The 144,179-nt window shown below is 38.7% G+C and overlaps 3 protein-coding genes and 1 long non-coding RNA gene across 7 annotated transcripts in view; 2 read left to right on the forward strand and 2 right to left on the reverse strand.

The window, feature by feature from the left end:
* The window catches only part of LOC121958075 (voltage-dependent calcium channel gamma-6 subunit-like), a 16,270-nt gene extending 12,565 nt beyond the window's left edge, over window positions 1–3,705 (forward strand). For both annotated transcript variants that reach the window (XM_042506935.2, XM_088090508.1), the window contains exons 6-7: window positions 364–501; window positions 725–3,705. In XM_042506935.2, the coding sequence (XP_042362869.2) occupies window positions 364–501; window positions 725–945 (359 nt within the window). In that variant the 3' untranslated portion in view covers window positions 946–3,705. The remainder of the gene's footprint in view (window positions 1–363; window positions 502–724) is intronic.
* A 10,322-nt stretch (window positions 3,706–14,027) lies between these two features.
* On the reverse strand, window positions 14,028–39,853 carry cacng8a (calcium channel, voltage-dependent, gamma subunit 8a). Of its 3 annotated transcripts, none has more exons than XM_088090496.1 (6): window positions 39,729–39,853; window positions 32,440–32,741; window positions 27,852–28,103; window positions 25,200–25,283; window positions 21,101–21,241; window positions 14,028–19,796 (listed from the first exon to the last, which is right to left on the reverse strand). In XM_088090496.1, the coding sequence occupies exons 2-6, from the start codon at window positions 32,468–32,470 to the stop codon at window positions 18,937–18,939; spliced, it is 1,368 nt and encodes a 455-aa protein (XP_087946622.1). In that variant the 5' UTR covers window positions 32,471–32,741; window positions 39,729–39,853; the 3' UTR covers window positions 14,028–18,936. The 3 variants fall into 3 exon arrangements, with proteins under 3 accessions (XP_087946622.1, XP_087946623.1, XP_042362555.2); XM_088090497.1 differs by lacking the exon at window positions 39,729–39,853 and adding an exon at window positions 39,491–39,621; XM_042506621.2 differs by lacking the exon at window positions 39,729–39,853 and having other exon boundaries at window positions 32,440–33,083.
* Window positions 39,854–46,257: 6,404 nt separating this feature from the next.
* cacng7a (calcium voltage-gated channel auxiliary subunit gamma 7a) lies at window positions 46,258–88,880 on the reverse strand. Its single transcript, XM_042506884.2, has 6 exons — window positions 88,598–88,880; window positions 69,272–69,467; window positions 67,597–67,683; window positions 63,508–63,648; window positions 54,563–54,708; window positions 46,258–50,766 (listed from the first exon to the last, which is right to left on the reverse strand). Exons 2-6 carry the CDS (start codon window positions 69,465–69,467, stop codon window positions 50,245–50,247), a joined length of 1,092 nt encoding a protein of 363 aa, XP_042362818.1. The 5' UTR covers window positions 88,598–88,880; the 3' UTR covers window positions 46,258–50,244.
* A 6,276-nt stretch (window positions 88,881–95,156) lies between these two features.
* Window positions 95,157–144,179, forward strand: part of LOC148186715 (uncharacterized) — a 77,378-nt gene continuing 28,355 nt past the window's right edge. Inside the window, exons 1-2 of the long non-coding RNA XR_015779450.1 lie at window positions 95,157–95,398; window positions 116,152–116,278. This is a non-coding gene — a long non-coding RNA (uncharacterized LOC148186715). The remainder of the gene's footprint in view (window positions 95,399–116,151; window positions 116,279–144,179) is intronic.

The raw sequence follows: 144,179 nt of genomic DNA on the forward strand, positions 1-144,179 counted from the left end.
ATTTAGTATATTATTATGTCTAGAACTTCGGGAAAATGCCTAGGGGGAAAAAGAAAAAAGAATCTAGGAAAAAAACTGTATTTATAATTATCACAATTACATATTTAAAATTTTCTTACAGTACTATTCTACAATTTTAGCCACTTTTTCCAAGTCTTGTTTGGTTGTTTCTCTACATAATTGTTTTCTGTAACACCTATGAAATGATGATCTGTCCCTTATAAACATGAAAACATATCATGCACAAAGTACTTAAAAGCCTGAGTTACCACACCGGTCAAGTTCTAGAAACCACAGGAGTTTCATTTTCTAGATTCCTTTAGTGTTTATGATATGACAGCACTTTCCTCCTTCTTGGTGCAGATCTGAATATAGCGGCAGCCATGTTGGCTCTGTTCAGCTTGTTCCTGATGGTGATGGGGGCCATATGCATCACCATGTCTCTCAGTAAAGAGATCCTGTTCTTCCTCAAGCCAGCGTCCGTCTGCTTTATTCTGTCAGGTCAGTAGAAGCAATGACACGGTGGGCAAACTTTGTGATTTTAATGCGTGAGATATTTCCTGATTAAAGTAGAGTAGAGGTTTCCAGAGACGGATCATTGTGGTCTCATTTGACATAAAATGATTAGGACACTCCCAAGTGAGGGAAGTGAGCCAAGTAAGCATCATGAAAAGTACTCCCTGTTTCAAAACGGATGTGGGAATGCCCACTGTCTTCCCCACAGGTGTCCTGGTGCTTCTCTCTCTGCTGGTTTTCCACCAGTCCGTGCTGGCCTTCCTGGCCAGCGACCACACGGTTCCCCTCCACCACGAGCTGTCCTGGTCGGTGTCGTGCATCGGCTGTGCAGGGGCCGTCCTTATCATTGGTGGTGTCCTCTTCCTGCTGCTGGCGCTCCCCTACAGCCCCTGGCAGAGGTGTCTCCCTCAAAAGGACAGCAGCAGCTAGTGGCCTGGAGGTGTTGTTGCACTTTATCTGCCCTTTCTGTTTGGGAGGCGGAGGGAAGGTGCAGAGCAGCACGGCTGTTTCCCGACAATGTCTTAGCAAAGAGAGAGTGTTTTCAGCAAACTTAAAGGAATCACAAGTGTGTTTATGGGAGAGTGATGGGAAATTCACTGGCATGCACAGATTACTAACCTTTCTGTGATGCAATATCATAATATTGTTGTCTAATATGAAATTTCTTAATCCTTTTGTAATCATTACTTCCCAGTGAGACATTCTGGATCCCTGTGCCCACTGATATGCAACCCTATTGCCAGAATAGATTTTGACATTTACATTTCTGCAAACCACAGATAGGGCCTATGTTACACGTGCATTATTTTGTTGCAGATATGCAAAACTTTGTGTTATACCAACACTGTGGATAACTTATAGTTAGGTCTTGGCACAAAAAGCATTTGGTTATGGTTTGAAAAAGATCATGATTTGGTAAAATCTTTTTGTTATGAGCGTTATTCCCAGTTGAAACATAGTGAACGGTCATTAAAAAAACAGTCATGGCTTAAATGCCGCTGGAGGATGTGCATGACTTGCCAAAAAACAGATGATTTGTGGTTTGTTGGTCTCAAACAAAGGTCTGGTAGGCATCTTGTCCTAGTGTTACACAAATGTAAAGGATCCGTAGTTTGTTGAAATGTACTGTGGCACCACTCTCTTCCAACAACTGGGTTGTGATTTGACATAATATTGAGTTTATCTTGTTTAACAAGGAGACATCTTAGTGCAAAATATCCCTTTTTTATCCCTTTATTAAATATAGCTCTCTTAATGCTCAGATGAGGTTGGGAAACAGCCCTGTATTGTCTTACTAATCATCCTGCAGGGTTTGGAGCCAATTTAGTGTTCATTCAATAAATTAGTAAGTCCTTTGCATAATGCAATATTTTTTAACTACTACCTGTAGGTTTTTCACTCCTTTGATATGTTTTTGTTTAACAAAAATGAACAAAATACTGTTTTAAATTGTGTAGCAGAGAGAGAGAACTAGTTGAAATAAACAGTTTGAATGATGCTCATTTGCCTGAATAGTACCATGAAGCAAAATGCCGAATATTAAAATGCCGGCTACTTGATTTATCCCGCCATATTTATAGGTTTCTATGCAAAATTCAGAGCTCATGAGTTTTAATCATGGAGGTGGCTGACCCGGTGGTTAGCAGCTAACAGTGCTAACACCATAAACATAAACAACTGCAATATTGCTGACAGAGCTAACAGTGTTAATCAGGGGTACCAGAGGGTAGACTACTCCTCTCAACAACCCCAACCCAATATCTGCAGTAACCGCCATATATAACACATTATCATCCCATGTTGTCACATGTTGTAGCTTTGCAGTGGACTTCTACATATTATGCTTTGGGCATCCTTCTGCGTCTGTGTGTGGGAAAAAAAAATCACATTCAGACAGGAAACGAACACCAGGCTCCTGCATAAGTCTGGGGTTTGTTGGACCCATCCAGTGCCACACCTGCCCACCCTACAGGCACCCTTATGTTTCTTATATTACATGGTTACTGGCAACGTCTCAACCTGACACCATCCTGCTGTGTATCATGCACACGTGGCAGGTGCTGTCCGAGTTTATGACACCATCTATCCTCGTATTATACTGATGCAGCAGGTGCCTTCTCGCTGTCAGCCTACATATAATAATACTATGACCAGCTCTGTCTGGCCATGTTCTCACCTTACGCCATCCAGGCGCGTGTCACATGGACATGAAAGGTGGCTTTGGGTGTTGGAATCTTATGCCAAAAGCACTGTCAAAGCGGCTGTATTTGACAACTTCAGAATTAGAGCAGGCTGCAATATGAGCACAACACAAAGTAAGGGCAATGCACAAACATGTACATGCAACAAACCACAGAGAAGCTCAGATCACGTTATTATTAACACGACTTCATTCTCTGCTCAGGACAGCATTATTCCACTATATCCTTAAATAGCAAATTGTGGTTTGCTGCTCAACTAATGATTTGAAAAATGCATTGAGAACCACAACTAATTAACCTTAAACCTTAATTAAAACTACATTGAATGAACAGAACAGCTTACTGAACTCCAGTCTGAGAACCTCTTTAAAGAAACTTTTTTTTCTCAGTTATTTGTGAAACATGTTTGTCTCGTCTGTGGAGCTGCTTTATCACTGTCTTTGTTGGCTGTTGTTTTGTTGTTGTTGTTACTTGTTTACTGCTGAGAGACAATAATTAGAAAAAGATTACCTGCATAGTCATGTGACAGGGCTCTAATTTTGTATTGGCACACTTCATGCATTGCTTTCATCTATTTTGTGCTTTATATGTATTATCTTTGTGTGGTCACTGTGATGAACACAACTTGTCTTTTTATCATTGTCAGATTTCTCATGTATAGTTGGCACAACATAAACTTAGGAGGAATACATATGTAATATTTTATTTAGGTGCTACACTCAAAATTGTTTGGCAAGCAGAGACAATGAGACAACATTGTAGAGATTTATGTTGTAGCGGAAGGTACATAGTGCTAAATCAGCTAAAAGTGTGAGACGCTGCCATGTTTTTACCTCCAGTGTTTTTCTTGGATGACTGATGTCAGAACAAAGTGCTTCTCTGTGCCTGAATGGAAGGTGAACCATCGCTGCAACCTTTTCTGATCTGGATCGATTGAGTATGAATGACTTCATTTTATTATTAAACATGACATGAATATTTAATGTTATCTGCTCTCAGGTTTCATTTCTCTTATTCTGCACTCTAGACACGTTCTCAGCTTACTGTCGCTACCTCCTCGATTGCTGTTTTTATGAACCCAACTTTACACCTTGTGATAATATGACTGTGCTAACTAGCTACATACTTGATATTTCCTTGTTGGGCTTCTGCTTGAATGTCAATACTTTAAATGTAAAACAAACTTTTACTTATGATTAAGTTAGAATAATAAAATACATATGCTCTCAATAATTAGTTATGATTTCTAATAGTTTTCATACTTTGTATTCCTGAAATGTCCACAAATCTCTTCAAGTGTGTCTTTTAAAAGGTCCAATGGCAGTTTTGACAAATGCTCCTATTTAAACTCATGAAGTCTTTGGTGCACAGATCACTAAAGCCTTTAAACACATGACTGAGTCCTCTTTCAGCCCACGTAACAGAATGGCTGTTGTGCAGCTTTTTATAGCAGCAAAAGGCAGGAGGCTCAATTAAATAGAGTGCAGGTGAGTGCATATGAGGTGGCAGGTGTGACATTGGGTCTTTATCAGCTAATAAGAGAGTGGAGACACTGTGGTAAACATTTTATTATTTTACAACATGTACATTTTGGCAAAGACAGTACAGTGAATTTCCATTTAGATGGAGCCACAACAAGCCATGTAAACATCCCAGTTGCCAGAAGAATCGGCACTGCACGTTTCTGCAAACCACCGATACCTTACATTTGCGCCCAGTGCAACTTGGATTCAGGATCACTTGTTTCACGTTGTTTCTGGTGAAGATTGTGACACAAAAAGCAGTTGTTTATGTAGAGTCATTGCTGTGTTTCTAGCCAGAATAGAGCTATGACAATTTGTTTATTTTGACCAAGAGTAAAAGCTACATTTTTAGTAGCAACTGCGCCAACAAACATGCCGAAAACATGAACTTTTCTGAACTATAACCCAGTGGTTCTTGTGCTTAAATCTAACCCCATATTAACCACAGCATTGTTGAAACAAAGAAACAAAGGCCCATCTAATACATAAAAACATGCAAATTTAACATATCTGTGGTTTGCAGAAACGGCAATTGACTTGATTTAAAATATCTGTGTAAAGTAACTGAGTGGAAATGACAGTCAACTGGCTCAAACTGGCACTGTGCTGGTGGGGTTTTGGCAAGCACCAGTTTATTTGTTCTGTTTCTGTTCTGTTTTCTTTGTAAGAAATCCTCACAGGCAAAATAAAACAAGTAAACAAAACCAATTTGAACACACACTCCTCTGGTACCAGGCCTGTGCCACTCTGGGATTTAAAACAAAACTAAATATAAAGCTCAACTCACACACTACACTCACTGTTTGGGGAGACACAGGTGAAAACAGTTGTTTCTTGCACAGGTCAATTTTGAGATTTTGGGCCATATTTTGCTTACATAACACATCTTATTTAGGACAAGTGAAAACGAAACATCCAAAATACTCATCTATGTGGTTATTTCAATTTAGATCTATTTTTTGCAAATGTGTGCAAACAAGCTAATATTTATTTACACAATGCTTCATTTGCTAAAACAAAATAAATAGATAAATAAATAGATAACTGTCTTATATAAGTAACCATCAAGGAAAGTTTCATGCTGATATCAATTAGTTATTTTTTTATTACCCTATTAACCTGTAGTTGTAACGGGGTGTGGTAGGACCCAATTGCAGCACAACAGAGCAGGTGAGTAGTTGGTAATGACCTTTATTTAATCTTTCGGGAGGTTGAATGGAGCAAAGGTGAGTATAATCAGGTTGCAGGTAAGCAGGGACAGTTTTCAGTTCTGGGGTGGAGCAGAGTTCATCAAGAGACTGGTGAGCTTACGTTCACAGGTGATAGTTCAGAGTTTGAGTGGGGAAATTGTGAACGTGGAGCGGACTGGGAGGTGAATTTATCAGGTAAGCCGCAGAAACTCTTACAGCAGGGAGCCTGTAGGAAAAGCGGGGACTCCAGAGAGGGGCAAGCAGGGCTCGTGGTCAAGGGGGAAGCAGAGTTGGCATCTGGCAGTCAGGAAGCGGAGCAGACGAATCCAGAAGGAGCAGGCAGTGGAATCAACGAGGACAGGTGGAGAGTTGATGTACCATCACAACAATAAACACCAGCAGCACTCACACGGAGGAGATGGTTTCGCTTGGCCGGAGGCTCTGAAGACGGCCGGAAGAATGGCGATCTCTCTCAACGGCGCTGAAGCAGTAGAACACCGCACAGCCACAGGCAGATGAGAACCAGGAAGGGCAAAACTCATGGTCGGAGACAGAAAGCTGTTAGGTTTACCAGGGCAGAAACGAGGAGAGGCGGTCAGAGGCCAGTCGAGTCGAAAACAGGAAAACAGTGAGTGGAGTGAGGCTGTGTCCCCTTAATATATATCAATGGATAATGTTTTTAATTTAACATACACTTTTTAAATGAAGTTGTTATTATCTATTTGAATTCAAATGATGATGAAAATAAAATAAAGTAAAAATAAACGATTTTCATTGGTCAGTTTGTTCATATTCTCTCCCCATAAAAGACCATGATCATTCATAATAATCATATGACATTCCAACTTTCCTCATATTAATCTTCTTTTAGATATTATTTCTATTATAAGATTTGTATCATTTTAACCTTTTCTAAAAGAGTGAACTGTGGAGAGCAGTAGGAAATAAGAGGAGGGAAAGAGGCCTATGTCTTACAACAAAGGTCCCTGCTAAATTTGAACTCAGGATGTTGCAGTTGCATGTTACATGCTGTTATACGATACAGTGCAAACTTCAACGGCTGGACCACCAGCATGGCCCTTTTACCTTCTTCTATATAAAACTCATGAACGCTCAAGATTTATCAAATTTCATTATTATCTTTAAATCAATCGAGAATTTCATGGATTTTTAATCAACTTTTGCAGTATCTGCATGTTGTTAAAGATTACTGTGGTGGATATGTGCGCATTATAATCAGTAGTAAAAACGCAAAGTGTCTGGATTGTTCTCCCTTGTGGTTTCTGCCTGTCTTCAACTTCTTCTCCCTCAGCTAACATAACTACTGGTTTTGGTTCTTGTTATCCTGCTTGCAGCACATCTCAGTCACCACTGACCTCCTTCCAGGCTCACGTCTCTCTGAAGCGTCTCCCATGCTGTTTGGCTGCGACCTCCTAGCTAAATATAGACCGTGGCCAATAGGACTGACGTGGCAGGAGAAACACAAACCTGGAGACAAGCTGCGCACACAAACACGCTCTCAATTACACGTGTGTCCACTTATACGCACAAGATCTCTTCCTCGTGTGTGCAAAAATACGATGATATACGTTTTAAAATGTTCACAGTGTGAGCACAGTCTGAGCCCCCCGACGTCATACATTCCCAACGTCATCCAATCCACTTCACTGCACCGCAGAGAATCAAATTATCCCCCTGAAATTAATATGAGAAGTCGTGAAGTGAAGTGAGCGCAGATTGTAAGCTGTTAAAGCTACAAGTTTTCTGTTTGAGTCAGCAAAGTGTGCTACAGACCTCGTCTCCTTCTCCCCAAGTTAGGTAGGTTTTACTCACAGCACCTGTCACTCATGCTGAAGTGCTGTATGAGGAACTCAAGACACCACAAGTATGCTAAGTGGAAAGTCTTTAAAAAAGTGGCTAATATCCAAATAATCCATCCCCGCCAGCCATTCGATATCAACCATTATGTTGACTGTCTATGTTTTAATTAATGTCAGTTTGACCTCCTAATACTGGCCAAACACGCATGAACTGATGACGTGGATCGATCAGCACTCCTTCAGAGTCAACATGATAACTCTGAGCATTCCAGTTATTTTAACCGTCTCTCTTGCATGACATATGCTTTATTAAAAAATGGATCTTTAAGTGTTTTTAAAAAAACATATTGCTTCATGAACTGAAAACATTTTAGTTCCTAACATGGAGAAAAAAGTGGCAGTGCGTTGCTCTGGTGTACACCAGCAACACTACACCCCTGACACCACAGCTGCCATTGAAAATAAAGGTGAACATCAATAAGTGCTGTTAAGCATAGCTAAAGGAAAACAGTAAAATAAAATGAGCACATACACATATGCAAACATGAACACAAATAGAGATTTTTACACATCACACACCATCTAGGGCTTATCCAATTGTAACTGGCTACAAAATGATGCAAGAAGGCAGATAATGGGACTTGGGTCATTTGGAGTTATATTCACTAGGGTGAAAGGTTAAAGTTTTGCTAAATGATTTCCATGAAAGGATTCCAGATTCTCACAAATTTATCAGAAGAGCCACTTAATGTAAATCTCAGTTGCTTAAGTATGAGATGCTTTTAGCATTTATTATGATTTAAGCATTTAGCTGCTGAGTCCAGCCCAGGGGGTTCTTCCAGGGGAAAAGGATAAATTTTTGTGCTAAAAAGCAACAAATTTGGTCATTTTGAGTTTAGTTCATGGCAGTTCCTAGCCTATATCAGTATTGTTTTTTGGCAATAAGACTGAAATACATGAGATGGAAGAACAGTTCAAAGAAATATTCTGAGATGTGCTGAGCCTGTCACAGAGCTCCACATGACACGAGTGTGCATGACATGTGAAATCTGCTGGACTGATGCAGCTGCAGTTTGAGCACAGATGTTTTGCATGATTAAGGATGTAATATCTCTGTCATCAGAGCTCTGCAACCTGTCTCATGTTGCTCACTTATGAAGGTGCTGAGTGTCAGACCTTTGCTTTAGCTGCTAACTGACACTCAGCCACACCTGACTGCTGCACAGTAACACTGTTTATTATGGTGATTTAGTAACATTTACTTTTGGTTTTTTTTAAAGTGTTAAACATCAGTTTGCTCAACATATTTTGATGGTTTAATACTCGACAGCTCTACGGAGCATGCACAGTGTGACCTGAATTTGAGCCGCACCCCCAGAAGTCATTTACTCCTAACACCGCCCAATCCACCGGAAAGAAAATACACTCCTCCAATAAACATGAGAACTCGACAAGCAAAGAGTGCACTCGACGAAAACTGATCGCAAGCTCTTAAATATTTGCAGCTTTATTGGCTTAAACCCAGAACAGAAATGTGTGGGAGAAGTTAGTTGGGCATTCTTAGCTAGTCTCAGGCGGATATTTAAACTGTCCAACTCAAACAGAGCAGCGTCCAGCTCTAACACACTGCAGATGTCTGCAGGATCACCAGACACACACATTAAATTAAGATCTCCAGAATGTCACACACGTCTAGACGGGCACAGTTAGTTTAAAGCGAAATGAGTAATGAGCTAAAAAAAGACTTAATTGCACCGTTTAAAGCTCCTCTACAAATACAGCTTCATGTGTGAATGAATATCAGATGTCTTTGTATAAATAAACTCACATTAGTCAGGGCTCCAAACACAGATGCACAGTAGAGAACAAAAGTCATACAGCACACTAATGCAGATCGGGATATTTTTGGTCTTTGGTTTGGAGATCTACAATATAAATTATTATTCATAATTTCAGATTATACTACATGATTCACTTAATGTTTGCTAATCTTAAAGGGGTAGTTTGGGATTTTTGAAGTGGAACTGTATTTGATACTTATCTGAATTAATGTCTTACATACAGTTGCTGGCGGTTGGTGTGCTCCCAGTTTGTAGACACAGGGGTTGATATCAAACAGGTTTTTCAGCCACTTAAAAAAATGCCTACTTAAAAGCATGGGGGAGAAGGCAATATGCAATTTATCAACACATGGTCCCAAAATAGAAAGAAATTGGTAAAGTATTGCAAGAAAATTAGCTGAAAATAAGCAAACAAACAAAACCCCCCCAAAACAAATCCAAAAAAAGAAAAAACAGACAAACAAACAATAAGATGACCTAAAAAAAAGTGAAGAAAATTTAAAAAGAATTCAAGTACTCCCCCGTAACATAAATGTAAATACAAAATTATTATAGTTACAAATAGAATTTGTCTCTTTTTTTAGTTTTGTTGATAATTCTCATATAACTCCCTTTTGTAAAACAAATTTCAGGCCATTTTCTCCAGTTTCAAAGGGTTATAGAGCTCGTGAAAGGCATTTGGACGCAGCATGAAGAGAAATAGAGAGAAATTAAGAAATTGATTGTACAGAGACTCACACATAATGGCAAAGCTTGTATTTACCACTTATTAAAGATCTGAAATCCACAGGTGACTGTTTGACTTTTAAACGTTAATATATGCAATATTGAATGACACCTTTGTCAAGAAGCCAATCATTATTACAATGAAAGCCTGCAGGATGCCTTTTAGTTCAGTTTATTATGGCCTGACATTTTGATCAGATTGCGTACATTATGAACATATCTTATAATATAATATTTGAAACTGCAATAAAGTATAACCCCTGTCTATGAAGTTCAGTGTGAGTTTTCCTGAGAGACGGTGTTGCTCAGACTGAGTCCAGGTTTCCTGTCCTGGGATCTCCCTCTCTGGGAGTGTGCGAGGATTTGAGGACAAGAGGAAATGAGAGTGTAATCTTGACTGACAGACCTCCCCACCGGCATATGGACGTCTGTCAGTGAGCCCTGAGCTGTTATCAGCGGCTGCAGGCATGCGCTCTTTACCACCATAGAGGAGTGACAGCCGGACAGCGAGCATCACACTGAACCAAGAGAGGAAATTAAAATGCAGAATGTCTTCACAGGTGGTTGACTCATGAAAGCTGACACAAGGCGGCAGCTATTATCGTATTGCACTGCATGTTCGACAATCGGCTGCAAGCGACATACATAATAATACAGGAGAGCAGGGTGCACCATGGGAGAACCCCAGTGTAAACATGAGTCTGCTGTGAAGGGTTACAGTATATCAGCTGCCACACAATGGTGATATGATGGATTACTGTCTGTGGAAATGTGTCTTTTATTTCCCAAGAATCCTTCCGCCCATCCTGTGTTTGAGCTGTGTGCCACGGATTATGAGAAGTCGAAGATGGTGTCCGCTAATCCATCAAAGGTGTCTCACCCAGTGCATTCCCCACGGAAGATTATTTATTTTTTATTCCTAGTTTGCTTCCTCATGGTCATGCTCATTAGTGTCTGTCCCTCAATCAGCTTGCTTGTTCAATTATTAATATGTTAAAGATTAAAAATTCATAAAAAAGTATCATAAGCTTGCATGCAGTTTGACAGCAGTGTTTTTGTAGTGCTGTAGATGACCACTGGGAAAATATTTTTGCAGTAAGGTAACTTGTCTTTTGATATATGCATAGTTTTGTCTCCAAGTCCAAGATAGCTAAATTTCCCCTAGACTTCCACATTAACCTGCACACAATGAGCTCACTTCCTCAGCATAGTGAATTTAATTACTTTCAACATTTTCTCAAACCAGGTAAGTGAGCTTTTTAATGAGAGCATAGCTAATGGTTGAGAACCCTAACCTTAACCCCTAACAACTTAACCAGCACTTCAGTTTAACCTCAGACACCTTCATTTTTCCTATAATTACCTCTTTTTATTCTGAAGGGAACCTTTCAACTGAGATCTTTGACTTTCAGGCCAAACAGCTGAGTCGATAAAGACTCTCAGGTTTAAATTCTGACGCCTTAATTTTGCTCAAAAAAGCTGATCAATCGATTGTTGATCGATCAACACATGAATGACATAGTGTTTATATTTTAGTATCTAAACTTTCATGCTTTCTGTTTCAGAGATGAATTCAGTTTTAACCTGCTTTACCAGAGTTTTGGCTTCACTGAGCAGAATAAGCAGGTGTACATTAGACAGTCAGTGCAGTCAGAAATATTAGTTCTTGTGTCTTTGCATATTTACAAAGACATGCAGAGCAGCAGAAACAACTGTTTTCTCTGTAAAAACAGCCAGTGCCAAACTGCTGCGCCTGTTCCTGCTGCACAAAGACATGGAAACGGCACTGTAGCGTCAGGAGAATTCTAGACAGAGAGGCCAGCTAATTAAAACTTTGACACCAAATCACATTCCTCGCTGCTTAAACCAAACACATCTCTGTCTCCAGAGTGCTCTGCCAGCAGATCTATTGTCAGCAGGATTAAAAACTGTCACATTTCCCCTGGGCTGCCAGTCCCTCCCTGTGTTTTTCTCCAGAGAAGACGTCTCGGCGTTATTAAGAGACCGCATAGTCTTAATTACTGCCTGTCACAGGCTGCACTGTTTCCTTTTTATAGGTCAGATTTCTCTCAAGACTTAGGTAGCATTCGTTGTTTGTTCAAACGCTTAAAATGACACCTATGTTTGTTTTTTGACCTCTTGTGTTGGTGTGAATAATGTTGTCTGTCACGAGCAATGGCTGTTCCACACCTGCCACGTCATGTAGCGTCACATCATTTAACACACACTAGATGCAGCCAAAAGACAGCAGCACCTCAGCCTGGATGTGACAATCCAGGTAGTGAATGGGATCATTTTGGACCTTTTGTGGATAGTCGACAGCAGGACATCCTGACAGGTTGATGCACGCGTGCTAGTCGTGTCCAAATGGAGATTAAATCTCATGACAACTCCTCCATCACTTCTAGCTTGTCTCTGTACAAGTAACAGTTAATCCACATTTACTTCAGGGTAAACCTCCAGAGCTTTTACATCGTTTTTCCAAGCTAATTTCACCCAATTGTGCATTAAAGTCGTCTCTAAAGAAAAACAAAACAAAACACAAAAATGATCTTTCACTAACCTTGACCAACTAGCTTTTGTAGCATAAATACAGGCATACAGGCAGGTGTTATGAACACAAGCAGAACTGAAGTGCAGATGTATTTTCAATGTTTCTAACCACACGAATTAAAGGCCTTTTATGCTTTTCTAACCATTCTGAGCACCTGGATCTGCTGTGTTTTGTTTATAAATTCCTCCCTTTTTTAAGTATTCTCTTCCATGAGCACTGATGGTTTTAGGGACACCAGAAGTGCTCCTGCTGCCTTCTTTTTTTTCAGTGGGAGAGTGCATTCATATATACTACATCCTCATTATCAGTCAAAAATATAGCAGGCTTCAGTAGGCTATGAGGTGTAGCTACCACAAAGGTTAAACAGCAGTCTAGAGATGAGTGGCTGCAGAGCCAGAGTAGAAATACTACATGTGGATGAACTGATGAGAGGCAGGTGTGTTTGATGAGCTGATAGCAGACAGGTGAGTGTGACGAACTGAGCCAGGAGATGGGGAAATCAGGGAGGGAGACCATGCCCACACCAGCTTACAGACAAAATAAAGCACAGGGGGAGAAATGCAAGCATGTTAGATGGTGTATGTATCACAGACAAAGAAAAAGAAATTAAAAAAACACATAAAACATTACATGGACTGAAGAATACTAAAGCACTAAGTGGCCATACAATCATACTTTTTTTTTTTTGTCAGTTCTCCCGAGATAATAATTTTCTGGGATCTCAGGATAACAAAACTGTGTTTTCCTGAGATAACAAAAAAATTAATTTGAGACTTATTTATTCATTTACTTTACCACATAACAGAACTTATTTTCTGTAATTATCCAAAATCCAATGGAGCCAATCTCAAGTGGACGTAAGAGGAACTGTAGTTTTAGTCACTTCTGCGTTGGCTTCATTTTTCAGTCATGAGGGCTGCTGCTTGAGAAAAACGGACAAGATTTTGGTGCATCAACACAACACATAATAACTGACAACACAACCCAATTTTCATATAGAATTTTAATGAATATATCTATATATTTATATATATATGTATATATATACCTTATATTTTTTGTCTTTTCCAGCGAGGATCAGTATATTGTATTGCTTCCCCTTTTCCATATTGTCCTTTACATATATTGTTCTGCTGAGTGGAAATATACCAGTTTTCCATTTGAAGAGATTCAGGTTTGACTCCTTGTCAGTAGCCAGAGTGTTGGGAAAAGGAGCTGGTGACTCACGCTGGCTTTAAAATGGCTTTCACATCAGGATATGAACTGAAAATGAAGGAACGTCCAACCATGTCCTCACAAACACTTTACAAAAGTTAAAATATAAGTTTAGGACGTGTGTCGGTGTTCATTTAGTGATTTTTATAACAATTCACATATTTTACTTATTGTTTACCATGTATAAAACCACTGACAACACCAACACAGACCAAATTTAGCCCACTCTCCCAGCGCTCAGGCTACTGACAACAAGTCACAGGCAGGCGTGACGCCTTAATAGCCCAAAGTTACGGGTGTAGGAAACAATATAACATTAAGAATATCTACACATACCACCACGAAAATAAATAGATTAATATAAATTCTATCAGCAACAGTTATACACTAGTCAGAACATTAAAAAACACTGATTATTAGGCTACGTTGGTAATGTTTAGAAAAAAAAATCAATAGCCTGCAAGGAATAGAAGACAAAATGATGACAGTAGGAAAAAAATCTGAGAACAAAAAAAAAACCCAGCTGAAATAAAATAAGGAAAGTTTATCAAATAAAAATACAGAACATGAAACAATAAAATAACTGTTGAAAAAGAGAATTTTTTTTTTTTTTTAATAAATAAAATCAAGAAAACAAGATTATTAAAAGAGGTAAGACGGTGATTATACAAAAACACAAATTAAAACAATGCAAAAATAACATTTAAAAATAAAAATAATGTGCTACAACAAAAACCTGTGAACAACAAAAGTGAAAATAAAAATGAGGACAATTTTTAGGAAGAGATACAGAAAATAAAACAAAATAACAGTTAGAAGAAACAAAAATATTTAAAGAAAGTAAATAAACAAAAAATAGTAAATTAATAAGTAAGAGAGTGATTATACAAAAATCAAAAAAGCAAAACCGTCACAAAAATAACTTTTAAAAAATAATACCATAAAATATGTGAACAACAAAAATTTGAGATCAACAAAAGCTGAAATAAAAATGAGAAAATTTAATGGATAGAAATACAGAAAATTAAACAAACAACAGCTGGGAAAAATAAAATAAGGTAAGTAAAAGAGGAATCATGTCAGTGATTATCAAACAGAAAAAAACAGAACAAAAATAACATTTACAGTAAAAATAATGTACACAGTTAAATGTGTGATACTTGAAAAAAAATGAACGGCAAGGCTGCTTATTCGAACAATCAAGATGTAGGAAAAACACACTATTAATATGCCCATGAGCAAGGCACGTAGCCCCCATTTGTTCCAGGGGAGCCACTCAGCAACCAGCGGTGGACTGGTTTTACTGGGCGGGTGCCAGTGTGAACGTGTGAGTCAAGGTGAGGCAGGGCGTTGCTGAAAAAGAGCATGCACGCTCAGTCAACTCCCCCTGTACAAATAAACATCATGAAAACGATCTAAAGATGAATTTACACATTACACACCCCCTCACATTTGTGCACATGCTTTCCACGTGACACCACTAACTTTAGTGTACATAAGCAAGAGAAAGAAAATCAAGAGTCCTTGAAAGTAATATAAAAAAATTACAAAAAGAAAAAGATTCCAAAATGTATAAATACCCTGCAATAACCAGTACGATCATATAAACACCAGCAACATGATATTAATACTCAAGGAGTTACAATCTCATGTAACCTAGAGATGATAATCAATCACTCAGAATGAAAAGACTACCAGTTACAGACATTATGTGCTTTTGTTAAAGTCAATGGAGTGATAATATACTCAATAATACATTTATTATTCTAGTTTGTGAAATAGTATATAGTTATAGCTAAAAGAGAGACGGAGGGAAGGGGAACTGAAGCTAGCTGCTGTGCTCTTTTCTCTTTCCCTCCTCCCCCAACTTGTCGTCAAACAGGGTTGGGTTGAATTCGTTTTGCAATCGCAGCTGATCCGGAAGTGCATTCAGAGTTCAGTATATTGGTCCAATAGTCAGATTTAGGACATATGAAGCGTTTCAGTCCAAACTGTTTTACAGTATGTCCATTAGAGATTTTTTTTGTCCTTGAAATGTTGGCCTCAAAACGATACGCTGCACTCAAAATAGGACTGTTTTGTTTGAAATTCTGATAATTTCTAACTTATTTAATAATGTGCTTTAGTGACTACCTTGGTTGGATAAAATGGTTTCATATTGGAATATTTATATGTTTAAGTTTTGACCTAAGTTCTAATAAACTCCACCCCCTGAGTGTAAACTGAACTGACCCCCACCCTGTTGCCTGTGGTTGCAGCCCTTTGCAGGAACACTCAGCGGACGCTGCCTTGCAGCCTTCGGTATCGAAATGTATCAAAAACAGTCATAAAAACCCTATTTTGGCAATTAAACATAGAGTGAACAAAAATCCATCTTAACAAGTGCTTCTGCTGGCTTTGACGGTGCATTTGGAACATTTTTACTGTCTGATGACACAAAATGGCTTTATATCATAAGCAGGCCAGCTGATGACATTTCTGGGTTTGACACGGTTTTCCCCAAGAAAGCTCAAGTATTGCCATTTTTTAACCTGCACACAAATGAGGATTGGTGCAACTTAAGGGTCGGACATACTTTCTGAATGTCCGCAGGGAGTCATGTGGATGTGTGCATGGTTATATATTAGTATAATTGAGGGGTCTTTAAGTACTCTGTCAGAGGTCTACTGCCAGTATTGGGTCAAAACTAAATTCACTAGGCAGGTTTCCATTACAGATCTGCACAAAACTTAAGTGATATTTTTGAAATGTTGATATAAAACAATGAAATACCACCTCATGGGAGCTTAAAATGTTTTTGCAATAAATGGGAGTTTTTTTTCGAAATTTATGTATTTCCTTTAGGCATATGTTACATTCACAATATCACTTTGTGCAATCTAAAGAAAATCTACCTATTAACTGATGGCCAAATAGCAGCTTGATGACCTTTAATCTTATGTGTCCATTACAGCTCGCTGTTTCAAAAACCTCTTCATTGTGATATTTTAGCACAGAAGGTGAAATTCACGCAAAAATCAGGACTTACATCAAGAAGAACAAGAAACAAGTGGCATTGTCTTCGAACAAGAAGAGCAGTCTGCTGCCATTTGGTCAAAATTCAGCAAATATTTCTCACATTTGAACAAAGACTCATAGATTTAACGTCAGACGAAGTTACTTGTTCAGATGGACATTTGTTGCAGTGTTTGACCAAACTGTGACAACCGGCAGTGGTGTGGTGGAGGCGTACAGAGTGAAGCTTGAAGTCTATGGCTGTGCCTTTCTCTAAGAGTGTGGAGAATGCCCATCTGTCACTATAATTACCTTTGACACACAATGAAAAATAAATAGGCTCACAGTGTGTCTGCTTCTTCTGATGTGTGTGTGCGTGTGTGTGTGTGCCAGCAGGTTAGATATGGCTGAGGTCGGTCTCTTGGGACCGGAGGTTAAGTAGCTACTGTTGACCTTGAATCAGCAGTCAACTTATCACTGAGCAGCTTGTTACTTGGCTGAATGTACCCGTCTGTGGCTTTCTGTTCTTTTAAAAAACAGAACTGTGGCTTATACCATCTGGCCACTTTATTTTATTAAAGTATTTATGGTGTTTGTAAGAGTTTTAGAATACCAGAAAACTTTCAACTTTACACCAGATTCAATTTTAATTTAGGACTCTTGTGACTTACAAATCACAAAATCAATACTTCATCCCCCAAATAAATATTTGTATATCAATTACTCACCCCTGTATTGTGCTAAATTTGAAAAGAAAACTTTGATTTTCTTGCATGCCCCTTTGGTGAACAAAGAATCCAAAAATTTAGAAAATTTGCAACGAGCTGAAGTCATATGTTAAACAACAGCAAAAATGTATCAAAAATATTCATTAACATACTCTCACACGGCTTGTGTAGGATAATCCAAGTCTCATTTTGAGACTTTGGAAATCTAGACAGTGGTCGGCCAGCACCTCCCATGTTCAGAGTTAAAATTATCGTTTTCGTCAATGGAGTCTGGCTTTGAAGAGAGCATAGAAAATTTTTATTTTCAGTTCCTGTTGGAGGGGACTTATTGTTTGGGAGGCACTGAACATGTGACTGGATTGAAGAGACTTATATCTTTTTCCACCAAAATTAGTACCTATATGCTGTTTTTTCAACATGGAAATGGAAATGGAACTCGACGGTGAGTATGCCTTTCTCCTCTTTTTTACTCGTTTGCAAGGGCATTGGTTTCATATCAAAATTGGGGGTATACTCAAAACGGGAAGTTTTCTGCATTAATTTATGGTATAAATGTCTTTGTCAAAATAAAAAATAAAAATCCTCTGCTACTTTCATGTTTTTATGGGGGGGATGAAGTTAAACTAACTGCTAAAATGGAAATTTAAGGTCTGTTCAGCTCAGTGTTTGCTGTTGTTTTGATTCTCTTGATCAAGCAACAGCGTCTACCATCTAAGTGTCCACTAACATACAGTTCTTTAAGAGTTTGTAATGAAAACAAACTCTCCGTTGCAGTCCACTTTTGCGTGGAAGTCTCCATTTTCTGAAGTGGAAAAACATATGTCATCACGTCCCCTTATGTTAGGACAGAGAACGCAGCCAGAGATGAATCAGCTCTACTGTTTACATGACACAAATTTTCTTTTGATCGGTTTATGAAAAGGTTTAAGCTAACCCTCTGCAACCGCTAATCGGTTTGGGCCTGTCTAAGCTGATTGAGGTGTTTACATGGATCATGTTTTTTTCTGTTTGGGCATTTAAACCTATTCTAATCAGATTAGTAGGCTCCAAGTAAACGTGCCTTCTGTGGAGGCATACAACAAAAACTGCTTTAATTATGAATTCCTCACAACACAGGGTGAGTGTATTTGGTATACCAATCATCACTTGGGGTCAAGTATTTTCCCATTTTTTTCTTATTAAAGTGAATTTGTATTTTAAATCCCTGAAGCAGCTACCAGAATGTATAAGGGGGGAGTAAATAACTACTGAGTCCCCCTGCCACCTCAGCAAGGCACTTAACCCCCAACTGCTTCAACGGGAGACTGGTTTTACTGGGAAGTCCAAAGTAAGGCGTGTGTGAGGCCTCCTCTGCACCACTGCTGAATAATTAAATTTCAAACAGGGTTTTGAAGCTAAAGTCATGACCATTTTAAGGCAGTTGTCATGAATTTGCACATTGTATCAGGTTTTTTATGACTGGTAATGATATTGGTAATTATGGCAGCTAGATACCCCAGGTGCAAGGACAGAAACGCTACCATTGAAGTGTCACCTACACATTTTCAGCCCTACTCTTCCTTTCCTCAAACTCAGAAATCTCTAACGTCCCTTTTATATTTCAACACTCTCTCCCTCTTTTCTGAGGTTTAAACTGGCGTAGTTTTCCTGTTCAGTGTATCTGAGTTGCTATCCCTGTCCCTTTTGGCTGTCAGTCGGTCCAGGGTTCCCATGTTGCCCCTGTCCCTCTCCATGGTGGCTGTGGATATCGGAGCTGCCTGGGCCGTTGTGGCAGCTGATGTGGAGGTATTCAGCGGCGCTGCATTCTGGGCTACAGCCGCTGCTGCCGCCAAGTTGGACTTGGAATGAGAAGGGAGCGTGCCGCTGCTTATCACCGCTCCACCTCCTCCTGATCCTGATCCTCCTCCTCCACCACTGCCGCTTGAATCTTTTGGGAAGTAGTTGTGGAGCTGGTACAGCGTGGCGCGGTCCACAGTGCCGTAGAGAGGTGGGGCGCCGCCTCCCAGGCTGCCCAGCTTGGAGTCCCTTGACAGAGTGTACATGGAGATGTCACCTCCTCCTCCACTTCCGCCACTGCTGGTGTGATGCGGGTTGGGCAGGGTGGCCACAGAGAAGGGTGGTGCAGAGGGTGGCAGGCTAAAGGTCTTGGAGGTGCCGATGGGTGACGTCTCTGGTGAGTGCGGTGGGTCGGTGGACCGTGAGCTGGAGCGAGAGCGCCGTCTGAAACGGTAGCTGGGCAGCCGCAGCATGGCGTGCGTGGTGCTTTTGAAGAGGTCAGTGCGAGAGCGACAGCGCAACTCCTTGTTCTTCTCTATGTAGATGTTAACAGCGAGGACGCCCACCATCTCGGCCAGGATGAAGGACAGGCCGCCAAAGTAGAAGGACCAGCCATAGGAGTAGTGCCACTTCTTGTCCTCATCTTTCTTGGGAGAGATGTCGCTCAGTGCTGCCGAGATGTACACGATCACTCCGATGATGTTGCTGAGGCCTGAGGAAATATACAAGACTTCTGCTGTAAGTGCTCCACTGGGACACATTAACCTGCAGCTTCAATTAATTGTTTTCCAGGCAGCAATACTGCAACTACTTCCCTTCAGTTATACAGAGAGGAAAATCCATCTGCATATCATACATAAGAAGATCCAATTATGCTTGTATTAGACTGATAAATCTAAAACTCAGACTGTGAAATAGCAGCCTGTTCTCATTCTGAATTCATCAAATACCTCCACTTTGTCAGTTCTTCCAGTGTAAGTGCATGACACGAAAAGGCAACTTGCACGTCCACATGGAAGGCTGAGAGCATGGACAGACAGAACCGATTGTGTGCACATGAAATGCGGAAGGACACTGTCTAGTTGAAGAGCTGCCAGTAATGACGTAATGAGCACACGTGTGTCCATAGGGTGGGTGGGAGGTGCGAGGGATGGGTCCCACAAACAGCTGACTTTCATGCTGGTGCTTGTATCCATCTGCATCAGCTGCTCTGGGATGCCGTTACAGTGATGTTAGCAAATGAACATGGTGGGATGATGTTGTGGTGGGATGAAGCAGCACGGTCCTTATGTTATACAACAGTGTGGACTTTCACAATGGTTAGGATAAAGCAACAAAGTCACAGATGATTAAGTTTACGCAAAAGAGGTACATGGTAAGGCATAAGAAAAAAAGCACACACATCCACACTGGAAGCAAACTCCGCACAAAAGTCAGTTGTTTGTCAGACCCATCCGCCTCCCCACACACCTGCACTATGAGCGTACTCACACTCCTTATGTTAAATGGTTACCAGCAGCGTTATTACCTGACACAATCCATCAGTGCTTCATGCACACATGACCGGTTTGGTCCGGCTACGTTCTCAAGTGATGTTACCCAACAGAGTGGTGGTATTTGATGAATTTCGAATGAGAATGGGCTGTAACCACGTGCCGTGTCATCCCACCATATGCATTTGTTGTCATAATGGTAGTGCCATCCTGGAGCTTATGCAGCGGGATAGCTAATACTTCATAGGTAGATGCGCATGACAAAGTGGCACCATGTGACAAGTTGGAATGGAAATGTATTGGAAATAGCACATTTAAATTTCAGTTTTGAGCAGAATAAGACGGATAAAGAAGACAAAAGCATGCACAAAGGGTGGTCCTACCAGAGCTGAAATACTAAAGCAGGTTTTGTTAAAATTTTTAGTCACATAACAGTAAGACTACCCACAAGAAACTTTCTTTCCAAGCTATACTTGAAAGAACAGAAGTCTCTGCCAACAGCAAGACAAAGCTGCAGTCTTACCTGCAGCGACAAACAGAATCCCTCCACCGAGAATGATGTTTCTTTTGCTCTTGTAGAAGCCGCTGGAAGCAACACACACTCCACCCAGCAGGAGCAGTATGGCACTGAGGATGGGGAAGATGCTGGAGGCTCGCACAACACCTGGGGACGAGGACATTGCCAGAAACACATCATCTTCTATCCAGTACTTCAGTGTTATTGCCAACGTTGCCTGGTATTTGTTTATGTCTGATAAATATGGCTGATTCTATAGATTTCGTATGTAGTACTATTTAGTGAAGAGTTTTTGGAAGTTCAACACCATTTGAAGGTGCAAAGTTAACAGCCTTGTGACACTCCTGGTGATAAAAGTGTTATCAAGACGTGCTGAAGCTGACACTACAACTTGGCTCTGGAACAGCAGCTATCTACAGTATTTATGTAAGTCTCCTACATAATATACTGTATAGTACATAATGTCTGGGGCTTTGGAGGACAACAGCTTCTAAACAGAAATCCTGCATTAAAAACAGAGTGAAGAGCTTTAAAGACAAGTGGTTGTATGAGGCAATGAGGGTCTAACAAACGTGATTTTGAAGAGAACCAGTTATGCTTATTTTCAGATTCATACATGTATTTGAGTCTCTACTTGAATGATTTTAAGCATTTAATGGTAAAAAAAAACACTTAATTTTCCTCATATGTCTGTGCTGAAACACCTGTATTCACCCTCTGTTTAAGATGCTGCATTTTAACATCTGTCTCTTTAAGCCGCACTCACACAATAGCTCAGTCTGATTGGTCAGCGTTTCCTGGTCTTCCATATCTTCCTGTCCCTACACCACTGTTACAGTCTGGTGAATGACTGTAGCGGAAAAAAAAAACTGTACTTCCTATCATATAAAAACACCAATAAAAGTTTCTAAACACAACCATACATATTCCAACAGGACATTGATCTGAAATCTGGAAGAAATTTACAACGTCAACTGAGATTACATATTTCCCTGACGTTAGCATGTAGCTACATGAAGAAGTGTACTTGTAGCCTGGTATATATAGATGATCGTTAAAAGCTTCTTAATTGAAATCTTCAAATCGGGACATATTCCTACAGAATTATGATTCAAAATCAGGGAGAAATTAATAGATTACGTCTTTCCCTGATGTTTGTATGTAGCTACACGCAGCAATGTACTTGCAACCAGATAATGCCTGTCATGGAAAAAAAGCAGCACTTCCTAGCATGAAAAACATTACTGGACATGACACAGCAGGAAAAATTAACTTGAATCAGGGAGCATTAACAACATCAGCAAATAAGATTACACCTTTCCCTAATATTAGCATGCAGCTACATGTAGCACTCAACTGACAGCTGGAGAACAACTTTATAGCAGCAAGCTTCAAAACACAACTGGACATGTTCTAGTGGGAAGACTACCATTTCGAAAATCCTGGCTTCTTTACAAGTCTTTCCGAATTTGTCTCTAGCAAGAATTGCAGTCGTAAACTGCTGGATTATTTTGAAGTCTTTCCATTTTACAGTAGATTGGAGCATGACTGTTACCAGGATAAATGGTGACCTTCAGTATGGCTGCATAAAGTTGCATTGCATCACCAACAACCCTCTACAGTAAATTCCTCTGCAGACATCTCAAACCCATAAGCACTGCTGCTAACATAAAGAGACATTACAGAAGATTAAAATGCTGAATAGCTCCATCTCTAGCAAGGATATATGAGAAAAGCAGAGACTTCAAGTTCTGAAGGTGACTTTTCGAGCTGCCTTAGCTTTTGTTTGCCTCTGAAGGAAGGAGATAATGCTGTGATAAGCATATATTTATGGAGGCTTTGGTCAGACATGTCAAACAGTTGGTGCATGATTCTCCGAGTTTGTTTTAAAGAGGAAATGGGACAGTGTGTCTGGTGTTTGCCTCTTCAGCACAATTTATTGATTATCTAGATGAATAGCTGATAAGAAAGATTGCTGAGCTGTCTGGCGGTTTTCTGACCTTGGTGTTCACGGTACAAACTTATTGTGTGGTACCTGAACAGAATGAAGTAATAATTAGCTCCGTCTTTTGAGTGCTAGAGGAATAAATCCTAAAATCAGGAAATGAGTCAGCATTTTTTCTCACAGTCTGCAGGCTTTTGAATTGTTTTTTGTTCAAATTCTTGTCTGTGGTTAATAGAAATTAAAGAGATGAACATGTTTTGTTCTACAACATAAAATATGTCAAGTAAAACCCCACTTGTAAACTCTGAAGCTTTCATATGTCTTAAAAAAGGTGGTTGCCAACAAGTGGGTAAGCAAGAATCCGGAAATTGTCAGGGATATTAGAAGTCATCATGCCAAGCACGATTTTACAGCCTCATTGTAGTGGTTCAATCAATTCTCATTCCCACCCTTTAGTGTATCTCCGTGATGCACAGCTGAAATACTTTGTAACAAGAAGTTAATGTTGCAAAACTGAATAAGTTGGGTTCTGGTAACAAAACTATTTGGTTGAATTTAGAAAAAAGATCCTATTTTGGGTTAAGATAACTACATTAGCTACATAAGGTGATATAAATAACTGAAGTTTGTGACATCAATGCACGACGATCTTCGTAAGTTACAAAATGTTACTTTAAAACAAGATTCACTTTTGGTTTCAAAAGGGACACATACTGCAGTCTCCTAGGTGGAAGTCTGGGTTAGTTTGATCTATCAAACCTTCACAGACTTTCTCACTCTTTATACCACATCTCATTGTCAAGTATTTCCATGGATTACATAAAGTTAGTTAAAGGCCCAGTGTCGCATGAAACATGAGTCGCCTTCTGAGTCGGTATCACATACCAAGAAGTGAGAGAAAGTGTCAGTGTATGATGATTTGGTACTGAGAACAGGGTGTGGGGTGACATGAAGTTGTGTAGTTCATTTAAACCCTAATGTTATCGTTTTACTCCTGGTGATTGCATTTACAATTCAGAAATCATACAAGTAGTGTCTATTTATGAAGATTATCTCACTGAAGAAAACATGCAAGTATCCTAAACTTTGTTTGCCACAGGGCTTATTCTCTTCAATTATCCAAAATCCAATGGTAAAATCTCTTTGACATTTTGTCAAAGGAACCAGGGTTATGTTAACATCTGGTTTGACCTTCAAAAACAAAAAAAAGTTTAATTATGTTTGTCAGAGGAGCTGATATTAGTCAGTTAAGAGATAAGTCAAAAGGAAAATAAAGTTGCAACTTTTTTGATAATAGTTAAATGATGTAAGACATTTTGTAAGCAAAAACTAAAAACACTGATTCCAGTTCCTCAACTGCAAGAATTTGTATTTGTAAGTATGTATATTAAATATAATATATCTTAAATGAAAACAGTTAGTTGCATGTCAAAATCAAGTTCATTGTTTTCAGTTTTAAGTTTTAAGATTTCTAAACATTGCAAAAAAGGGGCATTTTCTGACATATAACTCTTTTCTCATTAACTATGACAGACACTAAAATTTTGAGCATGTTTTGTTGGGTCGTCCATTGATCCTCAATCGAGATTGTGCAGCCTTTGGAAAAGTAAAAGGTTTCTTTTCAATGTCGCACAGCTAAGCAGGATACAAAAATCTAAGATAGTATCAAATCCTCCTTTTCAGAAATAGAAATCTTTATATAATCTATGGTTGAAACTTATACTTTGTAAACCCAAAGGTTCAAGGCTGTACAAACAGAATTTGCCGTCACAATGGAGGCAGGATGTGAGACCTGGATCCTGAGCTGAAAATAATCCATTAGTGAAGGCTGTTCTTTCAATCCATCTGTGCAACAAAAAAAAAGCTTTCTGTACACCCCCAGACTCCCAGCCTCATGCACCTGGGCATGTCAACACACATACACACACCATATAGACACACGCTTACACACATCTCTAGGAACGCTTTGCTTGAATCTGACATCCGTGCATTGATGTCCGCCCACCATCCCCTTCTGTCCTTTCTGTATCCGTGTGTGATGGAGACTGTATGTGTGTTGTGCTCTTCTGTTGAGATGTGTGTGTTGTGCCAGCTAAATGTGTGTGTGTTGGTGTCTGTGTGCATCTGCCGCTCATTTGTAAATGTGTGTGTGTCACTCACGCAGCAGATACTCTGCAGCATCTTGGTCGTAGTCTGCGTCGTCTGGGAAGTGATTGATCTGGGAACACACGCCGCGCTTCAAGCCTAAAAAACAACAGAGAGGAAGAGGTGGACAGAATCAAGAAGAGGAAGAAGCTAGAGGAAAGGAAGATAGGTCAGTTCACCAAGAATTTGCTCTGAGGAATGTGAGAATAAAAGGTTTTCTTAATGAATTCCTTGTAATATGTGGAGGGTAATTGATACACAAATAGTCATCTGTCAAGTGAAGTATTTCTTTAACAAGCTGCAGATATACTCAAGTTCACTATCTTAGGTTAGCATAAGAGCATGCTAAAGGTCAATTAACACAAAGTACGGCTGAGGCTGATGGGAAGGTAGGTCTTTAAGGTGTTTGGTCAAGGAATTGGACAAATTCAAATTTTGACCTGACAATGCATTAAAAAGGTAAGGCCTTACTAAAGTTATGGAAATTTCATCCTTAGGGCGGCACCAATATCTGCACTAAATGTCATGTCAACCCATCCAATAGTCTTCAAGACATTTCACTCAAAAACCCCAAATATCAACCTCTTGATTATGCAAAAAAAAAAAAGTCAGAAAATCACCAGTGATTAGAAAACATCTTCAGGACATAGTGAATGGGTCGTGTAAAAATTCATGTTTCAGTCTAAAGTCTGAAGTGTTAGACATTACCATCCCTTGCACCATACCTCTAGCATTGCAAAAAATATCTTCTTGAGATAATCTCAAGTTTAAACTGATTGCACTCCATATCATTTTATTGGCAAAACCAATTAAATGGAGTCAATCTAATGTGTTTTGACCTTTCCTGATTAATCAAATCAACAATCATAATCTGTCATTTTCTCTTAAACAAATGCATAACTCATTCCGCTCAACTCTGTATAGCACATACACTTTGTAGGCTTTTAACTCCGTCCACGACGTGCCATTACCAGACACACTGAAAGCTTTAGATGTGAAAGAACAGCAACCTGCTTCTGTTTTGTCTTGTAAATCCTCACAGAAAATTAAATTTCTTTTTGAGAGGGACATTTATTTACCTTGACAGCTATTTGCACATCTCGTGGAAAAAAATAAACATTAAGAAGAGAGGAGAGATCCCATGTTTCTCTTGCAATAAAATGAAAAGGATACTTGAGGCACACATGCTTGTGCAAACAAAGAGTCAATCAAGAAAAAGCAAAATCAGATCTTTTCTTAGTACCACAATGGGACAGAGTTATTAATCTTATAGGACCAGGAAATAGTTTAAAGAGGGATGAGGAATCCACAGATGGGCCCAATCGACAGCAGATTGGCAAAGATTACCTGTCTAACACTTTGGATGTTTTCTAACAAACAACAAAAGGTCTTTCCATCTGAAAAAGCTGCAAAAACCAAACTATTAAACTTGACTATTAAACTTAAACTAATTCTGGGTGAAACTTTTGAAGCCCCATCAAATTTCCTTTCGTGTCAGATTTGATTGCACACTGTGTTAAAAACAAAGTGAAAAAGGCTGCTTCTCTCTTGTTTATGATAATTACACTAATGCCACAAAATGAATGTGGTAATTTACTGACATTAAAATGCAACTTGTCACGCCTTTAACTAAAACACAAGAACCTTTATTACAGATAGCCTCGTCTGGTATATGTGTGAGTGCTATGTGTTTCCTGTCCTATTAAACTTGTCTGTCAGCCGCAGCAACGCAGGAAAACTACTTCATCAGTCACCGGATGAGTCACCACTCATATCTGAGCTGTGGGGCATTGTGATGAGATTTATGTTGAATATATAGTATGAGTGTGTACTGTATATGTAAGTGTTTGTGTGTCTGTGCATGAAAGTCTGTACATTTCGTCAAACCGCCGACCCGCTACATTTGTACCTTATTATGTAAAGGGGCCGTTAAAAATAACATTTCTTTGCTTTTCTATAATGTTGTGGTGAATATGTGGTTAGCTTCATGTACAAAAAGAGATCATAATTTTATTCAACATGCCAAGTTTTGGTTGCGCTATCCTGCAGCCACGGTGTCTCAGTTAAAAAAAAAGAAGCTGTTTGTATCATTGTCTGTATCTACTAGTTTCTTGCAATTACGGAACATTTCTATCCAAGTTGCTCATTACCTTTTTCCCATGTTTTTGGAAGAAATCACACCAGTTTGCTCAAGTTCAAATGTTTAAAATACTGTGCTACGATGCCAAGATGTAGCAAAACAGTAAACACAGGGGATCATATTAGCTTTTCTAACGGCTCACATGGCCACATGGCTGGAAAAGTTAAACTGGGATCAACTCATGCTGCACCTCACCAATTATGAGATGTCACTGACCTCATAACCAATTCAAAAGGTTGAAGATCATTACAACAGTCAAGTAAGCAGAACTAAAGCAATTTATCATACTGCTGGTGTGTGTCTGTGAATATGAACACACCTCTTTATGTCTGTTCTGATTACACTGATGAACACACTGACCTCGGAAAGACCCTCCAGTGACCAGCACATGAGAAAACACACATGCAACCCCCAACGCAGCCAACGGCTTCAAGGGCCATCACCCACCCACACACAAACAAACACACACACACACACACACACACACACACACACGAATATGAATATGCATATACAACCAGCTGTACCTTCAAGGCAGCAGATCCTCCAGAGGCCGGAGTGGGTGAGTGCCCCAGGGTCTTTCTTGTCTTTGTTGTTGGAGTCATCCTGGGAGGAGTTGGCCGTGCTGTTGCAGATGAAGGCACGGGCATACAGCCAGTAGTCTGTACCTATAGCCACCGTCATCAGGGCAAAGGCTGCAAACGCCCCCATGGTAGTAAGCAGCACCTGGATGCCCCGCTCACACCACACCAGCGCTGGGCGGGGAAGGAAACTGATATCTGAAAAGAACAGAGACCAAAATCTTAGGTACATACCATGACACATAAAACTTTGATTCAAACTCTTTCAAGTTACCAAAGGTGGCTGTAATAAGTATCTTCCTATGATGATTAAAGGGATGTTTGATTGATGTGGGGTTGACAGTAAACATGGAGGAGGCGCAAGAACGTTAAAAAGTCTTGGATCTTTTGGACAGTGACCAGAGGTGACAATAACAAGTTTTGTTCTTTAAGATTAAAGGTTAGTACTGGATAAATCATCACATATGATTTACTGATATACATACATACTGATTTGCAGTGGACTTCCACATTTACATATTACCATCTAGGTAATGATGTTCCGGGATACCGTTACGGTGATGTCAATAGAAGCGCATAGTGAGATGACGCTGCACATGGTTATGTTCAGGCAACAAAAACACATGGTGACTGATGCTGGGATGTCAACAAAAAAACATGCTTGCACGGATGTTTAGGATTAGGCAAAAGAGGCACATGGTAAGGTGTAATGAAAACCCATCAAATTCACCAGACTCCTGCATGAAAGTCCAGGGTTTGTTTGACAGGTGGCCTTTAGCATCAAGTCTTACTCTGAAAACACTGTAAAAATACAGTTTTTGATATATTTGAATGAGAATGGGCTGATTGTATTGATTTTGAATTGACAAGAATAAAGAATATGATGCCATTTATCACATTAGAAATCATTAATATGTCAGGTTTTTTTCAAGGGACTTTGGTGTAACATTTCCATCAGGAGCAGGATGGGAAAACCTTAAAAGGAATGTAGTCGCTGTTCTAGGAATTTGTTGTAGGAACTGAGTCTTTGCAAAAAACAGAATTTTAGAAATATATTACTGCGTGAGTAAAAACTCACTTTGTCTTTAGATGTGAGAGGATGTCAGATTTAAGTCTTTTAGTGTGTGGCAGCCATAACTGGTTGATTTCAAGACTTAAACTAAAATAGCTAATGAATACACTAATTTCAATATTCAAGCTAATGTGAAAATAAAACAGACTTTGGTTTAAGACATTTATTCCACAAAGATTAAAAAATCCCCTTAAAGGTTGAAATTAGAATTGAGATACTAAAAAAAGGACACATAACCATTATTGCATTCCACCCCGTTCACAATTCATGCACTGAACTGTCAAATATTTATGCATTAATAGATCTACTGTCCCCCATGGGCTGCTGTGGGTGACTGGTGTGAGCTGCTGATGGGGCTGAATCTTTCCACTGCTATCTGGGTGAGCAGCACACTGGAGCGTTTTTTAATCAAAAACCAGCGTACATAGCCTGGAGCAGTAAAGAAATGTTGGCGGCAGAAGAACAAAAACTGCCGACCTGATGCATCAACAATATAAGACATCAAATATTGTTATAAAAATGAACAGTGACGGGTGGAAGATGGGCTGCATAGAAAATCCTCTCTTTGTAAGTCTGTCAGAGTTTGCCAGAGAATATCTAAAAAAAAGTTCCATTATTTCACGGATCAGTGGATTCTCTCAGCAGGTAGGCACATTTGAATTCTGACCTTCCTATCAAAATTTCCAAAAGACTGACTTTAAGAGGTATTGATATCAGCAGAGTTTGTGGGTCAATTGTTTGGAATTTGTTTCCTTATAAGATCAATAGAACATCAGGTGGAAAAACTTATAAGATTAAGTGGAAAAGACAGCAAAGGGCCACTGCAAAGGAGCAAGAAAGAAAAGAAACCAGAGGTTTACATACACATTAATAGAATAAGAAGGGTAAGAGACAAGAGAGAATGATGAGACAAGATGAGCTGAGTGGAGAGGAGAGAAAGGAGGAGAGAGGAGATGTAAATCAAAGCTGAGAGGAAGATGTGAAAAGGACAAAGAGAACAGTGAAAAGGACGACAAGAGAGATTGAGATACGACACATCTGTTGTGCTTCGGGAAACATAAATGAAACATTCAGGGAGAGAAGTCGGGAGGAGGTGATGTGCATAGGTGCCGTTCACATTCACATACCATTTAGTTCCTCCAATAACATTTCTAATGTTTAAATAAAATCGGTGGACAAATGCCAGCACTCTTTTCTGGAAACCCACGACTGCGATTTCTGTTCATGCTATCTACAAACGGGAGGTTAATGTAAACAATCCATCGCACTGAGAATATCAATCCCAGTGTGGGCTTTTAAACAGTTTGGCTAATTCAGCTGGCCTGAGGGGTGTTTCCATGGCAACACAAATCCCAAAATAAAAGAGACCACTGGTATATTGACCCTGAAACTGACCCGCCCGCTGCATAAGGTAAGTCCCAAAAAGACTGCAGAAGCCATGACTGCAATGGGTGGTGAAGTAGCACAAAGCAGACAGCGAGTGAACAAATGGATGTCAAGAATGAATGTTTTACTGAAAACATATGTTTCTTTAAAATGCACTTAAAGCAACATTATGCATCTTATTTTTAGCATTAAAACATAAGCTGCAACATCACATGGTACTGTGACTTGTTATATGTAGAATGGTGCACCCGTCATTACCTCTGGGTGCTCTGAATGGATGGCTAAGGCTATACCCACCCTGCTCTACCTCTACGCCAACTCAATTTCAGTTTGGATTGGGTAGGTTGAGGCAAGAGAAGCAGAACTGGTAAGAATCAGTCAGCACATGCACATGGTGGGAATACGCTGCATGTGTTTATGTTTAGGCAACAAAAGCAACCAACATCAGGATGTCAACAAACGCAAATGCTGCCACCGATGGTTATGTTTAAGGGACAGAAGACCATGGTAAGGTATAGAAAAATCACATTCACACAGGAAGTAAACACAGGACTCCGGCATGAAAGTCCGGGGTTTGTTAGATTTATTATCTGCCCCTTCAGCTTTCTCCTCAAAATACATCGTTACTAGCAATGCTTCAACCTTACGCCGTTCTGTCGCGTATCAAGTGGACTTGACAGTTTCCGCCTGGTTGCGTTCTGAAGTGATGCTGTCCATGCACGCATTAGGCTGACGCAGCAGGTACATTCTGGCCATTCAGTAGTGAATAATAACATCACGACCGATTCTGTCTGTTTGGGGTCGGGATCGTACGCCAAAGGCACTGTCATATAGGTGGTATTTGACAAGTTCAAAATGAGAATGGACAGGTTAAGCTGTAAATTTAGAAAGTTTGTCCAGCCAGAAGGTGGTGCTTAGCCTCCTTGGTTGAGTGTTCTTAACATAATGGTGGCTTCACAGATGTTCTCATTTTACAGCTAAACAGTACACTAAAATATATTTCTGAACACATTTGAGGAGAGAAATAGATACTGAAGTAAGAGAATATTGATTCATTTTTGATCAGTGCCGCCAGGTTTGACAGTATAGCTAAAGTTCACAAACCGTAACTGACATCAGGGACTCCTCATCTCTGATTGGTTGTTTTCCAAATGCTAATAGAAGCACTACAAAGGGGCAGAGGAACATAATAATTTTTACAGGTTGTCACATGTAATATTCTGTGCATGCAGTGATAGTTTCAGTAAGCATGACAAAAAGGTTTTCATTAAAGTTACCATCTGTAGCTTTGAGTACTTTTAAATCTAGTTTTGCTAAGCTTGGATTTAATCAGCCTTGCTGGAGCAACCCCAGTATGTGTAAATACCCCCAAAGTGTGTAAATATGCTTCAGTTTGCACATTAAGTATCAGTTTAAATAAAATATTTTGTGCTCTAACATATAAAAACCAAATTGAGCTGTATCCAGTACAGACAATAAAAATGTGAGTAATGTAGCTTTACTTGAGCCTGATTGGTTAGTCTTGTCAAAATGGGATCTAACAACCGAGGTTGCTCTTTGTGTTAAAAAAAAAAAAAAATCTAGAGCCACACTGCATGTAAGGACAACATAATAAACTTAATTACATTTCAAGTTTCTTACAGATATGTTCAGTGTTGCAGTGCTTTCAATCAAACCACCACAAATTCATTCCTAACAGCGTGTCCCCTGAATTTTCTTACATGACAGTGCTCCCTTCAGTCATTTCTTAATGAGAACAAACATTATCTTGGTTGCACAAATGCCAGCGCAGATACTCAAAACCACTTGCCCTCTGAATCCAGACCTCTGAACACATCTGCACCCCAGTGCATTTGTTTGTGCGTGTGTGTGCGTGTTTGATTTCCTGCACAATTGTTTCCATGCTTTTTTGTGTGTTTCAGTATTGCTTGAATATCTATATACATGTGTCACATACTATATGTGTGTAAGAGAACCCACCTGTGCATCTGGTGGTTTGTTGATTGTGTATGCACATGAATGTCTGCCTCAGTGTGTGTGTATTTCTGTGTGTGTGTGTGTTTTTTTGTGTGTTACCTGGGGGTATGCTTCTGCCTTTTGCCTCCATCTCTTCTCCCCCCTGCTGCTGCTGTTCTTCTTCTTCGTCGGTGAAGAGCTCTCCGTAGCCCCGGTCCGAGCCGCCTCCATCCACCGTTTATCCTTCGCTTTCTCTCCCCTCTTCTCCCCTTGCTCCTCTCCCTTGCTTCTTATCCCTTCTTTCTTCTTTTCCCTCTCCTCTCTTTACCTTGAGCACTCCTTCTCTTCTTTCCAGCACGCGGGGGATACTTCACTTGGCGTCCTCTCCTCTTATTGAATTGTCATGGCAGTCATCTTAGCTACTGAGAGAAGGAAGAAAGAGGCGGAGGGGGGTAAAGAGCAGATGAGAGAGAGAGAGAGTGTGTGAGAGGAAGACAGAAAGAGAAGATGAAGAAGAGATAGGAAAGAGTGAGAGGAGGAGATGAGAAGAGGAGATAGAGGAGGGGAAAAAGAACGTGACATGGGTCTTGAAACCTGGGCATGCTCCTGTACAGAAGCATCCCCTATAAAAACATGTTTTCTACATGACAATGATGATGTCTTTGAATAAACAAACAAACAAACAAACAATCATCCAAAACCTGATGCCGAAGGAGAAAACGAGCCCCCTGTCAAACAAGAGAAGCTGATTTGCCTCTACAGAGAGAGAGAGATATAAAGCAATAGAAAAGAACAGGCGATGCGAGAGAGCGTGCTCCATTCCATTGCCATGGCAACAGTGAATTCCAAAGTCTATGGCGGAGCTGGCAAGTGTGTGTATATGTGTTTGTGTGCGTGTGTGTGTGTGTGTGTGTGTGTGTGTGTGTGTGTGTTGGAGGAGTAGAGGGATGGATGTAACAGCTGAGAGGATTTTGCTGAGATTAAAAAAAAAAAGTGTGTGAATTCCATTGGTGTGCAGAGGAGCCTGTGTGTCATGCATGATGGATGCACACACACACACACACACACACACACACACACACACACACACACACACACACACACACACACACACACACACACACACACACACACACACACACAGGTTTATGTTCTGCATGTACACAGTTGCATAGTATAGTACATGAGGAATGAACATTCACAGGAGAGATGACAGACGTGTGAGTCACTGCGGTCACAGTGTTTCGACATGTTTCATCCATCCAACTTTTCTTCCTGCGATGGTTTAATCACAAGCATTTACTGCTGTTTCATGCTCTGAAATGCACAATGCAGATTTCTCACAGAGCGAGCAGGGAGTCAATGCCTTGCTCAAGGGCATTTCAGCAGAGCGGCTGCTTCTTTTCCTGCTCAAACTCACATCCCACATTTCAACAAGCGGAGTCTTCCTGAAGAGAAAATCCCCGTCGGCACTGACACAGGGTCAGGCTTTGCTAGTTTTTTTTTGCAAGCTGTTGCCGAAACTGCAGGGCACCAAAAATCCACATGAAAAGCATCAACAGCAACACAGCAGGGGATCCCTTCATCAGTACATCTCGGAGGCATTTCTGACCATAAACTCACTTTAGAGACTCCTGAGAAAAATGACAGAATCAACGACAGATGTTCACATGTAACTGACAGAGGACTTCCAGCTGACTTTTAAATTAGCTATGACTGTTGTTGCATCCTGATTGCAAAAATAAATGTTGGCATTGTATGTATCTGCAAGCCACAGATATGTCATATTTTTAGTTTATTATGTAGTAGATATACTGAAACTTCATATCTTTGGTCAGGCACAAAAACACCTTGGTTATGGTTAGGAAAAGCTGTTTTTAGTAGCAATGCAGCTATGTCTGTAAAAAACAATCGCTTTTCATGGCATACTCTTGGCAGAAAAATCAAGCAATGCCTCTGCAAAACACGATGACTTTTGGTGTTAGTCTCCCACCAGGAAAAGCAGGTCTGTCTTTTCAGTACACCATCCAGCCCCTTATCATTCTGAAGTTGTCAAATACCACCACTTTTGCAGTGCTTCTGACATAAAATCCCAATGCCAAAAGCCACCTTTTGCATCCGTCTGCATGATACGCCGCTGGGTGGCATCAGGTTAATGCTGCCACTAAGGACATTATATAAGGAGCACAATGGTCCCTATAGGGTGGGCAGGAGGGTTTGCAGATAGATCCAACAAACCCCGAACTGGCGTTCACCTCCTGTCTGACTATGATGTTTTGTTTTTTTTTCTACACCTTTGAATATGCCTCCTTCCCATAATCCTAACCATCCATGCCAGCATGTGCGTTTGTTGATGCCTCAGCGTTAATTGCCATGTGCTTTTGTTGCCTAAACATAACGATGTGCAGTGTCATCCCACCATGTGCATTTGCTGACATCACGGCAGCACCATCCCGCAACGCATATAGTAGACGCAGAAGAATACTTGGAGTGTAACATGAAGACACAGAAGTCCACTGCAAAGCGGCAACATGTGATGACTTGTGATGAGAACGTGTTGGAAAAGATCAATATCTTTGCTCAGAGTACCTGGTTTTCAGGTCAATATTTCAACAGGAAAAGGAGCAATGTCTTGGGGAAAAAAAAAACAAACCCAAAACAATTGCTTTTCGTGGCACTTTCCTCAGTGGAAACACGGAGATGACCTGCTAAAAAACTACCAGTTTACTTGTTTGTTGGTCTTAAACTGCTTAGCAGGCTTCTCATCTAGGTGTCAAGCTACCACCTTCCCCGCCACCTCCTGGAGACAGTCATACTAAATCATTCTAGAAACCTTGATATGAGTAGTACGAAGAACGATATGTACGATATACATGGTTTACAGAAACATACAATGCCCATAAAGACCTCTTGTCTGTACTGTTGGTGGAAGATTAACAGCAGAGAGGTGTGACATCTGGAAACATTCTCTGCCAGTACAGCTGTCTTTTGATGAATTATTAACACTAAAGCTCCTGTAGGCAAGATTTGAATAGTTTCAACAAAAAAACAGAATCATTTGTTCACAGTCAACAATGATTGTCCAAAAACTGGCCCGACAAAAAGGACAAATATCACTAATGCTGGACTCAAATTTTTATGTCAAATCATGCCCAGTTTATTAGTCTATATCTCAAACTGGGGGTTGGAACAGAAAAGTCTCCCATTGCATCTTTTTTACACGAGTCCCTGCAGATTCTGCTATTGCAGAGTAACTAACAGGAGCTGTTCTCAGTGAAGAGAAAGTAATGAATCAAAATTACAGGCAGAAATCAAAGCGTTTTATGGCAGCAAGTGAGCAAGGAGTCCATCCAGAGAAAACTGTACACACTAACGCTGGCTGATACTCTTCAACACCTCCACCCCCACCAGAGAATAATAATAAGAAATTTAATGTTGCCTTGCATGATTTTTGGCTGATGAAACTTTCTAACTTCCAAAATGTCCTTGTGAAAGTGCCATAGTGTGAAGTTTGCTCATGTAGCATTTAAACACATCCTCTGCTTGGGGCCCATAGACGGAGAGAAAGCATCGACATGTCTTCTGTTATGTCACTCTCAGGTTTCTGAAGAGACGCTCTGAAGACTGAAATTTTGGTTTCCTGCTGCAAAATGAGGGATGAGCAATCAACACAGAATCACAGGCTCAGACTGTCAGACAGTTAAGCAAACATGCTCTCTGACATAGAAGTACATCTCTGTGAGAGAAAAATGCTTGTCATTTTTGCAAATGGATGTGGATGTTTTTGCAATAATTAGATGAATGATTTGAGTTCCAACTCATATCCTGCAGCAAATCATGGTTAAAGTCAAAATGGTGGCCAGTCCTTTGGTCACCTGTTAACAAGCGAAATTAATGTTAGCAGATACCGGCCACCGCTGCCACTAAAAAACTCAACAAAAACATCAAACACTCGGCTGCTCATCTGAACTACAGCTCACAACTTGTACCAACAGCTGACACTGCTTGTGTAACATCTTGGTGGCGACTATTTACTGGAGTTTAAAGCCAGTTGGCACTCTATTGTTGGCCGTTGTGTTCTCCTCTCCTGTCCTCTCATTTTTAATATCCAATTGTCCACCACTAACATTTTCATTGTGTCCTGTTCCGTCAACAAAAATGAAAATTAGATTCTGTCATAGTTTTTATTGTCAAGATCTATTTTTAGCTTGATATCATCTCATTTTGGAAGAAAAGGTTGTTCATGATTCATTTTCGTCATAGTTTTCGTCAACAAAATTAATCGCTGAATTTCCAGTGGCTTTTTAGTCACAAAATGTGGGTATTTTTCGAGACCAGTTGTTGTGTTTCCACCAGGGATAGCGCATTGAAAAGTTTTTTTTTTTTTTTTACAAAGTTACCACTGTGTTTCCATCCGCTCCTCTTTTACAGCAGCTTTTGTGCTGCTGAACATGTGTTTTTTTCTTAGCGACCCATTGCCTCTTTTCTGGCGCCTGTTTGTTTTCCAGGGGCTTTGGCAGCACCGATAAAGGTTATTTTAGCAGCCAGTGGTTGCTTTTCCAGCCGTTTCTGTGGCAGCAAATATGGGTATTGATTAGTGACCACTGGCCACCCTTCCAGAGGCTTTTGTGCCACTGAACTTGGGTGTTTTACAGCGAACCATTGCCTCTTTGCTGGAGGAATTTGTTTCACCAAACATGGTGCTGACAAATGTGGGTTTGTTTTAGTGACTTGTTGCTTTTTTTCCAGCAGCTTTTATGCAAACAAAGTTGAGTGTTTTTTTTTAAACCATAACTAAGTGGATCTTGTGCCTAAGCATAATCACACATTAACCACAGCATTGTTACAAATGTAGACTTTCAACACATCGATAATATTATAACATGTGGATGTAAACTGATGTAAACGAATCTGTTGTTTGCATCAATATACAAAGTAGAAAAAAAAATCTGGTGATTGGGTTGCAAGATTTTTGATTCATGGCACTTTAATTGTATCGTGCTGCTAGCAACTTTTGTTTTGTGCATCAGAACTTGATTGCAATTTCATTGTGTGTACAGTTCGTGTCAAATACGACATGTCTTTAAAATTTTGGGAATCAATTACAGGAAATCACTATTACAAGTCAAACTAATCCGTTAGAAGAGTGAAATAAACTGTTCAGATCATGTGAAAAAATATTTTTGAGTGTTACAAACAAAAGAGAATTTTGCCAGTATAGCAATGTTTCTTTCCACCAGTTTGGACTTATTGCTGTTTTCAGCACGTTGCCAAGACACAGCCAGTTGGGGCAATGATTGTCAAACACAGAATAGCAATCTGGAGTTTATTGGATAAACCATCTAGTGGTCTTTAGAAGAACTGCAGCTGAAAATAGTTCAGTATTGCACTCAGCATTTGTCTGATTGCTGCTTTTTGAAAGCTCTCCAGAGGACCCCTGGGAGGGCCTGCAATCAGTGACAACAAACAACACAAAAACAGCAGCTCAGACATTGTTATTTTGTGCTCAAACCCCTAAAATAAACCTGCTTTTCAGGCCAACAGTGTGGATGCAAGAGGGGTTACTGCAGCACAACATGGAACAAACACATGCGATCAGGGCTCGCCGGCGGCAGCGCAGATGCACAAGGCAGAGGATGAAAGTTCAAGGACAAATCAGCCATGCTCTGCATCATGAATTCAGCGACGGTATGAATCCTGCCGTGAATACAGAGCAGCAGCAAAACATGGACGGAGTGGAGGAGCCGGCTGAAACGTTGCTGATGATTGTAACAGCAGCACACCATTGTGTGAGATCAGAGGCATGATGGGAAAGATAGCCCTATATTTACATGTTAGAATTACACTATAATACTCTGAATACTGTAGAAAATGACTCGACTAGAGAAAGTTATGTTACAGAATCACAGAACATTTTTAAGATTTGTTTATGTCTCTCCCTGACTGGCTCTAGGCAGGTTTCCATTACAGATTTGAACAAATCTTAAGCAATATTTTCAAATTGTAGATAAAACACAATCGTGAGATGACTGTTTCCACTGAGTGATGTCATGCGACTTCTCCTCTCGTAATAACATTCCAAGAAGCATGGCAATGGATGTTCAAAACATTAGCTGGTTTATTTATACTGCAGCCACCACACTAGCCCTAATTATTTCCAAATTGAAGGCGATGTAGGCGTGTTTTGCGATAATGGAAAGGCAAATCCCTTTAATGTGGGAGCACCACGTATGAGGGATTTCTGGGAGGTGATAGTCCACGATTTCACAGAGGAATTGTGGATTCAAAACTTCCTGATGTTCTGCTCAACTTTTGAGGAGTTAAGCAATGCAATAACACGTCTTGTAGCTCCTGCTGCATCATGCCCGAGGGAGCCAGTTCCTACCATTAAGCACATAGCCATAGCATCATGTGACATATAAAAGTGAAAACAGTCCATTGCGTCTTTACAAAATATGGCTTTTTTGAATTGCCTGAAAAACATGATGCAAGCGTAAAAAGTTTTTGGGGATGAATGGGAGGTTTTTTTTTTTAGAAATTGTCATGTTTCCATACTATATATTTGAAATGTAAATTTGCACAGTTTGAGGGTTAATGGAAACCCTCTTAGTGGCATGTTTTGTGTGACCAAAGGTTCACCAGCATGTTAGTAAAATGGATGTTGCAAGACAGAATAATTATACTTTTTTTTATTAATCTTTTTATATATGAATCAAAGATCATAGCAAAGTGAAACCGAATAGGCAGGAAGCAGCATCGGTTTGCTCCATTTAGTAAAATTCAATACTCAGTCAGAGAAATCTAAATCCAGACTCCCGGTTGGAGCCCACACTCTGTACATCCCGCCTGCACACTGGATCCTACACATACTATAACACAAAATGTTCTCAAACAAAGGACAGAACAGAACAAACATATCTGTAAATATGATGTTGTGATATTCTCATTTCTTATCACTGTAGCTTTGTTAATCAAGATACACTCAGGGTCTGCTGTAATAACTTTAAGGTGACCATATTGTTCTTTATGTTGTTTGCATCTCCAGCCTCTGTAACATAAACATCCTTGATTTTTCACATACTGCATGCTTTCTTCCTTCCTGAGGCTGCCTTACCTTACGAACAAAGCTCACTTTCAATTTGCTTGATAAAAGCAGTTTTAAGATACTTACTTTAAATAAACATGAATGCAGTTCTCGCTTCTTCCCAGATGATTTTATCAAGAGTACAATGTGTTCATGTACATGTGGTGCGCTGCTCTCCAGCAGCTCTAAGCATGCGTACTCAGGTCCGATTGACGCGATGTCATGCCGGTAATACATGACAATACAGTAGAGGGATCATGTCAGCGATCGGTTCAGTTAGTAATGACGTTTAATAAGGTTTAAGTTTGATCAGTTGCGAGCTTACCTTTTGCGAGTGCAACTTTTGCAGCAGCCGGTGGTGATGCAGGTGGCGGGGACGCGCGTGATGGCTGAGAGAGAGAGAGAGGGAGAGAGGGAGAGAGAGAGGGGTGATGGATGTGAAAGAAGAGGATGTCAGGACTGGATGTATGTGTTATTTCGTGCGAGTGTGTATTTGTGTGGATGCTATGGTTACCTATACAAACAACAACAACAACAACAACAACAACACACATATGACATTACTTACAGTGAATTTATACCAAATTATTATTATTATTATTTTTAGAATTGCTATTGTGTACTGCTATATCTATGTGTCGTCTGTGTTTTGGAGCACCATAGGAAGCGAAGTAAGCAAGTTTTATACAGTTTTCTCTTTATTGCTTTATTGTGCTTAAGTGTTTGTTTTTGTTTGAATGTGCTATAAAACTACTACAATACTACTAAAAACTACTATAATAACAATACCACAGAATTGGTTATGGCGATCTTATAATGAAATTATGGTTATACTAAAGGTTTTGTTTTTTTTTAATTCATATTGAGTATTGCTGTAGTGTATCTCCTATTTTTTGAGCACAAGGAGTAAGCAAATGTAATGTAGAATCACTGTATCTTTATTATTTCTTAAGCTTTTTTTAAATTACAATTTAAATATTATAGGGCTATTATAGCACTATAGAAATGAATAATAACAGCTAGTGACAAAGAACACAAGACAATATATAATCCTTATAGGATACTATACTAAAGTACATTTGCATAAGTGTAGGTCTAATAGGATTTGTTGTTTTTTCTGTTGATGTGATCACAGAGGAAACACACTGATAAATATCTCTATCAGCTTCTGTACAGGTTTACAGCAGCACAGACAGTGCATTACATAATCCTCTACCTGTACCTGTGAATGACGTGTTGTGGAGGCTGCAGGCTGAGGGAACAGGTGCTTTACTGTTAGTTCTGGGACGAGGTGTGACCAAATAATCCTAATGTCTTCAGACAAGATCTGGTTGTTAATGCCTAAGGCTGAATTTACACTACATGGTTCAAGTGACTCTATTCAGATTTCTTTTCCTCTTTCGTGGCACACATCAGATACTGTATGTATCATGAAGGTGTGAGCAGAAAAAAAAACACACAAAATCAATATTCCCAGTTCAGTTTCAGGGCTCATTCACATTTAGAAATTATGATTTGGATGTCTGCAAGTGAATCTTTAGTCTAAAGCAGACAGGTCGGATATTCCCTGGTATTGGGAGTCATATGTATTTGAAAATGCAACAATGGTGCATTTTAATGACATATTGATACAGAAAGCACAACAATGGAGGACGAGGGCTCAAGGGGGCAAGTAGTCAAAGGGAAAAATGTGGTGTTTTGCTCCTTGACCATCTCAGAAAGAAATCTTTCAGCCTTAACACCTTGCTCTGCCTGTTTTGAACTATACTTTGCCATTTATTCAGTGAACCATTTGATAATGAAAAATCAATAAATGCTTTTACACGGTGAGGTGTGTTAAGTGAAATAATCCACACTTTGTCAAAGCCTTTAAGATTGTAACTTATTCTTGATATTAGATTGGACTTGGTCACAGCTGATGTAAAAAGAAATAAACTGAATGCAATTCCAGAACATTGCATGAACATGTAATGGTTTAATACCTTCGTCAGGTGCGTAGTTTTGTGATACTCTCTCTCTTTCCTTGTTGGCTTCCAGCTAAGAAGAGAAAGGCAGAAAAAAAGCAAGAAGGAAAGGTGACTAGGAGAGAAGAAAGGAAGGAGAGAAGAATGAGTGTAGAAAGGAGAACAGACAGGTAGAACAAGACAGCCTTTACAGGTTTAATAAGGAACAGTGAGGGAGCTAAACTAAGACGGATAGTCAATATGGATCAGAAGGCTGCCAGGGGAAAGAGAGAGAGAGTGTGTGTGTGTGTGTGTGTGTGTGTGTGTGTGTGTGTGTGTGTGTGTGTGTGTGTGTGTGTGTGTGTGTGTGTGTGTGTGTGTGTGTGTGTGTTTGTGTGTGGGGTTATACACAGGAGGGGAGCCAGAGTAATAAAGACAGACGGAGAGGAAATCAATGCCCAGGCCAGCAAGACAAACATTTAGAAATGAAGTGCAGTTCCCCTCTGTAGCGACAGTAAAAGCCAGTCAGCCAGAACTTTCACTGACATTCACAATCCAGTCACACAGCAGATTACACAGGACTGTCACAAAACGACAAGCAGTGAGAAAAACGCCTCACTTAGACAGATGTAAACAAATATTAGCAGAAAAATGTGCCAGAGTATCCAAGATTATAACTCTGTTTGCACATCTTGTAATTATTTCCTGTTTAAAAATTACTTTCTCATATACAAGGACCCATTAAGGGGCACATAGACTATATAAAATAATGAGCAGCCACCATGACATCACCTATTGATTTGTGGACTCCTGTTTAAGCTTCAAGTTTTCACATTTTGGTTGTTGCCATTGTTGCCTGGATTCTGGAGTTCAGTTCCTGTGTGGATGTGTGTGTGGTTTTTTTTTCTACACCTTACCATGTGCCTCTTTTGCCTAAACCTAACCATCTGTGACTTTTTTTTTTTGCATAATCCCAACCATCATAACAGTCTGCTCTGTTGTGTAAACACAAAAATCATGCAGCTTCATCCCACCATGTGTGCATTTGTTGACATAAATGTGAGTTATATAAAAATTCACAACTCGTACACTCTAAAAACAAATTATTTGGCTCAACAAAACAAATTAACACAATGGTTTGCATCAATCTTTTTGAGCTATGACATCTTCTAATGAAATCTCATGCGGCGAACGAGGGGGAATAAGCTTCTCTTCTACAATTAATGCCAATTGTTGTGCTCACTTAAAAACTGAAAGCAAAACACACGTTTTTAAGTAAAAATGTCCTTTGTGTCATATCTGTTTGGCCCACAGGTCCCTCACATAGTCTTAACTGTCTGAATTTGTCCAGGCATTTTAAGTGGTCGTGGGAGGAGACTCAAAATCCTGAACTGAAAGTTGAAGCGCATGAGAGAGCTTATATCTGTGTGGGAGAGGGAGCAGCGTGAGTGACAGCTGTGAACATGACAAGATGTTTGTCTTGCCAGTTAATTTGTAAGTTTCATCCATGTGAGGTGCAGAATTTGATGTTGCTTCATACCTGATCCCTATCAACTAATCAGCACTGCTCCCTACCTGCTCAGCTGACCCTTATTGGCTCATCAGGGTGCCGGAAGTTACATAAACAGCTGCTTCTGTTAGGGCTAAGTTGCCTTGATGTTCAGGCCACTCTAAATAACTTGTCCAAATTGGGACAGACCAGCTGCCCAAACGGGGATCTGTCTCTGCAAGATGCTTGGAACGGCCTCCTCTGATCAGAAGAGTCTGCTCCTGCTGCTGAAATGAAAAGTGCAGCTGTGAGCTCAGTGCTGCACACTGCATTACATCACTCTCACTCCCATGAAACGTCAAGTTTGAGAGGAACTCACAAACTTTATAATTAGTGTCAGGCCACTTATCTGAAATCACAAAGGGATAATAACGCTGATCCAAAATAAAATTGGACTGGAGAATTTTTTTTGCAACACCTCTGTTTGATCTTAACCCCCCTGAATGCCCATGATGCACCAACACAGGTGTGCTCTGCTATTTGGGCTGATTAGACTTTTTCGCAGGAACATTGAGGTGTGAAGAAAACATGCTTGATTGACGTCTCTTTAAATACATCCCTCCTCCTACGCCGAGCAGGAGAAATGTTATTCTGACCTCGGCTTATCTGCAGCAGAGAGACCTGCCCAGGTTCAGAATGAAAAAAGGTCTAATTAGCTTCAGTGAAAACACCTGCAGCACCTTTCACAGTGCACCCTGTGGGATTTAATTGGGAAAACATGTTTTAATTTCCTCACAAATGCTTTGTTTGTGAGACATAAAAAACACTTCCATTGCATTTACTAGCTAATAAAACATCTACTCAATTTATCATGCCTAATTTGTGAATATCTTAAAGTCATGTAAGGTTTGGATGAGGCTGCACTGCATCACCTCCTTTGGAAAAATTATATTGTATCAAGTGTCAGTGTCAGTGTTGTTGATACATTTTTATTTTTTATTTTTGGCTTGTTTTAATTTTCTTGACCTGCTTCTGATGAAATGTTTCATTCATGTGCCCCTCGGACAATCCTAATTTGTTGTTCTTCTAATTTGGTGTGTTTATAGACTTTTGAGTCATGAAAACAACAACAACAGTAATAAAAAACTAAAAACACAGATGCTAAAAACGAGATGTGTTGTATGTTATTGCTCAGTGTTTAAGGTCCCAGTGAAAGTGGAACTTGAAAGTCCCCTCAGCTTGTGTAACCACAGAACCAAAAATCCATTGACTTCGAGATGAAGTAACCAGAAGTGCAAAATGCTAATTAGCGCATCATAGTACTCATTCATGTAGCACTCCATCAGGTTAACCATAGCTGGTGACCTTAAAATTACTAAATCTTCAATTGGAGGGCACTAACAGCTACACAACTTTGCCTATGAATGAAAATTGATGCAAATAATAAGCAATGTAAAATATCTGAATCAGGGTCACAATGGTAAAATAAGCCCCAATCCTTACATTGTAGGTGATTCCCCAACACTGCTGATGGATAGCAAACTTTATAAACCAAAAACTTTGGCAACAGCAATTTTGTCCTAGCCCAATACCTTCTCATCCCAACTTGTCACACGGTGCTGCTCTGTCAGTGACCTTCTGCGTCAGCAGTTCATGTTCTGGGATGCCATTATCATAATGTCAACAAATGCACATGGTGGGATGATGCCGCATGGTCCTTATGTTTACAAGACAACAGACTGTCAAGTTGGTTAGGTTCAGGTGACAAAGTCACAATCAGTTAAGTTATGGCAAAAGAGGAAGATAGTAAGGCGTACACAAGAAGCAAACTCTGGACTCATTAAAGTCAGTTGTTTGTGGGACCCATCACACTCCTTATATTACCAGCAGCATTATTACCTGACACTTTCCTTGAGCCTTTCATTAATATGCAACCGGATCCGTTCAGCCGTGTTCTCAAGTGATGCCACCTGTGCGTGCTGCATGTGGATGCACTCAATATGGCCATCTGTCAGAGCTTCATAACAACACCACCGGTTCTGTCCGAGCGTGTTCTCATCTGACAGCCATGTTCCGGGTTGGACGCAGAAGGTGGCTTTTGCAACCGAAATGCCAAAAGCACTGCAGAACAGTGCTATTTGACAAGTTCGAAGTGAGAATGGGCTGGACGTCAAGCTGACATTTTTGTGTATCAAGCTTTTTTAATGTTCTCTTCATGCAGTGTTGTTGAGTCGGTAAAGATATTTTTTCATTTGCTTGTGTTGTCTATTTGCAGCACATTTGCACTTATCAGCTACAGTTTTAAGTGGTTGAGTCCATATTAATCAGAAAAGCTGCTGACTGTAGTTCCCTCATAGCAACCTACAGTCTTTATTCATTCAATAAAAGTTTACTTCACTGATTGATAACTAGAGTAAAAAGCATCAAACAACAGGCCACCCACCCTTCTATCATGTACCATAGCCATCATAACAATCACTGGGCTACTCTTATAAATGATAGTGTTCTGGTATGTTTTGTTATATAAACAATAAGTCAGTAACACTTAATATTCCACAAACATACAACCTCAATGGCTGTTACTTCATAAGCAAATGTGCTATTCAAAGGCTGACTCATGCTTTAATAATGCACCATAATGCATTTTTAGGCCTGCTATTGTTACATAAGTGGTATCAACACATGCAAATATGTTTTTGAACGGATCTCTCTGTGACTCATTTGGTAACCTATTCTTTGTTTGCATTTGAGAAGGTAAGTCACATGATTTGTAATGCAATGTAAAATATTGAAAATGTATTACTGTCAACCTACGTCCTCAGTTCCTGTTCTCATGGGCACCAAATGAACAATGTGAGCAATTAATGGGTCAGAATAAACCGAACGAGTTTGAACAGCACTGTGACTCCGATGTAGTTCTCTAATTGCTTGAACCATTCAGTTAATGCAAATTACTGAAATGAATTGATTTGATCCTAATTAATGAAATGAAAATGAATTGGAATAGGTTAAAAGTATCATATATCCCCTGTAATGCATTTTGTAAAACATGCAATGTTAATATGAATCTCAAACAGAATCATTATACCAAAAAAAACAACAAATAAAAAAACCCAAAAGAGATAAATCTGGCTCTAAAAAAATGTCTTAGATCTTAAATCTTCCTCCCCTCTTTTCTTTCCTCCTCTCTCTTAGAGAAATGTGAGTGTTGTTTTTAAATTTTTGTTGAGTATACTTAAGCAAAAAAACAGACTTTTTTTACTGCTCTGTGAGCTGCCATCTCCCTTTATTTACTAATTTAAGAGCAGAAGTTGGTGTTTTCCCACTGATTTGAAATCATGCACATACAAACTTTCTTATTATTGCTTGAATTCCCATAAGTTTTGCGTAAATGAGCTAATTTAATAAATAAACAAATACGAGGCTGGAACCAGGCAAGCTTTATTGGTTTAAAACTTAACAAAACACTGCTGGCAGATAAAAACCACACTCCTGCAAAGAGCACGTCTGCAGGAATTATGAAAACAAAGTCACATGAGCCGTTTTACTTTTTGACAGGTACTGAGTCAGTCAAATGTTTTTGGACTCAAAACATATATGACCATGTAAACTTTTAAAATTTCTCTACCGTGATAATGTAAACACGTCCTGGGTCGACTGCATACAGCGTGCTCGGTACGAATATTTACACCCTAATCACAGTTTGAAGAAATGTCTGCATTGAACAAAAGGAAGTAAACACTTCAAAAAGCTGCATCAGAGCTCTACGTCTCTGCTGTGATGTCAGAAACACAGGACGATCTGATTCATTTGTATCAGAAAACATCTCCTCAGAAGTCAGCTACATAAATATATCTCTGTTAATTTCAGTGTGTGTGTGAGTATGTGTATGTGTGTGTGTGCTAACTACACAGCATGAATGTTCAGCTTTGGCAATTAAAATAAACATCTCAAAACATCAGCGAAAGCTCTCATACTCAGCTGCTAAATGATTTTCCTATTTAATTTCCACAGAGCAAATATTCATAAAAGATGCTAACACCGCAGTTAATTTGCTACACTGTTTTTCTTTTAACAGTACCACAGGTTGTAAGCATAACATTTTCCCCCGTAGGTCTAAAAATGGCTACAAACAATGCCCTACACTGGGCACGATTGTTAATATGCTACAAAAACAAGCAATCTTTAAGTTTGTCATTTTAAGTCACTGTGTAACATTAGAACTTGAATGGGAGTCAAACTGAAAATCTGCTGCTGTTAGTGTAATTTTTTTAGTGCATATTTACAAAAAAAGCTGATGAATTGCAAAAATGTGTGGACACCCACGACTGTTTCATTTTTATTTTATTTTAATTTGTTTTATTTCATTTTTGGAATATCGTACTTGGACTATAACACATTGGATTTGAAAGGGTTTGGGATCGGTAGCGGGTTAATTTAGGATGCGTTAAAACAAACGAGTAAGTGGACCTTGAGTTGAAACTGTTGTCAGTAATTGTCAGCTGAGTTTAAGAAAATAATCTTCTCTCACTCCAAACTTGTCAAATACTTCCGCTCTATCAGTGCTTTTGGCGTACGACTGTGACGCCAAAAACCACCTTCTGCATCCAGCTGGAGTGCAGCTGGATGGCGTCAGAAGAGAACGTGCTCTGAAAGAACCGGTAGCATTGTTATGATACGCCAGCCAATGGCTGGACACCACCTGGTGTGTCCACATGCAATGTGTATGGGCAGCGTCAATTGAGAACATGGCTGGATGGAACCAGTCACGTGTGCAAGAAACACTGAAGGACATCACTAGTTACAACGCTGCCTGTAACAACTTAATATAAGATGTGCAAGTGCACTTACTGGGCAGGAGCGGAGGTGGATGGTTTCCACAAACAATCGACTTTGGCTAAACTTAAATGTCTGTGAGTTTGTTGCCTAATCAGAAACCATCATGATGGTCTGTGTTGGTTGTCATGTGCTGTTGTATAAACATAAGGTCTGTGCTGCTTCATCCCACAACGTGCATTTGTTGACATAACGGCAATGCATACCGGCGGGTAAACAGCTGACGCAAAAGGATACCTAAAAAACCATAAGTAGACGCAGAAAGTCACTGACAGAGCAACACCATGTGACGAGTTGGGATGACAGCGTGTTCGTACTTCCAATCAAATGACACATTTCTTGAATTAATCTTTCTTCTTTTTACAATCACTAAACAACAATTTTTAACCTTTGAAATTACTATAGTAAGGAATTGTCTGGATCTAAAAGATTTGCAAAAAGATGTAAAATCTTACTAATGGCAGCTGAGCTACTGACATTAACTATAGATTAAACAAGGATGTAAACTGGAATACAAAGTCACAGGTTTTCAGTTTGTCTCCCACGTGAGCTCGTGTTCATCAAAGTGCCATTTTTTATTTTTCCATCTATTTTTATATAAACTTATATTTTCATATGTAAAACCAGGAAGAGTTAGATTCCATTTTCAATCTGTCAATCAGTCAAATGGAGTGCCACCTGAACCTGGCTTTAAGAGGTCTGGATTCTTATTTCATTATGTACATACCTAAGAAATTAAATTCCCACTTCCATGGCAACAAGGCAGCCATTTTGATTGTTCCGGGGTGATCACCGTGGAAATGGACAAGTCCCTGTTCGGTCAGTGTTGCAGAAGTCTCCTGAAGCCTCCACAAAAGCTCAACAACTGCACTTTAAAAAGTCTCTTAGTTATGTCTCCGGTTTCATCCCACAAAATTGTTGAACATTCATCCCCACAACTTCACTCTCAAAGTACAAACAGCTTAGAAAATTCAATAGCTGAAACACCTAAAACATACTGTGATATTTACACCCAGCGGTCGATGTTCAGGATTCAGTTTTTGTAACGTTTGCTTCATGAGAAGGATGGATGACTTCTGTACAGCTGAAGTATAAATCTCTATGCATATACAGTCTATCTCTGATTGTGTGTATAATAGTTGTGTTTGAAGGTCATGGTACATGGACAAAAATTGTGAGCAATACGGGTTATTGATGACATTCTTAATCATATTTGCATTTTTCCTGTTATTTTTTAAGTTCAGTTTTTCATGAACAAGGTTGGGAAGTTATAGATGGTGTTAGTTTTAATTTACCAAATAAATGTAGCTAAGAAGTCAAGTCAAAATTGCTAACTAAAGACAATTTTGAGAAGCATTAAAATAAAATCTTGACATGTTTTCAACTTAAAAGGCAATTTATAATTTTAATGCCAATAATGTTTTCCTTCCACAAATTTACTAAAAGTAATGCACATGATTTTATAAATGCCCAATGTAGTCATTATTATCAGCATATTTATCAGTTTCATATTACCGCTTAGTCTTGAAATGTTTTTCCCCGTTACAGGGGTTCTTTATCGGGAGTTTTTCCTTGGGTGATGTGAGGGTCTAAGGGCAGAGGGATGTCGTACACCGTAAAGCCCTCTGAGGCAAACCATGTTTTGTGATAATGGGCTCTATAAATAAAATTGACTTGACTTGACTTGACTTGAAATTTTGACTCAAGTTATTTTGATTCAACTGTTAAGTGTATGTGCAAAGTAAAGTAAAGCAAACTAAATTAATTATGTGCAAATGTAACATATCATTGGTTTGTAGAATACCAGAATGCCAACATATATTCTCACAAATGGACTATTTTTCATAAACAAAAGTGATAACAGAAGAATTCTTTTAAATCATAGTTCATTTTTATATGAGGGCTTTCTTATTGTTTTAAGATTAATTTTGAAAATGATTTAAAGTAGTCAAGATGCAATGAAGTAACCTTCCCAACCATGTCCATGAAATTACAAAAGATGTCAGATACATTATTAAAAAATCTAAGTCTCTTCAAAAGCTACATGATAAAACATTTATAGCTCAATACACTGTTTAACTCCTTTGTATTTTTTGTGAATGGACAGAGTTTTGGTTATGATTCAGCTTCCTGTTTCCTGTGCTTCCTCGCCCTGTTGCCTGTGTATCACGGCCATGATGATGAATGTACCCGTCAGAAACCCCACAGACGTCTTGTTGCTGCTAATCATCGTATCCCTCACTCCTCCCCTCCCATGTTCCCTCCCAGCGTGTTAAAAGTTTTGTTAAGTGTCTGTCTTCGTCTCGGGCTCGGCATCAGCAGTGAGTCATCCCTCCGCCCACCTGCTTCTCCTCCCCTCCTCCCCTCTTTTCTTTCCTCCTCTCTCCTCTTTTTTGATCTCCTTAAACCTCCCTCCTTCATCCACTCTGCTGCATCCCTCCTCCCACACACTTCGAGGATGCAGGGTTTGTGTTTGTGTGTTTGTGTGTTTGTCTTGTGGTGTGTAAGAGCCGAAACAGAGCCAATCTAATCCCCCCAGTTGTGTTTTCCCTCCCCTTCTCTGTGTACGTAGCCTAGCATGGTGAGGCGCTCATCCGCATGTGCGTGTGATAACGGGGAGGAGGCACGGCAGAGGGTGGCGCCCCCATTGGCATGGACTGGGGTGGGGGCCCACTAGGATGGGGATGGGGCTGAGAGTGGCCGTGAGCATGGGACGCTCTGGGTAGGGTGGAAGTGGCGGCCATGTGGAGGGGGTGTGGGTAAGAGGAGGAGGTGGACGAAGAGGAGGCCGGCTGGAGCTGGTAGCTGGCCGCTGATGAAGGCCCAGAGGAGGAGGGTGTAGGCTGGGAGCTGCTCCCCCCCTTGGGTTGTGCCTGCGATGGTGGGGTCTGGTTAAGCTGGATGGAGATGTCAGAAGAGACGTCAGAGGCGCTACGACCGCGCTGAGGTGGAGGCCAGGAGTCTGGGTGGAGGAACTGGCCGCTGTAGTCGCTACATTCGGACATGCGAGGGCGGTAAAGAGCGGGATGAGGCCTGTACAGCTCCTCCTCAGCATAACGCTTCATGAAGAGGTAGACGGACATCACTCCTGCACCCTGGGACACATCGACACAAGCAGAGATACAAATATTACTACAATGTTTTCTTCTGGTGCAGTTTGTTTTTTCTCTTTTCAAAAATCTAGTGTGGTGTTACTCTTTAAAGAATATTTTAATATCAGCTGAAAAGCTGTGCTTCACTGCCCTCTGTAGAGAAAAGTTTTGAGGCCCAATCCCATTTTGTGTTTTTTACCCTTACCCTTCATCTTCGTGGACCTCCTTTCCACTTTGAATAGAGTGGTGTTGTGGTTTAAATCTTCCTTTATGAAAACACCCTGATACATCATCAGTAGTCGTGCATTGATTTTGACCATTTTTTTCCCCTAACATTTCACTCACAAATCTGCCAAATATTTTAAGAGCAACACTAGTATATTTTAGATGAATAAACATTTGAAACATTTCCAGTTATCAAATAAGTTACGAGGATTGAATCCCAGGAGACAGTCTAAAGTCTTTTGAGTGCTTTCTACTTTTTATTACTGATTTTATGTTGCTTTTATGCACTGACTGGGTATCTGTTTGGGTTTATTTTATTACTCACTGCTGTAGCACTTTATATTTTACATTTTTTAATGGTTCTGTTATGTTCTGTTATGTCTTATTTTGTTTTATGTTTTGGTATTTGTATATTGACAGCATATTAAGAAACAGCATTGGTAGATCCTCAAGATAAATCCCCTCTAGGGATCATCAAGTTTTTCCCTTAAAATCTGTCAATATTATACTAGTTTTTATATCAAATAAATAGATGGACCCTCATTAGCATCTGGTGGCAATTTTGTTTGTAATGTGATATTTTATAGACAGCTCTGGTTATGTAGTTTCTGATAGACAGTCATGCAAATAAAGCAGATCTGATAAAGTAATGAACACATCAAACAGTACAGAGGCTTTCTGTTGGGGAACAGAAATTGAGAGAAGTAGAGAGAGAGACACCCCTGTCTATTTTCATCAATGGAAACTCTGCATGAGTGAACCAAAATGAGCTGCAGACTCCTCAGCAAACTCCCTGATGCAAAAAGCTTTTTGTAAAACATCAGAAACAGCCTCCCTAAACTGCAACACACTGCCATCAGGAGGGAGAGAAAATTAAATGAATTCATGACATTTTTTTTTGCAGAGTGTTGACAAAAAGGCTCGGCACTCTGTGGTGGAATGAGCCATTATCAAAAATGTATTCATGTTTTCACCCGGGCATCCGCTGAGCATTCACAGCTCATTCACTATTCATCTGCGACATCAACGCTACAATTGCTCTGAAACTTTAGATGCTGATGAATGTGTGTGTATGAGTGTGTGTGTGTGTGTGTGTGTGTGAGTGCGAGAGAGAAATGGTGTGTTTAAATTTGTGTTTGTAAAAAGAAATCCTGAGTTTTGCAGCTTCAGTAGAGATCAGAAGACTAGCAGCGAGGAAAGACAGAAAAAAAAGGAAAAGCAAAAGACTCAAGGAGATAAGAGGAGACAAGAGTGGACAGAAAGGAAACAAAAGGAAGAGAATAAGAGAGGAGGGAAAACATGAAAGAAAAGAAGGGGAGGAAGGGTGAAAGAACATAAGAGATAAAAAAAAGAAGAGAAGGGACATGATTACAGAGGATTAGAGAGAGGAAGATGACAAAAAAAGAGACAAAAGTAGAGGACAAATAACAAGTTCATGAACAAGGCAGGAAATAAGAATGTAGGAAATGGGGAGAAAACTAGATTTACCACCTTGTGGTTATATGCATCCACGAACCAGTCAAGTTGCATTTACAGTTTACGTCCCTGTCTGTGAAAACATGGATGCTTCACACTGAAGATCTATACAATCGTCACAGTTTGAAGGTAGACATCCAAGTGTCACCAATTCAAGATGAGACCAAATGCCTCTCCTTCTATTGCTGAGATATGACGTTGCTTAATATACTTAAAGTGCTTTTGCAAAACATTATGTCATAGTAAAGTTGATCTTTGGATATACATCTTTTGGACATAAAATATCATGGCTTCAGTGTTTTATCCTATTTTCATTTGTTTGAAATTTTAGCAAAATTACAAAAACATGTTTTATGAGGTCACAGTGACCTTGGCCTTTAACCGCCAAATTCTGATCAGTACAAACTTCAGTTCAAGAGGACATTTGTGCCAGATGCATGCAAAGTGACTGTAATTCTCGACTACCAAAATCTAATTAGTTCATTGTTGCATCCAAGTGAATGTTTGTGTCAGTTTTTAAAAAAATCCCGGAAGGCATTCTTGAGATATTGTGTACACAACAATGAGGGAGATCCAAGGTCACAGTGACCTCAGACTTTGGCTTTTGACTACAAAATTCTAATCGATACATTCTTGAGTCCAAGTGGACGTTTGTGCCAAATTTAAAGAAATTCCCTCAAGGTGTCTTGAGACATACCATTCACAAGAATGAGAGTGATGGAAGGTCACCGTGACGTTGATCTTTGACCACCAAAATACGTTCACCGGTGAGACCTAGTGGACTACTTGGAATACATTCCCTGAAGGTGTTCACGTGATGTTCACTCTATGAGAATGGGATGGACATACAGGTTGATAAATGACATGAAAACATAATGCCACTGGCAACAGGTATCACAAGTGAGAAGAGAGGAAAATAGACAAAATGATAACAGAAGCCAAGAGGAGAGAGATTAAGGAAATATCAGAAAATAAACAGGAAAGGGTAAAGCGACGATTGGTGAGAACACTGAAAAGTGGACAAAGACCAAAGATAAATACAGATGTGGAGGACAAAAAAAAGACTAAAGTTGTGTGTGGAAACAAAGAGGAGGAGAACGGAAGCAGATGTTAAAGGAGAGGTAGGAAGAAAATGGGAGAATACAGGAGATAATATTAGAAAGAGGAGATACGAGAAGAAGCAAAAGGAAGAGGAAGTAGAACAGGATTAGAGAAAGAAGGAAAGATGTGGAGAAATCTTACAAGATGAAGTGGGAGAGGAGAGAAGGGGGACATAAAAACAAAAAGAGACAAAGAGGAGATAAGATGAATGAGAGGAGAGCCGAGGAGATAGTGGGGAGAAGAAGAAAAGAGAGGGGAAGGGACAACAGAGGATTAAAGAACAGCAGATAAAAGAAGAGACAAGATAAAAGTGGAGGACAGAGAGAGAAGCAGCGGAGAAGAGACAAGAGAAGGAAGGAAAAGAGAAAAGGAATGAAGGATATGAGGAGTAGCGAAGCCCCCCCAAGCGAGAAATATTCTGCTGCATATGAAGCTGTGCTGCGACAGAGCTGCTGCCCTCAAGTATTCAAGCTATTAACATTTATGAATATTGATGCAGGCAGGATGACGGGCTCCTACGCAGGCATTTTTTATATGTGTGTATGTGTGTGTGTGTGTGTGTGTGTGTGTGTGTGTGTGTGTGTGCATTTGTGTGTTTTTAGCTGAATAAGTCTGCATTTCAGTGAGCTATGAGCAATTTGTGTGTCTGTGTTTGTGCACATGCTCGAGTGTGTTTAGCTAAGCGCTGGTTGGTCGACATCCAAGACAGATTCCAAACAGAGTGTGTGTGTGTGTGTGTGTGTGTGTGTGTGTGTGTGTGTGTGTGTGTGTGTGTGTGTGTGCATTCACGTTATCTCTTTTGTCAGTTGCATAGTGTCAGTAAATGTTAAGCATCAGTACACATTAGTGTCACAGTGTCACACAGTGTGTGTTTTGTCCGCACGCACATTCAGCGTGCAATTAGTTGCATGTTTCTGTGTTTGTGTGCTTGCAGTACAACCAAATGTTTATGCATGACCACATCTGTGTGTTTGCATGTGTGTTGTTCTTCGATTACCTCTTTGAGGAGGAAGGAGGATGCAGCGAAGGCGAAGGACCAGCCGTAGCGGTAGTGGAAGAACTGTTCTGGCTCTCGGGGTCGGTTCATCACCTCGTCATTGATACTGGAAATATACAGGACCAGACCGACCACCAGACTGAGACCTGCACACACAAACACACACAAGCACATAGTTATTCATAAAGTCCTAGAAATTTGGGTTCCAAACGTGGCCAGATTATGAGACGACTGGGGCCCCTGGACACAGACTTGCAAAGGCCCCCACCTTCTTTCCCCTTTCCTGTATAGTGTCTCACTGCTGCAGTACCATGCATGCTTAGATTTGTATGTTTAAATGCATTGTACCTGTCTGCTGTGCACATCACATGTTGATCGTCATTGCTTGCTGAATGGCTGTGTGACGCTACTGTTGTTGTATGTACTGTATATGTTAGGCGTACATGAATCACCTGTGCTTTTTTTGTCTCCAATGTCTAGATCCACTCCAGGCTGCAGGAGAGGATCAGTTCATCTAGATCCTTCTTATGCAGTGTATCTCCAATATAGCTCCTTGCCCTTTTATCCAGTGATCCATTATATATGCACATAACTAACACAAATTAAAATCTGCACCTTGCACATAGACAAGGCACGATGCACTTTATGGTACAGTTTACATTGCTACTGTTAATGCGCTTTTGTCCTCTGTATCAATTGTTTTTCTCTCTTTCTATCTTTCTTTATTTGCATTGTCTGTTACCTGCCAAGGGACCACGGATGTTAATTAGCAATCCTGCCAACTCTGGCATATTTATGCTTGTATTTTATACTGGTGTTTATTGATATGCTATGTCCCTTTTAAATAAACATTATATTAATTTAAAATAGGAGCAAGACACATTGAGTCTGTGGTGATTTTGTGTCTTACTAAAGAGTTTTTTTTGGTGGTGTATTGCACCATTTGGTGTTCTTCTGTTCCATTTGAGTAAAACATAGCTTTAAAAAGGTGACACAGGCTCTGTTTGTTGTGCTGATCCTACCATGTGCCACAGAGCAGAAACAGGTACTCCCATAGGAATACACCAACATACTCGCTGCTTTTTTTGTCAGCAGGTAAGCAGCTGTCATCACAAACAAACATGAAACTAATTCAAGGTATTAGCCATATCCTCTCCACCTGTGTGCATCCTGTATAAACTCTCCCTGCACTCAACTGAGTCTTTCGATCTCCTGCTTGAGTGACGATGACTGTGACTCTAAAAAAAAACAAGTCTATTTAGCTGTTTTTTGCCATCACTATCTTGTTGTTTACACACCTGATTTAAATGTTAGCTCACAGCCAGATATCTGTCTTGTCATCCTCCTAAAGGTCAAAGAGAAATTCATGCAAAAACTTTTAATTAAAAATCACAGCTACACTCTAAACCACTGACTCTGTGTACAACTCAGTGTTTTGGAGCAGAGTCTAATTTACTTTCCAAAAATGAGAGTGATGTGTCAGCAGTCTGGAGGTCAACCGATTACGGAGGAAGGGAATGAGAGATTATGACATTAATTATTATTTTATTTCGTTCCATCCCTCGCAAATGTTTAACAGCTCTGCAAACTGTGAATAACTAGAAAAGCAGGAGGTGCAAGGCTAATATTGCATTACCCTTGTTACCCTATAATGCTAATCCCATTTGAATGGGCCTTTAGTCCCTTTGTGTGTGTGTGTGTGTGTATGTGTGTGTGTGTGTGTGTGTGTGTGTGTGTGTGTGTGTGTGTGTGTGTGTGTGCGTGTGTGTGTGTGTGTGTGTGCGCACGCTCTGTAGCTGGAATAGCTAATGATAACGTGTCCTCGTTGTACTGTAAATAGGCTGAGAAAACCCCAACAACAGGCTGGGGCTGTGGCACAGAGATAAACAAGGACACACAAACACACACATACACACACACACACGCACACACACACACAGACAATAACATGCACTTGCGGTCAAAGGAACACACACACACACACACACACACACACACACACACACAGTGAACCCTCATTAGGAGTGTGTCAGTGCTTCCTCCCTGTCAACAGACTACCCACTGCAGCTGACCTCCAAAATCCTCCAGCGGTGAAACTCTGACACACTAAACACAGCAAAGATGCTGAAAAAAAATCACCTTACAGCTCCGCTCTCACAGATCATATCACTGATACGTTAACATACAACACTGACTCAAACAGGGACGAAATATGTAAGCACTAGCCAACATGGACTTCCATTTGAAAATATGTTAAGCCGGATTTATTCTTGTGCGTCAGGGTGTCGCAGAGGCTCTGTGGCTCTGCAGAGCTGATGCGCTCCTCCTAAATAATGTAGCTGCATGTCGGGGCTGCAGAGATACAACATGTTGACTTGTTGCCAGGATTTTAACTCCGGCCAGGACACATGATCACATTTGACTGATGCTGGCTTCGTTACACTGGCTACCTGTTGATTTAGAATTGATTTTAAGGTGTTATTGATTACTTGCTAAGCCCTGAAAGGCCTCACTCAAAGGTACTTATCAGATTTCTTATTCCCCTATATCCCTTCCTGCACCCTGAGATCCTTGGGTGCATCACTAATTGCCCTTCAGTGGTACATATTTACTTTCAAAGGTGACAGAGCCTTTGCAATCAGAGCTCTTATGCCAGGTTTAGATGAGAATGGCCCTATTAAAAATGGAAAAGTCTTTCCTTTGCACTTTAAAAAAATCTGCCTTCGTATGATAACATTGTGATAACGTTTAACGTGTACACAGATCTGCAAAAACAACCGAAAATGCTGTAGTATGCATGCCAGGCCAGGAGTTAGCAGTGTAAAATTGTAATGATAAACCATAGAAGAACACCATGTGCGTAGTACAGCCATGATGTCACCATTCTCACAGGATCCACGCATTGCCAGTTTACACAGCGAAAGAAGAGGTTGCGTTTTCAAGGATTACACACTCGGATCCGGTTTTTAAAGTTTGCTTACTCAGGCCCCCAAAATGCCATTGTCGTGTGAAAGAAATGCCAAACCTCAACAAAAGTTAAACGTTTTATTGTCTGTGTGCAATACATACTCATCCGAACTCGTCACATGATACAGCTCTGTCAGTGACCTTCTGCATCTACTTATGACCTTTTAGATGTCCTTCTAAACACCTTCCTGAAGCTGTTTATACTTCAGGACGCCGTTGCCGTGATGTCAACGAATGCACTCTGATGGCACTCACACTACTTATATAACATGGTTGCTGGCAGCGTTATTACCTGACACTGGGGTGCAGATACCACAAGCTCTCGTTGGTCTTTTGTGAGCGTGCATACATGAACACAGCTTCCACACTAGGAGCTACAGGCTAAAATAAAGCTAAAAACATGATGCCAGTGTCTTTTTCAAAACAACTTGGCACATCGGGGCTTCAGGACACTTGGATTACTTCAAATGAACAGGAGGAACACAGTTTGTGGTTTTATCATGTATTTTTTTAAAGTTTGAATCCCGGTCACCATTTACGTTCGAGAGATGAGAACAACTTATTTTCCTTGTGAAAGTCCGGCAGTGTTTCGTAGACTCTAAAACTTTACCCGACTTTCTATCTGCATGAGGGTGAGTGGATAATGAGTGAATTTTCATTTTGATATTTGACATTTCTATAACACATTAAGTAATTTGATAGTGTTATTTTGAAGGATGGACTCTGGTGCACTCTAGTGAACAGAAAATGGAAGTAATGCAGCTCAAAAGCTGCCCCCCGAAAATGTTTTTAATCTGGTTGTCAGGTCATTTCTACCTGTTTAAACAATCAGTAAAGTGATATATATGAACTGATAAAAGTTTTTAAAATGCTTTGGGCATGCTAATATGCACAAACAGATTTGCAGTCTAACATTATCTGCAACAACGTAGAAAAACAAGTGCTGGTATAACAAACGGAGAAGCTTTATCTGAAAACACATTAGTGGAGCACCATCTGCTCCTGATTGGAAATACCTGTTGAAAAACGAGATTGTTTGCAGTCGCAGCTGTGTGAAATGGGACTAATCAAAGCAGAAGACATTGAAACCTTAAGGAGGAGATTTGTTGGATATAAATATAGGAATAAAAACATCCTGTGAATTGAGACACCTCGAGGAAACCAGGCAGAAGAGAGATGGAGGCGCCAACAGGCTGCAGTACAGTAATAATCACTTTAATACTGACATACAATTTATGTTTTGCTTGAAAATTAGACTGTTTGTGACTTAAATTTAAAAAACAAAGACTAGAAACATAGTCTTTAATATCTCCGATGTTAACATTATTCTAAATTTGGAGAATAGGTTAAACTGGTAGATTTCATTGTGAAAAGGGGAGAAAAAGAGTTGTAATTCCCTTTAGTGGCCATCAGATGGCAGTGTTGTGGCTGAAAGCTCATCTCAGCTTTCCAGTGTGTGCACCACGTGTGTGCATGTACACACACAAACACACATTCACACGTAGAAGGAGAGAGAGGGTAAAATCTCCAGAGACAAAGAAAAAAAATTATAGGAGAGAAGTTACTGGAGGAAGGACAAACAGGAGAAACGGGAGGAAACAGCTGGTCCACAGCCACCATGCTGTAACCTCGGGGTGCTCTGTGACTGACGGGAAGCTTCCATGACAAAAACACACACATGCTGACTGAGACAAACAGTTTTTGCTGCAAAATCATTTCTAAAATACCACTGATTGCGGTGTTTTTCTCTCCTGCTGTTTGTGAAATAATTGCATTGCTGCCTTTGAAAAACTCCCTATGCTATGGTAAACAACAAGACACAAAGACACAGGAGATAGAAACCCAGCTTGGGTGTTGTCATTTTGCTGTTTCAGAGGTGAAAATGGCAAAAATCAATCTATGGGCTGGATTCTTTCCTTGTGTTATGAGCCATCAGACAGAAATAACTGACTATTTCTGACAGGGAGGTGGTTTATTATTCCTCACAGAGGGTGCCAAAATATTGCTAGCTATTGAAGTAACTTTAATATAATAATCTTCTTTTTAACTGCATGCTTATTCTCTGATTCTGTTTTTGCACTTAATATTTTTTTCCATAAGAGCATGCTGTTGCCAGGGTTGTTTTTGAGTGTTTTTCTTTGTGTGCATAGTCATTCATTCAAGTGTAGTGAAATTGTTTTCTTGCACAAGTAACTTTTTTAAGCCATGCTATTAAAGATTACATTTCAAATGTATAACCAACACAATATGTGAAATGTCCAAAAAACTTGTGTTATAAATGTCTTTATATAAAATTATTACATTTATATTCAAGTGTAATATATGTGAAATGTTTTCACAAGGGAAAGATATGTTTGTGGTTTTTTTTCACAATGTATAGTTTATCATTAAAAAATTTAGATTGAACAAATTGACAATACATGTTGGCATTGTGCATATCTGCAAACTACAGATACATTATTTTATATTACCTTTTTTACATTTCAGTTACATTGTGGTTATGGTTTGGTTTGTCTTAGGCACAAAACTACCTAGTTTGGGTCAAGAAAAGATCATGTCCAGTTTTAGTATCTGCACACATACATTGATGTGATGTGTGTAGATCTGTATTTGCATGTTGCTATGTATAGTCATGCACGTGTTTTTCTCCATCTTGGCTCCTTGGCATTCCCATGACATCATGGTCTTCACGTCTGTCCAAGTGTCCAGTCAGCAGTCCACCATGCTAAGCTAGCATCTGTGTGATGTAAAGCTCACTCATGCAAATAAAAGAGAGGCTGAAACAGGAAGATGATGTCATCCTGTCTGCTCAAAGAAAGACAGTGAGGGAGACTAACGAGGTCCAAAAAGATCACTCGACCCTGCACTCGAGGTAACTGGCCAGAAACGTCACCCCGCTGTCCTGCAGCGACACGCGGAAGTGATGTCACCCTGCTGACTTCAGTGACTCTCCCTCCCAAAAGGAGGACTCTGATACAAATGAAACAGAAAGCTCGGTGAAAGATTTCACTGCTCAGCGATGTGTGGACTTTGTTTTGTTAAAGGTAATCCTCAATGAAAGAGGAAGATGGATTACAGGTGCAAACTTTGTTCTGAAAGAGTAAGTCATTGTTGTATTTTTCTATTGGTGATTGTGCATCCAGGTATTTTAAGCCAAAACATGACATTTTTCTTACTATAACCGAGTGGTTTTTGTGCATAAACCTTACCACACGTTGTTAAACCATAAAGTTTCAGTGTATCCACCACATAATGCAAATCTAACATATCTGTGGTTTACTGAAACATGCAATGCCAACAATTAGTCTGGCAATTGGGTTCAATAATAGTTTTGTTAATAAGGAATGTTGAAGTTTGTCCATAAAAACAATTTCTGACTCTTTGCCTACAGATTTTAGAGTATAATTTTGGGCTAAATTATGCAAGCCCATTTTTTAATATTCTAAAAGTTGTACAGTTAACATCATTTTTGCTAAGTAACCGTTTTCCTCTTCCCTTCTGCCGGCCCATTGCTGTGTTTTTTTGGCAGGTTAACACCACAGACTGTCGTTTAGTGGGAACCATTGGCAGAAATCTAACCCAGAAGCATGCATATGCTTCCTCATGCATATGCAAAAGATAAAAACAAATGGGGACCTGCTCAGAAAAAAACCCACTGATCCACTATGTAATTGTTGACAAAATACAGTCTGTGGCCAAAATTATGTTGATACACTATATGTTTAATTATTATAATTATAGATATAATCTTGTTTTTTGCAAGCTTTTTTCTTTTTTTCCCTAGCTTTTTAAAAATATTTTCCTAAATCCACTAGTTTCTTACAATTTGTGGAGATTTTTTTTACTAAATTGCTTACTGCCTTTCCAAATTTTCTCAGAGTTCAAAGATTGAAATATTTGTGAAAGGCATCTGAAAGCAGCACAAGAAACATGATCGCTCCAGATTTTAAAGAGTTAAAATATAACCGTGTGCTTAAGCATTATGATTCCTTTTCATTGAACCTAAGGGACCAACCAAAAAAAAAAAAAACATAAAATGTTTGACAGCAGTGTCTGCTCACTTCTAACCATATAGTGTAATTTGGCTGGATTTAATACAGTGGAAGGTGAGTCTGTCTTTTTTTATTGAACTGCTGTGTTGGTCTATAAAAGGAATAAGTGTGATCAAACCTTTCCACTCAGCCCTTGAGGCTTTCAGCTACGTGGCTGGAATAAAATTTGACAGCACTGAAGGTTGGAGTCCGGTCCACTTACTGCAGTGAGGTAATATGAGATTTTTGGCTCGGACCAAAAAGGTGTCATCCTGAAGAAAACGGCCCTCCTTATTACCAACTTTCTGATTGATATGTCAAACTACAACAAAGCCACCTTCCAGACTTTTGGGTTTAAGTTTAAACTTTTTACCAAAAGCCTGCAGCAAAACATGAAATCACTGCTGCCCTGCAGCTTCCTCGGCAGAGAGCAATTATTTGGAATTAAATCCCGTTCACTGTTCAGCCAGCAGCAAGAACAAGGTACGGTCTGACAAGCTGTCAACCGGGAGAAGGAAAGGAGAGCTGCGGAGTGAGTCTTCCATCCATTGAGCTGTCTTTTTATCATTAACCTTGAAAAATGTTGACTTTTAACAAGCTTGCTTCTCTTCTTCTGCTCTGCTGCTTTTGAAACATCTTATTTAAGCCGACAGGTGAGGGAGGAGGTTGACACTGTCACACAGGTTTTATACCATACCTCAGCTTTTTCCTTGCTTGTTTCTTCAGTCCTGCAGTGATAATTCTGAAGTGTTCAGCAAAACACATTTTCATTTGATTTATGTTTTGGAGAAAACTCCCTACTGCACTGAAGTGATAAAGGGGAGTTTGGGTTGGAGTTTGCAATCAGTTTGCACATCCTTATCCCAAATCGTCACATGGTATTGTTATGCCACTGTCCTTCTGCGTCTACTTTTGATGTTTTAGGTATCCTTCTGCATCAGCTGTTCATGATCTGTAATATCGTTGCTGTGATGTCAGCAAATGCACATGGTGGGATGACGCACCACAGTCATCGTTTACACAACAGCACATGGCAATCAATGCAGTCTGTCTTGGATGGTTAGGATTAGAATTGGATGTATTTGATGAGTTTGTTTGACTCTTTACAAGGTGCTACAAACTCAACTTTGCGCACATATTGTGCTTATGTTATATGTGCAGCAGCAATGTTTGCATTTAAGCAAATATATCTGCTCTTCAACCAGCAAAAAACCCTGAAGTGCTCCAAAAACTGTTTGTCCAAGTTGCTGCAGCACTTAAATGAAAATGCCTTTGCAACAAAAAATTTGAGGACGGGAAGGTCAAAAAGTAATACTGGAAAAAGTAGCTTCAGCCATTTTTAAATCTATGACACAACGCTATTCCAAAAGCTTTTTTATCTGTAATAATGGGACAAGTTTTAAGTCTTTTCCATTGTGCCAAAAGCCTGCAATTTAAAGAGTGACCTGAGAGCAGCTGAGGAGAGTTCACGGTCGGGTGTAATCACTTGATCATAAACTACTAGAGCAGCCGAAGCAAGTCCGGCCAAAAAATATTCCTCTCAGGAGGTGCATCTGTCCCATTAGTTGGACGGAGCTCACTTGATTTTACTTTTGGTATGAATACACTGAGCAAGTCGTATTTTGTATTCCTAGAAAATGTTGTTTGTTCTCCACAGAGCTTCCATCCACAGATTCTGCGACCGCTGTGTACTGAAGTTTGTCTCGCAGGGTGCTTTGCAAAGACAACAAGAAGCACGGCCGAGTAATTGGAAAATATGGAGACAAACCGTGACAAGAACAGCCTGGAGTCTGTAGTCATTCCATAAAAGTATAAAATTGGTGTTCTGTGAGTGTTTGCAAACCTTGTTTTGGTGCACTCATACAAAATCAGTGTTAGCAATTCCACTCCGAGTATCACTTTTATGACTTCAAACTTTGTTCATAGTTTTTTCTATGTGCACAGTACCTGACAGTATGAAGAATATTCCAGAAACAAAGGCGAGGATGGTGCGCTGAGGCCGGATGTGTCCGATGTTGCTGATGACAAAGGCAGTAAAGACGAAGAGCAGGGAGACCATGGGGAAAGGAGTGGCGGTTCGGACCATTTCTAGGAGATGGGGAGGGTTGTGGGAGAGCATAAGAGAAGGACGGACATGATTAAAAACAGGATTAAGCAGACTCTCAAATTCACTTCAGAAAGGAGTCACAGAACACATAAACTGTTTCGCGCCCAATCCAATAAAAAAAAAATGTTTCTTTCTGTCATGCATTTAAACAATCTCATTAAAATATATTCCTTCCATTTAAGAGCCAACTTTGTTACTGTAAGTCTAAAAGGCATCAAACATTAAACAACTTGAAACCTTGAGAAAGTTAACAGCGAATAATATATAATTTAAGATCTTGATCTTCACATTGTGGATAAAAGACTAAATTCTGTGTTACCTCTCTTATAATTGTCATCATGAACCTACAAAGAAATTTTTTAGAGTCTTTTGTGTTGCAAGGTTGCAAACAAAAATGTGAAGATTGCTGCAAAATCCTGAGTGTATTCCTTGCAAATCATAACCATGACGTGAAAAATGTGGAAAATCTACAGTTAGAATAACAAAATATGTATCTTTGGGCAACAAGATTTAAAAAAAAAAAAAAAAAAAGTGTTTCAATATACCAAGGTTTTTGTTTAAAAAAAAAGAAAGAAAGAAAAGAAAAACACTGCATACCAAAGTCTGCTGGAGCGAGGCATGCATATGATTTATTCAGCAACCTCTCCCACAGTGCTACTCCAGTGTTATGACTTGTGCGTCTACCTGAGGACATTTATCTAGCATTAAACAGACCAAACGTCTTCCCCCTGGTGTCTCCAACAACACTGTGCCTTACTTCAAAGAGACAGAGCAAACTGCGGCGGGCAAAGCACTTTGAAGCCAGTTCACAGTGTCAACATGTTAAATCATTAAAAACCGCTCCGAGACCAAATAGCTCAGTAGGGAACTTCAGCGAGCTCTTGACATTCATTTACTGTTTGACCAAATAATAGAAAAACGTGTTCACTTTACACATTTTTTTTTTTAAAAATACATACGGTTCTTGGCAGGTTCTGAGCAGCATTGGGACTCTAGGTAGAAGCTTAAATCAGGCAGAGTGACTTGAAATTGCACCAGCTGGCAAAATGGCAAAAACAGAATGCTGTCATTTCCCTGTGCTGAGAAAACCACGTACCTCAGAGATATTAATTCCCTGATTTTAGCACACTTTTGATAATTTAGTGGATTTCTGTTTGGTTTATTTAGTTTAACCCTTAGGGACTGTTTGCCGTATTTTACGCCCTTTTCATTCTAAATTTTTTTTCGATAATTTTGGCTGTGTTCATGCATGGCATAAATTCTAGCAAGAATGTGTATTTCTGTTTAATTTTGGAATTTCATCACCAACAATAAGTCTGAAATACACGGTGTACACAAAATTGTTACATTTATACTGTGCAAAAAATGCACAATTGAAACCCATCCAAACTGCAATTTTTGATCCCACAGCCATCAAAGCATAAAAACATGCATTATATTATTTCTGGGTGTCTGGCTTTTACATTGGAATTTGCATTTTTTAAAATAATTTCTACTTGATGATGTCATTTTTACCACATTTGACATATGAAGAAAATACATGCTATTTCCACTAGGTGTGCTGTCAAAATCAATGTTGCCGCAAACCATTGACATATCCCAGGCTGTGATAATATATATATACAGTATATATATATATATATATATATATATATATATATATATATATATATATATATATATATATAAATCTAGTTTGATTGTAGTATTTTGAAATAATTCATATTTTGTGTGGCTTCCAGCTAAAAACATAGTGGCATCATGACAAAAAAATAGCATTTAAAGGGTTAAAATTCTGAAAATTAATGAATATTCAATATTTTTGATTAGGACTGATGTTTGTTTAAAAAATAAAGTAATTGGAATTGTGTTTGCAGAGAAGTATGAGTGTGAGTATTTGACATTGCTGTATTAAAATTCCCATCGCTGCTGATCATTGACATATCCTAAGCTGTGATCTTCAAAAAAATATTGAAAATAATTTTTAAAAAATCATCTCAAAACATAGTGGCCTCATGACAAAAACCTGATATTCAAAGGGTTAAAATTCTAATAATTATTGAATATTTGATTATATAGGACTTATGCTGGTTAAAGAATTAAATGAATGAAAATATATTAGTTATATTATATCAATATATAATATTTTTCAAAGCATGATTTTGAACAGTTCAGACTGATATGAGTGTGTGTAATTTTAAAGCAAGCCCTACGGGTTAAAATAGCAGAAACATTTCTCAATCTTTTCTTTTGTCCAAAAAATTCACTTAAATTTGAAGATATGTGTCCTTTTCACTTTGTAGCAAAACTTGTTCTATGTCGATTACTCTGAAGCATGCTGTGACAGGTGACAATAAGTTCTTTTCTGAGGTTTATCCACCAATATCACGATTTAAAGTAAGTCTCAGGGTTGGAGGAGAGTTTCTTGGCAGGTGGAGACAGATTAGACTGATCAGACAATCAATGACACCTGATCCCCATTAAGTCTCACTCGCTATATATGAGGTTCACTCCTGTTTTGTCTTGTCAGTTGGTAAAAGAGAAACTGAGTAAGACAGAAAAATATCTCCTTCACTTGCTTCTTTTTGTCTATTTTTTTACATAGCTTTTCACAGAAGGTTGTTCTTTGATAAAGAAAATTAAAAAAGAAGCTCATTTGTCTTTCTCAAATTCGACACACCCTACATGTCACACACTTACAATAACCTTTTATTTGATCTTCTGTTTGAGATGTTTTACACTGCTGCTAATTACTGGAGTAAATCGATACATGTACAAATTGTATTCTTTGTCTTGTATACCTGAAGAAGTTGTACAGAGGCTGAAATTAAATAAAGTGTGCAGATTCTAGTCATCATGTTATCTAGTCATGTCATGTAATTGTCCTTCCAACACCTTGTCAACTCCTTTCAGTTTCCCTAGTGGGGCAGAAGATGAAATTTAGAACTTTACTAAAATCCTCTGATATATGTAGAATATTTATACTACTTATAAGGCAAAAAGGAAAAGAAATCTCTATTTTTGAGCTCCATCCCGCAACAAACATTGCTTTGTATCAGACTTAACTTTAGTTACATTTTAGAGGCTAGAAGTTTTTGTTTGACTTTGTAACTATGACTACAAACATACAACTTTGATTAATGAACCACATGGTCAATTTACTGTCATCTTATTGAGCCAAGAGCAATACTGATGAAGACAGCATTAAAGGGCAATTGATATTTGCATGTCTCTTAAGACCTTCAACTTTTGATTTTGTGTGTTTGTAGTCTTGAAACAATATTTAATCTTACCCTAATAAAGCAGCAACAGAGAGCAACCTAACCAAAGAACTATGCACAGATAACCTGTAAAAACCTTATATTCTGAATATCACTTGGAAACATTGTGATATAAAGACTTTGTTATTGTAAATATGCGTTCAAGTTTGAAGTTAGCGTGTTCTCATTTGACGCCTGGCTTTTGTTGTCATGCTCATACCTAAAAAGCACTGACAGAGTGGCACTATTTGATGAGTTTGGAGTGAAAACAGGATGGAAAAGATCATGTTTTGACTGAAAACACCTTTTCATGGTGAAATCCTGGCAGAAAACACATTGATAGATGGCTAAAAAAAAAAAAGAAATCTACATTTGGCGCCTAAAAAGTTGCCTATAAAACAAGTGATGGGTTGCCAACACACAGCTAGTTCTGCCAAAGTTGGCTCATAGACTTCAACACATTAGAAATGTTGAAACGTTTGAAATGTAGAAATGTACGAGGCCAACATTTTCTTTTGGCAATGAAACATATTGGCAGTTATGAGGTCTTGAACATCACCTACTCAAAGAGCGTGTTTATTTATTTAATTTTAATGGAAATGACTATCATTGAATATTTAAATACAGTATGTTTTAATCTATGGATGTGGATGTGGGGGTGTGACTTACTGAGTATGTTGGCTGTATTTTCTGTCGTGATCTCTATCTCCGGCTCGGTGAAATACTCCGACGCCACACATCTGCCCTTCTCTGGTCCTGAGAGAGAGAGAGAGAGAAAGAAGAAAACATATTGAGAGGCGAGAGATGAGTGGGCGAGCATTTGAGTGGGAGTTAAGAGGGTCTTCTGTGGGTCACAAGCAATATGGAAATATTTGCATATGGAAATAAAAGGCAGAATAAACAAAAAAAAACAGCTCTTAAAAAAAGAGAGAAAGGGCAGATGGACAAACTGTGGTGGCAAATAAAGAGATTCTGAAAGGACGACTGAAAAGACATGAGAGAGGAGAGAGAGAGAGAGAGACTCTAAAAAGATTATGAAAAGAGAGAAAAGGCAGAAGCAGAGAAAAGCAGTGAGAGAAAAAATGAATTAGAGGCCGAGACAGATGGAGGTCAGGAGGTTCAGGAGGAAACAAGGTCTGAGTAGAGAGAGAGAGGAGCTGAATGCAGACACGACAATTAACCTCAAACAGGAGGCACGGAGAGGACACACACACACACACACACACACACACACACACACACACACACACACACACACAAGACATCTATATATACACGAAAATATGTCAACAAGATGATGCATACATGTACAGACAGACAAATGGGATTTCTTTCTCCTCTGTCTCAGTCACAAACACACAAACACACACACACACACACACACACACACACACAGCCGTTCCAAATGCCACCAGCGTTTTCCTCCTCTGACCTTTTGTACCAGGCGTCAGACAACAGGGAAACACAAACATGGCCACCTCCCCAGAGCAACACCATCATGACCCGAAACACAGCAACAGCTACTGCAATAAGGACAGTTATTTGTATCTGTGGTGTCCATCCCGCTGTGTGTGTGTGTGTGTGTGTGCGTGTGTGTGTGTGTGTGTGTGTGTGTGTGTGTGTGTGTGTGTGTTTGAATGCATGAATGAACATCTTTTTTTTTTCTTTTTGGAGCACTATGATCTTAAAAGGCAAAATTCAACCAGAGGTGACACACTGCTTCACTGACTGTTTATGCTCTCTCGCACAATCTTAGACATTAGATGTGATGTTCAGGTCGGAGGTCATCTAATGCAATTGATGCTGCTTTCAATTGTACTCTGAACTCGGAGAAAAAAAGACCTCCGGCACGGAAAAGCGCTATGGATTCCAAAATTCTGAATCCAAAATAAATTCCAATTTGGAAACTCGGGCAAGATCCATGTAGTCTGCGTCGGTCCAGTTAACAGAAGTATGGTGGTGCACATGGTGAATAGTAATCAGAGTTACCTGTTTTATGTAGCAGTTGTGTTGTGAAATGTTCCATTCAGTTGATTTGTGTTTGACAGAAGTCTTTGTAAACGTGGAGTAGCCTACTAACCTACGTCATCAATGAATCTGCATGTAATTAACTGTAAGATCTAAAAATCTCTAAAAAGTTGTCTACAGGATGTGGGGTGTCTGTGAATAGTGTTGTCGACAGCCTTGCATGCCTGCCTGCTTTGCCACTCGAACGCCCCTTCAGTTCTTTTTTGTGATCAAAAGAAAAAAAAAAATATAAAATCCAAATAATTTCTGTAACACAAACAAAAAATAGCACCAACACCTCAAGGTAATCAGCAGATAAAAGTACAATATTACCAACCTGCCACGAAGCAGACCCTCCAGAGGCCGGAGTGAAGCGCCATCTTGACCTCTGTGGTCTGGTTCTGCTGCAGGACAATTCCCTCCTCCATTAGCAGCCAGTAGTCTGTTGACACGGCGACGCCCACCAAGAGCAAACCACAGGCCCCGAAAATCGACGAGAGCAGCGTGAGGGCCCTCGTACTGAACGAACTCATCTGTGGACACAAAAAAAACAGTAGAGCTGATCAGATGATGGAGAGAACATTCGTAAATGTGTTGGATTTACATCAGGAGTGTGTGGAGAGGAGAAGTATTCAGTTTATTTATTCAACAAAAAGGGAGGTGAATGAACTCAGAAACATTCGACGTGAGAAAGCGGAGGTGAGGAGAGGACACAGATTGATTTTAATGTATTGATTTTTAAATCCTAAAATATGCACGAGCAGATCAGAGAGGTACGAAAAAGATGAGTGAAGAGCCTCTGATTGAAATCTCCCCTGACTTTCATCGACTCCGGCTGTTAAATATGTATGCAACATTGGACAGGAGATGAGATGAAACAAGACGAGAGAAGAGGAGGTCCACGGAGAGGAGAAGAGGAGAACAACCTTGGACGAACTGAGCCATTTTCATGCAGAAATTACCGAAGAATCGAACGAATTCTCATAGCATTTCTGAGGCTTCAGGATTATTTTTTTTCTGAAGCCGTCTGGGAATTGTGATCGAAAGCGTTTGAGAAAAGCATGAGGTGCCGGTAAAATGAAAGAGCTGGGAGACTGAGAACAGACTGTGCACGCACAAAAAGTGAAACTGAAAAAAGACACGAGGCAGAGGAGTGGTGGTCGAAATTTGAGAAATTCTGGGAATTCAAGAAAAGGTTTTGAGATGTAAAAAGTGGCCTTGTGCCAGCTGAGGCCCAAAATTCAACAGGAGATTTAGGAGGTAGTCTATTTGCCAGCCTATAAAGCCTCTTTGTGAACCTGGACATGTTGAGTTTTACATTATAAATGTATGGGTCCCCAACAATAAGAAACTGTCAGATACTAACTTATATCTTATCTCTCATATCTGGGCAATTTGCATAAATTTACACAAATATGTCATCAGTTCAACAGTAATTTGCCTATTCACATGTCTATAAATATTGTACAATTTCTAACTGATTTGAAGTTGTTTCAATGATTTTAAAAACATAAAATAGAGTATTTTATCTGTCTAATTCGCTCAGTTCAGTGTCCTTTAAAAATTAAACAAAATCAGCCCAACTGCAGCTAAAATATGAGTTTTGGTTTATATATATATATATAATATTAAATATTATATAATATTAAATTTTGAAAATATCAGATCAGCATCTTCAATACCCTTCTACTAAAATACATAAAAATCAGGCCATATCATATCCTGGAGGTAATGAAGTCACAGAAAAGATGCCCCGATGCCAGAAACATGATCAAACATATCATTTTCAGCACAGAGGGCAACACTGGAGAAAAACACAAATATTCAGTCTTCAGGATGGAGAAGACAATATATTCAGTTTCCTCATGCCATAATGGAAGAAGGCGGAGGAGAGGGAAGAACTGAATACCAACAGCAGGAGGTGAATCCTCCAAGAATAAAATAAGACAAAATGGAAAACAATGATGGACCCCAATGCCATGTGACATTATACAGAAGTATTTACTCTATTTTTATGTATATATTCTATAAGAACAATAAGTATTTACTTTAAATGTACAGTACACTGAATGGCAGTCCTGCTGGCTCAGAGAGTGATATTACAAGACTTCATTCACGCCTGCACACAGAGCAGAGTTAGCTTTTGGTGCCGGTATTAATGAATAACAGATCCTCTTTTGCCAAAAACAGCAAAAATGCTTTGAAAACACCTACAGCATCTTTTTTATAGTTAAATCAGAGTATGAAACAGAAACAGAAAAAAAAATATATCAAAAGAAAGACAGAAAAAAAACATGACTGTGCCTTGATGGTGAGAAAAAAGTGAAACTGTGCTGTTTGAAAAGCTTTGAAAAACAGCCAGCAGTAAGCATGCAGCATTTTCATTCAAAAAGGGCCAAATTATGAATGGAGTGTTCATAAAATGTGTCAAATCTTTAGGAATGCTGTAAGTTTTTGCACATTTAAAGCTACAAAGATTATGATCACCGTGCTGGTGGTGTCTCAGGTTAACATCTAATGAGCTCCTGCTGGTCTCCAGCAGGCCGGACCAGTCTGTCAGGCTTCCAGGTAACATGCAGTGCAGTTTGACACTCACTAGGTGGCAGAAACGCTGCCTCTGCCATGCATCATTTCAGCTGTTGACACACACAGAAACATCCCCAATCTCTGTCTCTCTCTTACACACACACACATACACACACTCGCACACAGCGCCTCATCCATCCAGTCAAAATGGAGGTCACATTCACCATGCTGTGGTCTTTGAAGCAGGCGAGAAATATCACAGACTGCTACCGAAAACTGTAAACGCAGACCCAACATGCTGCTATGTTGTAGTCAGACTGATTATTTAAAATAACTTTATTTATATAGCACTTTTAAGCAGAGTTTACAAAGTGCTTTGACAAACATAGCAGAGCAGAAATGGGATACATAGACTGCGATACAACTACGGAAAGACAAACAGTCCTTTTTGAACACAAGCAAGACAAAATAAGGGTAGAGTTAGGATCAAATTAAAACCAAAAGGAAAAATAATGTGAGACTTAAAATGTCAATATAAAGTAATACAAATAAATAGACCAAAAACAACAGCAACAGAAGCAATAAAACAACAAATGAAAGGAGATAAAATAAATAAAACATGAATCAAAAGGGTAAAGATATAAAATATAAAATATAAAAATAAAATATGAAGATATAAAAATAGAATATCTCTGGTAAATACCACTATTTTCTTATTAACACAAAATACTTTACATTCTCAGTTAAATGAACTATCTGTCTCTGCTGTGAGTCTGTAAACAGTTACATTAACAGCCAGACCACATGTGGTTCACATCACCTGCAGCCACAGCACAAACTATTAATTAAAACTGAACCATATTAATAAAGTTCAGTAAAACATGCCGTGGGCTTAGCGTGCATTTATAAAATGCTAATTGTCTGCAGTGCTGTGAGTAAACAAGAAATACTGACACATATACACTTTGGGCTATTTACCCTTTGAAACCTAAGAAAATTGGCTTGATTTCTTTTAAAAACAAAGGGGGGAAGTTCTAAGTTACAAAAAATAATCTAGAAACTTAGCCAAAAAACAAGACAAAATAAAGAAAAATAAATTAAACCAAACAAAGATTAGAAAAAGAAATAAATATTAGATATATAGATAATGCTGTTAATCAGAATTACAGCTATAGTAATCATAAGTGTAGTCTTCTATTCTTTTTTTCTTTTTTAACTAAAATCGTTGAATCATTTTTTTCTCACTCATTTTTATGAAAAAAAAAATACTTGGTTCATTTCTTGTCCTAATTTCTTGCAACTTGTGGCACATCTCTTGCCAAGTTGCTCTGTGCCATTTTTTTTTCAAGTTTTTAAGGTTTAAATGCTTGGCATCTGAACACACCAAAAGAAAAATGTTGTTCTGTGTTTCAAAGGGTTAAATAAAATAAAATAAAATAAAATAAAATAAAATAAAATAAAATAAAATAAAATAAAATAAAATAAAATAAAATAAAATAAAATAAAATAAAATAAAATAAAATAAAATAAAATAAAACGAAATAAAATAAAAATAATATGTATAATCTACCAAAAAAGGCATAAAAATAAGTCTTTAAAGCCTGCTTGTGCTCCAAACTTTGCAGCTTAAAAACCTTCAACCCTCTTTTCCTCAAAGTCACTACTTTGCTGTTTTCTTCTTTTAGGGCAGCGCAGTTTTGTGCATTTCAGAGAAGTACATGTATTGAAGTGAAACTTAATTCATTAGGATGAATCCCCCTGTGATAAACCATCTCCTTTTTGAACAAAGACTTTGAGATAATGAAAAGACAAAACAAAACAAGAATCAACAATTCAACCGACGCTACAACTGAGACGATCAGCACAAAATCATTGGAGTGAAGAGTAAATGAACGCAAACCCCTCGACGGCCACAAAGAGGCAACGAACAAACGTTTGACCCACAAAATATAACAGTAAAATACATAAGCATATATGCATATGTATTTCACTGTAATATTTGTGTGTGTCTATATACGTTTACACACAGATGTTTTCCAACAGTTTAAACAAAAAGCAAACACTTTCACCAGTGGTGCCCTGACATGAGTCTGAAGACTTTATATTATGTGTGTTTTAGAGAGAAAATGTGAAACTGCATGAATTAAGCGATCTGAGAGCTCGCAGGGTGAGACAGTTATCTGAGTCCTGCAGGTATTCGGCTCTGTCTCCTCCGCTCTAAGTGCAGGATGGATTTGTGTGTTTTGACTCAGCAGCTCTGAGCGTCTCACTGCCTCTCATGTTGAGCCTGACATTTCCAGCACTCAGACTGATGCTTATTTACACGAGCAAAGCACAAATCACCTTTGTCTTATTCAGGGGATGTGACTTTCTGAAGGGCTGACGTCTCTCCGAGTGTCTTTCGGTGACGTCTTTCTGTTTGACTCTGCAGACAGGACAAAGTCACAGCACGCTCTTCATCCTTGCTGCACTTTGACAGCACGCAAACTTATAAAAACTTTGCGTGTTTGGCCGAGGTTTGGATATATTTTGGGGGATTGTATTGAGTTGTAGGCCCTGCTTTAAAATTCATGTGTTGCCTGAAGAAGTTGCACTGCCCATCACAGGTACACACACACATACACACAAACCTTTCTTATAACTTTAAAATATTTATTACTTATCTGCAGGCAAGTATCGAGACTTTTACATGGTCTTTGGTGAAGGTCATACCAGAAAACTCAACTATTTTCAGACCTTCAGCCATTTAAAGTGACAAATCAGACTTCCTCTGGGCCTCGACTTTGTATATGTGATTTGTTTGGCCGTATTGTCACGTGTGCACACCTGAGTATTCCCTCAGTGTAACGTCAAAGACTGTTCCCCTGTTGATATGTGTTTCCTCCTGTCTAAACCTGACCCAAACCCTTATTTTTTATGATTTGATACTTTTCACTCTATGGTTGTATATTTAAGTGTGTTTAATTATTTTAGTACTTATTTTCTATTTATGTATTTATTTATTTTTTTTAATATCCCCTATATACCTTTATAACCCTTTTTTTTATTTCAAACTTAGGTAAGCTACGCATTAAGACTGGGGAAACACTATCTGACAGGTGAGCACATTTAGATACAACGCTCCACCACATACATGCCTCACGTGTCTGCTGTTATCTTTGCGGGGGGTTTTGATCGTTGGGTTTACCTGAGGCGAAGGGTATTTTACCGTATCAAATATTTGTAACGTGTGACTCATGTGTGAGTGAGCGAATCCTCTCTGACACCGCTGAATCTGCTCTGCAGCTTCTCGCTTGACTGATGAGGTCACTCCTCACTCTCTTTCTGCCTGACAGCGACTTTCTTTTTGCTTCTTATCTGTTCACTTCTGATCTTGTCTGTTGAGTTCATTTTGTTCTCGGCTGCTCTCTTATCGGCCCGCCTCCTCTCTTTCTCCGCCTCATAAACAACAGTTTAAAAGTCACTGAACCTCCTTCATCCTGTTCTGAATGTCACTTATTCTGAGTAATACATGAAAATGGGTTGAATATCATTTTGCAAAAGCAACTATTCACCTTTAGGCTGAATATTACTGCTTAACTATTCTCAGTTTGTACATGGAAATGTAAAAATCCCCAAACCCGAATATTTCTGTTCCACAGCAGCATCTTTTATTTGTTTGTTTGTTTTTAAAATTATATAATTTAAGTTATGACCTGAAGCACTTTAGCCTCTGGGGCCTCTCTGACTCTCCTCGCACTGACTTCAGTTCAAGACAACAAGTTCATTTGTATGCTTTAAATTAACAGACAAAAATGTTATGGGACACTGTTTAAAGTGCTGTTTATCTTTTTAAAGCTCTATAGATTTACATCCTAGACAAGCTGTCCAAATTTGCAAATAAAGATATATGATGTTGTTGATGTATATGATGATATATGACGTTTTTTAAAAATATGTGCAGTTTGGAGATCACATAGGCTGTCTGAAGGAACGTTTGTGTAATTGGTGTTTGATCATTTCATGTTCATAATGACAATAAATAAACTGATTAACTGATCAGTTATGTTGCATTTACAGTATACATCCAGTTTCAAGGTGAACACCCAAAATTAGTGTCACCCATTCAGTTTCTCACTGAATGTCTCCCCTTCTGTTCCTCAGTTATGCCCAGAAAAAAATTACGATGTAACAGCAAATTTGACATTTGACCCTTTGGATGTAAAATGTCACCACTTAATGACTTTATGTAATTAGACATGTGGGAAATCTTGTCATAAATAATGTATACATTCTTGAATTATGGCCAAAAACATGTTTTGTGAGGCTACAGTGACCTTAACCTGTGACCATCAAGATCTAATCAGTTCATAGTTGAGTCAAAGTGAATGTTTGTGGCAAATTTGAAGAAAATCCCTCAAGGTGCTCTTGAGATATGGCGCTCACAAGAATGAGACAGACGAGGTCACAGTGACCTTTGACCTCCAACATCAAATCAGTTCATTGTGAAGTCCGAGGGAACATTTGTGCAAAATTTGAGAAATAAATCTGTCATGGTTGTTCTTGAGATATCACATTCCAAAAAGTGTTGAAGACAAGAGATCAGTCATCTGAATCTTTGACCAACAAAATGTAATTATCTCATTTTTTATTCCAAGTGGATGTTTGTGCCGAATTTGAAGAAATTTCCTCAAAGGTGTTCTTGAGGGTATTTCTTCAAATTCTGGGGGCTCCATTGCTGTCAAGTCTATATTTTAGTGATGTGAGTTAATATGTGATTTCTTCCCCCTAAAGTTAGGCTGTGAAACTACAGTAAAACAGAAGCCTGGAGAAAATGTGGGTTTGGAGAACAAGAACTGTTGTGACGGGTCAGCGCACCAAGTACTTTTAGACACACACACACACACACATACACACACTGAACGGAGCCTGTGTTTGCAGAGATAGCTGACAACAAATGGGCTGGGATGAGGTTCTCTTTGTAGTTTAAGCCTTGAGAATATAACCACAATTCCCAGGTTGCACCAGCCGCTAACTAACAGTGTGTGTGTGCGCTGGGAGAATCCAGGAGCTGAGGCGATGTAATGAATTACAGATGAATGGAGCAGCGGTGCTTAGGAACAAACACTCAGAGGTAATGATGTGGGGAAGAGGGAACGAGGGAGGACGGGGAGAGAAAGTAGAGGAGGAGAAAAGGTGGATGATCGTTAGGAGGGATTGAGGAGAAGAGAGAAGAGAATTGAGAGAGTGAAATGAAAATACAGAAAAGGGAAGGAAGGAGGATGGAGGGACTAAGAGATTGAAGAAGAGAAGCAAGTAGCAAAGGAAAGGAAGAGAGGAGAAGAAGATGGCCAAGAGGAGAAGGGTGGAAGAACGGAGGGTGGATGAAAAACTACTGGGAAGGGAAGTAGGAAAGGAAAGGTAGAGGCATCAAGGAAGGGAAGTGAGGAGGCAGAAGGTAGTGAGTATGGGTGATAGCAAGCAAGGTTAGAAAGTAAGGAAATAAGAAGTGCATAAAGGTCAAAGAAAAGAGAGAAGGGAGGGGAAATGGAGGGTTAGAGGAAGGATGACAGTTTTTTAGGGTTCATAATTAGTGACCGAAAGGACATTTTAAGTATTACATTGGTTTTAAGTATTTTATTATTATTATTATTATTATTATTATTATTATTATTATTATTATTAATATTATTATTATTAATATTATTATTATCATTATTATACAGATTTATTTATATTATTTAATTATGTTGGTATACATTATATGTAATGTTTTTATCTTTTTTACAAATTTATTTTATTTATATTATTTTCCAATAATTTTGTTTATTGGTGGAAATGAAATGAAATCAAAGTTTTTTAAAATGATAACAATAAATTGTTTTCAGTCCCACTACAGAAATGTCCTAAAAGATCCAGTGAATACACCCAAAAACCTGTCTTAACTCATATCAACGTATGCACACTTTCTCTTTCCTAGTTGTTTTTTCCACAGTTGGTTACATGAAAAGAAAAAACACTTGTGCTTAAAAAAAAGGCTACATTTTAGTAACCAACAATAAATAATATGGTTACTTATGCTGTTTTGATCATTTTTTTGGCTCAGGAAAAAATTTACTCCCATACGTCCCCCTAGAAACTTGACCCAAGAAAAAAAAAGATGTCAGTTTTGCCTTTCAATATGCAATATGCTGTAAATCTGTCCTTTTCTGTAAAAACACAAATGCAGAAACATTTTGTCGAGCGTCCAGCAGTGAGCGGCAGGCCGGGAGCTGTCCACCACTGTGGTGCTGAAATCCTCACGACAGCCAACAGTCTGCTGTCAGACTACACTCTCTGCCCCTCTTCTCATTTTTGCTCTCTTTCTCTCTACCAGGTCCACACACCTCTTTTTCAGGCTTTTCTGCTTTGCAACCTACTGTGTTTGTATTTAATCCCTTGAAACCTGAGCATATTGGCTAAATTTCTTTCAAAAACATGGAAAGAAGGCAATGAGCAACATAACAAGAAATGACCCAAAAGGAGCAAGACATTGGTAAAAAAGTTACCAGAAAATTACCTTAAAATAAGCAAAAAGAGAAGAAGTTAAAACAGAAGAAAATGGTGTTAAGAAAGAGTTGAAAAATATATATATTTTTTGTGTAACAAAATATATTGAATATATAATTATAAGAATTACAGTTTTAGAGACATTTTTCCTCATTTTTGTTAATAGTACCTAAAAATTCCATCCTTATCCCAACGGACCTATTTTTTCATTCTTTTTCCATGTTTTTCCATTTGTTTGCTTTTTTTTTCCATTTTCATCCACACATTTATTTGTTATTTTCTTATCTTATGTGTGTTAGGTATTTGTAATTGTGGTGTCACTGCAACCCATAAGATTTGTCATGATTGTTGCTGTTAGTGTGATTTCCGTTATTGCCTTCATTTCTGTCTCTCTTTGGAGGGTGGGAGGGTCAGAGGAGGAAACATGGAAAAAAAGAAAAAAAATGCTTGGGTGCTCTGTGATTTTTATGATTTGCATTGTTCCTCCAATTAAAAAAAAAACAACACTCTGTGTGACACAGAACATAAGGCATTGCCCTTGTGTTTTTAGGGAGACCCCTCAGATAAGACAGTGCCTAGCTTTCTTGCTCAAAGGCACTTTAGAGGGGCAAATACTCACGACTGCTCATTTCAGTTAATCTGTCTTCATTCTCTCTTCTGCCTGTCATCTTTTTGTACATCAGCCTCTGATTACTTGTCTGATTTGTCTGTTAACCAACTCTAAAACGCTCCACCGAGTGACTTTACACATCACACACCTGAAGCATTGTTATCCCATCACCTGCACCCCGTCAGCACAGCTTCCAAAAGTAAAAAAAAAAACAACATCACCCAAGGGTCAATTTTTCATCCATTGACTTCCATCTTAATTACAAAGCAACATTCTTAACATAATAGTCTTTGGCACAATTAAAATTTTTATTTAGATTCATTATTACTGTTTAATTTTATGGGAGGCTTAGAAGCACTCTCAATGAAGTCCAACTTAATGAATGAGTGTGCGTTGCTAATTAAGGCATTAAAGCGGGATTGTCAGTGTAGGAGTACGAATAAGTTCTCTTAATCAGGAGCTTTGTACATATGAATTAATTTCCGGAAATAGGCCATTTACTCAATAAAGAGCCCATTGTGCCGTACAGTGTGAGAGATGGTTTTTATCTGCTATCAGTAAGCCCCTTTATTAGTGATTATTGTGCTGGTGACTGTGAGTCTCACTTAATGAATAAAGACACAATTTTAGCCCTGTCTGAGGGACGCAGAGGTGGACTGAGCTAAATTTGCAATCAGATAAAAACAGAGCAATAATAACGGATTAATTTAGGATATAATAAACTTAAACACAAAAAGATTACAGTATAACTTTAAAGGCGTGCAAAACTTTTTTTTTCAAGTGACGTCGCCACACTGTTTTTTTGTTAATATTTAAACAATTTTGAATTTATTTATTTATGTGTTTTTTTTCACCGTTTTTAAGTAAGTAGGGCTTCACTGGACAAAGCTGATGTCACATACTTCTGTGCAGCAGTCAAAGAAAGACACATTCGAAACAGCACCTAATGAGAGTCAGTCAGTTTGGTCAAACGTCACCCAAAGATTAGGACAGTTTGCTGAGTTTTTAAACGTTAACCATTTGAAACCTGGATGGTAATCACTTTTCGTGTGCGCCTTTTACAGAAATTTAAACCTTTGAACCTTGATCATATTGGTTTAATTTTTTTTTTTTTTTCAAAAACATGGGGGTAAAAAAGGCAATAAGCAACATGGTAAGAAATGTTCTACAAATTTCAAGAAATTAATAGATTAGTGTTCTGACATCTTGCTAAAATAAAAAAAAAACTAGTTTATTGGCCACAAGCAGGTCCTGGTTTGGGCATCATGTTTTGGTTTTGTGTTTGATTTCCTGTTTTATTTTGTAGTTGGTATCCTTATGTGTCATGTTTGCCTTTCCACTTCCTCCCATTGTTTGTTTTCCCTCCTTTTTCGATGGCCCTGATTAGTTTCACATGGACCTGATTCTTATGTTTTGGTCCTTGTGCCTTCCTTCTTTCTTTGTCTGCTTTCCCGCCATTTCTGCTCCTCACCTGTGTCCTATTTGTTGATCACACTCTGTGTATTTAAGTCTTCCCCTCTTTGTTGATTGGTGTGTTGTGCTCCCCAGTCCTGTGTTTGCTCCTCGTGTTCAGTTTTTGTTCTGCCTCTGATTTGTAGTTTTTTTTTTTTTGGTTAGATTTTAGTTTTGTAGTTTTCTGTTCAACTGTTTGGGTGTTTTGTCTCTGGGCTCATCAGCTTTAATTAAAACTCGCTTTTATTTTCATCATCCCCCCTGTATCTGCCTGCGTTTGCTTCCACACCATCAAACCTCACACGTGACAAAGTGTAGCTGAAAATGTGCCAGTTTCTTTTCCAAAAATTGGTTGCAAATGTCCCGACTTCTTAATAAAAAATACCTGTTTTTGTTGCCACAAATGTAAATGTCGCTAGTCTCAAACAGTGGCCTGCTGCCTGACCACCTGCTTGGGAACTGTCTCTCCTTGTCTCATGCGACCCTTCTCCTCCACCTCCCCCCGATGTAAAGCTCAGTTCATTTACTGATATTCATAATCTGAACTACTTCACTTTTTAATGTTGATATGATTAAATGTACAAATGTAATGTATAAATGTGGTCTGCAGAAGTGTACAAACATATTTTTTGGCCTTTTTACAAAGAATCTGGAGTTCTTTCATCCTATAGATTTATTCGACCTTTCCCCCTCTCTATTCCTTGCAGTTGTCTTGCATTTTCCTTTTTTATCTATTTCCTCTGTCCTTCCTTTCATCCTCCCCTCCTGCATGACTCCTCTCTTCATCTTGTCTTCCATTCTTCCCATCTTTAAATATCCATCTCTTTCCCTGCCAGTTGGCACAAGCCTCTCACTGCTGACAGAGGGACATATTGCCTTCTCAACAGAAAACAACCCCCACCCCACACCCTCTCTCCTCACCCCTGATGCTAGCACGCTAACCTGGGAACGCCATCTGTGGAACCACGCCCGGCACCATGGGACGTGTAGTTTCGTGGTGCTCAGCAGTTGCTCTGCCCTGCTTCATATTGACCCATCGCTGCTGCAGAGTCTTTCATCTCCGTTTCATCTGATTCCGTTTTTCTTTATTTTTTTGCCACTCTTTTATTTAGGAGCCAAGGTTTCAGTCCTCTCAGGATGCCCGTTATAGCACTTTTCCTAGAAGTTGTAAGACTGAACTTAAAAAGTGATTTATATTAGTATCAGGGTTTTTATTGTAGAGAAAAAACATAAAATGTGGTTTGGAGCTACAAAATGGGATACTTTTTAAGGCGATTTGGACATCTCCATCCGTGACCAAACAAGGTATCTGTAAACAAGACATCTGGACATTTCCAGACATGTTTGGGCTGACAAAACCGTTTTTTTGGGTTTTTTTTAAGAGATGTGACATTCCCCAATGTGTTTGTGGTGACTAAATTAAGTATATTTTAGAGGAACTTCTGCTGATTTCAGGCTGTGTTTGTCACATCCAACAGGTATTTTTTTTACAAAATGTTGGGACATTTCCAGCCATTTTTGTGGTGACCAAACTTGGTATTTTTTTAATGAGATGTCGGTTCATTAATATTCAATAAATCCACTACATATAAAATGTACAAATGTATTATTACCATGGTTTGCATAAACAAATAATGCCAACACTTATTGGGTCACTGGGTTGAAAAGAGAATAAGAAAGAAAGAAAGGGTTAGGGCACTATGGGATATAAGAGCTGGTCAAAGGGATTATGGAAAGTAAGAAAAAGTAATAAAGATATAAGGAAATAAAGGAAGAATCAGAGGACAAAAAGGACAAACAGACAGAGAGGATTGATGGAGAAGGTTAAGTGCTGTTCAAGAAAAAAAACATTTGCTTCTAAAATGCCAAAAAAACAAATTATTTTTTGAAATGTCATCAATATTCCCCAGAGGAAACATTCCTAGTAACGATGCTGAACCACGTTCACGTCTGTGGGATCCGCAAGAAGACTCTCATTTCTCAAAGCGGTACTTAAGACGATGAAGGCTTTGGGAAACAAACCCTCGTCCTGTAGTCTTTAGAACGACTGCTGGGCTGATAAAGATAATTAGCTTATGCGGCGGGTAAGAAAACACACACACACACACACACACACACACACAGAGTGGAGAAAACGAGGGAGGGCCTGCAAGAGACTGTTAATGTGCTGAGGAGAGGTTAGAGGGATAGATAAGCAGAGATACATCGGGGGAATAACAGAGGAAGGGAAAAGGAAAGGGAGCTTACAGGAAAAGACCTTGGCCCAAAAACGGAGGAAAGTCCTTGCACCACACACACATACTGTACGTCATGCAGCAAAGCTGGCAGGCAGTGTGAAGTGTGACACATCCTACATGCCTGGTTATGTGCATTCACAAAAACCTAAAAAAAAACACCACCCTGTCACACTCATCCATTCACCTTCACTCTGTTTGAATGTTGTATAATTTGAGGTCACATTTGGCTTCAGCCAGAGGGGGAATCGACCTAAACTGTGCATGATACAAACACCGAAAATGCATCACTGCTGCTGGGTGGAGAGCTTGCTTCCCCAAAATGTCTGCTTGTTAAAAAATTGCTTTGTTTTCTGCACTGATTTATTTTTAGTTTAGGTTTCAGTTGATGGTTAGAACCTGAGAGGACTCGACCCAATGGGTGAAACTGGGCCAGGCTGCATAAAGGCAGATTTTGACTATTGCTTACTTCTAACAAATGGTATTGGAAGCACTGAAAACCTCCCCCTCCTACACCTTTCCAACATCAGAAATCTGGGGTCCACATTCAATTTTCCAAAAACCACAATCCCATAAGAAGGTCCACTTCATGCAGGTATTGACCAGGAGAGAAATGCTGCAAGATTTAATATTTTCCCTCTTTTGTCACTCCTCACACAACTAATGTTTCCGTATGCTTTTGAATTTAGAGTAAGTGAAGTGGAGAGACTGTATGAAAGTGTGCTCCCTTATCTCAGTTTGTAGGATTAATTGTGTTGAGGAAACAAGGATGCCAAACACACAGCTCTTGGAGGGAGATCGGAGAGGCCGTGTGATGCAACCAAAAGGGGGCTGTGCTCTGCCTTCAAGTGTGGCCATTCAGAGCAAAACACACTTTGGTCTTTGGATGTAGTTTGATGACATCAAGCACCGAACCCCTAATTCCAGGAAGTCCTTCAAAACAGGCCATGTTATCATTTGTTGGTTTCTTCCCTAGACTGTAATTTCCAAAAAGAATGATATCACCCATGGCTATGAGGACTACTGCTTTGAAGCACTAAGTTTGCCATTTTCTTCTTTGCCATCTTGTTTCTTTTTTTAATTTTTGGAGCCAGAGGTGACCATTTTTGGACATGGACTGTATATAAAGATGAACAACATGACAGCTCCCTGAAAGTCAAGCTTTTTAATCTGTATCGCCCTCTGGTGTCTGCCTGCAGGTCATAAAGCCCCTCCATGTTAGTAAATGGGACACAGGCAAAACTAAAAACTCAAAGTACACGCTAAATACATTTTTTTCCAAATATGGTTTCTGTCACATAAGGTAGTTCTCATCACCCTGGTGTTTTTTCAAGTGACTGTTTTTATAATAAATAGGGTTTATGAGTTACTCAGTTCTACAAAAAGGGGATTTTCCAACATGATTGACAGCTGTGGCAGCCAATCCATGCCACTCAGTGGGGCTGCTCACGATTTGGACGGGTTTGTTGGCGGGAACTCCCCTTCTGAGGATATCGCTACTTTACAGACTCCACCTCTGATAACGTCACCAGCACAAGATGGCAGCTGCGTCACCCATCTATATGTACCGTCTATGTCTATGGACATGAAGATGGAGCTGTAGAAGACCAGGAAGTGGATTTAGGACCACTGTGGAAGGAAGCTGCTGTGGTAGCGACTTGTCAGTCACAAGGTAGCCATGCCTTAAAGCATAGCCTGCTTTATCTTCTATTTTCCGAGTTGTCAGATATTGCCACTTTAACAGTGGCCTTTCAAGTCTACATATTACGCTCTAGGTATCTTTCTGTATCTGCTGTTAGTGGAAGTTTTGAATCCACAATTCCTCTGTGAAATCGACTATCACCTCCCAGAAATCCTTCATACATGGCCACTCCCACATATAAGGGGTTTGCCTTTCCATTATCGGTCACATAACACGCCTACGAAACCTTTCATTGGAAACAATGACAGTTAGTGTGGTAGCTGCAATAGAAATAAACCTGCTAATGTTTTGAACATCCATCACCATGCTTCTTGGAATGTTATCCTGGAAGAAGTCGCATAACATTACTTGATAAAACATAATTGTGAAATGATTGTGTTTCCATTAACATTTCCAAAATATTGCTTAAATTTTGCACAAATCTGTAATGGAAACCCGCCAAATGTGTTTCACATAAGTATAGACAAAGCTTAATGCAAGCAGGATTCAAACTATATCAAGCTACTTCATTATTAACAAAGCCCCAAAGGTTGCTTGTTAGAAATTTAAAAAAAATACCATATGCCTAAGCTGACACAAGGTTCCTCACACTTCACCCAGCCACATGCAACCAGATCAGATGCCTCTCAACTCAAGGACAGAGACGGAGATGAAAGGACTTGAGCACACTGATCGGTTTATAGCTTTTAACAGTGCAAACAGACCATATGGCTAATTTAAGTGTTGGAAGAAGTACCAGTGCTGTTGTTTTCCTAATTTAGTAATTTAAGACTCTTGGAACTAAAAGACGCAGCAGACAGAGAAAAGGCTTCCAGCATCATCTCCTTGGACAATCAATCGACCATTTCTGCATCGCTGTACGGCTCCAAGTCCCCTCTCCTTGGCTTCGCCTCAATACTGGCTCTAACATGACAGCAGTGACGTGATGGTATCTCTCCAGCGGACGAATGTAACTCAAGGACTTTACAGTACCTTGAGTGACCCCGGTGGGAACTGAAGCACTGACCCTGACAATGGTGGTGACTCACACCATCAATCAGCCATTTAAACAACCGAAGTTAGAGTGTGATTCATTTCTCTTCACCTCAGAGAGCTGCACGCCAACTGATGATGATGATGATGATGATGCTTCACTTCTTATACAACCACAGAGTACAGATCTGTGAACAGCTCTGCAGTGAACTAAATGGTTGTTTATTACACCTGACCTTCTGACCCACTCAGAGCTTTTGAGCTTGCAATACCAGAGGAACTACTATTGTAAGCATGGATTTTAAGGGTAAACCCACCTTCACTGAACCGGTAATTCTACCTTAGTTCACTAGATTTCCTTGTGCTGTCTTTTTTGGCTTTACTGTGGCTTGGCATTATACTTGAGGTGTCGCAGGAAAAAGCCACAGGACCAACAATTAAGCGAAAGAGAGTTAATTAAAAGACTGGATTTAACCTCAAGTGGAGGACAATACAAAGGCAGTGCGGAGATTCTGTCAATGTGAAATACGTGCACGTCATGCTGATATTGCTCAACATGTTAGCGCTTATAAACATATCAAGATTTCTTTGCTTTGTTTTCACTGATATAATTACCAGTCATCCCAGTCACCCAAAATAGTGTTGGTTTCTGCAAGCTGCAGACCACTGTTCAAGACCAATGAAGAACAAAACTGGTCATTATTAAGCTAGTCATCACTGAATTTCTGGTGTTTTTTGGCACCAACCGTGGTTGTTTTTTATCGACCTATCACTGATGTTTCCACCAAGGATAGTGCCACAAAAAGATGTTATCTTTTTTTCAAGACATCAATGCATTTTTGTGCCAAAATAGTCCAACAAAACAGCAACACAGCAATTTTTTTTAACCAAAAAATTGCTGTGTTTCTAGCAGCTATTTAAATACCAAACGGTTTTCAGCAACCCATCACTGTTTTTCCATCAGGGATAGTGCCATGAAAAGTGATTTTTTTTTTTTAATGAGACATCGCTGCATTTCCAGGTGAAATAGTGCAATAAAAAAAAGTTTTTTTTTTAACCAAAAAATACTGTTTCTTACCAACATATCGTTGCATTTCCAGCACTTAAACCACTAGATGTGGGGTTTTTTTAGCTACCATGGTGTACATGTAATGGTGTTTCCCCAGGGGATAGTGCCACAAAAGAGACATTGCTGTGTTTCAAGGGTGTTATTAACCACCAAATTTTGTTTGTTTATAACACACCATCACTGTGTTTCCACCGGGGATAGTGCCAGAAAAAGCGATTGTTTTTTTAAAGAGACATCACTGTTTTTCCAGCAGGGGATTTGACCTAATTACAGACTCCAGACCTAACTACATGTTAAACACAGCATTGTTGAAACATAATGTTTTAATGTATCCACTAGATGGTACCACACATGTGCAATGTATCTATGGTTTGCAGAAATGTCAAATGCCAACATTTGTTTGGGTGATTGGGTTGGGGTCAGTTCACTGTATGCAATTTCTTTACTATCATTTTAATTTATCAGTTTATTCATTTCTCATTTGGCCAGTTGGTTTTGTTCATCTTCTTTAGAGTTCAAAAAAATTTGTAAATTTACTACTTCCAGTATTTTTTTTTAAATGGTTGCTTATGCAATGCAAAAAAGTCATACATATAAACACATTAATCAAGTGGCCTGCCTTTCTCTCTCACATTGTGGTGGTTTAATTTTTATTCTGGAGAGCCAAATTACTTCCTTGCAGCTTGTTTCCATGGACCCAATTGCTTATTTCTCTCATGAGATCTGGCAACACTGGCCACTGCCGTCCGCTCCACATGACTTTAATGCAGCATTACAACAGCTAATGCAAAGAGCTGTCACATACTAAAGGTTAAACCACCCCGCTGTGATATGTATCAGTGTGATATATTTTACAAACATGTCATTAAAAGGTCCACTGCAACTCCCTAAAAGCTGTTTGAAATGATGTGATTTACGGTTGTATTACAGCATATTACATGGTTGTATCATTACAGACTGCACTGTGCAGTCTCTGCAGATTCCCTCTGCCTTTAACAGATACGGCGGTTCACTTAAATTACCAGAATGCAAAATGGCTGGAAATTTACCCTTTAAAACTTGGATTGATATTACCTTTTCAATGCTGCGTTTAGGCACTTTTCACAGGCATTTAAACTTTAAACCTTAGGCAAATTGTTGTCATTCCTTAAAAAAAAAAAAAAAAAAAACACCCCAAAAAACATGAGCAAAAGACACAATGAACAACCTGACAAGAAATGCTTTGCAAATTGCTAGAAGTGAGAAATTTGGGCAATTTGTTTTTTTAAAAAAAGCAAGGGAAAATGTAGGAAAGCAATATTTATAATCATCATAATTATGTATTAAAAATTATGCTGCAGATTATGTTACCCCCCACCCCCCATCACATTACTTTTCTTGCACAGCATTCAGACACCTTTTGCAATTATTTATACCTTTTCAAAGACATGGAAAAAGGTAAAGGGCAGTAAGCAAAAAATAAAATATATAAATATTAATATAACATAATAAAAAAATAAAAAAATACAAATAAAAGGTGACAAGAAAATGGCAAAAACCCTGCTAAAGATTTACATTAAAAAGTATATTATTATTAATATTTATGTGTACCATTTTTATTTTTATTTCACACAAAAAACCTTATTTGATTTTTGGGGGGGTGATTTCTTCTAAAATTGATAAGTGCCCCCCCACCCTCTTGTTTTTAAATTAAATCAAGCCAGTTTTCTCAGGTTTCCAAATGATTAAGTAGAGAAAACAAGAAGCATTTACTTCATCTCTCTCTCCTGTCATCCTCCTTTCCTTCACTACACATACACACACATTATGCATATAGATGTACAGTAAGGAGGGAGAGCGAGAGAGATGGACCCAATATGAAGTGCTGCAGTCTGCTGGAACAGTATCACAGGATGGGTTCCCCAAGAAGGAGCCAAGACTTTTCAGAGCACACACACACACACACACACACACACACACACACACACACACACACACACACAATCTTACCCTCACACATGTTTGCCTCACTCCTCTCTATCCTCCCTCTGTGACACACACACACACACACACGTGCTGTAGTGACACAATCACATCATCATGCACACACATTTTGCCTCCCCTCCTCTTCATCACCCTCTCTCTCTCTATCTCTTTCTCTCTCCTCTTCTCCATGCGCCGCCGGGAGCGCCTCGGCTTTATCCGTGCTGTTCTCCAGACTCTACATTGACTGTACGGCGGCGCGCTCTTTCCAAATGCGCCACACTCATCACCGTACAGTACATTCCTCCGCTACCAGGCCAGCAAACATCCGTGCACACATCAGCTGTCAACAAAACAGCGCACATCTCCTCACCCCAGAAAGACTTGCGGCTTCTCTCTTACACAACATCCCTTGCTTTTTTTAGGGGAGGTTAAATTCCCCTGTCACATGCATGAGCATCATCTCTCACCCCCCGAAACAGAAGTCCTGACGTGCGCAACCACAGAAGCCCCTCAACAAGCCTTGAAGAGTGCGAGTAAAAACAGATGCGAGAGATGTTGGTGAGGGATGTGGAGGGTTTGGTGAAGGCAGCAGAAGCTTTACTCACCCTGCGGAGCGGAGGGCAGGTCGGACTGTGCAGCCGACGGGAGATGTGTGCGCACTGGGAAGCCTGGGCACCAAATTTGCAGTTCTTCCCCTATCTCTCTCTCTCTCTGTCTCTCCTCCCTGCTCTCGCCGCACTCTCTCTCTCTCCTTTTCGTGTTTCCCCGTATCTCCCCTCTTTTCTCCCCCTCTATCACTCCTCCTCCTTCTCCTTCTGTACTTCACTCTGCTCTTTCAGCACTGCGGAGAATCGCGTGAATGGGCTTCACTGTAGTTTGGGTATAGGGAGGTGGGACCGGTGTGTGTATGTGTGAGGGAGAGGAGAGGAGGAGGAGGAGGGGGTACAGTGATGTAGGCTAGAGGGAGAAGAAGACACACACGCGCGCACAAGGCATATGAGCGTGCTGGTTGGAATTGGGGACGCATCATACAAGCATGACTGAATCAAACATAGAGCAACAATTAGCATCGTGTAAGTCATTAATGAACAAAACACCCAAACATGGATCTGTGGTGTGAGTGTGTGTTCATTATTTCCACTCAGTAACTGAGAAAAATGATTGACAGCTGTGAATAAATCTGCAGCATGGAGTCAGAGGACTGAAATAAACTCAGGTGGTTTGAGTTTGTTTCCACATTGAGCCACTAAAAACCAAAACCTTTTCATACTGTTGCACAGACTCCGACTGGCCACATAGGGCAATTCTGGCAAATGCAAGATGGGCCCACATTGTGGCCCAAAGAGCCATTACCAGACAGTTTTTTTGCCAAAACATTACTGGCACTAACTTGCATAATCTTGATGATGTCTTCCAAGTCAGGGCTATTCAGAGGGCAAAGGTCATTTTAGCGGACCCACATCTCCCTCTACATGCAGAGTTTGGACTTCTGCCATCAGGGAGGAGGTATACTCTGGGTAAAATCAAACAGATTTCTTAGATCATTCGTTCCTTCACCTATTGGGTTTTTATACAAGCTTTAGGCTCTGATGTCTTTGTGATGAACCCTTAATGTTTTACATTCATTGCAACTAACTTTGATGACATCTACTGTATGTTATATGTTAGATGTATTTATGCCTTTATTTGTTGCATTTATTTATTATGGTATGAACTGATTGTATTGACTACTGTTGCAAACCAAATTGCCCCTCGGGAACAATAAAGACTTTATAATCTAACAGCAAAACACTGTAAATTTGAATGCTTCAATTTTACTGCTGTAAAAATACGATCGAATTCTGGTGTCCTTTTTTTCAAATTTCATTAAAACACTGAATCTTAATGCTTTTTGGAGCCCACATTAAACTGTAAACGTAACAGTCTAGTGCAGAATATTTTGATAGAATTAACAGTAATATACTGTTGAGGTAATTTAGTGACATTATAAAATAATGGTAAGCTGCTGGCAACTACATGCAACTCAACAGATATCTCAGCTGTAACAAACTGCTGTAACAAACTGCTGTAACAAACTGCTGTAAAAAAAACAGCCAATTCTAGAACTATTGTATAATTTTGTTATTTAGTTTGTTTCAAAATACAGTAAAACACTATTTATCTTGATGCTTTTGCGAGACAGTTACTTTTGTAAAAATACATACGATGATGCAATGATAACATCAATACTGAGCAATAATGCAGTATTTTGTAGGAATAAGATGAAAGCGTTAATCAGCAAATGTCATTATTGCATCATCAGTTGAAAACACATAAAAGAATGATTGATAATGAGTGGATTAACAGGAGTTTAAGGGACTTCAGAGTTATAATATAAAAGCTGACCGGGCCCCGACCCTCAGGAGGGCCTGAAGGCTTCAGGTTCAATCTCACTACAGGCCTTAGCTTGTTTTTGACCAGGGCCCCCTAGAGGGTTAATTCGGTCCAGTTTGGTGCAAGTTAGACCAAGTCAGTTGGCTGTATGATCAAACATTTGTGAAATACTAACACAGTTTGATTGAAAGGGTCAATGGTATTCATTTTTCAGACTTGTATTTTCAAATATCTTTTTACTCAGAATGAGATTTAAGAGTCCTGCCAGTCTTTGATCATGACTGGCCTAACCACTGACATAATCTTTGTTTTTATTATTTCAGTACTTTGTTTTTGAACTTGAACTTTTTAAAAGTTTTTTTCACAGTTTTTGTACAAACTGTAACATTGCATAACATTACATGACCGGTCCATTAATACAAAAGAAAAATAAAAGTGAAGGTATTGCACAATAAGAGGCACAATATGATGAGGTCAAATAATGACTATTTTGTAGATCAATCTGATTCATAGCCAGCGCCCCCAATTCAGACATTTTTTTATTTTTTATCTTTGTTAGTCCAAATTAAATTGAAGTCCCAGAGATTTCTTCCATTTCTTCAAAAACAGCTGAGTCCTTCCATCGATATAATGTTCTTTTCTTTCCAGAGTCACAACCTCAGAGATCCCAGATTTCTTTATGGAGAGAGAAAGAGGATCGTCCCTGACCCGCATCACCATAATGGCTTTCCTCGCCAGCATTAAAAGCGATTAAACTTGAACTTTTTAGAGACGTTAAGGTACAAACTCGAAAACATATGAGAGAGAGAGAACACAAGAACAGGATGTCACGTTAGAAAAAAAAAATTGTGCATGTCTCCCTGTGCTTTTGCATGTGATATTGTGTAAGTGTGAGAGCGTGTGTGTGTGTGTTTGTGTGCTTGTCTGTTATGCCTCCATACCCTCTTTCATGGTTGAATGGCCCCATCAGCCCCTGGCGACCCACAGACTGATACAGTAGGCTGTGTTGCCCTGTGACTCACTCTGTGCCTGTGTGTGTGTGTGTGTGTGTGTGTTTGTGTGTGTGTGTGTATGTGTGTGTGTGTGTGTGTGTGTGTGTGTGTGTGTGTTTGTGTGTGTGTGTGTATGTGTGTGTGCGTATGAGTTCATGTGTGGGCAACAAGGGAATTCATCCCACCTGTCAACACTAAGTTAACACACACAGACACATGGGAAGACACACACACGCACGCGAGAGCCTGCTATTGGTACTCAGAGAAAGATACTCGCTGGTTTGTTTGTTTTTTGCCAGAAGAGTGCTGCAAGAGTGAGTATTTAAACCTGGAAATGAGTTAGCATTTTTCCACTTCTGGTTCCCTTGTCTTAGTGTAAATAAAGTGGATGGGTTTTGGTTAGATGCCTGAAATAAGCTCTGTGGTTCACACTTCACATTTTATTCTACACATAAAATGTGTCAGTAAATATCCGTAAATATCCCTCGTAAACTTTAAAAAAGTAAAAAGGATAAAAAAAACCAGGTCATAAAATTGTACAAACATTCCCAGAGCCCATGCCACTCGTTCACAAATTATGGTAAAGATAGGCAATGCAACTTTATTAAGGTTTGGGAAAGATTGTGGCTACAATCGATAAACAGGTCAATATTAACTGCAGTTATGTAAGTTAAGTTTCAAATTCAGGTCTTTTGCTTTTAAGTAAAATGTGCAAAATCTCCACACCCTTATTTTCTTTTCCTCGCATTAACCCTTTAATACCTGGACTGACATCAGTCCTCTTGTGCTTCATGTAGATGCCTTTCCCAATCATTTTAACCTCTGAAAGCTAAGAAAACTGGTTTGATTTTTTTTTAAACATAAGAAAGACATAATCAATCATTCGCTGCACTGCTTTTACATTGAAGAGCATTTCTTGCAGGACAAACACAGCATGGGCGCAGCTGAAGGACTCCTGCAATGACAAACAACACAGCAGCCAGTGACGCACTGGTAAATATCGTGAGGAAATCTATATCATCTTTAAAATGATGTGCATGCCTGTCTTCTATATCATAATCCTTTCAAGTGCATCAAGAGCCTGATGTGAACTGACATGTTCCATGTGGTCTCTATAGGGGACAGCGTCAGTGGTGATCACATCCTTCAGTACGTGTTGACGCTTCACAGCTGCCGGCCTATATTCTCACACCACTTAGTAGTATCTGCCTTCAGATTAGTTTAGTCTCAAAATGGGTCGTCCCCACTTCAGGTAGGCTCTCATCCCTCCGTGTTACAGGACGAGCAATCTGCCTCCATAAGTCCCGTTCCCAGGGGAGGACTGTAAACTTCTTATGCAGGGTTGAAAATGTGTGTGAGCTGGAGGGAAGATGTTTCATCATCTGCCCAGCTTGGGCTTCATGGAAAATGTTGTCTGTAGGAACTGTGAAGGTGTTTTTATTTTTTTTTGTCATTTGTAGGTATCTTTGGTATCTGGTAATTATGATTTATGTCAAAAGTCATATGACACAATGCATCATATTGTCTTGGATTGCTGACAAATACGAAAGCTCTGTTAACCTTTTGAAACCCAAGCAAACTGGTGTGATTTCTTTCGCAAATATGAGAAGAGGGCAAAGAGCAATAAAAGAAGAAATTATTCAAAAATAAGCAATAAATCAGGAAAAATGTACAAGAAAATTACTTGAAAATAAGTTTAAGAAAAAATTTAAAAAAAAAGAAAAAGAAATTATTATTATAAATATAGTTTTTTCCTAGCTTTTTAAAAATGATTTCCTAATTCTACTAATTTCAATTTGTGGAGCATTTCTCACTAAGTTGTTCATTGCCTTGTCTCTTATGTGTTTTGAAAGAATTTGCATCAGTTTACTTTGGGGTTCAAAGGTTTTATTACTTCTGTCAGCTCAAAAAAATAAATGTCAGTCCAGGTTTCAAAGGGTTAACATGGTAGCAGCTAAGCCAGCAGCTCACAGCTAACAGTGCTAACTCCATAAACAGCACTTAAACACAACTACTACTACTTTCTACATATAATGAGATATTTGCTGATGAAATAAGTCACATTTACCAACACCAAGTTTTGAAGAATTACCATTACTATTGTTTATTGCTGTCAAATTTAAAGGTCAGTACTTTAACATTAAATGGAAACCCTGCTTTGGTGTTGAAACTGCTGACTTTGTAAACCACGCTACACATTTCTCAGACTGTAGAATAATTATTTTGAAGTAGCAGATTTGCTCAGAGACCTAACCTCAAAAGCAGAGATCTCATTTACAGAAACTAAAAAGACTTTTCAAACAGAGCACAGTTCTGTTTGAAAAACCCTCCACAAGGCGGGTTTCCATTCCGTTAACTCTTGAAAACAACAACTTGAAATTGCAAATACAAACTGTGCCTGAATGGAAACACATCATTTTCAAAAGAACTCCCATTTATTGCAAAAAAGAGGATTTTATGCTCACATGAGGTGATATTTAGATATATTTCCCAAAACTGCGATGGAAACATTTTTTTCACTTATAACTAACTATCACATCCCAGAAATCCCTAATACATATAAGGGGCTTGCCTTTCCATTATCGCTCACATAACACGCCTACGTTATCTTTAATTAGAAATAATGACGGCTAGTGTGGTGGCTGCAATAGAAATAAACCTGCAAATGTTTTAAACATCCATCACCATGCTTCTTAGCATATTATTGCCAGAGGAGAAGTTAGTTTTGAGCAAATCTGTGATAGAAACCAACCTACTACCTATGCTTTTTGCATATTAATCTCCCAAACTTTCAAACAATAGGTATATTTATTTAGACCTCCCTCACAGTGGTTAACAGTGTGAATTTGGAGCAGTGGTGAAACAGTAAGACTTAAGCAAAGTCTGATGGTTGCACCAGTAGTTATTTTTTCCCCAATCTGTGCAGCAGCAGAAGGCAATTTGACTGCGGACCAGTTGGCCTGACTCTGGAATAACCAGTTAAATAGGCCATGTGCTCCCTCGCTATTACTATGTTTGTGATTATGAGTCACACTTTACTCCATAAATGGCAGGAGGTTCCTTAACCCTGCGCTGTTCTGGGCCTCATTAGGCGTGTTTTCACTGGGAAGATGAGTTTCATTTGATATCTAACTCTGTTTGAGCTCTTTGCCATTAAAACAAAATATTAAAAATAAATAAATAAATTCAGAGCACTGTAATCTGTTGAGTTTTAATGTTTCAAGGAAACAGATAACAAATAAATACACACAAATAATTAATGAGTAAAATTATTATTTCTGTAGACTCAAAACGATATAGAATATCAATACTTTTGTAAAGCCTATTATTTTGCAGGGGATAAGTGGAAATCTTACATTTTTTTACATTTCAACAGTGCTGTAGTTAACCATTTTAAACCTGGATCGACATTAGTTTTCTTCTGCTGCATTTGGATGCCTTTCACAAGTTATTTGACTCTTTGAACCCTGAGCAAATAGTTTTAATTCTTTATGTTAAACATGAGGAAAAAAGGCCATGGCGAACTTGGCAGAAATGTCAAAGGAATCAAAGAAATTGTCAAAAAAAACCCCAAAAAAACAAAACAAAAATAGACGATAGAAAATAAAAGCCAATTTCCACAGTTTTCAAAGTGTAAACGACTAGATTATTGGATTAAGGCACAAAAAACCACCTGTTTACAGTCATAGTCATGTGCACCGCCCGCCCGGCACACTGGGTGACACAAATCAAACACCCCCAGAAGGTGAACGTCAGGTGCGTGCTGGGCGTGGCCAGCGCAATTGGGCGGGGTTAACTTTTTAAATTGCTCATGGCGTTTTGTCTCTGTAACGTCTTCGGTCACTCAAGAAATTTCACCATTGAGCTTCAATCTGCTGTGACTTTTTTGAAAAGTTTGAGGTCAAAGACGCTGAGTGGACTGGTTATACTGGGACAGAGAGGCCGAGAGGACTGGTTTTATTTAGCACTGAGAGTGAACAGGAAGAAAAGTTGGTACTGGAGCAAACTGCGAAGTTCACGAACAGAACAACCTTCAACCAGGTGAGTACAACAACAGCAAACTTTTTCGCTGTTCGCGCGCATTCTGTCCTTTTACTCTGCTGTGTGCGTTTGTTTGTTGGCTGCTGTCAATGTTTCTTTTATATTTCATGTCTGTGTTGGCTGCTTTGGTAATGCTTTATTATGCTGCTTATAGTGTCGGTTTATGTTGTTGATGTGGCAAAAGAATCCTTGTAGCCACTGTGGTGTGTGGTTTATATATATATATATATATAATGCGCGCGATTTATTCGTATTTCGCGCGCCTTACAATAAGATGCGCGGCCTGATTTACTAATGGTTAGTCTAATCATAGTGATTCATAGTGATTTTATCAGAGTGTATCGTCCACCCAGTCTCTTTTACCTGTTTAGATTTGATAAATTGCACTTTTTCACCTTCCAAAAAATCATTGCAGTTTCTATTTTGTCACTGAACGTTTGTTTTGGCATCAGAATGACTTGATTTCTTTGCCAAGGGTTGAAATTGACTGTAAGGACTCCATAGTTCACAGCTTGTTGGTCTTTTTTGGTAAAGGCTAATTGTCTGAATTTGTTCTGTTAGCTGGTTAATTCTAGTGAGGCTACAGGAAGGCAGTTATATTACTGATAATTAGTTGTTGCAAAGTATAAGGTTGCAAAATGTTGCCTTTCGAAAATATACCAAATATTGTTGGTTTGGGCATACGTTTTCTTTGTTCGGATGTATAGGCTACAGTTGATGTTACAACACTTTACTTTTTTGCACTTTAGTTTGTTGATAAAACACTGGCTGTGACAGTGCTGATGCTCACCAGATGCAGAAGGGCAATGCTTGCAGGAAAGCAACATTTGAATTTATTGTTCAGTGAGTTAATAAGCTTGTCAGAATATAAAATGTGAGAAAGAAGAGATATATCATGATGCAAAATACCACAACGTGTTCTACTGTTTGAACTTATCGCCAGTCATCAAATCAGTTTTAACAGTGGAGTAAATTCCCTTGTGGTGTAAAATTCTTCCTTTTTGCTTTCCTCTGGCTTTGTATTGTACACTTAAACTAAAGTGTTCCTTTGTGAGCAACTGTAAATATCACAGAATCAATACTAATATCCGTTAGAGAGGCAGAAGTCTTCTTTTAAAGACAGAGTGATAATCAATAATTATACAAAGGGCAGAGTTCAGAGAAGGATACTTTATTGGCTCAGAGGGAATCTTAAAATGGCAGTTCACAATCAATATGGTTATTGATCCAATGCTCATAACACCAGGAATGTTACATGAGTGAGGTGACTGACATGTCAGCATGTGAAGAGCTAGTTTCTGGCAGGAAAGTGACCCACAATGATTTATAGCTGAAAAACGTAATTTTAAAAATTATATTTTTACAATTTATTTTTGAGTCTTTCATAATAAAATTTATTATGATAATAATACCTTTATGAGGTAATGAGGTAATTCATTTTTTATGCATCCTTGTTTAAAAGCATTCCAGTGATTATATTTCAGTTGGTAGATTTTGCTGTAAAATTTAGATAAAGCAATCAAAATGCTACACAAGAAGCACCCATAATTAATCAAGAGATCTAGAAAACATTCACATTTCAGCCAAACTGGGCTCAGCTGTAGCCTATACTTTTGTCTGGGTCCTCAAGTTAGATTTTAGGGTCTAAAACAAAGTGACCTGCAATAGTGTAACTGGTAGGTCTGGCCTTTATTCTGTCTTATCATAATAGTAGTAGTAATTTTAAAAAATTGCTTTGCATGTAGTTTTTTGAAAATAATTATTTTTTAAAGGTTTTTTTCCATCTAAAAACATAGTGGCATCATGACAAAACCTGGCATTTAAAGGGTTAAAATTCTGAAAATTATTGAATATTTGATATCTATGATTATGACTTTTGGTTTAAGAAATAAGATTAATGAATGTAGAAAATCATTTTAACGTATGATATTTTTATAGCTCGATTTTGATTTAAAAATGTCACTTTGGGCTCTGGAAAATTCCGATGGCAATTAATTGTCCATTATTTTCTGACATTTTATAGCCCAGACTAAATGAATTATCCACAGATTAATCTGTAATGAAACTAATTATTAACAGCAGTAATCTTGGCACCTCTGTACAAGTCAACTCTGAACAAAACAGTTTATCTCAAAGAAGTGATAAAAGGGTGAGTCCCACCTCTCCTGAATTTTAATCAGCCTGATGTTCAGATGGATAACGTGAAGCTGGCATCCTCGGCTGCAGCAGCAGCTCGATCAGCGCTGAACACAAGCTTCTGCTTAGCACAGCTCGTAAAAACCTCCCAGTGGACATAGAAACCTACTACTTGTGCCTGAGGCATCCTTTAAGAGCTCCGCTGTGGAGTAACTCCAGTAAAAGTCCCTCAGCACCAAGTGGTGCTATAAGGGATAAGTGGGCACTGCTCCACAAATGTAACCGTCCGGGGTTTAACCGCCCTGCCGCTAACTGCTGCCATTGAGAATTTTGTTGTTTACACATCAATGACAGAGAGGCAAAACCAATTATAATGGCAACATGATGAAAATTTAACAGTAATCTCCTGTTAAAAGACACTTTTTGAACAGAAACAATGGCAAGTATGCAAAGAAGAATAATGTAAAAGAAAAGCTGCATTGCAAGTTCATCATGCAGAGTCCATATAGATTCTCCTCCCCCTCCTCTATCCTTCTGTGTTTGTCTTATTCCTTTGGGGTCCCTCTCACCCCCTCTTTCCTCGCCCCTTGCTCTATTTTTAGCTCCCTGACAGGGAAATCCTATACATGAGCCGTGCTATATATAGCCAGCTGTACATTGATCTACACACGTGAGCAATAGCAGAGAAAGCAGGGATTTCTACATCAATGGACTGCAGACGCTGCTGGTGGTAATGAGGGATAGTTAGCTGCCACGTCTGCAGTTTAATGGTGTGCTGCAGGACTGTATGTTTCCTGGAGGGGTTTTATTTTTAAAAATGCTATATTTCTGTTTTGAAAATATTAAATGTGAGCAGATTTATTCTGGTTCACTTGGTTGCAGGCTTTGTTTTCCATCTGAAAAGCATTAAAGAGATTATTTAAAGCAAAGTAACAAAGACGACTGCTAAAATATCAGCTTTTGAAATGAACTAGTTGGACAGCTAATTTCAAGGTTGGGCTCATCGCTGCATATCATTGAATTGGGGTAGGAAACGTGCACAGAAACATCCAAAACAAAGACAAGGGCATAATTCCTCCATAATAGCATAGGCTGTGTAAATGTCAAATGACTCAAGTGTGTTTATATTTGCATGTGTTCATGCATGTGTGTAATCTGCCTGTGTGCACACATACTGCTCTTCATGTGTACAGTATTTGTACTTGTGCATAACATGTTTGCTTTAATGTTTGTGTGTTTAACTGCCTGCACGTGGCATTAACATGAACTCTGGGAAATCTGACTGTATTCAAGTGGAACAAAATGCATTAGATCCTTATGCTGCAGCACACAGCCTTGAATAGATTAGTTTTGATGTTATAAATTTCCACAGAGTGCTATTAGAAAAAGTGAAAAAAAGGCATTGATGTAGCATTCAGATGGACTGTATATGTTGACACAGAAAAATACACTGGGCAGTTAATGAGACTAATTAGAGGAAAATGTGTCTGCATTGCATTCTGGTCTATTGAGGCTTCTTTAGATCTTACTCACTCTACCTCTTGTGGAATATTGATGCAAAATGACTGCTACAGAACTTTAAAGCTCCCCTAATCAGTTTTAAATTAACCATAAGGGACTGTTTGGCACATTTTATGCACTTTCATTCTTCATTTTTTGATACTTTTGGCTGTGTTCATGCTTATGGCATACATTTTGGTAAGATTGTGTACTTTTGTTTAGTACACTGTGTAAACAAAATTGTTACATTCATACTCTTGAGTGCAAAAATGCGTCATTGAAACTCATTCAAACTGCAATTTTTTATCCCACAACCATCAAAGCATGCACTGTCACAGTCAATGTTGCTGCAAATCATTGACATGTCCCAGGCTGGGATCATCATCAAAATGCTTTGCATGTAGCATATTGAAAATAATTATTTTTTGTGTTTTTTTTCATCTATGAACATAATGGCCCCAAAGCAAAACCTGACATTTAAAGGGTTAAAATTATACACATTTGGTATTAATGATTAGGACTGATGTTGGTTAAAAAGTTAACTCAAAGAAAGTAAAAAATAACATTAATGTTTTTTATTGCCTTTTTCTGAAAAGCGCAGAGAGACACGATTTTGTGTAATATTAAAGCGGGCCCTGCTTTATTATGCTGCCAATAGTGTCGGTTTATGTTGCTGGTGTGGCAAAAGAATCCCTGTAGCCACTGTGGTGTGTGTGAGTGTGCAACTACATGCAGACTTCAGGGGATTTGTGTGCCACAGCCTTGTGTAGACCACAGACCTATACATTGGTACAGACTTTGCCAAAAATGAAAATAAACAGGTTGAGAATAATCTGCTGTGCACAACATTGGTTTACCACTGTGATGTGATGGTCGTGTGAATAGATAAATGCATGGTCGATTTTGAAGGATTTTGAGATGTTTTCTTGTCTGGAGTTAATCACAAATGTGGGAGATAGCACTCGCGTCTGATGCTGGGTGCACAGTATGTGTAAGAGGCATGGTGTGCTGGAGAACAGTAGTAAACCTGGTCAGAAAACACAACCTTTGCTTGTGTGAAAGCTTGTATAGAATACTTTCAAAATCATTATGTGGTTGCTGTGACAACTGTGATTTCATAGAAATTCCAGTGGGAAAATAACACGGGGTGGAAGAGGTGAAGGATAGAGGGAAAGAAGCAGCGAGGGGGAGATTATAAAATCAGAGGAGAGGTCTGACAGTGAGCTAACAAGACTGTGATGTTATTACAGAAAGAGAGAGAGGGGAGAGGAGAAGGAGGAGAAGATGGTGGAAAATAAAGATGGAAGTAAAACATTAGAGCAGGAGGAAGTGTAGGAAAGATGAACATAAAGAAAGAATGGAAGAGGACTAAAAAAGAGGGAAGGAAGGGAACAGAATTAGTCAAAGATGAACAAATGAATGGAAGAAAACGGGTGATTCGAGGACAAAGGGAGGCTGATGAGGAGTTGCTGGAGCAGAGAGGAGAGCAGCAGGAAGGGAGAGGAAAACTGTTGGACAAAATACTGAGAGGAAAACATGAGTGGAATACTAACAGACAAATTAATTATGTTTATCAGAAATGACTGAGGCTGTCTGACAGACAGAGACGGACTGGAGTAACGATGCAGAAAGCCACTGAGTGAAAAATACAAGAACATTTTCAAAAAGCACGTTTTGGTAGTTTAAAACACGCACTGCTACTGTTACTGGAACATGAGTTTCTCCCAGAGGAAGCGGAGCTAAAAGTTTTCAGTTGGAATTGACCGTTCACTCACCCGGCCTCCTTAGTTACTGTTGCTACGTCTGTCAGGCTTTCCATCCTAGAACTGCACTCACAGTTTGTAGCTGATGGTGATAACAAAAGCATTTAAAATACTCTGTAATTTTTAAACAATGGGTCTTACATTTCACACCGGAGAAACAAAAGTGAACTATTTTACTTTAGCTAATTGCTAATGATAGAGCTTCTACCCTCGGGGCACCAGGATCCTAAATGAGGACTTTGCTTAAAGGGATAGTTCTGGATTTTTAAAGTGGAGCTGCATGAGAAGAATTGTAGAAATCAGAAAAAAAATGCAATTGCTGCATCTCTACTTGGAAAAAAAGGGACAGCATCATTTGTCACCTGAAAGGCAGCAGTAAATAGAAACATATTAATAATGCTATTCATTGTTAGAGGCCAGTGAATAAATTAAGGCTTTAAACCAAAGCAAGCTGCTGTTGTTTGTTGTAAACTCTGATAGTTAGCATTTTGGACTCCACACAGTGGACGACCCAGACAAGTGGTTCTTTAAAAGAACCTGTAACCTCACAAAATAATGTAGTTAATGATATGCCCTGGCTTTGGTAAATAACCAGGTTAATACTGTAGGTGGTGGGTTAGTTAGACAGCCATGGTGATGTTTGCCACTCTGCAGATAAACAGTTTAATCTGTCCCAGACACTCGAGTTTTGTAAGCACCCTCCAAAGCCTTCAGTATTGCAATTACTACACCCCCATGCACACTGTTTGAAACCCAAAGCTTGACAGACGTGCATAGCATGCCTACGCAGTATTTTGGGGGCCTAAATGATTCATTTGAGGGCACAAATGACTAATTTATAAAAGTAGACAGATTTCTAATGTGTCCCTTCTCTGCACCAGAGAGGACTGTCCCAGTGATATTCTAAGGACGGAGGGAAGCCCTAAAATCTATCAATCAAATCAATCATTTCTTTACAACAGGAGACAAAACTTTATTCATATAGCTCACGAAGAGCTTGATTTGATCATTCAAACAGCTGTAAATATTTTTTCTTTACAGAAACTACATATTGAAGAATCTAAACTAATGAAATACTGATGCTTAGGGCTGGGCGATATGGAAAAATGTGTGATCAAAATATTTTTTTGTCATCATCAGTAGATATATATATATATATTTCACAATATACATCAAATCACTATTTCTGTTAAGCTTAAAGGTTCTTTTTTACTCCTAAGTGAAATATGAAGATATCATAAGGTTAATTTTGGTTTAAATATTTATTTTCTGTCAGACATTGAACATGAAAAACATATTGTAGAACAGGCATCACCAACTGGTGGACCTATTCAACTAAAATTCACAGAGGTCCAGTTACTAAAATTCACAACACAAAGTAGTCTGTAGTAATCTTAAGAAGTCACTTTCCATGAAGACATGGCTGGAATTCATTATGTCGACATTCTGTCGACTAGGTCTCATATTTCAATCGAGGTAAACTTATTTTGTGATTGATATCATTATCGTTTTATCACCCAGCCCCACTGATGCTGAACAAAGGCTTCACATCATCCTTCTTAAAATTCATATGCTCCTGCACTACTTTACAAAGTGGCAAACAAAGTGAAGTGAGCTAAGCTAGCGGATAGAGAAAGAGGATCAAGGGAGGGATGACAGAGGCAGATTGACTGAAGGAGAAAGAGTGATTTTGCTGCTTCGACAGTCTCAAACAGGAAGGTCAGCATGTTCAAAGGACAGTCAGGAAAAACTAAAGGCAAGAAACAGGGAGGAGGATAGAGAGAAGATGGGTGGTAAGAAGGATAGAGGTACGGGAGAGGGCTGTGGTGTAATGTATGCACATAATTATTATTTCTAGTGGATCAATCACAGACATTAAGTGGAATAATACATTTATTATTGCCAGTTTTGTCTTTAATGAAATTGGTAGTAATATATGAACTGGAGAGCTGTTTGTTTGTTGCCCGCTCACAGTGAATGAATCCTCACGGTTAAAGGCGCCTCGGTGTCTGTCTCATTTCTACTAACGCTAACATCAAGCTGTTGATTGGAAGTTGCAAGTTCACAGCAAAAATCGACCCTTCCTGCCTGAGAAAAACCTGGTCCTTCAAAATAAAAGCACCATGGCCCCTGCTTTGATTTATATAATTGTTACAATACTTTTAAGAATTTCATTATAAAAGTCCTCTAGTTAACTTCCTTGGAACTGCATTTTATTAACTGTAATTATAACAATTGGTTAGTCAACTTAATTACATGACAATAGCTACTTTATTTGAGTTTATTATTTTGTATTTAAGTAGTTAACATACATTTAAAGAATATATAGAAATAGCAAGATGTATCAGAATATAGTCGTAACCTATTATTGAAAGCCACATTGCCAAACCATAACCTGGATGACGGAAAATCTTTACAAACATGGACAAAGAAGAAACTGATGATATATAATATATGCACTCTATCACAGGTAAAACTGACAGCTGTAGTTTTTTTAATGTAATAAATTAATTGCTGTTTAACCTTAATAAAGGCAACTGCTGCAGAGGAATACGACCGTATTTGGTAACTAAATATTGAAACCCACAGTTTGACATCGGGCCTCTCTATTTAACCTTTGTCAACCTCTACTGGTGATCAGTAGAAACGAAAGAAAATCAATGACTTGACATTTTCTTCAGTCATTTTATGCACACTGGTGATGTATAAGCCTTATTTACGCCCCTATATTGAATGACTAATCTATGGATACATTCATGTGTAGCCCTTGTGCTGTCTGTGAGGCCTTGCTGCCCTCGAAAAATGTGCGTCAGCATGTGCATTATGGTTGCTGCTGCGTGAGCTGTCAATACTGTATTGTACATCTCTGCACCAATTATGACTGTTGCCGTAGAGCGAAGGAGAGGAGGGAGGATGAAAGAGAGGTGAACGAGAGGAGAGAGGCAAGGGAGGTGGCGAAGGACAGGGAGAACAATACGAACAGACGGCAGAATGGCTGCCAAGAGAGAGGGAGAATGAAGGCAGGGATGAAGTGGAGGCTAAACCCCCCGAAAATCAGTTTGGCAGGAGCCTTTTTTCTCCCCACAAAGTCATTATGATGTGAAAATTTTAGTTTCAGTCAAACAGACACAGGGTGAGATGTGTTTTGACGGATCAGAAAAATCATATTTTTAAGTGATAATTGCCTTAAATGTGCTGATCTGTAAAGATGTAGTAGCTGACTATATGTTTCTGCACCTATTTCACAGGACAAATTCCTGTCTATTCACTGAGCAGAACATTATCCATACAGTTTACATGTAGGAAATCAGCCGGCGAGATCAGCTTAGTCACAGGGACACAAACATCATATGCGTAATGTCAACTGGATTTAGCATTGACATTAAGAATGGAGCAGAGAGGAGCAAGGAGAGGGACTCGCCGTGGGAGAAGGAGAGATAGGGAGATGGAGGAAGACAAAGATAGAGAGGAAGACACAGAGGGAGAGTGGATTTAAGTAGAGAGGAAAATTAGTCGTCTGCAGAGGGTGCAGAGGATTTCAAAGAGGCATTATGTCTTGGCTCAGGCTTTTCTCTTTCTCTTAATCCTTCCAACTTCCATGTACTGTATCACAGCAGGGAAAGTCTCAGCAGAGACAACAGTGAGGATCCACTTAATTTATTCCCACTATGGCGTCAGTGCTTCTTATCGCATAACTTTGGAGCCTCGCTGATAAAGCAGCAAGAGCAACGATTAATAGGAGAAGAGTTAATGGGAGAAAAATGGTGCGATGTTGCAAAATGTGCCCAGTCAAAGCATGTAAGATGCCCTAATGTTGGAGCTTTAATATGCAAACTGATTTGAACTTTGGCTACTTTATTTTTTTCTTGTGTGTGAGGGGATGTTGTCAGAGACAGCAGCACCCGCCTCAGGCTGCCTCTGTCCAAGAGCTTGCAAACACTTGAAATGAAATATGGCAGTGATCAGACTGGAGGCGGAAACGAGGCGCACTGACGTGGTCGTAGTTACATAACGAGTGCCACTGCCCCCTGTCCCCAAGTGTTTTCAATGACTCGAGTATTAGCAGAAATAGTGCTGATCATAACCGAGTGATACGGGGTGAAAATAATCAGTGTTTAGTGACCAGCGCATGAATTTCGTCAACTCCAGTTTGTACATTTTTTACAAACATATCCTACAGTAACTAATGACTGTTTGTGGTTAAATAATTATCAATTAATTATTAGTAACTAAGTACTGTAGTTGAAGCTGTGGTCTGTTTTTTATGCCTCCATGCTGGTGGCGGTGGTGGCTGAAAGCATTACCTTTTCTTGTTGTAAACATGATATGTCAAGAACATCTTGAGGGAATTTCTTCAAATTTGACACAAACATCCACTAAGTCTTAACAATGAAATGATTTAACTTTGGTGGTCAAAAGTCAAAGTCACTATGACCTCATGTCTGTCCCATTGTTTTGAAAGCGATATCTCAAGTGATATCTTGGGATTTGTTAAAATTTGGCAAAAACATCCACTTGAGCTCATATATGAACTATTTAGATTTTGGCCGTCAAAGATTGCTGTGACTTTGCATTTGTCTTATTCGTGAACATGAAAAGCCAAGAACATTGTGTGGGTGATTTCTTCAAATTTTACACAAATGTCCAGTTAGTCTTAACATTTAAATTATTCGACTTTGGTGGTCAAAGGTCAAGGTCACTGTGACCTTGTGTCCATCCCATTCTGGTGAATACCTGAAAACCACCAAAATCGCATCAGTTTATCCTTTATCCATTTGAGTTTTGCACAAATGTCTACTTGGCCTAGAGAATGAACTGATTGGAAATTGGTTGTCCAAGGTCACGGTGACATCATGCAACATGTTTTTGGTCATACCTCAAGAAATAATTCTCTAAAATTTCACAAAAATATCTTACAGGATATAATGATGAATTTCTGACATTTTTTTAAGTGAATTGATGACACTTTCTTGACACTGTGCTGATGGCATCAATCTTCTGTGCTGTTGAGGGACGATATGTGTTAAGCATCCATGTTTTCACAGACATAGATGAAAACTGTAAGTGCAAATTGGCTGGTGCACGGAGGCATACAAGCGCATGGCAGTGATTTGAGTTTTGGTGATGGAATAAGGTTAAATTTATGTAAAATTGTTATTTTTGTTTGTTTTGTTTTGGCCGACATCCGTCCATCTCATTCTAGTGCACTTGAACACCTTTAGGAAAGTTTTAAAGGATAAAGGATAAACTGTCCATCTCATTATTGTGAATGCGATATCTCAGGAATACCTTGAGGGAATCTTTTGTTCAAATTTGGCACAAATGTTCACTTGGACAATGACTGATTAGAATTTGGTGGTCAAAGGTCACTGTGACCTCACAGAACCCTGTGTAAAGCCACAACTTTAGAAATCATTTACTAATTCTAACAAAATCCTTCTTTATTATTATTATTATTATTATTATTATTATTATTATTATTATTATTATTATTATTATTATTATTATTGCAACATTAAAACAATACACACAAGATGCACCATATTACCAACACATCACAAACCATCAACATGCCACAAAATTAGTAAAAACAGACAAACAACAACAACAACAAAATACTGACAAAACTTTACACAACTGTCTAATAGGATAAAAGAATGAAGTGATGACATTTAAATCCAACTAAGTTCAACTTCACCGTGACATTTTAATGTTCTGCGAAAACACTTAATGATATACTTAATTTTGTTTTGCAAACCGAGTTACTAAATTTTACTGTTAAATTGAGAATAATAAAAAAATCACACTGTGCAGATTATTTTTGACATGGAAACATATTTGATTCTGCATGATAATGCGACATTTAAATTCTTCCATTAAAAAAAAAAGTAAAATGTGATTTCCTGTGAGATGCTGCTCCATATGGGAAAATTAGCATGCGGTATGTTGAGTGACATTAGGCTCTCTATAGGAGGTGAAGGTGACTAATGGAGTCTGTGTGCTGCTAATAATCTCTGCACAGCAGTCGGACACATGGCTGCTCATCTCAAATCTGAAGTAAAATATATCTAATAACATCAGTTATATTAAGCTGATGATGAATGATGAAAAGAAAAGTGGATATTATTTATTGCAATTAATAAAGCTAATTTTGAGCCACTGCTAAGGCAGCTTCTTTATTAAGTGAAAATGACTTCAGTTGATGAATATATAGATCACAGTGATTGGTTGAAATAGCATCCCTTTTGACAAAAAAAAGAGCCAAAAGAAAACTAATGTCATAAATAAACATCAATTCAGTCTAAATGTGATCACTTAAAGCAGTTTATAAAATTGCATAAAGCTTTCTGACATCAAGTCTATCTTCACAAAACATGTATTTATCTCATCCCAAAACAAATAAAGAAAAACGACAGACATTTTTATTCATTTACATTATTTACATTGATGAAAGTGTTTTGATTTCCATGAAAATAGAAATCTTGATAAACAGCAGCTTTCTCTTCCTCGCTGCTTCCTGTGAGAGAAACGCCGCCAGCCACGTTGAGTCGGCAGACGCTGCCAAGGCCTGGAGGGACCTGGAGCTCTGAACTGACTCCTTCCCTCCTCGCTGACTATATTTACCCCTCACACACACACACACACACACACACACACACACACATTTATTGTGTATACGCAGTCAAACACGAAAAAAAATTAACATAATCTGTTCACATGCTCATTCAGACACATGAACATAAATAAATCTCAGCTTGCTAATGCTAACACTCATACCAAACCCTATTATTACTTACCATGACCATAAATTACACGGAATGATGTCATCAAATCTGTCAAAATTAATAAGATAATTTAAAATCCTAACTTTTTAAATGGCAGACGAGAGGTGCATATGTTTTCCAAGGTTACCTCCAAAGAAATGTGACCTATGAATACTAAAATATGGCTGCTTTACTCTGTGTGTGTGTGTGTGTGTGTGTGTGTGTGTGTGTGTGTGTGTGTGTGAGAGAGAGAGAGAGAGAGAGAGAGAGAGAGAGAGAGAGTGTGTGTGTATGTGTGTGTTCAGGTCTGTGATGCCTCTGACCCATTTAGGGCCTCCTGCTCAGCCAGATGAGCGACTGAATGTCTGAGCGGCTGAATGTTTTTTAGCCCTCGGCCACTCGGCTCAGGCACATCTGTGACAGACTGCAGGACTGGAGGCTGGACCTCCAGTGTGTGTGTGTGTGTGTGTGTGTGTGTGTGTGTGCGTGTGCGTGTGCGTGTGCGTGTGTGTGTGTGTGTGTGTGTGTGTGTGTGCGTGTGTGTGCTGATGATGTGAACCTGAACTTTTGTGAACTCATGACCTTTACGTGTAGATTTACTTGTGGGAATGTTTAAAGTAATTTATGCAGATTAATTTGTTTGCATGCTTTTAAACGTTGTGTCTGTGTGTATCTGTGTGTGTGTGTATTTGTGTGTGTGCGTGTGTCTGTGTCTGTGTTTTATCCTTGCATTCAGAAACATAATTCACAAGTGCACAATTGTAGGAGAAAAAAAAAGATTTAAAAAAAAGGTGTAGTGTCAGTGTGTTGCCACTAGCCAGCAGCAAACTCTTCTCGTCCTGGTGTGCTCATCATGTACAGAGTTCAGTTTTCTGTCTCATAGTAACACAAAGCACATCTGTCTGTGAATCAGAAGCCCGTCATGAAGGACTGGTGTGATTTCAAGTCATACCTGTGACCTTCTGACAAGAAAGATGAGAAAAAGACAGTTATAGCAAAGACTTGAATTAAGTACAACACATTGTTATATGGTTATTTACCAGTGACTGAGGTGTTTGGCCATGTGTTGGCATTTATACTGTATATATGTACAAATATTTGTTAGTGACATTGAAACTATACTTGGTAACATTAATATAAGTAGCCTTTGGTCATATTTGCTGAAATTGTCACTATATTCATACAGTAGTAGCGATGAGAGAAAATGGCAAAAATGTATTTTATAAAAGTTACCAACTGTAGCTTGAAAGGAGTTTACTGGTTTTTTTTTTAGTTAGGTTTTTGTCATGATCTTTTAATCTCAAAACAATCTTCCATGACAAATGTGCATCCCGTAAAGATTGTATGATATGATCAAAAACTTGAGAATAGTTGCTAAGGCACCGTTTACATGGCAACGGTTCTTGCATGAAACATGAACCTTTTGTTGCAGTTTGGGCTTTTGTTTCAACAGCGTTTTGGGAGCCTTAACAAACAAACTTTTGAAACCAGATTCCAGAGTGTATTTTTTCGAAAATGCAACTGTCGCCGTGTAAAGTGGTGATGTGCGAATCCTGTGAGAACAGCGACATCACGGCTGCACTCTGCACATTTGCATGATGTTCTTTTATGGTGTGTCATTACAAAGTTACACTGCTAACTACTGGCCTTGCATGCATACTACAGCGTTTTCATTTAATTTTGTGGATTTGTGTACACGAGGATTGTTTTCATAATGTTATCATTTGAACGCAGATTTTATTTTTAATACGCAAAGGAAAGACTTTTATGTTTTTTGTATGGCCTAAATCTTCACCCCATGTTTTCATTCTCTTTTTCAATGATGAGATTTATTTTCTTTAGTGGCTCTAGTTAGAGAGTTTTTATCATGAGGGTGTGCAGAGACCATATTTTATTGCTTGTAGAGTCCACACATGCAGAATAAATCGTACTCAAAAACATTCCTATATCCTCATTATGACTTTTTAGAGACTTTGGACTTTCCCGTAGGATGTTTACACACTCACACATTTCTGCTTCATGGTCATCACAAAAAAGTGTTGAACCAGTGAGTGAAACACCTCATTAATCAGTCCACCTTTGTGAAATATGACATTTAAAAACTCGAGCTGACAGACAGAGAAATGAGCATTTTGCAGCTTCAGACTGTGCCCTCGGCTGGTGAGAGCCCACAACACTTTACCATCTGTCAGGTGTCACTACGAGCGGCCGCCATCTGCTGCTCCAGGTGGGGGCGACCGCGTGTGATGCAGCGTGTACAAGGTGGCCGTCTTATTACCCTAACGACCTTTACACCCTGTAACCCGCACACACAAGCAAACACACACTAAAACAGCAATCTCAGAGACGAGACAGGGAACTTTTTAGTTTTCACCATCAGGGGTTACGCCTCTTAACGACCCTGTTATGAAACTCGCAGCTCGTTAACTCGTCCATTAATTAACATGTTTTAATTGCTGCGGTGGTGTATGGCAGCGACACCTTACAGGCAGAGCTGCCCTTTGAGATTATTAATTTTGGGGGAACATTCATTTTTAAAAAACAGCTGCTCTGCTGTGCGTTTTTCAGCAGCTAGTAGATGATGAGTCATCTCTGTCACACATCGACACTGCTGTTATTGTTGATGTTGCTTCAAACTGGCATCTTTTTGTATAGGGAGTGTTTTTATACCATCCACCACATTCACAAGAGAAAATCTCAGATCCATTCTCATCCAGTTTTGTACAATAAACAGTATAGAAAACTTGAAGTGGTATTGATTTGATGCTGCTATAACTCCCTGAAAGTTTAAAATCGTTATCTGCCAATAGATGTTTGCAGGTGGCTTCTTTTGTGTGAAGAACTTCACAGGGATTTTTCTTCCAAAAGTCAATGTTGTCTGCACCAAAGCTTACCAAAATACAAAAACTATGAAGACTCAGTTCACCTCAGCCCATTCTGACTGTGTGTTTATCATTCAGACAGTGGCTCGATTTCTGACTGCGCCCATTCAGATTGGAATCCATTCATTTACGAGGACAAACAGATCTTTAAACGTTTGTTTCCCATTTCCATCTCCAGTTTTCTTTCTTTTTACATCCTTTCTTTCTTCCTTCTTTGTTTTCAAGACTATGGAACACCCCCAAAAATGGCAGCATCTGTTGAAACCGAAAAAAAAAAACACTCACCTGTCGTCCTTGTTCAGTTGCTTTATGTTTAAAAATTAAAATTTTTCTGTTTTTTTTATCCTACTGTTAAAGCTTCTTTCAAAAGTGCTGATTTATAAAACGAGGGTTTGAGTCGAGCATGTGCTTTTCCTACAAACTACAAACGAAGAGAAGTGCTGCTTAGGAGGAGATGATGGTAATAAGTGTCAACACGTCATTACATATCACCGGTGAAGGAGCTGTTATTACCACGTTTACCTGATTGTTGTGTTCTCATCAGTGTCGATCGGAGCCAGAGGCGATAAATACCCGTGTCAACTGCAGAGGCATTTAACGCAGGTGTGAATGCTGATAGTACACATTTCCATTGGGCAAGCATATTTTAGCGCATTTTGTAATTAGTTAATTACTATAAGTATAAGTACTACTATATTGTCTTAGAAACAAAAAGTAAAAATTCTCTGATTCCAGCTTGTTATATGTGAATATTTTCTGCTTTCTTTACTCCTCTACGACAGTAAATGGAACATCTTTGGGTTGTGGACCACCAGACGCTTACGGACGTCATATGGGCTTTGGGAAACACTGATCCACATTTTTTTTTATAAACCACAAAAATGAATCAAGTAATCAAGAAAATAATTGTCAGATTAATCGGCAATGAAAATAATTGTTGGTTGCAGCCCTAATGTTGTGCCTGTAACTTAACAAACTTCAGCCATGCATAAATCAGATCAGAAAATGCTTACGTTTTTTGTTTTGGGAGGCAGATTTTTTTTTGTCATTTTTGACAAGGAGAACATGATGTTCTTTTCTGAAGAGAAAATATGCCCAAACACACACACACACACACACACACACACACACACACACACACACACACTGACAGACTAACATAGAGACAAGGCCCACATGATAACATGGTATTTATCTGTTTTACATACATATATTCAGGGTTAGAGAATCATGATTGACATACAAAAGCATTTATTCTCTTTTTTGTACTTCTCTCTCATTCACACACACACACACACACACACACACACACACACACACACACACACACACACACACACACACACACACAAAGTCGAAGAATCATATTTTCACCCCCCTCCATCATCATCCTCGCTTTTCGTCTCCTCTCCTCTCTCTGATGGAGTCGGGCTCGGGGGGGGATGCTGGATCTCCTGCTGACTGTCATCAGCCAAGGCTTCACCTCCACACACACACACACACACACACACACACACACACACACAGACAGACACATACGCATGCTGTCTCTCTCGCTCTTGCCCCCCTGCAGATGCCGATATTAGGTAGCCAGCTCAGACTTCATTACCACACCATGAGGTCAGATTAAAAGAAGTTTATTGTCCCCCCCCTTCAAGGTCTTAAAGTCCTGGTCTCAGTATGTCTCTGCTGTCTGAACCGCTGCATATTTGAATCATCAGTTGTGGATTGAAGTGACAGTAGCTCCTTGTAATTAGGGCGCTGCGATGGCAGACACACTTCTCTCGTCTTGGTCTGGAAAGGCTCAGTGGGCAACCATTTGGGATAGAAATCATATCAAGTACGAGTGTTCTCTCTTCTTAAATTGAGACATCAGCAGGAATGCTTTGCTGTGACTGGACAAATTGAGGACTGAGTGGGCTGTCATAGCTCGATCATAGCTAGATTTTCAAAATCAATAATTTGATGAGCCAAACCACGGGTAGAAGCGGGGCTGTTTGTCTGTGCCATTATAGTTACATTGAAACTTTTTCAGATATTTGAAACATGACAAGCTTCCTTTTCATCACTGCTTTTGCATATATCTTCTTGTAGTTGCTGCTTTTCAGTTTACAGAAGACTTTTTCATAGTAAATAAGAAGCATGACGTTCAAATTTGTGATGTTATCAAACATAGTTTAGTCTGTTCTTGCAGCTGCACACCTTCTTGTTTCAGCTCCAGTTTGAGAAATGAGCATCAGAAGCATCCATAACAGAAAATTCCATCCAGGACAGTGATACTCAATGTATGGTCTGTGGGCCAAATCTGGCCCCTGGATGCTGGGTGGCTGTGAAAATAAAGTTGTTCACACTGGGACTTGTATATGTAAGGTTGCCAGAGTGCATAAAACAGAGGAGGATCCGCCGCACCCCCTGACAGAGCTCCTAGCCAAGCCGCTAATGTCTTACATCTTAAAGTCCTAGTAATGTCCTGAAATTTGAGAAATGTCCTGAAATCTTGAAAATGTTCTGAAATGCCAGAAATGTCCTAAAATCCTAAAAAATGTCCTAAAATCCTAAATATGTTCTAAAATCCTAGAAATATCCTACAATGTGGGAATGTCCTAAAATCCCAGAAAAGTTCTACATTCCGAGAAATGTCCAGAAATCCTAGAATTGTCCTAAATTCTGGGATTGTCCTAAAATCATAGAAGCTTCCCAAAAATCATAGAAAAGTCCTAAAATTCAAGAAACATCCCAGAAATCCCAGAAATGTCCCCAAATCCTAAAATCCTAGTAACATGTACAGCGTTACTGTGACTGATATTTTGCAAAAGTGGCCGCTAAGCAAAGCAGGTTGGGTATCCCTTCTTGAAGGGGATTCACCTAAACCTGATGGCAGGTCCGTCTATTATTTCAGTTTAAATTAGTGCAGTCTGAGCAGGAAGGCTATTTTCAACCAAGAGAAACTACACTTTATTTGAACCTAGGTCTTGTTTTCATCAGCTGAGGTTTCATTGTTCTCACCAGCGTAATTGCTGAGATCCCAGAATACAATCGCATTGCTACAAAGAGAGCCAACGGGGCCACAAACACAAGAAGTCAGACGATCATAGAGGTAAAACAAACCAAACAGCAAAATTACAGCCCACACTGTCTGTGTGAATATACGACCCAAGTTGTAATAAACTGTAATTTTGCTCTCACCTCTCTGTGACTCTTTCTACCTGCCTCAGTATCTCTGTTGGTGTTTGAGGCAGCTGAGTCATCACAACTACCACATTAACAGGATGCAGCAGGGAAAAATAAAACATAAAATGAGTTTTAACAAAGCTGTCAAAGCCTCTGATACTCCATGTTGTGGTCACTGTGTCATGGGAAAGTAAAAATGTGTGCATACACATACCTTAAAAGCTGTATCTGCTGGCTTAAAGGTGCAGTGTGGCTAAGATGGAGAAGTAACAGTTACGGAGGTTTTATGTGTTGTGTTACAGAGGTATCTGTTGAAATATGTATATAAGCTTGTCCTGCCTTGTAATGTGATTTGTACCCCAGGAGGTGATCTTTCTATGTCCTTTGACCTTCTCTTTTGTAATTGGAAAAGTCGTGGTTGGTCCAATCTTGCCTACTGAGTGCAGTGTGTGTAGGTCAACCACTTCAGCGTCAGCTGCTGGAAAAAGTAAGATGTCATTAAGGGACGATGGATTGCGTGAAATGACTGCCAAGCTGCATGCTACTGTTTGAGACCAACAAGCAAATAATTGTAATTTTTTGAGTAATTGTTTTTTGATTAATTGCTGTGTTTCCAGTAGCTTTTTAGGCATTCACACCTGCGTTAAATGCCCCCCCCCTCCCACACACACACACACACAACTTAACATAACATTTTCTTACCATAACCTAACCTAACCACAGTGTTTCAACATGCACACTACATAATAATACACACATTTAATGGATTAGTAGTATGCAGAAATGTACAACAACATTTTTGGGTTGACAGGCCAGTACAAAGTCAAGCTAGCTAAGGCAAGTCATTTGCAGGTTAACTGTTTGTTTGCTTAAGTCTGCGATCTTGAGTAATGACAACACAAACTGTACATTTCAGATAGCGCTGATGTATGGTTTTATCGTGGCTTTTCTCTTGCTAGATGATCAAAGTTTTTTGTTTTTTTTTTACTTCTATGTTTTTTTGACTTGTAATTAGCTTGGAGGTAAAATGTTGCACCATGTTAGTTTGGAGCATCTTGCATGGCATAAGGCTAAATCTTTAAATAAGCTGCATATCTAGTGGGGATGTCGATCTTCTGACTTTATTGTGTTCATCAGCTCTGAGGTCATGAAGTGGGAACGACATGGAAGCTACAACGAAGATTTCATTTTGATGCTAAGAGCGTTTAAAAAAGATGTTGATAGCTGTTTCCAATTTATATACAGTTCTATAAATTATTTATTTTTTAATATATTTTATATATTATATATTATATTTCTATATATTTTTATATTTAACCAAGGCCACTCTACATGGGCTGCAGTTAACATTAAGACCATATTACACTTTCAGATCAGAAACTAATATTAAAATATTAAACTGATATATAATACATGTCTATGCATTTATGATATCAAATTGGCAACTCGTGTCATAAAATAACGTTTTTATCAGTGTTAGTATGCCCACCTTTATATTTAAAATGTGCTTGCTAGCTACAGCTAATAGATGCATATACTGAAATGTGCAACTACTACAAGTAAATGATACAAGTAAAAAAAAAAAACTAAAAATTCTGATCTTTTTCTGTCAGTTGTTGACGCTGTTTCCAAGCTTTCTTCCATTTCTGCTGCCATGAAATGTCATGCAAACATCAGAACTCGGCAACTTTTCATCTAAATTTCCCATTTTCTTGTGTTCGTAGCTTGTAAATATGCTAAATATGATTTTCCCAAGGAGCACACGAAGGCAGCATTTATCTGAGATTTGAGATGCAGAAGTAGGTCTGTGTTTTCGTCTTCCACAGACAAATGACACTTAATAGCCTCTTTCAGCACAGTAGAGTTGTCATCTCGGTTGTAGAGCCCCGTCAGTGTTAAACTGGACAGCGGCACTTCCATCTCATTCTTTCTTTATTGTCACCTAACTCACCTGAGTCCAGGTCAGTCCACTGTGTTGGATTTCTGTCCATTCCACTCTGCTGATTCTGCCCTAGTCCAGTCCAGTTTAGTCCAGTCCACACAGTCCAGCCCAGAGTTAAAAAACAAGGCATGACAGCTGGCCAGTAATTACACTGCTGGCCCCGGTAATGTGATTTATTAGGTCAGGCTGAAGCAGTGAGGAAGTCACTCAGGCAGGTAGTCGGAGAGGCAGTGCAGAAACGATTCCCCTTCCTCCCTCTCCGACTGGAAAATCACTGCAGCTGGCACCCTCTGCTGGAGGCAGCACTGAAGTGCACCGTGTGTCCTGGAACATATAGTTTCGAAATATACTTAACCCTTTAAAACCAGAGCAAATTCATTTTATTTCTTGCAAAAGCCACAAGAGAAGAACATAAACAACTTAAAAAGACATAAAATAAGCAAGAAATGAATGAAAAGATCCAAGAAAATTAGCAAAAAAAGTGCTGATGATCGAAAACATATGTATTTTTTTTTAAACAATTGTATTGACAACCATTATGAATATAGTATGTATTTATTTGTTTATTTCTTGCTTTTTTCCTTTATTTGTATAGGAAAGCTTTAGCGTGACAGGGGCAGAGAGAAGGGATGACACGCAACAAATGGCAGCAGGTTGGAGTCGAACACACGGCCACTGTGACGAGGACACAGCCCTTCCTCATGGGATGCCCGCTCCAACAGGTGAGCCAAAGGGTTAATCTGCAGCCCATAGCTGAGAAATGACTTTTGAGGTGTGGTGATGGAGCTCGTTGATTACTAAACTGAATGATGGAATTGATTCCTGGCAGCAGTATGAGTCGTCAGGGAAAAAGATTATATGTGTGCAGAAAAAAACAGAATTCAAAATAAGTAGTCAAAACAAAATATAATACTGGAATAAAGAAAAGGAGGCTGCATTCGTTTCGGCATTTGTCACCAGCCCTCCCCAAGCGATCTGGTTCAAGGTTTGGCTTTTGATAGCAAATGCTTTTTTTCTGTCACTCTCAAGAGCCTACTGAAATCTAAAACTAATAAGATTGGCTCCTTTGAACAAATAAAAATCCCTACCCCACTTGTCTTTTTGTTTTTTGCAATCGTAAGACAAAACATTTAGAGTTCTCAGCTCAGGGATAATGATGTTGACTTTACTGATAAAAACACAGTGAAACCACGAGATTCTCTGCTGTCAGAAGTATCCACAAGCCTTTTTCTGTTTAAGACAACTTGCAAAGACTGTTCTCTATAAGGTTGGCAATCTTTGGAATTAGCAAGAGTGAGAATAAAAAAAAAAATTCCCTGCAAGATCACAAACCAACAGCTCTCTTCACAGCGTAGAGCAGCTTTAACACGCTGCTAAAATTATCATCTGTACTGTTTTTTGAAAATGTTGCCAAAAGAAAACTTGTAGCTAGAAATCATTGTAAGTTTCTAAGTATGTTGAATCCCATGCCCATATTAACTGGTGTACCTCAGGTCAGGGTGTGTAGTTTTTCATCTAGACTCTGTTGTTCTAATTATAGTAAAGGAGATGCACTCTCTTTTTTTGTCTGAAAATGCTACATTGTAAACAACAAATCTGTGTTGAAATCATGTGTGGAGTGTTATGATTTTTCCTCTTGATGAGGCTGAGGCGTGATAGGCAGCTCTGTGTATTTTGGCCATATTTGTGTGTTAAACTGAAATATTTTGGGAGTTTCATGTCGCAGATACCACTGAGAGTAGTGTGTTTTGGATGTTATCATCAAGCTTCTGGGAATGTGTTGGTTCTTTTGTTCAGTATCTCTGCAGAGATCTGACATCTGCTCGCACAGTTTTACAGAATTGTTTTATTATAGTTTTAGGTGAATTGACCTGGATTCTTGAATATATAAGATATATGGTGATATAAGATGGTGCAAAAAATGCTGTATTGACTCAAAAGAAATGGTCAAACATGTGGTGACTTATATTCGAAAATGAGCGAGAAAAAGTACAAAGTTATGTAATCCCATCTCTTCTTCATAAGTCATTGAATATTAATTATCCAGCTTCCCTATTAATTTAATCCTTTACTCTAATTAACTAAACATATATGCATAGACCCACGTGCCCAAAATCAGATGTACAGTTTTACATTATTATTTATAGAAAGAAGAGGAAGAAAAACTTGAGAAAGATGAACAAGGTTTACTTTTTGTAAATTAAGTTTTCAGTTTTGAGATTTTGTTCAATTTTTAGATGCATTTTTAACCTACATAAATATATAAACATCACTCGAGTGAGGTTCTGGTACTCTCTATAATCTCTTCTATAATAAAAGCAAAAGAAAACAGTAAAAAATGAGTTAATAAATACGTGAAAAATGACAGTAACAATACATAATACTAATAATAATAAAACAAAATAAAAAGAAAAGCTAGGATCAGTACTTTCATATTATCCATTGTTATCTATATATTATTTTCCTTTCAGTCAGTGATATAGAAGCGTCGTTGGCCAAGAAGGACATAAATGAATCCTAAACAAAAACAAACTCCTTCTGTTTACCTTCAGCAATATAAGTCAACCTTAAAATCCACCTCCACAAAACAAGCTTTAACTGTAACTCTTACTATATCACATCAAACACTAGTTTAACACCATAGTTTGTAACAAAAAAATACACTTTTTACTGGGGACCCTTTCAAGAAACCACCTGTGGGTCTCAGGGACTCTCTGCATTGAAAAGCCATCATCGTCTGTGATCTTCCTATCATTCATGGTACATTTGCTGTACATCTCGAGCCACCAAACCCCATCAGCTGCTTGATGCTTCAAACAATGTTAAATGAGCTCATAGCTTTCACAGGAACGGCAGGGGTCTCGGGTCAAACTGAGCTCGCCACAATACAGGGTTTTCAATCACACCTGCGGGAGACGGGGGAGCGTGTTTGTGTGTGATGAAGATAAGTATGACGCATGGAAGGCTATTATTATGTATCGTGGTGATTTTAATCACAGCTGTGTCACTGTTTGTAGGCGGATGTCACATATGAGGCTGTGGATTATATACTGTACGTGTGCAGGTGTTTGTGTGTGTATGTGGTAAATGACTAATGTGTCAGTGGATGCTCTTTTTTCATTTGGCGTGTCTGCCTGCAGCTGTGTGCTGTCAGCAGAGGCCAGCGAGGAGCTGATAGGGAGCGTGAACTCAAACCACGCTGCCCTCCTCTGGTCAGTGGAGGGATTATTATCTGCACAGCCCAGTTAAAGGGTCAGTGAATAAGAGCTTTATTGCACCATAGCTCACAGTGGCTATGATATTATATCTGCAGCAGCGTGATAGGTTTATTGATCAATACAAACAACTCAGTGGGTGCTTTCAGACTGCCTTGTATGGTTTATTGTCCATGCAAAATTGCTGTTGTGACATTTCTTTAGGATATATTTCTGTTGGATGTCTGCTTTGATCAGAGTGATTACGCAGTATAAAGGACAGTTCGACAACATCATATATATATATATATATATATATATATATATATGTATATATATTTTAACACCATATATATTTTAAACATTTAATCTTATTTCTTGTATCTGTAGGAATGTTCCCATATTGTGAAATTTTTTGTTACTTTTTCAGAAAAAAAAGACCTTTGAAAAAACAAAATTTAAATTGAATATGCAATAGGGCCGGGCAATGTGTCTTTAAAATAGTATTACAATATTTTACATATATTATTATATTTTTTGGCTATTTTGATAAACGATACAAATCTCGATATTTTGAAATCTCCTCTGAAATACTGTCAGCTACTAAAATACAAAATGATTAAATGAATTACAGTTACAAATATATTAGTTACTTCCATAAAGTAAAGTAACAAACTACTGTTATAATAATGTTAAATAAAACTGCTATAATGTTAAATAAATTAAAGTAAATGGTTAAATAAAGTACTGTTATAGTTAAGTTGAATAAAGTATTGATGTAATTAAATAAATCAAAGGCATACATCAAAAACATGTCATTTCCTGTTGGTAGTTGGTGGTGCTATAACTGAGTAAATATTGGCATGTAGATGTCGTCTGGTTGTGAAGAAATGTGAAGTTTGGTTCAGATTTGGCCATGTGCAGTGGAGTTATAAGCCACTTCCTGTTTGGTGGTAAAATATTGAAATTTGATGCCTCTTCACAGCCAAGCTGTTCGACAAAAACCCTACAGCTTCGCAATCTAGCATTGCCAAGGTCTTCAGGGGAGCTTCAAAGACACATTTGTTTGTTTGTCACATCTGAGCATAAAACGCACAAAATGTCAAATTTTTACCAGTTCTGATATGTGTGCAAAGCTTTGAGACTTTTCAAGCACTTTAAGCACCTCAAAAATGAAATTAATTTTTCCAAATAGTAAAAATAAATGGACCAATTTCACTAGGGTCCTTGCATCAGTCGGATGCTTGGGCCCTGATTAACAGCATTACAAAATGTGTTTCCATTGTCCTTTTAAATCATCTTTATCTATTCATTCTGAGCCCCTACATAACAGTATCAGACATTTGGAAAGGTGCTTACAAATTGTTCTTTTTTTGTGTAATAGTTAATGCAAAAAAAAAAACAAATTAATTTTTTGAGGTCTACACCTCATGCACACCTCTCCATTACATATAAATAAATATGTATGAATACCGATTTGCACAGTAGTATTATTACTTTTCACCCAGGCAAGTCTCAAAACTGTACACCAAAGCCAATTATGAAAAACATGCCTGCATTTAAGTGTGTGTGTGTAAATTGAAAATATGCAAAGTGGGAAAAAAAATCAATCTACTCAGAGGCCATAGTAGCTCAGTTTATACCATTAATACGACCAGGAGTTTGCAGTAATTTAGAGTTGTATGTATTCAGTCAGTAATTTATTCAGGTGGTGAGTCAGCCAATACAAATATAAACCATCTATTTAAAGTGCATTTACCCAACAGCGCACAGACACAAAAAAGCAATGTAATGTAGACTATTTTCAAATGAAACTCACAAATTAAAAAGCTCTCAAACTTTGTGTCAGACCTTTAGAGGTGAGTTTTGGGTTCTGTGCTTTCACGCTGAATGCTAAGTGACAGAAAAAGAGGGAGTAAAGGAGGGTGAAGAGGTGGAAAGTTGAGGGTAGTGGTGCATTAATTTACATTATCTTAACGGGTTCCCAAATAAAAGGAATTATCGCCTTCACAGGATCTTTGGCACAGACTGAAGGAAGGAAACACTGAGAGAACACGGGGAAGCTGACAAAGTTGACTCATTATTTTCTAAAATGAGCGATCCCCTTCTTGACACTGTTTAATTTGACAAATTTAACACTTGCAGTTGTAAACCATTTGTCATTAAAAAGAAACTTGTTTGAGGTATCCTGAGATGTTTTCCGAATACTCTGAACACTTAAGAATAAAACCTCACCATGAACTTCCAGAACAATACACATATAATAATGAATAATCCCAGATACAAATAGTACACTTACTTATAGAAACTTAGCACAATAAGTACTGTGATATGACTAGCAATTTGAATGTAGACTCAAGATTCAAGAAGACACAGCAGACAAGATAAGATAAAATAAAGTAATCCTTTATTAGTCCCACAATGAGGAAATTTGCAGTTACTACAGCGAAGGGATATCAAACCAGGTATGTACAAGATAAATAAAGCAAAACATTATAAACAGTATAAAAAGACACAAAACCTAACAACAAAAAATAAAGAACATTTACACCTTGAATTGCACATGGAAATGATAATCAAATTGCTTTTTGTTATAATGAAATTGCAAAGGTCTTCCATAAACAAGGAGACTGTTGACCAGTGATTTTTTTTTTCATAAATTTTAGGCTCTATTTTAAAGGAAAAATTACAGAGGACATCAGGCTTCAAATAAATTAATAAAAACATATCAACACAGGCCTGGTAATCAACCTTGCCATGAAGTTGCTGGTTGTCAGCCCATTTTAATCTCTCTAGGGCTCAGTAAGTAATTACACTGTCTTTTGAGAGATACAAACTTAGTGTTATATTTTTTCCCTGGTTTTCCAAATACTTTTTACCCTTTTTTTGGATAAACACCAAATGCTTCACTGCCACTCAACATGTCCTGATGACTGTCCAAAAGAAACAACCCACGAAGGGGAGAAATATATCCTTTTATTCAACACTCTTAAATCTCTAGCCTGTGACAGAAGTGTAAATATTCACTCTACATTGAGATTTGACTGATTGCTAATCCAACAGTTGATATTGGACGAAAGCTTTATTTTTTCTTGGTGTGGCGATAACCAATTATTTGCCATCGTCTCAAAAGTCTGCAGATTGTCATTTGAACACATAAAAAACATTTTTGCTGCTTATTTCTCTGAAAGCAACCAGAGAGTTGGGTTGAATTTGTGGAAACAACTGTTGTAGAGCATTAATGTAAAAAAAAAAAAACAACCTCTCCACCGGGTTCACAGTGTTACAGCGTTAACGGCGTGGACCAAAAAAATCTCCAGACATCATTAGACTTATCAGGAGAGGTCAGCCATTAGTTTGGGTCATGCACGTTTAAAATTACACACTGCCACGCTGGTGATAAAATAATTTACTGGACCAGCACAGTAATTGAGGAACATGAGGCTGCTCTTGTGTAATCATGCTAGTTGTTCAAGTGTGTGAAACACCAGATGTTCATGTGGCTGAAATCAATATTACTGTAGGATAGCAACAGTGAGTCAAAATAGAGCAGGCAATACATGCCATAAATATTATCCAGGCATCACTCTTTTATATACAGTTTGTATTCCTGGGACTCTGGAGACAGTAAACAATCAAAGGACCTGGTGTCATGACAGGCTTTCAGGGAAAATCCACTAAAGCAATGAGATATCGGTAGAAGACTAAAGTGAGCTTCATGCAAGTCTGTCAAAATGAAAACACATTAAACATCCAGTACACCAGTGACACTCAACCTACTGCCTACGGGCCAAATCTGCCCCCCCACCATAATCATAATCATAATCATAATCATATTCACGATAAAAAATAAGTGATTCACACTGGGCATTGTTTTTGAATTTTTTGTATCCATAGGGTGCCAGAGTGCATAAAACTGCATTTAAAAAAGGCTGGCTTTGTTATGGCTGGCTTGTCTATCAAAAAAGTGCCAGTGAAGGATCCCCCACACCCCCGAAAGAGGTCCTAGCTAAGCCCCTAATGTGCTAACAGCCTAGAAACAAAAATGTCCCAAAATCTGAGAAATGTCCCAAAATCCAATAACGTCCTAAATTCAAGAAATGTCCTAAATTCTGACAAATGTACTAAAATCCTAGAACTGTCCTAAAATCTGCCATCCTAAAATCCTAGAAATGTCCCAAAATCCAACAATGTCCTAAAATTCAAGAAATGTCCTAAAATATAAAAGAAATGTCCTAAAATATGAAAGAAATTACCTAAAATTTAAAAGAAAGTCCTTTAATCTGAGAAATGTCCTAAAGTCTGAGGAATGTCCCAAAATCTTAGAAATGTCCTAACATCCTAGAAACGTCTTAAATTCTAGAATTGTCCTAAAATTCTGTATGGGGCCGCTGTGACTGGCCCCTGGCCTTCTGTCATTTTGTAAAAGTGGCCCCCAAACAAAGCAAGTTGAGTTTCCCTGCAGAACACTATTATTCATTCACCAAAAGTTTTCTGGTTTCTCATCTTCATCAGGATGTCTTGGTCAGGTTTCCTTCTTTGCCTTTTTTCCTGAGCTGAGAAAAGACGTTAAATGAATATTGACATTTTTGCCCCTCCAGAATGACACAGTTATTTGACCATGCACCTCTCCCGCTCAGTGTTTGATTTACGATCTCCTCTGCTTATCATCAGCCAGCTGCTGCAACGTGAAGTCCTGTCATCCTCTCGCTGTGTGTCACTGCGTGTTGTGTTCTGATGGCGTATGACTGATACGTCTCGGCTCTACTGTCACTTGCACTTGGCAAGTGAAGTCTTGCTCTGATTACCGGCTCCTCAGAGGGCCTCTACAGGGTGAGATATTAAAGATCTTGAGTCAGAACAAGCCTTTTGTTGTTTTCACCAAGATGCTTTCATAGTCATCTTTTTCAGATGAGAAAAATACTGAAAGTGGCCAGCAAATTAAAATTTAAATTGAAGCGAAGAATTAGACCTCATTGCTGAATATGTATTCAGTGTCACTCTCTTGGAAATTAACAAATGAAGCAGTGCCGCTTTTTCAATTTCACAACTAATAATGATAAAAAGGAACACTTAACAATTTGAAAAGAACATGTTGCTTGTGTGTCACAGCTCTTATATTTTCTAACTTTTAAAACATTGAAAAATGAAATGTGTTAAAAGATTCACCACAGTCCCAGTGATATTTAGTGGCAGCTATCATTTGGTTATACAATCAAAATAATTAAATAAAAAAGATACAAAACTAATTAAACCTCTCAGCTGAGTGTAAAATACCACCGACACCTAAGAAAATTGTCTGTCTTTTTAGGTGCTTGGTTTTCAACTTTTCTTCAAAAGCCGCTCATTTACTTTACCTTAAAATCAAATTTCTGGCCATTTCACATTCCTACATTGTCAAATACTAACGCTTTTTCACAGCCCTCTACGTGTGATATTGGCTCCTTAGTGTCTTTCGAGATCTGTTGGGCTTTCAACTCACTCCAATGTAAACCCATTTGCTGCCTTAATTCACATTGAGAGTTATGCAGTATAAAGACTGATTGTTGATATGGAAAATATGTCTTGATATAAGTTTAAATTGTCCAAACTGTCTTAAAATCTGCTCTAAATTTTGTAAATTTACTTAACTTACCAGGATTTAAAGTCCTAAATTTTGCTTTCAAAAATGCCTGATTCGGTAACAAATGATTGATGCTGTCCATGCTGCCGTTCATTGTTCAGATCACGTCCAGGTTGAGAGTTACCATAGAGAATAATAAAAAAAACGAGCATTCATTGAGTGTGAAAGCCAGCATCTAATCCATCTCCCTCTGTGTCTGAATCTTTCCTTTTCACTTTTCCTCTCATTATTTCTCTAACCTCATCTGGTTTTTATTGCTTTAGCCAAATCTGCAGAACTCCTTTACCACCAGTGTCTCATCTCTCTGCTGCAACGAGTTCAGCTCATTTTTCAGGTCTTACCTCCTTTGTTGAAATCTGTTATGAGTGGCACTTTACAATCTTGAGTCACCGCACGTTTTCTGCATCAGTCCCGGTGCTCACTTCAGTTTTGTATATACAGATCCAACCCTTAAATGGAGAGCTTTTACTAAGTTATTGAACATAGTGTTGTTGTGTGAATGGATGATTCATGACATGATGTTAGGTTGAATGGTTGTGCATCGTGGCAATGCAGTGATCAATAGTTAACCTACTTGTGTATGCACATAGCTTTTCCAAGAAATGATAGTCGTTTTTTTTTTTTCACTGTATCATGAAATATTCCTCTGCCTAAAGCCAGTCCTATGTCAAAGTCCCTCAACTAAAATTTGAGGTTTAAACTTTTAAGACCCTGATGGAGGTGCAACTTCAACCGTCGAAAGTCTGAAACTTTAAATATTCATAATCATCAGCCATATGTGTGAATGCTCAGCAACTTTCACCAGAATTCAGCCACAGTTGAGCAAAAAAATTCAAATACTTTGAGTTAGAGAATTGTTAAGTTATTCAAACTGTTTTCCCTCCAAACTGTAAAACACATTAAACCTATCTACGCCAACATTTTCACGCAATTACCGTAGACTTGCTACACAACACCTTCAGACTGTCCTCCACAAACAATTCAGACAGATTTTTGAATTAATAAATAATGAGCTCACAGTGCATCAAAAATGTATTAGTGTAAACTAGGGATGATAACGATCAACTGATGATCAGTTAATCAGTTGTTAAAAATATAATCAAATGTAAAATTTAATAGATTAATGAATATGAAATGCTTTCAAAATATATACGCATTTTGTTGCTGTGAGCTTTGAGGATAAAATGCATTTGGTATTATTTTAAATAAGCAAAGTTTTTATGTTTTAAAAAAAAAAACAACAATTAATCGATTCATTGATTGTCAATTTTAGCAATTAATCGGTTAAGGAAAGTGGTTACAATTTGCAACCCTAGTGTAAGCAGTACTTTAAATAGCTACTGCAATTCTTCGCTATAATTAAATTTACAATATTCATGATGAAAAGGACAAAATTTTGACAGAATGGTAGGAGTAGTGTGCTAGATTTCTAAATTTTATCTCAAAAACTCAAAAAATGTTTGAGAGTATTTTGAATTCTGTTCACATGTTAAGTATTTCAGTCATTTGAAATAAATTGGAATAAGAGCATCTTTTAACACCAGTTTGCCACTCATTGAGCAATCAGTCTTTGTTAAATAAAATTACAAACTCTTCGTTGTCTAGATTCTGCGACCTTCTTTTGTGTTTTTTAATCTTTCTGCAGCCGACTCTTCCACTCGAATGTAACATATCGTTAGTGTGTTACAGGGACTGTGATAAATACAAATGTAGATCCCCATTTTTTACTCACATTTTATACATATGATGGAGTGTTCTTTATACTGTGACAATTTTCCTAAAATTGGATTTTCAAAAACAGACATATCACAATACATTGTATTGTAACCCCTGTATCTTGAACCTTATCTTATTGCCAGATTCTTGCTAATACACAACGCTAATTCTAACAGATTTTGGGGTACATTTTCTTTAAGTTATGCCTCCAAATAAGTGGTTAGAGAGGGGATTTCTAATATTTTTAGCGTTTGACCCCCCAAAAAGGCAAAAAAAGGCAGAGATTTGAGTAATTATGTGGAGAAATAAAAGCCCTTTATTGGGTAGCTTAAATCATGTTTTTTTCTGCTTTACTATTTGTTAATCATCTCACTACCCCTCAGACTTTTTTGCGACCCCTATAGGGGTAATCACTGGTTTATATAAAATGGAGACTACGTGGCAATCCCAAATGATGATGATTAAGTTAACGAGTAAAATATTATCAAAACCAGTTGGAATGAAAAGTAGAAATACAAGATGTGAAAAAGTATTTAAAGTTTCCAGCTCTTTCATCATTAAAAGGACACCAACACGGCTACTTGGAAAGTCAAACCTGACATCTCATTAATAGTAAAGTGTAAAGCTATAAAATACTGCAAGATAAATAGACTAGAGTAAAAGGAGAAAGATGAAAGGGCAAAGATAAGGACAAATAATGACAACAGTGGAAAAAGGTGCTTTTAAAGGTGATGAGCAGTTTCAGAATATGCACATCTTAATCTATCAGCTTTTTCCTTTTTCTGTCCAATGTCCTCTTTTCCTGTCGTCCCTCTCACTTTGCCTCAGCCTATCTGTCGATCAGCCATTTCCTCACAATCAAAAATATCTTTCCCCACTTCCTTCTAACTCTCCAGGTCTATCTTGGTCTCTTTATTTCTGTTATTCCCTCCTCTCCCATCTCTGTCGATCTATCTCACCGAGTCTCTCTGTGTCTCTACCTTGGCCTGATTTCCACTCCACTTTGTCTACCAGCGATAGAAACAAAGAACATCATGTTTTCTTTGTGTTTTATACTTTGCTATGGTGCCATACTATATCCAAAGAATATATAATTATAGCTTCACCAAGAATACAATCTCAAAACAGCATTCATAGCACAGCACAGTACCTGTCGTCTGTTTTTAGTGGCACGCACTGTCATTGGCAGGTAGAGCCACAGTGGCAGGAGTCTGTCTTTTCTCAGAGAGTATGTGACAAAAATGACAAGCATATTTTGCAATGGTTTACTGAGATAAATATAGGCATTGTCAAACCCAGTGTACTGTATGTGCAGAGGAAAATTTGTGCAGAAACAGTTATACGAAGAGCTACATGGATAAATGTTTGTGTCTATGTGATTCAGGAGAAAAGATCCTTTGTGATCACAACAAAACACTGTTTTTGTTCCTGTTGAGACCGCAGAATGATTGTGATCTTAACATTACCCACTATCAAAAATTGGTTTCTCCATAATGCAGGAGCACTTGAATACACAAACATTTTCTTCTGATCACATGTTAATGTTTTGGTCGTGTGGGAACAAAACATGTATAAAGCTGCTCTTGATGTTGATGGCTACTTCAACTTCAGTGGAAACGGTACAACATTATTTTATAGAATTTATATTTAGAAAATAACTTTTTAGCAGACAGGAGATGACTGTAAATGTAAAAGAAATAGTCTTGTTTTTGAATCTCCTGACAGGTGACTTGTTGCAGGAAGAAAACAGTGGAAACATTAGAGAGAGTTGGAGAGAGGACTGCTGGGTAGATTTTGTTGTGCTGGAGTACAGAAATTGCAGTTAAGTGTTATCTAAAAGATTTTGAATGTCATTGCTGATTTTGACAAAATAGAAAAGTCTTTGAGATTTCAGAACAAGATTTCTCTTTAGTAAGACTTGGACACAGAACAGAAGTGAAAGGTGCAGTAAATCATTTCTTTGTAGGGTCCTGTTACAGTTTGTTTCCAGACACTCAAAATTACAATGTGAGCCTGTTTACAGGGTTGGGACATATTTCATTTTCCATACCTTCATACCTTACTAAAGTTTAGAGGGGTATATGGTATATAGTATATGATGGTGTAAGTACTGTATGTGATGCTACCTGAATTATTCTCTCTCTGCCTGCTGGCCGCTGGCTGTTTACAGTCCTGCAACTTCTCCCTCCACCACTAGGTGTCACAGTGTCTTTCAGCTCAGCTTCATGTTTCACCATTGGAGACCAGAGACTGACCTCTAGTTGTGCATGTTGTGCATGACATACTATGAGTTTAATAGGAAGAGGAATGGCTGTATTTATGACAATATTGAATAACATACCTTCAGGATTTCCTGATATACTGTCACCGTGACACAGACCAAGTGAATGTAAAATAGCAGAGTGCACCTCTCCCAAGTGGTTATATTGCAGCCTGTTTTACCGCTGCAGGTCTCAATATCAGACCAATTTCAAAAATTGTTATTCCAAAGAGTCACTTACACACAAAACCATAGGGTCCAGGTTAAAAAATAAACATACTGTAGCTCCTTTTAAATCTGGCTAACATTGTTATTCCTGTGTTCATTGGCCTTTCAATGGGTTTGCTATTCTTGGAGCCTCCACCTATTTATCACGTTGTACCTTTCCTTTTTAATTGTTAAACAGTAGTTCAAGAATTGGTTGACAATTTCTGAAAACAGTTGCCAATAGTTGGCAATCTGGCAGCCATTACTATGAAGCCATGTGGTGGCGGAGGTGGTGAGGTGTTTACCATACTGTGTAAATGTTGATAATGAGTACCAGTCCAATATATTGCTCTCTTTTCCTAAAATTTTAAATTTTGTTACCTCACGCTTGTATCTCACTGGATTAATGAAGTCATAAATTGCAGTGGTACAATACTGAATGTGACTAAAAACGTTTTTTTTAATAATTGCATGAAACTGTAGTTGATGTGGTATTGTCTAGGGCTATATTCTAAAGTGGAACATTCAAATCATCAGTCATCAGTCAGTCACCCCTCAGTAATTTGAGACTGTTTGTTTGAGTTGTTTTTTTTTTTTGCAGTCAGTCAGCCCCAGATTTTGCTCCTCGTTTTATGCTCTAAAGGTTGCTGCAGACCCAGGGCTAGTCTGAGTGAGAGGGGGGCAGCATCCTGGAGGACGAGAGGCTTTGCCCATTAGGCTCCGAGATAACATAATCTTCTGCCCTCTGCATGAAAGTGGGGAATTTCCCACTCACAACTTGAAACGATAAAGTCTCTGGCTTTTGTTTGATATCTAGTGTCGGCAAAAAATATTGCACATTTCTAATTCACTGTTAGCGTGATTAGCATACATTATCTCAGAGGGCTAACACGGTTTCTTTACTACATAACATGAGTTGCTGTGACCCTTAACGTTCTGCCGAATCCACCTCAAACTCTCAAACACTGTCTAGAAAAAAAGGAAAGATTAGCCAAATATTCATGTTAAACAGACAAATCCGATTAGACTGACATAATTCTGGGTCGGGTACAGCCCTAGAATTGCTGTATACCCAATTAACGTAACAGGGTCAACATGGGCGCTGAAGCGTATCTGCCCAAGCTGAAAGCGTAAAAGTCCTTCAAGACTACCTGAACCTACAAATAATGGACAAACCACATATGATGACATACTCAACAGACTTGTACTTTTGTCTCAGCTGGTAGAAATGACCACAAATTACACACCCGAGTAAAAACAGAGGCGACACACTGAGTGATGGGTGGGCTATGATTGCAGTGGCTTCAATAGGCAATGGATAAAGAAATGAATCCATACATTTTCAGGAACAGAAACACACAACATTATTGCCATTGCTCCTTTTGTAAAAGAGAATGAAGCAAAAGTAGGGCAGCGAAGACTGTAAACTGTAAATAGGAACATTTTTAAAATAATGAGAACGGGTATCTCAACAAGCAAAATGTGTCCCCACCTTTAGATAACAAGCTATTGCAGACGACTTTGCAGCAGCAGTAAGGATGCTGGACTTCACAGTTCAACTTATTTCTTTTCTTGCCTTTTGTCTTTTTCTCTCAGCTCATGGCTCTGAGTTACTTGCAAAAATGTATTCCTTCTCTCTTCCTATTGAGATTCATACCAACTCAGTAAACAAGTTTATTTTTTTGCCTCCACAGCAGCTCTGGCTTCAAGAGATGCTTGTGTAACTGAAAGTTTAATGGTCAGCAGAACCGACTTTAAGGTGAAAACACCTCTGACCTCATGTAACTCAGAGAAGTGAGCCATCTAAATTAGTCTGATCATATAACAAACTTTTCTATTTAAATATTTGAATTCTAAACTTTAACAGTAAAGACTTTAATATTCAGGCATATGAGCACCTGTGGAACAGTAGAGGATCTGGTAATGACGAGAAAAAAAAGCCGTAGGAGGCAGCAGAGTCACTCGTGAGTTATGGTTTTTAATGAAACTGTAACGACCCAATGTTAAAAACTTCCATCTCAGCTTTGAATTATCACTCAATATCACTTTGAATATATTCAAGACAAAACCCAAAGAGAGAATTAGACAACAGTTAAAGAAGGGAGGCAACAGAGATCCAGCAAATCTACTCTTTTTATTCTTAACTGCTATTGAGATGAAATGCATGCAGGGAATACCATCACTATATTTATGAGATTCAGTACCATTGCAGTTAAAGTTTTTATATCTTATCTATATTGTGGATTGCAATGAATCGGACCTCCAACAACTTTATTTCCATCCGCTGCCTCAGCAAAAAGTTAGACTTAAACTTATATGTCTCCAAAGTTTCTTTTGTCTCCTGTGTGCATCTAAAACACCAAACTAAGACTTTACTTTCCCTGCTTTTTTGTTATTGTGATGACAGCAGCATTGGCACGGCAGAACGGAGTCAAATGTCTGGTTCAACAAGATCATGGTGGAATATTACATTTTAATGTATTTTGTTCACTTTCATATCAGTCTACTGGATATACTGACTTTAGTAATACCAGCAGACTGCTTTTACGGAAGAATCATTTCAGCCTTTTTTCTTTTTCTCATACTTTTTTTGTGGATATTAACTTTTGTGTATGATCACAAGCAAGGTCAAATCTTCCAAACACCCAAACAGTGTAGAAAACATTTCCTCTCTCTCTTTCCCTCAACTGTCAGGACAGCAAACAACATGTCGACACAAACATCAATATTCCAGAAAGTAGGACGCAGAGGAGGGGCAGAAAAAGGCATTTTTTTAGCCTTTAGACACACCCAATGGGTCTCATTTGTCAATTTGAGCCCGCTTGTATCCTCTGAGTATAAAATGTGGTCGTAATACCACCGCAGTTCACATTTATCAGCCTTGTGACAGCGAGAGGTTTGGGAGTTAGGTACCAAAGTGAGATACACAGCATTTCAAAAGGATTCAAAGTGACTTCAAGGCTGACATTTCAAAGACTGTATTATGGTTGTTTTTAAAGGGGCTCTGTGCAAAAATCAGAGGTGCTAACTTTATATACATTTCTGCATATCACGGACACATCTTATTATGTAGCAAACTCATTGGAAATTTAAATTTCAACAGTGCTGTGGTTGGCATGTGGTTAAGTTTATAGGTATAAAAAATACTTGGTTATGGCAAGAAAAAAAAATCATGTTTTTGCTAAAATACCAGTTTTGGGGTAACAGTCCCATGGTCTAATGCAGTGATTTCTGTTAAAGAATTTGCAGCACTATCCCGGATGGAAAACAGCTGGGTTGTGACAGAACACCTGCAGTGACTTGCTAAAAGACAACCGTTTTTGTGGTTTGTTTGGTCTCAGACAAAGACTTTGTGAAATAATATATGTAGCTACAGTGATGTCACCCATTGTTTTTTTTTGGACTTTTGTTTTCTCAGTTGTCATGAATGTTGACATGAGCAATGCTCTAAATGTTGCATGCTGAACCTTTAAAGTATTTAGAGTCATTTGGAGGAAAGTTAATACGGCAAAGTTATATTCAAAGCATTAATTCCGCCAGGAATATTAAAAACACTGAATGGTTTTGACCTCAAGGCAGAAATAGTATTCAAATAGAAGCAAACCTGTTCCCACTAAAAAACTACTTAGACATCATTAGAATGCATTTAACGAATTGACATTTCTGATCTTGGCATGTACTGGACTGATAGAAGGCAAAAAAGAGAAATATTTATAGAGAGTATTTTCCTGATGCTTCCCAGGGCCTGCAACAAATCAACTAGTCACACAAAAAAACCCAAATCTCTTCATATGATGAGGAGTACAAATTCTTGCTTTTGCCCCCCTTTTAGTGACAGTTTATTGGATGGATCTTTAAGTACAGACCTGCGAATATCAGATATTAAAGTATGGCTGAGTTCAGGCACAATATGAGACAGTAATTGGAGCATAAATTTAATGGGCAGTCACTGTCAAGGAGCCGAAATTAAGCTGTTATGTGATCGAGGGATGTCTTCTGTCTTCACTGAGTTCTGAGTACATTTTTGGACAGAAAGGGGAAAAAAAAAGATCTGATCAGGTTCACTTAGGGTCAATAATCATTTTTTCTGTTTCCCTGAAAATTGAACTAACGAGCTTCCGTAAGAAGGTAGAATATGAATCTTAGAGATGAGGATGAAAGACTGAAGAGAACAATGCAAATACATTTTTCATCTTAGACGGCGCCAGCTGCCTTCTGCATCAAAGAAGAAATGGAAAAGGAGGAGAAGAGGAAGGCCATTTCTGTTTCATCAGTCTGAGGACACACTGGAATATTTGGAGGATGATTTCCTGCATGATTTTCCAGTTTTGATAATTAGAGGGGAGACACTGACTGTCTGGTTTAATCCAGAGGTTGTCTGGTAGTGTGACAGCTTTAAAGCTGTGTTAATGACTTGAAAGGTATAAAAAATACTCTTTAAATTACAAACCAAAACCACAGGCACTACAAAGAAAACACTGTTTTTTTCATGAGAGAAACAATCTCGCCTGTATCGAGGCATCCTTGAGATACCCAGGTTTACCTTTGTTTTACTAGAAGTAATTTTAAACATGTATTAGAGGTGTACTGAAAGGTCATTATCTGTATTTGTTCAACCGACAAAATAAATGGTCTCTCTATTTGGAGACAACCAGAGATGTGCATGATTTATACCCAAATTCATGTTAAATCTGGCAATTGTCATATTTTCCAGCTGAGACAACGTTGCAGTATCTGGGACTAGCTGCATAAACAAAATTACAAAAAGTCAAAATGCAGACATGTTACACCGACAGAAATCAGCGTAAATCGGATTTCTTGAAACTGGACTAACACACCCAGTTCAACTGGACGTCAGGCTATTCCGTCATGTAAACACTGAAGTTGGACTTTAACTGGACTAGGTGATCTGTGCATGCTCCTCGTTGTGGTGCCGGCATCCCTCAGTGGTTAGAGATAGGGACTGTCCGTCACTTATGAGGGGGGAGTGGGTGCTGCAAAACGGGTCAGGCATTAAAGAACAATTTAAAAACTGAAGAGGGGCTTGTGGTTTTAATTTTGGGTTAGGCGAGGGACATACAACTTGAAACAGTAGTATTTTATATATTTTTTTAAAAAAGTCAAACTCCAGCCACCTTCCACAACACTGGCACAGAAGCTAAGCAATGTCCCTCTGTGGACGGGGGTGCTGCAAAACATACTTAAGTCACCTAAATCATTTATACATTTAAGTATACACTATATTTGAATATTTTCTCCTCTTGGAGTCAGCAATAAACCAGCAACTCTGCTGTTCTGTAGAGTAAAAATCAACACTCCGGTGTTTTTGATGTAATAGCTTCAAATCCCAGTTGGTAAAGGCTGTTTTACGGCAAGGTAGAGCAGTGAAAATATTCCAAAGACAGTTAAGATTACGCTTAAACTAATAATGATTTTTTTTAGGTGGCTTATAACTAATCAATTAAGGCAAAGTTTACTCAGCACCATTTGATTATATGTTCGTGACATGTCTGTTTTCTACCAGGAAGTAACTGTGAATCAACAGTTGTGATTGTGATTCGGTCTATTTCATAGAGTGAATAAATAAGACAGGGCACATCTCTACCTGCCTTGGAGGAGTCACACATACTTTTGTCAATAAACTCACTCTCTCCCGATGCTTGTATACTGGGACAAGGACAGTAATCCAATTAAATGGCCTTATCTGAGCTATGACTGTAGCTCCACTAAACTGTGCATGTAAATTTACCGATTGTGCACACAAGACCACAGTGTATGAGGATTGGGTTAAAATTAACAAACAAGAAAACTCACAGTCCTCACAGCAAATTGCACCTGCATGGCAGAATAAGTAGCCTATTATTATGTGTTGTGGGCTTGCAGTGAACATAGTCTGAGCTCTGTGATATAATGTTAGTTGTTGCAGACACGAGCATTTTTGATTGTGTCCTCAGTCTAGTCAACGCTTTTATTTGCATGCAGACATTGCCGTGCTAACATTTTGATGCAGTTTTTCTTCAATGTTCAAAGCTTGTTTCCTTGTCTGTATTGTTCTGGATGGTTGGCAAACAACGCCACCTCCTTTGCCAACATGTGCATGCATGTTTTGATGACTTAGGCTGTAAAGGCACATAAAAGTACTTGTGTTAGTTTTTGGCATCTATTTGGTAAAACTGTGACCTTTTTTTCTAGAATGATTAGATGCATAGTTGATCAGTGCAGTGCTTTTTTTCAGACTCATACTTTTCCCCCAAATTTTGTTCAGTTTAACTTTAAGTTAAGATGTCTTTCATCCTGCAAATCAGCAAATCGATGCTTAAATGATTACTGTCAGTCCCACAGGAGGTAGGATTTTCTCTTGAGTGAGTGTTACTTTAAATAATTGAAACAGTAAAATTACCAGATTAAGTACAATAAGGGCAATCATGTGTCATGAAGAGCCAAGAATCTGCAGGTTTAAACTCCAACTAATCAGAACACCAAGTGATTTCACTGATTAACGCAACGACAACCAGACAGGAAGGACTAATCAGTGAAATCAGCTGCTGTGTATGTGTGTGTGTGTGTGTGTGTGTGTGTGTGTGTGTGTGTGTGTGTGTGTGCCTGTCTGTCTGTCTGTCTGTCTGTCTGTACTGAAAAACCTGCAGAAACTGAGTGCAGGCTCTGTGGTAGCTGTTTTCTCCTGTGATTTTATGTAAATCCGACAGACAAACAAACCTCTTCATTATGTGTGTGATGCAATGTGTCAAATAGCTGTCAGGGCTGCACAAGTCTTCCAGCTTGTCCCGAGGCTTGTGGCGCCGTCCTCCGAGTCAGCGCCGCTTATCCTCCTGTTACCTGAGTTGCCCCTGGATATGGGCACGATCGCTTTTCTTCTCCTCCCGTCACGCCCTGCCTTGTATTCCAGGCACGCAGGCGGCGAGTGTGAGCGTGTGGCAGTCAGGGGCGCGCACACACAAACGAGGAGAGGAGAGACACATACAGAGAGACAGAGACACTCATACACAATTAAATACACGAACACAAAGTGACAAACACTCACAAAAAAGAGGAATATACTCTCTCTTCTCACACACACACACACACACACACACACACACACATATACACACACAACAACAACATTATCAGGCTGTTGCATCAGCAGATTGCGCCCCCTCCCCATGACTGAAAACCATTAAAGTTAACTACATTCAGATAAGCATATCTGGTTGTGTGTGTGTGGGTATGTGTGTGTGTGTGTGTGTGTTTACAGTAGAAGCTGAAATTGTTGAAAGCCCACAACATGAATACTTAATGTACAGACAACATGCATATGAAGAGCTGAATTATATTTGAAATCATGAACCACGGGGCATGAGTCTACACATGAGGACACTCTTATTTCAAGCGTGTGTGTGTGTGTTTGTTTGTGTGTTTGCGTGTTAGGGCAACCACTTTTTTCCAAAAATCAAGTTTGAACGAGTAAATGTTAACTGTCAAACAGACAAACAGTCTTATTTTATTATTATTTACCCTGTCATCTACAGCATAGATCCCCAAAATCCTTCCACACACTGCCTCTCAGGACGGCTCTTCTCACTAGCATCCTCCATTTTTGTAGCAAACAACATAACTAGCATCGACATTACCAGCTGTGGGGCTCGACATTAATGCTTGCCCGCAGCAAGTAAACTGTGTTCATGCCTCGTGCAGTTGTCTGATCGGGCAAGTGAAAACTAAATGTGATGTCTAATGTAAAGCTATGTGAAAACACACTGTATCTGCATGAAGAGGAGCTTTTCAGATGAGGTGTGTGTGCGAGTCTATCTTGCTATCAAGCCTTGAACAGAACCGATGAAAAAATTCTGACATAATGGACACTATAGAGGTTAAAGGAGAATTTTTCAAGCTTATTTTTTATGTTTTTGTGCTTGAAATTGGTCCATTATTGAGAGAGAGGGCTGCAGCTCTGCATGCCTGCAATGTAACTAGATGGGTAATTGTGCACCATTACTGTGTGTCATTTAAAGTAGGTAATTTGCCCACAGACAGGCTCAGATTATTTTTCTAAGTGTCTAAAAAGTCTCTCTACCTTTCATTTAATCCGGCTGTTTTTTCATTGTGTCTAAATCTTGATCGAGGAGAAGTCTTTTGGGGATGAATCTGCCTGTTCTGCATCCAGCAGCTATGCAGCAACATTAATTTAGAGCCTTGTTTGTGATTTCCTGGTGGAGTCCAACATTCAGTCTCTTTTAGCTCTGCTTTTTGTGTCCACCAACTCCTGAGGGAACAACTCAGTCTCCAGAATAAATGTTGGCATTGTGCGTTTCTGCAAACTACTGATGCAATACATTTGTACATTAGGGAATATGGAAACATTGTGTTCCAACAATGCTGTTGTTTACATGTGGTTAGATTTAGGCACAACAAGCACTTAAGTATGAAGATAATGTAGTAGAAGTGCTGCTGATTCTTTGTGGTGATCACATGCAAGTGTTCTTTGGATACTTCAGTGGTATTATGCTTGTTGCATATTGTGGAGAGTTCATTGCATGAGTTGAATATGGCCTCAATAAAACATAAAATGCAAGTCTCATTAAAAAATAATCTAAGGCATACTGTAGGTCGTTGGTCATTTCAAATACATACTGCCCTGTATTAATTTTGCATAAATCTTACAGTGTGCCTTGGATTTGTATTTTATATTTTTAATGAGATCATATTCTGTCTATGCAAAGAGCCCCTCACAAGATGGAATAAGCACTTGCTTATGGTTTGGAAAATATCATGTTCTGATAAAAAGTACCTGGTTTTGTCAGCACAATCCTAGCTGGAAATGCACCAAAGTCTTTCTTAAAATCAACTGCACTATCCTGGCTTAAAAAACAGTGATGGGTTGCTAAACAACAACCACATTTGGTGGCTAAAAAATATGTTGGGAAAACAGCAATGACTAGCTGAATAAACATTTTGTTTTACCACAATCAGGGTCTACAGTGCTTTGCAGTTTTGCAGGCATTTCACTCTCCACGCCATCCACCTCCCAATGACAAATTCGGCTCATACCTCACTTAAGAAACGTTGATATGATCTAAGATATTTGTAGTTTCCAGAAACGTACAGTATCAAACATTTTCCTCTGGTGACTTGGCTGGATGGAAATTTCTGGCTCTTTAGCTGCTAAATCCTCCACTTTGTGCACCTGCTAGTCAGTGAATTTGCAGTTTTGTGCTAACCAGGTTGTGTTGAAGGAGTTTTTCAAATGAAAGAAAAACTGTTGGCTGGAAAATCAAATGATTAACTGAACAACTCTAGTTAAAAGGTGGTTGAAAGGCAAACTATTAGTAGCATTTTTTTTTTAACATGATTCACTCCAGTACAATCCCACCACCAACTCTGACCTCTATAATAAACATAAAGCAGAAATTCCACCTCTCTAAAAGTGTCGAATTGAAATTGAATTCATGGTGCAGCCTTTTTGTTGGATCGCATTAGATTTCACAGGTGCACTAAATCAAGTCACCAGTGAGTGTTTCTTGTTGTTTGTTGAGTGTTGCTTGTTCCAGCTCTTCAGCAAAGCTACAAATATCCAAAGCCAAGACGCCATACAAAATTGCATATATGTTAACATTTCATGAGATAATTTCCAAACAGCTGTCAACACGGCGCCAGTGTAATGTAACATATGCCGGTTCCATCACACAGATAATCAAAGTGTGTGCTGCTATTGTGATTGGACCTGTTAAGAGAAGATAGCATTTTATTAAGCTCTTTGAGAACAATAAGGGAGATGCAGATGAAAGCGAGGAGACAGGGCAAAGGCTGATTCTTAGAGGTCTGTAAGTGTTTGTATGTAAAGCATTGTTTATAGAGTGTGTAGCAGAAGTCGAAACTGCGTGTAGACGTTTAGATATGCATCACACCTGTCTTTGATGATGTGCAATGAAAAACGAAAATGGTTTCTGAATGCATATGTGAACATTTAATGAGATGACTACATTTACAGCTGGCAGCACCGTGTCGGTATCAAGTAACATATGCTGTTTCCATTAAACAGATAATCAAAGCGTGTGCCGTTATTGTGATTGCACCTATTAAGAGAAGATAGCAGTTTATTAAGCCCTCAGGGGACATTTAGGGAGACGCAGATGAAAGGGAGGAGAAAGGGTAAAGACATATCTTCAAAGGTGCTCCATGTGGTGGCTCCACACCAATTAATCATTATCACAATAATTATGATATTAGTATGATCAAAGAAGTACTTAAAACCATTATTGTAAACACTGTCAGCCTCCAGAGGCCTCTGCTGTGCGTTTACAGCACAGATGTGTACTAGTCACCCAAGTAAGAGGGGAGAAGCAAAAATACATTAATTACTATTGGCTAAATTGTATTTCTGATTTGGGAAAACTAATTTAAAAGACCATACTGAACAGCGATTACGGGTGAAAATCACTAGAAGCCACATGATATGATATTATCTCAATACTTACGTTACGATAAAACATTTACTGAACAATAGAAACAGACACAAGACTGTTTGAGCTGTAACTGTTTAAGAAGTCTCCCCCCAAAAAGTTTTTTAGCGCAAATAAACGTCTTGAAGTATGAATGCCTCAACAATCTGTATGTCTTTCCATGCCTTTGCACCGCCTCTAAAATTTGTTTTGCATTCACTCTGAAGCCCCCATATTTCATCAGCTTGTTCTGCTACCAGCAGCTGCTGTTGTTCAGGCGGTCAGTTGGGGACTTTGTTGCTAGGAGCAACTCCCTCTGACACCAGTCCATCGCAGCTTCACATTCATCCTCGTGTCTGATTTGCGACCAAGTAAATAATGACAACAGGGCTGCAACCAAAGAGTAGCTACAACACCAACTAATCTGTAAATTATTTTTTGATTAATCTATTAGTTGTTTGGTCAATAAAATGTTAGAAAATGATGAAAAATGTTGTTTTTACCGAAGCCCAAGATGATGTCCTCAAAAACTAATATAGAGGGTCAAATAAACCAGAAGATATTCATTTAAGAAGCTGTAATTGGAGAATTTTCATTCTCAAAAAATTACTCAAACCATCAGTGGTCAAATTAGATAGTGATTAAATTGATAGTTGACAATAATTGATTAATAATTACAGCTCTAATTGACGAGCATCTTTTGCCCTTTAACAAATGCCTTTGTTGGAATGTTGCATGTGCTCTTTTTATCATTGTAGTTGTACTGCATTTTTGTTTTGCTAACAAAGGTAGCCAGATGTAAGCTTTCTGCTGCTTCTCTAGGCTGCATGTAGGTCAATGTGCATAAGGTAGTTCTAAATGTCATTGTGGCTGTTTTTCATGCTTATATGGTGGCATTTTAGCTATTTTTATGTACTGTCATGTGATGCTCAAAAATTCATAATCCCCGTAATCATGGGCCAGTAGTTTCTGTTTAAGAAACTTAATTATTAAGGCTGTGATTACGTGACAAATGCGCTTATAGGAGTGTAGTGGAGTATGTTGGTCAAACAAACACGCAACTTTCACACGAGAAATCAGTGTTTGTGTCCAGTGTTAAACCAACTGAACTTTGAGTTCTTTTGCGTACCTCGTCACTTCCAACTGTGATTCTTGTTTAAAACTTCATCTTTGTAACTTTACTTTCCTAAATTTAACCTACGTAAATTCACTGTCCTGAACCAAACGTATGTATATTTTGTGAACCAAACCTTTGTAACTCAACTCTCCTAAACTTAACATACATAACTTTACTTTCCTAAATTTAACCTGGTGACATGATTGAGTTATATAAGCTTGTTCACAGAATACATGATCGTTTGGCTAAGCCCATTATCCACTTTTGAAATAATAGATGTGATTTAAGAGGGAACTCTTTAAAATTGCTTCCACTTAAAGTGTGTCTCTGAAAAGAGAAAAAAATATCTTCACACTTTGTGCAGTAAAAGCATGAATCATCTTCTGGAGCACGTAGTGCGGGCCTTTTCAGTTTAAATTTTGATTGACAATGGTTATTTTGGATAAATTTAGAGCTGATTTGTGACTATTTTTGTAATTATAGTATGTATATTGTGTAGTTGTATGGTTTGTTTGTTGTAGTTGGTGAGTCTGGTGTAGAGGATTTATGTCTTAAAAAAATGTTATATATTTAAAGTGAAAATGCCTAAGCATCATTCAGTTGCTAAACTTAACCTTACTGGTAGGGGTGCTAATATCTTTGGTGCTGATTTGTTAGATATCACGCCTGTATGAGGATATATTGCTGCATTTGTTACCCTTACACCTTTGTAAAAGCTGCTTCCTAACACAAATCTTATCCAATCTTGCTGCTGTTTTGTTGCAATTTTACTTTTCTAGATGTAGCTAGATAGCACGCCATCTATGCGGTAATATAATGTTCCCTTTTTTTAATCCCAACCTACAAAGCTCTGATTGGTTGACTGTTTCTTTAACTGAGTGACACAGCTGTCAGTGAGCACAACAACAGACCTTTATGGGTGAACAAATGAGAGATGCAGTAGTATGAGTTCACCTGGACAAAATGTGTTGATTCTGTTTCTCCATTTATTGTTTGTTTCATTTCTTCCTCCTTTTTTAGATAGTAGAAGCGACATGTCGCTACACTGTTGTTAATCCTTTGAAAGCTGTATCAACATCACTTGCAGTCAGATGCCTTTTACATGTATTTCGGTCTTTGAACCCGTTAAAGCAAATTAGTTAAATTTCTTTCAAAAACATGGAGAAAAGGTCATAAGCAGAAAGAAAAGCAGAAAGAAATTTCCTGCAAAATACAATAAATGTAGAAAATAGTTTTTAAAAAACCTAGGGAAAATTACAGAGAACCATATGTCCAATTATCATGATTATATATTTAAAATTATTTTACAGAACTATTACTCATTTTAAGCAGTTTTTTTCCTGATTATTTTCTTTTTTGTTTGTATGGGAGTTATTTGTGTGCTTAATTACAGTTTTTTTACCTTGTACTTCTAACCAATTTTTGCTAATTGCTGGATCATTTCTTCCTGAATTCCTGAATCACCTTCTTCCCATGTTTTTGTAAGAAATCCAACCAGTTTAACACTGATAAAACTGAAACATGGTCTGTGCAAAAAAGGGCACAGAGCGGAGTTTATTTATTATATTTCCTGCCAAAGTTCATTCATTATAAAGCCTTTATTAATATGTAACATGTCGTCCATCTCAATGATATAACCCTACTAATTAAAAGAAGGGACCAGCGTTGCAGGTTCAGATCAAATGTGCATGCGTGTGCACATGCATGTGTCCTGAGAGTACTAAAACTGAACTCAGCCCACACAGCAGTGAATCAATACAAGCTGGAGCTTTCACCTATAAATCAGACAGATACACGCCTGCTAATGTACGATGCCTTGAGAGGTATTTCATACGTCAAGGTTGTGTGTGGCTGTATATGTGCAGCTGTGTCTCAGAGTGCTTCCTCTGTACTCGCCCCTGCAGTCTATGATCATTCTTCACTTTAACTTACTTCTGGGATAACCGACCCTCCTGGCGTTGATGGCTTATGGGAAAAATGCCCTCTTTATGAGTGCATATGGTGCAAACTGCCTGTGAGCAAGGTCAACGGGAATATGTGGTAGTGTGCATGTTTGCCAGAGGCATACTGCGGTCAGGATTATGAGCTGATCGACCAATTATCAGCCACGATATTCAGCATTTTTTGAGATCATTGGAATCTTTTCAGTTATTTTTTATTTATTTCTTTTTTATTTTTCAATTCAATAGCTGATCAAATAAATTAATTGAAAAATGTGCTACTGCTCTGATGCCACCACCTTTCTCTGTCTGGGGATTCAGTAGATTCCTTAGACAGAGACTGACCTGTTTTTTTTTAGGGGCCTCACATGGATTGTTCTTTCATATCATGACATAATTTTTTGACATATAACTCCAGATAAAGGTGTTATACTGTATACTTTATTCACTTAAAACCTTTTGACATACAGTAGGTGATTCCCTTATAACTCATCATGTGACAAAACAGGCTGCATCAGTGATGGGTTGGATGTGTTTTACTGTAGATGTAGTTGCTCATTTTTATAAAAATAGAAATAGAAATAAATAAATAAATGTTTCATGTCATATTTGCTGTAACTTATTTCATATACCACTGTATCCTCACAGTGGTACATGAAATAAAGAAATCATGCTCTTTCTCCTCCTTTTAGTGCTCCTAATGGCATTCTCAAAAAAACTCTGCATGCCAACCAAAAACAACCAATCAGAGCTAAGAAATTTCTAACATGTGTGTCGCAGCTCATAAACTGCGGCCTAACTGTCAAGGTAGGCGGCGCTGGTCAAATATGAATCCAGATTCTGTAACCGCATTTCCTATTTTTTTCCTCAAATGGTTTTAGATACATTTTAGAGTACTATTTAGCTGCCGTTGCTACTGTTACTGCACTTTTTGTAACTTTTTTTAAATTAATTGTTTTAATTTTTTTTTCTTTGTCTTTCTCTCTTGACTTTTCTATTGTCTGTTACCTGCCAAGAAACTACGGATGTAAATTAGCTGTCCTGATGTTCATTAATATGCTGTATCCCTTTAAAATTAAATTAAATTAAATTAAATTAAATTAAAAACATTGGTGGTCCAGCTGCCATGCCGAAAACAGTTGAGCCAGAAAAAATAAAAAATAAGAAGAAGAATAATAATAACTAATACTGCCTACCAGCCGGAGTAAACTTTTTATGTTTCTATAGGTTTCTGAAAACATTTGAGGTGAGAAATAGGCAATGCGGTAAAAGCATACAGTGACAAAGCTCTTTGGTTTGAGTGTGTTGCACTGCATAACCCATCAGTTTATATATTTTCAAACTGTCTGGATGTTGTGACAGTTTCAGCAAATAAAACAAGAAGTTGTTTTTTTTTATAAAGGTTACCAACTGTAGCTTTAAATGAGTCAATATTTTAGCACACAAATGGTTTGTATTTTATATTTGTACCTTACTGTGTAGAGATTTATTTTGACATTATGGGTCTTTTGAGTCGTAGAACCAACAAACATAAAAACATCTAAGGGGGTGAATACTTTTGTATGGACACCGTTTTTTGTGCGGCCGTGTATTCTTTGACACCAAACATCCGCTAAAGTCAGCAGTGAATGCATTATTTTGTGGTGTCATTAACTGTATGTGCAGTAAAAATGACCACACGAGCATGAGCCGGCTCCATCCTGATGACCTATGACCTTGACATTTTACTACCCTTTACGTGAGAATGTACTATGTTGCAGGCTTTGTGTAGACACATATGTACTCAGGTATACACCCCTGGAGAGATTAAGTGGAGACATTGATCAAACAACACACACACACACACACACACACACACACACACACACATACACACACCCCAGTAGAAATACAGTTGCCTTTTATAGTGCGCTTTGTGGTAAAAGCTCATTTAGAGTCAACACGTCTGAACTTGTGAACCTGCCGTCTAATTATAGGACTGTAAAACTGAGGCGGAGGGAGTATTAGAGGGTAATTCCTGCTGTGTAAGACAAAGAAAGTGTGCATGTATGTGTAGCTGCAAAATGTTTGAGTGAAGGAGAGCATGTAAGAGGGGGAATTGTGTGTGTGAGATTTATCCATATCTGC

Source organism: Plectropomus leopardus, chromosome 17, assembly GCF_026936395.1.
Source record: "Plectropomus leopardus strain MGB_pleo_1.0 chromosome 17, ASM2693639v1, whole genome shotgun sequence".
NCBI classification, from domain to species: Eukaryota; Metazoa; Chordata; class Actinopteri; order Perciformes; family Serranidae; genus Plectropomus; species Plectropomus leopardus.

Excerpts from the sequence above, each read along its gene's own strand:
- cacng7a (XM_042506884.2), bottom strand. The coding sequence starts at position 69,467 with ATGAGTTCGTTCAGTACGAGGGCCCTCACGCTGCTCTCGTCGATTTTC. Across the intron at positions 67,684-69,271 it reads GAGGGTCTGCTTCGTGGCAG|GACCAGAGAAGGGCAGATGT; the intron begins GTTGGTAATATT and ends TCTCTCTCTCAG. Across the intron at positions 63,649-67,596 it reads AAATACAGCCAACATACTCA|AAATGGTCCGAACCGCCACT; the intron begins GTAAGTCACACC and ends CCCATCTCCTAG.
- cacng8a (XM_088090496.1), bottom strand. The coding sequence starts at position 32,470 with ATGGAGGCAAAAGGCAGAAGCATACCCCCAG. Across the intron at positions 25,284-27,851 it reads GAGGATCTGCTGCCTTGAAG|GCTTGAAGCGCGGCGTGTGT; the intron begins GTACAGCTGGTT and ends GTTGTTTTTTAG. Across the intron at positions 21,242-25,199 it reads TGCTGCAGAGTATCTGCTGC|GTGTTGTGCGAGCCTCCAGC; the intron begins GTGAGTGACACA and ends CCTCGTCCCCAG.